Below are 142,897 nucleotides of genomic sequence, written 5' to 3'. Positions count from 1 at the left end.
CGCATAAACATTTATGCTCTTTTGTTCATGATTATTCATTCATTAATTTCATGTTGTCACAGAGGAAGAGATAATCTCCACCCCTCTCTCTCTCTCTCTCTCTCTCTCTCTCTATCTTTCTCCCACTTACGCACATTGTAGGAGGGTGGGGGTGTGAACTTTGTAAACTTGGACTGAGCTTCTACATTTTTTCCTCCTAAAAGCACATTTTTGACCCATGACATTACTGACTCCAGCATCTCTGCACATTGCAACCTTACATCACTGTGCAAGTGCATTTTGTTTTTCCATTTTAAACACTCACTACTATTGTTTAAAGTTCAGCTTAGAGTGATGCCCTTTCTCCACAAAAGACTTTGGAGTCTGTGGTTTGCTCAGTGTCAAAGTAGTGATGGATTCCAACACAAGCATAGCATCAAAACCTACAAAGAAAGTTGTAAAGGGATCTGGTAAGGTATGTCAGAACACAGAATAATCATAAATCATAAAATGACCTTACCATGCCATCAGACATTAAAGAAACATGCTATGTTAGAAAGGTAGGCAGTTTAAAGGCACCCCCACACAGCGGTTTGGATGCCCCTCTGTTTGCCAGGTAAAAAACAAACCCAACAGGTGTTGCAGTGATGGAAGTGGGCAAGCGAACTGGTTCAGATATAACTGATTCTACTTGACCTAAAAAGCCTCGGCATTATTCTAATAAGCTATTAAGGTTGTGTTTCTATGGAATTTGTAATTTTTTCAGTAATAAGCAGAAGGAGGGGATAACGTTTGATTTTAGTTTTCTCAAACTCAAAGCTATTAAACTCACTATTGAACATGGCAAAGAAAACCTTGAATATTTTTAAATTAGAAACTGGAACCAGGGAATTTTTTTTCTCCTATTTTGCTTGTAAAAATCATCCAGGTACTAAGTTTAGTGGAAGCTTATTAACTTGTGCTGAAGTTCCTCTTGACATGGTTAACAGTATGTTTGAACTAGACTTACAATTACAAAAGGTCATAGGGACGAGATATTTCAGAAGTTGTGATATGCGGAATGGGAAGCTTTGAGTCTGTTGTTCATCCATGCTGACAACCCTGTCAGTGTACAGTGAGTTCATACTGCAGCACCTGGTATTGCCCACAAAGGGTTAATTTGGATCAAGCAGCTTGCAAAATGATTACTTTTGGAGAAAATCCTCAAACAGGACCGAGATAATCTCTGTTTAATATTGCAGCACGTTTGCAGTCACTGCTACATACACTATAATAAAACCACTAAAAGGAAGTGCTCATACATGCACATGTTCACACACATGCACAGACTCACCCATCTTAAACCACCTGCAGTGTGACCTTATATTTGCTTAATGAGGAGCTTAGTGAGATGTTTGCGTTTGTGTGTGTTTGTGTTAGATTCACCCCAGTGCCTACAGCATTAGAGCATAACTCAGCAGTGCATAATTCTCTGCTGTAGTGTGTGTTAAATGTCAAAGGAACATTTGAGTCCCTGCTTAGTACAACATTAATATCGGAATGTTTGAATGGAAACAAAAAAATCAACTCTTTTTCAGGCGTAAAGTCAGATTTCGAGGGATAATTTGAGCTAGCCAGTGCAGGCCAATCAAGTAACTCCTCACCAAACTGTTTAACTAAGTCCCGTGCTGTTTGCACAGGAGCCCAGTCATGGTTAAACAGTGAAGGGCCTTTCCCAAACTGTGCCTACAACTTTGGCAGTGCCAAATAGGCTTAAACACCTACATGTCCTGTAGAAACCCCTTCTGTACAACAAAGAATGCCAAATTCTGTAAAATGGCCCCATTATCAATCCTTCTCAAACCTTAACATCTGACATTGTGCGTATAACAGGGGTGTAGGGCCTCTACAGTATTCAGCCCAACTGCAGAGCTGGCACACATTATGGGGGTGTGACTCTGGTAAAAGACTCAAAGAGGCTGAGCCTCCGTTTACAATTGATTATCAAAGGGGAATTTATCTGACAATGACACTTTGGGAAAAAGAAAGCAACCTGCAGCTCAACAGCCACCAGACAAACTGAGATCAACTTGCTAGAGAGGCACACGTTTTTCTTAAAGGGCCAGTGACCCACCAACCATCTTTGGAAAGCACAACCTATCAATCCAATGTAAAAAACAATAATGTTTTTAGATAAGAAATAATGTTTTTCTGGGAGGCAGAGACAATTAACACACTTAAGTCCTTCTACAACAAGAGGCTTACAGTGCATGCTGGTAGGTAGGGTTCTTGCACCCGCTGAATCCCGGTATATCAGTCAGACATGAAGGTGAAGCCTGATAGATCACTCCAAGGAATGTTCCAACAAGGCTTTCTGTGGTTGTCACTTTAAGCAGAGTTGTACAGTGTGTTGGCCAACATAGCGCACAGTCATGGTTCATATGGTCTGTTTGTAGCTGCTGGGCCGTGGTACATTCATACAGAAATAAAGGCCTGTACTAAGTTGTTCAGAGACTGTTTATCTATCAGTAGAAATTGCTACATGAAGATGAGCTGAAAAATTTTCATATTTCAGCTCTCACAAAAGAAAACGCATGCACAGGATCACAAAGCCACTGCGGGGTGTCTGTTTGACATTTGTTATTGAGCTGCAGAGTAAACTTTTTAGAGAGCTGACATTAGTCCTGAGAAGTTGATCAATACAACACAAGTCGGTCTGCTCGGTGGGAGGTGCTGGATGCATGTGAGGGATGCCTGCCTCTCCGTTTGTGTTTGGTGCATTATCCCTGTGTGTGTATGCGCATCTGCCCGTGTGCTGCTGTGTGTGTGTGTGTTTGCTGCAGTGCCCCTGCTGAAGGGCGAACAGTAAGGCCCTGGTCAGCATGATGTAGGTCTCCTGGGGCATCCTGGGGTTTTTGGGATCGATACTTTTCCTCCTGCATCTCCCTGCATCTCTGTCCTTATCCCCTCTCACCCACTGGCTTGACTTTGAGCTATTTATGGAATCTCTATGGATTACCGAGACCCCAACAATCAATGGGATAAACTTACTATAACTGTAATCCTGCTTTGTATCTCTGCTTGTGACTGCTTCTTGTCTTTATGTCTTGAAATATCTGAAATCACTTTGTGATGTTGCAAACACACACACACACACACACACACACACACACACACACACACACACACACACACACACACACACACACACACACACACACACACACACACACACACACACACAAATTGAAACAAAATCTAGGGAATCTTGTATCAAATGCAGGTGCAGTATACTATGAGACTTACTACGGAAAATTACCTTCTGCTGGTCAAGTAAGAGTTTCTTTAGGATGGAAGTGGATTTTCTGCACCAACTTGGTAGTTTGCAAGAGTTTTTCACTGACTGGAGTTTTAGAAAAAAAATGCGTCACCCACCATATAATTTGACGGTAAAATACATATTTGTACCAGCTGCTGTTCATACCACATCTTAGAATAACAACGTTACTTTTAAGCTATTTTTGGAAAAGCCACAATGACATCAACCTCTTTAGAAGCAAATAAAACCCTTTTGTACTCAATAGATTTGTCTTTACTACTTTTCAACCAGTGACTCACTTTTAAATGAAGCCATTAAAAGTACTTTAAAAAAAGTTCTCCAGCCGTGATATGAGTCACAACATTTATTGGGACATTTAACAGATTATAAAATAAATTACAAGAACTGATGTGAAAGCTTGTGATTGAAAGACAACACCAAAATAGTGTATTTCAAGACCTTTTTAAAGAGGAAACAAATTAAATATTTTATTTGATGTCAAATATGACAGTTGTGCTTTTAAGGCTAGCTTTGGATAACTGGTTATTAATGACGTTTTTTTTCTGTTAAGTCTAATATTATGCAGCAGTTTGTTCTGACCAAGCAATCTGATTATACGGTATGAGAGGTTTCCATGAGTGCTGATATAGTTAAGAACATCACTGGACGGAAATTTCTCAACTTTGTGTCCCCTGATACAAGTTTTCACTCACGTTCTTGAAAAGTTTGATCATAAAGTAACACCTGGCTCTAACGTTTTCATCATCAGCCCAAATTCTCAAAACACTGCACTACACTATACACATAGCAGATGTTTTTTTTTTTTGTCTTGATTGGTATGATAGATAGAACACCATTCCCCCATTAATACTTACAATTTAGGTTATAGTAGATTCATAACAGCAGCTCTACCCTTTAGATCAAACGTTTTATCACCAACATATCATACAGCACAATTCAACAGGTCACTCTCCCACTCTCGATCTGATTTTGCGATTTGTAACCCATCTGTGGTCATTGTGGTTTTTGCTCCTCACTGCAACAATAGCCCAGAGTTGAACACAATGGCACCCTGACCCCCTGTTTCCTTTAGTGGCAATCCTGATTAGCTAAGTGACAAGCTTCTCCCATGCCATTGTTAATGTATTAGTGTTTTAAAGCCCCTTGGAGAGCAGTAACTGCACTCAACTAATCATTTAGTGATGGTTATCATTTAGAAGTTCATTGTTTAGGGCTGGTGGATTTACTGTAGATACAGAAGGAGAGGGAGGCAGGGAGGGAGGGGGAAACTGGGGGAACAGGGGATCCAAAATGTGCTTAGAGGTACGGGATAGAAGCACAGAAGACCCATCAGTCACATGTACATAACAGCATTCAAAAATGCCAGTTTTTCCAGCAGAAATAAACATGTTTGCATTCTGGTCCCAAAAAAACAAAAATGGTCTTACTAGCTTATGCCTTCCTTGGCACACACTGTACATGGATGATTTTTTTACGTTTTGATGAAGGATAAGAGTTATTCATAGTTAGGCACTGGGCTGACTCGCCTGGCTGGACCCCTGTGTGCCCACTCGATATTAGGGCTGGGAATCTTTGGGTGTCTCACGATTCGATTCCATTTTGACTTCAATTCTTGGGGTCACGATTCGATTCAGAATCTATTTTCAATTTAAAAAAAAAATCTGATCAATCGGTTTTTAGATAAATCGATTTTTTTCCCACCTCTAGTCGTGATGCTCTGCTAATTGTGCTGTAAATGATGCTCTGATACCTACATTCCTTTCACTGGCATTTTTGCTGATTATATTGGCTGACTGATATATTGGTCATGCTTTAATATTGAATTGTAGAGTCTGTTTAGACATGCAGAATGAAATGCAAATTTCTTCTTTTTTTGGGGGTGGGGGGGGGGGGATTTGGTGTATGCTGAAAGCTTTAGCCAGATTGTGTGAAAGTGAGGGAGAAAAGGAGGGTGTGAGGATGAAGACAAGAGACACTGGAGTGGTCTGAGTAGGCAGGGAGGACGAGGGAAAGCGTGAAACTACAATCACTCTGTACTGAAGTATGACAGTGCTTAAAGTAAAGACGATGATGATAATGTTATGTATAACTGATAAGCGTGCTTATAACTGATGTTTTTCTCTTTACTTGCAGCTGTATTCTGGGGCGACATTGCTTTAGACGAGGAGGACCTGCGCATGTTTCAGATCGACAGGACGATAGACCTGACACAGCACACACACATGCGCACACACTCCCGGCAGGGCCACACATCTGGTAAGTGGACTGGATGTCTCACTCTCACTCAGTAATCATCATGTACTGCTTTCGCTCACGTTTCCTCTGAAACTCTCTCATAAGCAGCTTCGATAGGAAGGATGTGGAAGGGGCCACATGAGGATATCAGCATTTATTGTGCATTGTTTGTGTTTTGATTCTTGGCTTTGGTGTTTGTCAGGTGGCCTGGAGGAACATCAAGTTGCAAAGAAGAGAGGATCATTATATCTGCTGCTCGAGAGAATACGCAGGTTTGGCTTTGGTAAGGAACTTATATTCACTTCACATTCCAATGAAAGTGGATATTAAAGATATGTTACAAATCTGTAATGCAAAACTTTTTTGCACACATGCATCAGAAGCATCCTAGATGTATGAACCTCAAAGAAAGGAACTGTTTTCGAAGTATAAACATGCTGTAACAGAACCAACTTCTCAGTGAAGACTTTAAATACTAACTGAGCTCCTAAAATCCTGCTGTGCAAACAGCTTATGAACAGCTTCTGAATGCAATCAAGAAGAGGTTTGCTTGCTGTTTGCCACTGTTACCATCAAGAGATTGACCAAAATCAATGAATTGTTCAGTATGAAAGAAGACAATCTGAAGTAAGATTCAATGAAGTTTATTTTTATGACTAGTTATGCTTTTAGTGCAGAGACAGGACAGTGTATCGAGTTTGAAAACAGGGAGAGAGAGAGAGAGAGAGAGCGAGAGAGAGAGAGCGAGAGAGAGAGAGAGTGGGAAATGACAGGCTGTGGCTCAGTTGGTAGAGTCACTTGTCACTTTAACCTGAAGGTTGGGGTTTGATCCCCAGCTCCTGCAGCCACAGTCCGACGTGTCCTTGGGCAAGACACTTAACCTAAAGTTGCTCCCGCTGCTTCGTCTGTGGTGTATGAATGTGTGTGAATGGGATTAGTTACTTCTGATGGTTACTTCACATAGAAACCTCTGCCATCAGTGGGTGAACAGGTGTGAATGGGCTGGTTTGACCTGCGGTATAAAAGGGCTTTCAGTAATCAGAAGTGAATTAGGGCCTCCTGATGAAGGCTACAGGCTGAAATGTGTCAAGATAATTATCAAGTTTTAAATTCTGAAAGCGTTGCTTCACATTTGACGTTTTAAGACTGATTTCCTCTTTAGCACACTGAAATCACAACCTCTTCACTGCTTAGGCAAAATTGGATCCTGAACAATGTTTGACTTTCCTTCAGCCCATTCAGTGTGCATTACTGACTTGTTTAATCAAATCAAATATGTACTACAGAACATAGCTATATTCTCTGAGATGTGATTCCCTCTCATCTTACTCTGAAAGGTCACATGTAAAAAGAAACAACGTGGAAACAACATTTATGGACTGATACTGTATCTGTGATAGACCTGTATTTACTCTGGAGGAACACACGTATCATAATAAAAGTAAAGTTAGATTTGAATGTTTCTCTCTCCTCACTTTGTTAGAATATCTCCCAAAGAACTCAAGCAAAGGATCCCCAGGTCCCAAGAGCCAAACTGGGAAAGGTGGCAAGACGGGGAACGTGGTGAAAAGTCGGATTCCCCGAGCGGCCACATCCAGAGCTGAGAGAATTTGGCCCGGAGGAGTCATTCCCTACGTCATAGGAGGAAACTTTACTGGTAAGCGAGTCAGCTAGACACTGCTAAAAAATGAAACACTCGGATGTGTGAGTGTGAAACGGTAGGATGTGAAATGTGTGTTTCAGGTAGTCAGAGGGCCATGTTTAAACAGGCCATGCGTCACTGGGAGAAACAGACGTGTGTGACGTTTATTGAGAAGACGGATGAGGAAAGCTACATCGTGTTCACCTACAGACCCTGTGGGTGAGTGTGTTGAATCTCCAAGCGTTTGTGTGATTGTGTGTGAGTGTGTGTGTGTGTGTGTGTGTGTGTGTACCTAGAGTGCAGTAGTGACCTTGTCACAGCGAGAGACGATACGGTCACTCAACAATGGCTCCACTTTCCTTCCTGTCCTGCTCCCGTTTCCCCATCCCTCCAGTCACACTGCAGACTCTTAAGTTTTTGTATGTAAGGGCAGTTTTTTTTTTTTTTGTTCATAGTCTGCAGAAGTGCATTGTTCTGTGGAGTGGCAGCACGGTGGGGTCATAGTGTGTTTGTACAGTGGTGACTCTTTACTGACTGGTTTAGGTTGTAAGGTTTAAGAGCAGCCTGAACCTTGGGTTTGTCTCTTTGAGCGGATGTTGGTTAGATGGTTGAAAGAGTAGGACTTGTAAGATAATTAAGAAATTGCAGAAAATATCTGTGTTTCAATGATAAATTGATTTTTTTGCTGATTCTACTACTCTAATGCCCTTAATTGGTTGTTAATGAACAATGATCATCTCAGCAAGCTCACACCCTTGATGAACTCTGAAAAAAATCCATTTAGAAATTATTTTTTTAAATGTAGTTTAGTGAGAGAGCTGCATGTGAACCAATGATAGCAGTTGTCTCGTGTCCTGTCATAGGCTGGCTGCATCAGAGATTAGACACTTTAATCTGATGTATAAATACCCTGCAGCTTGGATGGGCATCCTGCAGGTCAGTGAGAGGAAAAGGCTGATATGTGTAGAAATACGAGTCATGTTTTGGAGAAGAACTACAGTTTGTGTGTTGCCATCTATTGTCGGTGTAGTAATGGTGCCTAAACTGGAGCTTCAAATGCTAGAAAGAAAAAAAACCTCTATCTACTCCAGTGACTCCTGATCCTCACCCTGCAATTATCTCACTGGATAACTTTAATCAGATTTGTTAGCCTGGCACGGATGTCTCGGCTAAACAGAAAGTGTGTGTTCCTGTGTGTATGTGTGTGTTTTCTGTGGGCAGCGAAGTGTGAAGTCTCACAGCTTACTGAGTTTGACTATGAAACTGCAGCGGTATCAGAGAGTTGTATGTAAATAAATCCTGCTGCTTTTCCTCTGGTGGACGTAGTACAGGGCAGGAAATCCTGAAAACAGTGTGTCGTTGTTGTGTGTGTGTGTGTGTGTGTGTGTGTGTGTGTGTGTGTGTGTGTGTGTGTGTGTGTGTGTGTGTGTGTGTGGGGGGTGGGGGCGTGTTCATACAGTACTGTTGATGCCAAATGTGTAGTAAGAAAAAAAAAAAGATCCGCCTATCTCCCTGCTATCAACGTTCTGCTTATCCTTATTAGGTGTTGTTCCTATGTGGGTCGTCGTGGCAACGGGCCCCAGGCCATCTCTATAGGCAAGAACTGTGACAAGTTTGGCATTGTGGTGCACGAATTGGGTCATGTCATCGGATTTTGGCACGAGCACACACGGCCTGACCGTGACGATCACGTGACCATCATCCGGGATAACATTCAGCCAGGTGAGACTTAGTACCCATAATGCATCTGGGTCTATGTTAAGACCTTTTCAGGGTTGCTTTTCTGGATGGAGACAAGTAAGTATAACTTATAATAAATAATAATGTAGCACAAATCAATGAGCAACAATATGAATCTAGACTTGTTTGCACTACAACCCAATCTGACAGGTGATTAATTGAATGACATAGCACCTGAACGTTGTGTTTTTTGGAAAAATATTCAATATCACTGCACCATGGTACTACTAGAAATGTACTAAATGCTTTTTAAATGATGCACTGTTCATGCAAGTTTTTTTTTTTAATTGAATATTAAACATAACTGTCTAATGCTGCTGCCCAAGCCTGTTTGTAAATGTATGTTTGTCTTCATCATATTTGTGATTTCCAGGCCAGGAGTATAACTTTCTCAAGATGGAGCCGGGGGAGGTCAACTCTCTGGGGGAGCCATATGATTTTGACAGCATCATGCACTACGCCAGAAACACCTTCTCACGGTAACCGCCGGCACAATCTCATCCATTGACTTGTGTTAAGTTTACAAAATAGATCAGTTACACAAGCTGCAAAAACAGATTTTTCTCCTCTGTGATGTTGTGAAACTAGCATATTGTTTTTTCCATCAGACTTTATTTTTGTAGATTAACAGCTTTTATACAATTAGTTAAGGAGAAACTTGAAAAAATAAACCACCATTGCAATAAAACAGATTTTTTTTTAATCCTGAAATATATTTTCAAGTGTTAAATTCCTTTCATATCAGCCTTTTTGACAGTGAGACTGATCTCTGGTTTCCACATATGAGACAAGCAAATTTCTCCACATTTGTGGGGTCATTAGGTCATACTGCTCTCAGCACATAACTTATAACGTGCTGTATTGAGGAAAATTATATGTTGAAATCTTTTTATTTGATTTCCTGGAAATGTGTGTTGACGCTCTTGTCTCCTCCCTGCAGGGGGATGTTCCTCGACACCATCCTTCCATCCAGAGACGAAAACGGGGTCAGGCCTGCTATTGGCCAGCGGACCAGGCTCAGTAAAGGAGACATTGCACAGGCAAGGAAGCTGTATAGATGTCCAGGTACTGATTGATATATTTACTATGAAACCACAGTATGAATATCAATGTGTGTGTGTGTTGTCGAAACAAAAGATGACATCTGTTTACTTGTTGTAAAATTAGCCCACCCCTTCACTCTCCAAGGCATTGAGTGAAATTGAGTAATATGTTTTTGCATGTGATTCCCCTCTCTGTCTTCGGGTCTCACACACATAAAAACCCTCCTTTCCTTAATTCCTGCACACACCCGTGCTGCTCTGGCTGTCACTAGTGTCCCTGTTGTATGGTTCTGACGTGATCTGGATCGTGCCGTGATGTTGCAAAGGTTCATTGCTAAAAATGGTCCCACCTCTTTTTTGGCACACACACTTACACTAACAACCTCCAAGAAGAGTTCACACTTTAGGTCACAGTGTGCGCATGATGTTCTTATCCGAGACAAACAGATCGGATAAAACCATCAAAGTCTCTGTTGCATCATGTGTTGGTTCATGTATTTAATTATTTTCAATTATTTTCCGCATCTTTATGTATTTCAAGTGATATATTTGTTTCATATTACTGAGGATATGGCAGTAATTTACTTCTTTTTTTAAATACAATAATAAAAAAAACTGTGTATATAATAATACTAAATGTATTTTGCTGCTGGAGTAGGAACATGACTGTTTGCATGTCCCAGCTGGAAATAGAGACAACTTCAACCTTATAAGGTCATATTTGAGGGATACCATATTCACTGACAGATGAACAGAGCCCCAGGGCATTGTGGGGGGAAAACAGCATGCATGATGGGATAGGAGGGGCACATTTGGCTAACCTCCTTCTGCGAGGGAGCAACGGCGTAAACCTCAGAATGAAGAACAAAGAGAGCAATATTGTCAGAACATTTTTACCTCTAATCCACACGCAGCTGTTAACAGATTTCCTTACTTTTTTTTTCTTTGTGATAAATAAAATCTGTTAATGTTTCAGTAAATGACTCTTCTACAAGGCGATCCTTAATTTTGCTTTGTGACTGTGGTGGGAAATCTCATGTATAGTCACACAAACAAGAATACAAATGCACACTGCAGCCACAATCATGTAAATCTGAAACAAGCCAAAAGCAACATGAAATATGAGTTTGTTTGGGAGGGTAACTTTAATTACTTCACTGTTTTCTGTATCATAAATACATGTCATAACAGTTTAAACTCTGGCAGTGTGTAAGATGTTTTTTCCACAAAATATGTTGTGTATTTATTTTAGTAAATTGGCAGTGGAAGAATGGGCGTAATAATATATATGAGAGCCATGTGTTCTTGGTAATGTACAGATCATAAGACTCAGTAAACAGCTGAGTGGATTATACTTGACAGCAGGACTAACCACATAAATGTAACTCCCTCTGTGTTTGTGTGTGTGTTTGTTTGTATGTGTGTGTTTGTGTACGTTGCAGCATGTGGAGAGACGCTCCAAGAGTCAACAGGCAACTTCTCGTCTCCTGGTTACCCCAACGGATACCCATCATACACACACTGTGTCTGGAGAATATCTGTTACACCAGGAGAAAAGGTGAAAACACACACACACGCACACACACACACACACACACACACACACACACACACACACACACACACACACACACACACACACACACACACACACACACACACACACACACACACACACAAACAAACAAACAAAGCATACAGCAGTGGAGTTAATTTGAATGCAACATCGATCAAACAAACTCATCAACTGCATGTTGATTATCTCAAACACTTCAGGTATCATCCACTGCCAAATGCTCTCTGAAGTGTAAACATCTGTTTTAGGTATAGTTAATGTTTATTGAATATTTACTTTCTCCCCTTCAGATAGTCCTGAACTTCACCACCATGGATCTGTATAAAAGCAGTCTGTGTTGGTACGACTACATAGAGGTTCGGGATGGATACTGGAGGAAAGCTCCACTGCTCGGTAAGATCAGGCAGCAGTCAGACAAAACTGGTTCACTTATTACCCGCTAATAAACACAGGGAGACATTTGTGCCTTTTCTTTTTTCGGATTCCTTCTTTATCTTATCATTCTGCTGAACTTGCACTGAATAACTGTTAAATGATTATAGGGTCGTCCTCAGCTGGAAAAATTACTATATAATCGAATATATATAAATATAACATTTAAAAAAATCATTCAAGCTGATGTGGATTGAAGAGCAAAATTATCATGATGACAATTTGGGAGCAAATCTCTGGTATAGCCTTAGAACAGCCTTTTTTTTTTTACATTAGGTTATGGAAAAAGTTCATAGAACACCCTAAGGATGGACTTCTTTAATAACTCAGTCTTGATGAGTGAACTAATGTAGTGGTGGCTCTCTTGAATTGTTTTTTTCCCCAGCTTCAATGTCCTTTATGCTCATATCATAAAATTGATGTTAACTTATACTAAAATATGTAAAAACATCTGGATGAGATCCGTCTTTTCTTGTCTTTGAGGAATTATGTGAACCCTATCCATCTATTTTCCCTTTTGTTTCCCTGCACAATATACACCTTAAATAATTTCATAAACTATTTTTTTTTAGAGCATCCCACGTCGGCTGGAGTGTGCAGGCTTGGTGCCACAGTTTGCACATTGTCCTTTAGCTGTGTGAATGCTCAGGCTGAAGATTAAAATTCTGATTATAATTAAGTGTTCAGGCTGACATTAGCACCACATCATCAGGGAATGTAACCAAGCGAGCAGTGGAGTCTCTGGAATGAGGTTTAAACTGTTGTAGTGTTTTACTTGGACAAAGTTAAACGTCTGTATTAATTCAACAATCCCTGCATGATTCAAGTTATGATTCTCACATGGTTGGTCTCTATGTGTGTGTTTTAACAGGCAGGTTTTGTGGCGATAAAGTTCCTGATGTGTTGATCTCGACTGACAGCAGGATGTGGATTGAGTTCCGCAGTAGCAGCAACTGGGTGGGAAAAGGCTTTGCCGCCATTTATGAAGGTAACTCCACTGCCTGCAAATCAAACATAGAAAAATAAACAAATATATGAATAGATTTCTGTGTGTTTCTGCTGTGCAGCGATCTGTGGAGGTGAAATCACCAAAGACTCAGGACAGATTCAGTCTCCAAACTATCCCGATGACTACAGACCTTCTAAAGAGTGTGTGTGGAGGATCACTGTGTCCGAGGGATACAACGTCGGACTCAGCTTTCAGGCTTTTGAGGTGACTCACTGTCTGTGTTTGTGTGTGTGTGTGTGCGTGTGTGTGTGTGTGTGTGTGTGTGTGTGTGTGTGTGTGTGTGTGTGTGTGTGTGTGTGTGTGTGTGTGTGTGTGTGTGTGTGTGTGTATGCAAATGTGTGTGTCTGTGTGTGTGTTTCTCTGTCTTTCAACCCTTCTGTCCCTATGTGTGTGCTCAGGAATGTCTGGGTCAAATTTCACGCTCTTATAGCTTCTAGGAAGTTAATAACTGTGGTGTGTGTATGTGTGTGTGTGTGTGTATGTGTGTGTGTGTGTGTGTGTGTGTGTGTGTGTGTGTGTGTGTGTGTGTATGTGTGTGTGTGTGTGTGTGTGTGTGTGTGTGTGTGTGTGTATGTGTGTGTGTGTGTGTGTGTGTGTGTGTGTGTGTGTGTGTGTGTGTGTGTGTGTGTGTGTGTGTGTGTGTACAGAGACACAAAGCAGTTTTGGATTAGTTAGAATGCAATAAAAATGTCAGTGTGCTAAACGACTCAATCTGTGACCAACCAACTTCACACAAGTGAGGTCAAAGATCTTCATAAGACCTTCACACAGGAGCTAAGATCCACACATCTTGTGTTCTTGTCCATTCTATTGTTATGCAATTACTAAAGTAAAGTAATCATTTCAAAGATAAGAATTCATTTTTAGCTAGTTGGATTTTTCTAACTCCAACCAATGTTTGGCCTTTCATTGTGACAAAAAAGAGGCATACACACTAAACTCTGTGCAGGGGAATGATTAACCATTCATCTTTCAGAATCAAGTTGAATAAAGATGTTAAGAGCTGTAGTAGATCAGACGTTAATTTCACATAAACTGCATGTCCTCTCAATATTGCCTGTCACAGTGCTTTGTTTTAACTTCCTTTAGCTCAGCTCTAAATAACAGACCAAAGCCACATCATTTGCAGCTCAATCTCCCAACCCATCGGCTATCAACTGATGAGAATATAACCTTTGGAAGCAAGGTTTTTTTTGGGGGGGTCTTATGGTGATGCCAATTAGGACTGTGAAGGTCCTCCAGCCAAGACTTCCTCTAATCTGTGTGGACCATTGTTTAAATCAGGCTTCAACTTGAGAGGCTAGAAAAGAATTCCGACTTCCAACAGAAACAAGTTGTGGTAAAGAAAGAAAAATTTGCCCTATACCCCACAGAAAAAAAGATGAATGACAATGTCTCACTAAAGATAACAACTCTTCACAATACTGCCTGATTCCGTTAAACTAGTGGTTCCCCGTGAGATCTTTGGACCCCAGCTTGAAAACCAATGGGTTGTAATCTAGGGATCAAATTTAAGTAGCTGCTAAAATTTACAGCAGGTATTTGATCAGAAAATCTTGAGCAGTCAAAAAAAGGAGGAAATGTTGTGCCTCTGATTATATTTAGTCTGTTGTACCACAGAGACATTTGATGGTGACTCCATATATGCTTATACTCAAAGTAGTGTCATGTATCCTCTCTGTGTGCTCAAGTATAACTAGATATATATGTTTGCAGATTGAGAGACACGACAGCTGTGCCTATGACTACCTAGAGGTCAGGGATGGCCCTCTGGAGACGAGCCCTCTGATTGGTCGATTCTGTGGCTACGACAAACCTGAAGATGTGCGCTCCACCTCACACACACTGTGGATGAAGTTTGTCTCGGATGGGACAGTCAACAAGGCTGGCTTTGCTGCAAACTTTTTCAAAGGTGTGTGTGTGTGTGTGTGTGTGTGTGTCAGTTGAGTTTGTTTTTTTCACTTGATTTTTGTAACCAGAGCATTGTTTCGTGTGTGCATATGTGCTCTGACGTGTATGTTTTCCAGAGGAGGATGAGTGTGCCAAGCCAGACAATGGTGGATGTGAACAGAGGTGTGTAAACACTCTCGGCAGCTTCAAGTGTGCCTGTGACCCGGGCTATGAACTAGCTCCTGACAAGAAGAGCTGTGAAGGTAACTGTACGCTGGGATCAGTGTTGTTTGTACATTCCTTTGTTACCAAGCTGTGTGTTTCTGTAGGATATGACTGTTACTCATCAGAAAAAAAACATCCGAACAGCCTCCATCAACAGGAAAAAACATCCCTCGGACACAAAGCCACATGCTTCGCTGTTCCAATCCCACAAATGCTGTGAAGGTCCTTTAATCCCGCAAAAATAAATTAACTACCTGTGATGACCCACATACCGAAACATCAGACAAACCACATCTGTTGCAGAGAGAGAAAGCTCTTCTAGAGACACATCCAAATTGTCATTCAGCTTTTTTTTTTTTTTTTTTAAGATATGTTTTTTTTAATCCTTCCTTATGGGGGAAAGGCTTAGAAAAGGGGATTTTTAAATTGTGACTCATTTTTTGGAAGGAATTTTGCCCAACACGGGTCAAGGTCAAGTAAAACAATAACAAACAAAGAAAACATCTGTTAACCTGTACACATATTTTGTGTTATGTGTGTCGTGTTACGTGTCATGAAATTAAAAACAGGTAGTGAAAAAAAACAGGTAGTTCCCATAGATATTTCACTTTTCCTTTGAGCGATGTCCGGTTCCTCTATGACAAATACTCCCATTGGCATCATCAGTAAAAACAGACTGCAGACAATGACGTACCTGTTTGTCCTCCACATTCCAACCATACCTACACCATATCAGTAAAAGAATCCCTCTGGCTAAAAATAAATGCAGTGCACAGCTGTGTTTTTCAAATTTTAGCGGTTGAATCATCATCCTCACCTCGAAACCAGCCAATGAAACATGTCAGCTCAGACTGGAAACTTGTGGATTTGAGCGGATGTAGTTGTGTGATGAATAACTTAGATAGTGCATCTGAAAGCAAATTTGTCAAAAACGACTGATTATATTAGTGTGTTAGGCTCAAATAAATATATTGGATTGCCCAAAAAATACTACCTTTATAGAAGGTTTTATAGTTGTTGTTATACAAAGTTTTTTTATGAATGTATGTGTGTCTGATTTGTTTCTTTGTTTTTGTTGCTAGCTGCATGTGGTGGCCTCCTCTCTAAATTGAACGGGACCATCAGCACTCCTGGCTGGCCTAAAGAGTATCCACCCAACAAGAACTGTGTGTGGCAGGTGGTCGCTCCCACTCAGTACCGCATCTCCATGCAGTTCGAGGCCTTCGAGCTGGAAGGAAACGAGGTGTGTGTGTGTGTGTGTGTGTGTGTTTGTGTGCTCTTGTGCTGTGCTTCAATGAAAAAGTAGAATGGAAGAAGCTAACTAAAGTATCCGTCATTAAAAATGAGTGTTACTCAAGCCTTTTTTTGTGTGTGTAGGTGTGTAAATATGACTATGTGGAGGTGCGTAGCGGCCTCTCATCAGACTCAAAGCTGCATGGTAAATACTGTGGCACGGAGGTCCCTGAAGTCATCACGTCTCAATACAACAACATGAGGATCGAGTTCAAGTCCGACAACACTGTATCAAAGAAAGGCTTCAAAGCTCACTTCTTCTCAGGTAAGACACGTGTTACATCTTTGTCTGTGTGTGTGTGTGTGTGTGTGTGTGTGTGTGTGTGTGTGTGTGTGTGTGTGTGTGTGTGTGTTTCTTTTTGTTTGTATGTATGTGTTATGCTCATCAGGAATGGGATTTTTATTTTGAATTAAACTATTTTTTATTGAATTAAACTGCAATACACCTACTGTGTGTAGACGTGTGTGTATGTCTGAGTGTATGGTCAAGTAAACATGAAGTTTTCCATATTTGTGTGCATACCCCCTTTGTTTTTCTGCCAGTGTACATACGCTGTGTGTGTCTGTCATGCTGTCATGCTGTGTCTCCTGAGCCTGCAGCGGCCCTCAGCCCTCCCTGCACCCACCCTGCACTCTGCCCTCTCTCCCTCAGACAAGCTGACTCTGTGTCAGGACCGTATGATTGTGTTTGAGTCATGCCAGGACATAAAGCGCGGTCGCTCCCCCACTCGTGGCCATGTCAACAACAAGCTGGCAACCTCATCAAAGGTCAGAGGTAACATGGCCTCACAGTCGGCGTCTCTGATTGGCTCTGGTGTTACCACGTGACGAGGGGAATGGATAGATCCTGTTTTAACGAAGTGGATCATTGTTTAATCCATTCTTCTTCAGAGGGTAACATGTGCTTGTCCCAATTCCATTTCACATACAACAATTTCTAAGTAACAAGAGAGATGGGTGATGATACAATAGTATCTTTTAAGAAATACTTACCTGAATAATGTTGTCATTATGACAAATAGACTTTGGTTTGCTGTAATGGTCTAAATATAAACAGAGGATCAAAATTTATTGGATTGAAAAAAAGTCTTATATCATTTGTGTGATGCTACATACATCTGCCATAATTTGATATATTTCTCTAGTTAAAAAAATCTTTATTCCATTGCATGAGGGACACAAAAGTGGTGTACTGTACTCTTTTAGTGATGAGCAACAATGGATGACAGTCAAACTGCTACTTTTGGAGGTTTACAGCCTGTCTTAAATTGGGAATCAGTCAAATTCTGAAAATAATAATGTTGTTGTTTATTACTATATCCACTACGCTTTTAAATGAAAGTACAGCCAGTGAAAAGAAATAAATATGATGTATGGAATTGAGACAAATCTATGATATCCACATTAACACACAACAAATATCCCCTACTCGCCTTTTTGCAGGGATGAATTTGTTGGACGCTCACATTGGAAAATTAACAATTTTAGGAAGTTGTCACAAAGATAAGATCAAATTTTCTCTTTTATTACTGTTTAGTGTTTACAGTAACTAGAAGGGAAATGGATACCTGATCCAAAAGGCAACTTCGGTGTAACATTTTCAGCGTTTTTTCCCTCCCTCAGAGGAATACAAATGTCAACTGGACGCACTGGAAAACATTCAACTACAGGAGCAGTTAGCAAAGAGAAACTACTTCATCAGACAGAGATCATGTCAGGGTGTTTGTGTGTGACCAAAGTTGCTGTGTAAGTGTATCTGGTATTGTCAGACGCTTCAAGCGATAGCTCTGGGATGGCAGAAATCCAGCAGCTTTAGGGAGGTCCCTTCAGCCTCCCACACACGACTAATCCATCCGAGTGGGCGCGTGTTTGTGTGCATGTGGACATTGTGTTGCTTGACCTGACGAAAGCTACAATGAGCACTGTGTAGCATCCACTGCAAAGCTTCTTAGCCTGTGATAGGACGAGACTGAGCCCACAATAGCATCGTAATACCACCACAGACACAGACTCACACATGAGCACAAAGAGAGAGAGACACACACAGAGGAGGATTTAGTGGTTTCATTAAAAGCAGATCTAGGTTGATTCAGAAGCTCTTGAGTAGAAGTGAGACTGTAATCCCACATCTCTTTATAGGAAATCACAACCACTCTCTTCTCTATCTCCCACATTCGCTGCTTTTCTTTGTGGCCATCTACAAATCTCCCATCTCTCTGTTTCTGTCAGAGACACCATCACTTTTTTGAAGTCTACCCGCTCTGTTCCTTAAAAGCCTTTGTTAATAGTTACACCCAGCCTCAGTGAGGAGAAGACGTGTTTAGAAGGGTGAGGGAGAAAAACTGAGCAACAAGAAAAAAACACCTCAGTTGTGTTGCTTCGGATTTTCTTTTCAGTCTACAGATACTTCCATACACTGACCTCATAACATACAGCCGCTTGCCAACGGCTCCATCTTTATGAACTCACACAGTGCAGCCAAAACATTGTTCAAGCTAGAAATAAAACTTCAATATAAGTATTTTTGTTGAGGTCCTTACATTTCCAAAAATACCAAATATGCAAGGCTAAATTTTGGGCAATGTGTATAAAGGTTTGGACAAAACATGAAAACTGTGCAGCCAACTCAAGATCAGGCCTAGGGTTTGAAACCACTGCATATAGCTTTAATAAGGATAAGTTTTAAATGGACACAGGATGTAAATATGATGTTTGTGAACCCAACTAAAAATAAACCACTGCAGGGCGTAACTTTGCATTTAGTGTACAGTCTCAATAGTGGTAACTATGGCTGGGAATCTTCGATTTTGATTCTTGGGGTCACGATTCGATTTGGAATCTATTTTTGATTCAAAACGATTCTGAAATCATGGATCATGAATTCAAAGTCTATTTTTGATTTAGTACATACTTCAGGATCTACTCCAGTCATCTGTGAGACTGTCTGAATTTCTTGCTGCTCCATTTGGCATTCTAATGAGTTAAAGAGCTAGCCTTAGCATTTAGCAGGGAGTGACTGACTAGCCAAAACAAAAAATACATTTTTGGAAGTTATGAATCTATTTAAAATCTCAGAAGATAAGAAGCTTGATTTTTACAAAAATGGATTTTGTCCCCGACCTCTAGTGGTAACTATACTCTTAGCAAACTCAATTAAGGGGTCTTTTTCAAAAGGGGTTGAGTTTTTATTTCAATCAAAGATCCCTGTGCTTGGCAGTGGGCTTTTCAACAAACTAAGCTAACATAACCAACGTCTATTAAATATTTCACATTTACTCATTTATCACAATCTTAAAACGCAGGAGGTACAAATACCAAAAAAACACAAACCTATCATAAAAAAGCAACAGAAGTAAGGTGTTAATTTACTATTCAAATACTAAATCCTATTAAATTCCTTTCCCAAGGATTTTTGGGGGTCCATATATCCGACCATGCAGTGTGATAGTGAACAACAAAAATCCCAGATAAGTAAGTTTCCAGTATATTTCGTAGGTTAATGAAAAAATAAAAATAAAAGCTTCAAGATGCAAAGACAGAAGCTTTGTCAGTTTTCACAGTTGCTCCTCGGCTGACAGATCAGACAGATTTAACAGTGGTGGTCTGGCCCCAGGAGAGCACAGCTGATCTGTAAGCAGCTGTTATGGTCAGAGAGTTTGACCACAGGGCGACAATGACCATGAACCAGAAGAGAAGAACAAAGACAGTGTTACAGGCCAACAGAACCACACACAGACTAACTTACTTAACCCTTTGCAGTCGCCTGTTGCTGTCTTTATACTTACTTTTATTTCATGTGCTTTCCTCTAATGTTTTTTATTTTAATCTTTGGATGTCATTTAATGTTTACAGCTCACGTAAAAACAGGCATTGTTTACACTTTCATTGCACTATGCCTCTCCCGTGTTAGGTTTAGGAAATGCTAGCACAAAGTGTTGAGAAATCCAAAGCTCTGTTGTGCTTTGTAACGGCTGCTAAGCTAATAACTGGGAGTGCCGTTTGGGAAAGGGGATTTTGCATGATGTTAATTGACGCTTTCTCTTAGCTTGAACACCAAGTCCAGTCATAAAGTTTAAACCTTGTTTTAACATATGTGACCCTGTTGTGTGGTGTTTTATCTGTGTATTTGTATTCATGTTTGTCTTTGTTTGCCATTTTCCCCCCTTTTTGTGTCTATTGTCTTATTTCTTTTGTTAACTTCCCCTTTCTAGTTTGTTTGATTTCTGCTTGGCCCTCCCCTCCTACCACTGTTTCACCAGTTTTGCCCTCCCCCCCCCCCCCCCCCCCCCCCCCGCCTTGCATCCCGTCACTTTCTTGTTGTTTCCACATGAGTGATGTGTTGCATGTGTGTCTCTCACAGACAAAGATGAGTGCAGCAAGGACAACGGAGGCTGCCAGCACGAGTGCATCAACACAGTGGGTTCTTACGTTTGTCAGTGTCGCCACGGCTTTGTACTGCATGAGAACAAACATGACTGTAAGGAAGGTGGGTTCCACTCACATTCACATCAGCACACACACTGGCATAAAAACTTTGGAGTGCACATGCATGTGCTGCCACATTCACACAAGCATGCGCTTATTCACAAGAACAGTCATCGGCCATCATACAGCCCTTACTATGTTTATCCACATCAGGATCCACATGACAACAGACTGGTCCTTTCCATTTAGGACAAGGTTGTTTTTTTTTGCATACATTCATTTGTTCTTGGAGCCTGCAGGCAGAGCTGTAGACTAAACTTAAAAAGGCAGTCAGATTTTACACTTGAAAACGGTTGAATCCCAAGCTTTGATCTAGTAAGGTAAATATAAATGAAACCATGAAATCATTATTAACACAGCCTATAATTAAATGTTGATAATGATGTGTCATGTTATGCTGCAATTCTAAAGAGCCAGATACCTCACAGAGTTTCATAATTGTCTGTAATTTTGATCATACTGATCCATGAGAGAAGGAGTAAAAACCAAAAAGACAAAAAGCAGGGCAGACTGCACCTTGTTAAGTGAAATTAAAACAGGAATAAACAACAAAAGAAAGTTATTTAATGATCAATTATGACATTACTCCAATAATTAAGTGTTTTTTCATTGACCTGATACTGGATCTGGTCTAGGGGCTAACTTATAGTGCTTTCACACCTGCATAAAACTCCTGCAGTTTTGGGTTGAGCTGCATGTGTGAATGCAAACAGCCAAACCTTTCATCAGACTTTATCCAGAGATTCTCCTGCGAGCGTCTTTGGATTGTTTTCACAAAAAGTCCAAGTGAGATGGGAGGGGGTGGTAATGTCTATTACCTGTGACTGGTGTACACATTTAGACTGTATACAGTCTCCGTGCACGGCCTTTAACGGCTGCGTTACGTATTCTGTTGGCCAGTATGGTCTCCTCCGTTCTTTTGTTGATACTGTGATTCTGTCAAACTACATGTAGCATTGGTATGAAGGCAAATATTCACTTCATAACGTCCTATAGCGGTTTCCGCTGCTTCTTCCACCACTTCTGCGTCATTCTTTTTTACATCATGTCATACTGTGCTTCAGGAGACCACCCACCTCCCTCCTGCCCGTCCAGGATAGTTTTTTGCTGCATTAATGTGAACAACCAGATCAGGACGTTTTTAGGAGCAGACCTCCTGAAATTCTCTAGATATTTTCAGGAGTGTATATGTGAAAACGGCTTTACTCTGAAAGACTTGTAACTCAACCTAGACCTGTCTCAAAATACTTCAAACAGCTCTGCCTGCAAGTCTGTGTTCACTTCAGTGTGTGTTTGTGTGAGACACAGAGAGACAGGGAACAAGATTTCAGTTTGACATAATTTATATAAAGCTATTAGCACATGCCCATGAACACACACACACACACAAACTGTTGAATTGACATATTATACTCATCTCTTTGAAGTTGAACTTTTGAACGTTTACACACACACACCACATAAATACACACATACACACCTCACTAAAGGGTTCCCTGTGTTGATCGTAAAAACGCTCATGTTACAAACATCTGGGACCTTGAAAGGTTTGCATGTAGCGCCGTCTTCCTGTGTGTGCATTTGAACAGCCTGACCTACTAACCTTGCAGAGTCATGTAAATCCATATTCCATCACACAGATTGTGTCTGTGTTTGCGTAGCCACATACATAGAGAATGTGTGTGTGAAGGTGACATTATCTGTTAGCATGTTAAATGAAAGGACCAGTGTGTAGGATTAAGGGGGATCTAGATTATATAAGTATATAACCACCTTAAATACAAGTCATTGTGCTTTTGCTACTTGAGAATCAGACTTTGATATTTAAAGGGCAGCGGGTCCTCCTTAACTAAGCCCATCATGTTGCACCACCATGTCATGCTTCCACTGGAGCCCACATGGGACAAACTTAGGGTGCTTAGAGATAGTGAGAAGGGAGGGATTAATCAGTTGGTTGCGATATTGGATCTCCCCACTGAATGACACTTAATCGTATACTCTGGTCCTTTAATATGAGCTCCACATTTAATTGAAAGTTTACCTGCCAAGAAGTGTGTAACACTGTGTAAGACTGGCAGTATAAAAGACAAGAAAGCAACCAAGGCAAAAAAACAACAACATATTCATCAATGTCTCAGGGTGTCAGTCTAATCATTTCTTTATGTATGAAAGCACATGTTAAACTTGATACTTTTGGGTTAAATTTACTGGTAATAATATGATGCAGTGTTGTGTTTTTACATTTATTTTTTTACTTGAGAATGTGAGGAGCTTCTTTTGTTGCTGTGTCAGACATCACACTTGTGATCATGGGGTTAGCAACACTTCTTAACTGCACAAGTTGTGAGCATCATGTGTTACAATAGTCTCTTTTGGGGGGGGGGGGTTGACATTTGTATTCAAAACATTGTGTGTTAGAGACGTCTCTTTATGAATTCATTCGACTGTTCTTGTCAGTTCATCCACCTCCTTCTGTTCATGGGTTCTTCAGTGTTGTCTGACTCCAAATAAAAACTGTCAATGTGTAATACATCTTGTTGTCGTGTGCATGCCTCCTGCCTCCCCAGTCACCTTCATTCATGGCATCCATTAAACTCACATCATACACACAAACATGTGCAGCGTGTTGATTGGCACGTTTACAGCTTCAACCAGTTTGTACAAAGTTGTTAGAATGATAGAATAGCCCACAGCTGATGTGTTGTCATCAGTATAACCAGTTTAACCGTCATTTGTAGTCTGATGCCCATCCCAAACCACTGACACTAACAAAGTATTGCAAGTAGTTTCTCCTTACTATAGCACTATTCTTGATAAATATGCTAAAACAATAACATTGTCTGCTCAGTTCCTACCTTTTGAAAACAACAGAAGCCACGTGGGTCCCATTATTAAAATGTGTTGCTTTAGAGAAGATAAGAACAATGAGATGCAGAGATGTAGCCTTTTTAATTGTGTCCATGATGGCATTGCATCATTTTCACACTTGTGAAATGGTTCAGTGATCCCTTTTGGAATGTTTGAAAGCGTCATTTTACTGTTCTTGCTAAATTAATCCAGAATGGATCCTGAAGTCGGCCTGAAAGCTTTCCCAATAATCCCCTTACAGAACAAAGGGCTTACATTTAAGAAAACAGGTACTCAATAGGTACTATGGCCAGAAATGGTTATAAACAGTCTGCTTAAGGAAAAGAAATCAAATGAAATACCTTATCATTGGGTCTATGGAGTTTGGTTTTTGTCTACATGGGGATCACTTTCAAAGTTCAAAATGATCTCCGATTACAACTTCTACTGTCAGATATATGTTCGGTGTTCTATGATCAATTAATGCAAAAAACAGGTGGCCTAATGTTGCAGTGTGTGCATTAAAAGCATGCGTGCATGTGTTCATGTGAAATAGACTCTGAACGTGTCGTCAGGATGTGTTCTTTGAAATCTTTTCCCTCTCTTTTAGTTCTCTCATTTCTCCTCTTCCTGTTCCCTTTCCATTTCCTCTGACCTTTTCCTGTGCAGCCATGATTTTAACTTCCTCTCAATGTGTGCGCTTTCTTGCGTGTGTGTTTGTGTGTGTGTGTGTGTGTGTCCAGCTGAGTGTGAGCATAAGATCCATAGCCCCAGTGGAACCCTGAGCAGCCCCAACTGGCCAGACAAGTATCCCAGCCGTAAGGAGTGCACCTGGGACATCACAGCCACGCCGGGACACCGAGTCAAGATAGTGAGTGTGATCAAATCGAGCAGATTTCTGGACTTGGGAAGGATTTTTCTTTCCTTTCGCATTTTTGACTTCATTCTTTCCTCAAAATAATACATTATTCTGTCTGTGGGGTCAAATCTTCTGTAAAGGCCTCAGGCTTCCCTCCCTCCCCCTTTCTTCCTCGATAAACTCTCTCTTTCCCATGTTCCACTTCTAAAGCCCAAATGTGCAAGGGGAAGAGGGTGCACGTTTGTATATTCAGGCTAACTGCAAGCGTGTGCTCATGCGTTTGAAAGAGGCCTTGGGCAGCAGCCATCTGTGTCCTTGTGTCATTCTGCGTGTGTGCGTTTATGTTTGTGTTAATCCTTCATGTTCACACACATGCATGCATTTGTGCATTTAAACATTTCTATGTCACAGCCAATAGTCCTCTCCACAATTTGTTGAGGTCATATAGCTGTATGTACATTTTTTAAAAGATAAATCAGCATATTGATCTATGCATGTTGAGACAGGCAGAAAGGAGAGCAGATCATCTCGACTCCCTCACTGTGTATTAGCTCAAACCGATTGTGTTTGCCAAGCAGCGTAAGCTTTGATGCAAATGGAGTTTCTGCTGACTCAAGTAAATCCATAGAAGACAATGAGTGCTGCATGCAAGCTTTCAAAATGAAGATGACATACAGACACACTCTCAAGTCCATCCTTCTGTACAGACACAAGACTTTGCCCTAACCTTAGTTATCAAACCTTAATCTAACTCTAACCCTATTCTCAACCTTTTTAAACACTAAGAACTAAGTCTAACCTTGGTGGTTAAACTTTGCATTAAGCATTAGGCAGCGCGTTGAAGAAATGAGGACCAAACAAACACCTTCGCCCTCTAGTTCCATATTCTGTAGCAAACTCACCTTTAACTAGCCTGACACAGACAGCAACATGCACAACAAGCTGCATTATTCACTTTATACCTGCAAGATATTAAAGTGTATGAATAAGATGTTTCAACACATTGGGGCACTTGAAAAGGTTATATTTAGATTTTAATCTGGACAGCAGTTTGCAACAAGCTCTTTACTTTTCTCTGTCTTACTTACTGCCATTGAAGTTACTATTTGCCTGCTTTCCTTACTCCACATTCTTCTCAAAGTACTGATACCAATTTCCATGTGCTTTATTGTAGATTCAAGAACGTAAAATGATTTCCTGGGGATGCATACATTCAACACCAACACATGAGCACAGACTGTGTAGATACAAGCACAAATACACTGACCACAATGCCCATTAATAATGATTTTGTGGTTTAATTAATTGATTTTGCCTTTGACATATTAAGGAAAAGCTGTAACTTGGCAAAGTCCGCATTTTAGATGAAAGTTTCAATTGTATTTCCAATCCACTGTTGATATGGGTCAAAATATCAGTTAATCACTTTGAATTGCCCCCCCGGGGACAAATACAATTTTTTGTATTTGAATTTGAATTTGAATGAACAAATCAAAAATAAATGTACAGTAAATCTATTTGCTAAAATTCAAATGTGTCTCTCCAACAGAGGGGCACACATGCTCACATTCTCACAGATAATCCACTAAAGTCCACTCACGTTCCCATGCTAATAGTCTCATACTCACACACACACAGTGCAGTCTGTACAGTATGAACACTTAATTCGGCTCTGGACACACAGTCAGGTGCAAACATTTAAATATGTGTTTGTATAAATACAAACTGTACAAACACAGGGCTGTCAGTCGATCTGCAAGCTATTTGGATTTGCCTCATCCTGAGCTCAATGCATGTTTTTAAAATCATCAACCACAACTCGTTGTGATAATCTCTAATCACCGCTTACGTAACAGAAACACACATTATAGTACATGAGCTGTGATGATGAGAAACGTCTTCAGCAGTTTTTGCATTCGTTTTTTCAACGAGTGACAACATGTGAGTAACACACAAATCTTGTGTGTGTGTGTTTTGCTGGTCTGTGTGTTGAGATTAGCAGGAGTGCTCTCTTTATTCACGGTAATGACATCACAGCAGGATAAATTTAATACCAGAAATCTGAGCAGGGATGTGAAGGTCACTCTGTTATTGCGTCTTCACTCGCTGTCACTCAGAAACACACACACATTCACACACTTTACTCTCTCTGGAGTAGTAAGCAACTCCATAAACGGTGTGCCTCGTAAACTACAGTAAGAAACATCTGGAAGCCATCATGACCCCACAATCAAACACTTGCCCTCTGAGTAACGACATCCTCACTTTGGTCTACCTTTACTCCTCTTTCTTCTTTGGTTTGGTACTTAAGTTGGTTTAAAAAAAAAGAAGAAAAGGTGGCGTGTGTGGTTGCATGAGAGAGATGTGTGGGAGAGGTCTGCAAGGTGTTATGACTCAACTCATTGTGACTTGATTTGATTATGAATTGTGACAGAGTGTACATGCGTGCCTGTTTGCAAGTGATGAGTCGGCTCAAGGGGAGCAGAGGGGCTATTTATGTCCCATGTGTTAAAGAATGTCGAAATGTATTTGTTTTGCTATGAAAAAGTTAAACCTGTTTAATAGCCATGGGAAATGATAATGGACATTCTCAGCATGTCTACTAATATAGGAGTTATCCATTCAATGATCAACATAAGGTTTTATTTCAGTTGGGACTTGTCTTCTTGTAGACAAACATATAAGACTAAAATAAACCACATTTACCAACTAAGCCAAATCATTTACTCGGGAGTTATTGGAGACCAAAAAACAGTTTAAAAATATTAGGAATGTTTGACTTACAGTCAGTCAGTTACAAGAAGAAAAACACAACATAAAATCAAAATGAATGATGATGTTGTTCCTTATATGTTCCTCACATTTTCTATATTGTTATCCTGATTGAAAAGTGCCAATATCAACTATTTACATCCGTTCCTTTCACTTTTAAAAGAACCATAAAAGAGCATAGAGGAGAATCTTAAGTTTAAGTAAAATGTTATCTCTAAAAATAACTTGAAAGTTTTGATGGGATCCTAATGCAATGAATGGACATTCATGTAGTTTCATTTTTGGACCTTAAAGCTCATGTGAGGAACTTGTGGTTTGTATCAGTTTTGATAACCCATCTGGACAAAGCAAACCTCATTTTCTCCTGTACAGGTATAAGTAGTGCTTTTAAACACAAAGAATCTCATCCTGCTACCTTTAACCAGTCAAATGTATCACTCATTGTGACTCTTTGTCTACCCCTATACAGAAATACTCAGTCCTCTCTCTGATGATCTTGTTTGCTCTTGTAGGTCATATGGTGGCACGAGTTTTAAATTCTGTCCGTTTCAGCTAAAACCCCCTCACAGGAGCTTTGGAAAATTACATTTGAAAAAGAAAAAAAACAGCAATGTGTCATCTCAGTAAAAGTGTCCCATGTATTCTGGGTTATAGAGGCTCTCTCAAAGTAATCTTTGGAAGTAATTTTAACAAAAAAATGGTCACAATTCAAACTGGACAGCAGTTGGCAAAGTGGATCTTTAAACACCAACTCATGTCTCACTCCGTGACCTCTCACTTTCTTTTCTCTAACTTTCCAGACCTTCAATGAGTTTGAGATCGAGCAGCATCAGGAGTGTGCATACGACCATCTGGAGGCCTTCGACGGGGACAGCGACACAGCCGCCATCTTGGGCCGATTGTGTGGCAGTAAGATCCCGGAGCAGCTGGTCTCCACCGGGAACAAGATGTATCTCCGCTTCATTTCTGATGCTTCAGTACAAAGGAAGGGTTTCCAGGCTACTCACTCGACAGGTATGTGTGTCTGTGTATTTGAAATATCTCTCTTTGTGCCACAATGAGGGAGATTTTGAGTCTCCAAAGCATCACTCAAAGTCAATGGCTCCTACATTATTTCTCAAGCCTGCATAGTTTTTTAGGAGCTTTATCTCCCTCTAGTGGGTCACAACTGCATGTACAAGTCAAGTCAAGTCAACTGTATTTATGAAGCACATTGAAAAACAGCTGCACAGTGCATCAAATAAACCACACTTTAACCCTGAGCAGTTATAAATGAGCAACAGAAACAACAGAGAAAAGGCAGAATGATTAAAAAACATGTCGCCTAGTCATTCAAACACTAACATATACATAAGGTTGCTTTGAGGCGAGAATACAAGATGAAAAATATTCATAAAGACTGACTTTAATTTATTGTCTTAAGAGGACAAATCAAAATCAAAACCGCTAACCAGATAAAACGTCCTTCTTTCCTGTGACCATGCAGAGTGTGGAGGTCGGCTGAAGGCAGAAGTTCGGCAGAAGAACCTTTATTCTCACGCTCAGTTTGGAGACAATAATTATCCGGGTCACACTGACTGTGATTGGCTGTTGACGGCCGAACAGGGCTACGGCGTGGAACTGAGCTTCATCACTTTTGAGGTAGAGGAGGAAGCGGATTGTGGTTACGACTACATTGAGCTGTACAACGGGTACGACGCCAACTCCCACCGACTGGGTCGCTTCTGCGGTTCAGGGGTAAGAAATGTCTGAAGACTTTTCTGATGTGTTTTTATACGTTTTGGGACAACAATGGTGCGCTGTGGGAAACAGAACTATGATATCTAAAATGTCAGTCAATTTATTATTAGTCTTTTCATGGGATATGTTGACAAGCACTGTAAGGTTAAAGGGGACATAGTATGAAAAATCCACTTTTACAGGGTTTTTGAACCTGAGTGTCTACCCACCCACAAAATGTGAAATAAACCCATCCAGTCCTTTGTTTGTGGTGTGCAGAAGTCTTACAACACAGAGAAAAGTGCTCCGTTTCAAATTTGTTCAACTTGTGACATTAAAAAAAATACCCTTCCCTCCCCTGATATCTCCACCCATGGACTCCATCCCGGGCCTAGAACAAAACTTTTGCGCAGGTCTGCCATTCTTAGTCTTGCTACAGAGGAGTGAAGTCTACCGGGAAAACTCAGGGGGGGGGGGGGGGGGGGGGGGGCTCTTTGCATTTAAAGAGACACACACACCGAAACGGAGCGTTCTGATAGAGCTGGTTTATACAGGGTCACAAACCTCCTCTGGTGCTTGATTCATGTTATATTTTGACCAAAGCACAGCACAGATGTTTCATTTAGACCACAGGGGACTGTTTGAAAAGGTGGAAAGAGGGTATAATATGTCCTCTTTAAACATTTTTGACTGTTTCACTTTTGTAGACAAATCCACTATTTACTACTATTCTCATACTATAGCTTTCTGGTCAGTACTGAATTTCAGTATGAAGTTTTCTTTGTAAAGAATAGCAAGTTATTTAGGAATTATTTAATAAGTACAGCAAATTAAAAAAGGTATCTAAAAAAAACACTTTTTTAAAAATTTAAATTACTCCATTGAAATAGATTTTCTGCACCTTAAATGTAAGTCAAAGCTTGAGTTATATGAATACAAGATGACACCAAAATGACATGTACCGTATGTAAAGCTCTTATTAAAGCCATTGTTAGTCATTAAAGTGAAGGAGAAACATCTTGAGCTGCTGGGTATTCTCTCTCTCTTTTTGCTCTTATCTACAACTACAATCCTTTAAACATGAACAAGGATAACTTTAAAGTTTATAACCTGATGTAAGAAAGTTTGAGAGACTAAATAGAAACTAAACACTGTGATTTACTAACTTTTTTAGTTAAATTGATTTAATTCTGTGAAAATACCTCTTAATGTCTGACAGTCTCTCCTCATGTCTCTCTGCCGTCCCTTCTTCAGCCCAGGGAGGGGATCTACTCTCCCGGAGGAGCTATGCTGATCCGTTTTCACAGCGATGACACGATCAGCAAAAAGGGATTCCACATCCGCTACACAAGCACCAAGTTCCAGGAGAGCCTTCACACCAGGAAATGACTTTAGATGCTCCATGACCTCTGATCTCTGTGCAATCCTGACCTTCACCATGGCAACCAGAAAAGTACAGCCTGTCCCCCCTCTTTTTGGACACTGCAGGCAGACGTGGACGTTTGCCAGCCAGAGGAGGAAGACAACACTTAAAACATTTGCCTCGCTACGTGGCTCCATATCTCACTCTGAGATGGGAAAAATAACAAGATATTAAAAAAAAAAAAAAATGGAGCTTTGACTAATTAGGGGAAATACGCCGAGGATTGAGTGGAGGAGATTTATCACCGGATACCTGGATACCCTCAATGTGAAGGGAGGGTGGTTGAACATGCAAACCAGTTTACTGAGATACTCTAATGGTGCAAAAACGCAACACAGGAGTATAAACACTCACATACATGTATTAGATTAATATTCACAATTATAAACTATGGATGCTTAAGGAACGAAGGCTTAAAAAAAAAAAGAAGAAAATGCCTCCATTAAGGGAGTTCTTTTCTGACTCCTTGGTCCTTGAAGTGTGCAACTTACTGTGATAAGATGGCTGCTCATGTCCACAGAAACTCTACAGACATTTTTATTGCCTTTGATGCCTGGGAACTGGTCCGTTCCACCCAGCTCAGAACGGCTGCAGATGATTTGATTTCATGTCTTATGTAAAAAACAAACAAACATTGTGTTTACTGTATGTGTGTATGTGTGTACAGAGAAGAGAACAAAAACTAAAGGCTGAAGGCCGTCATGTTGTCCTTTTTGCTTAAAGCTTATGCTGACGACCATCGTGTATGGAAATAAAAAAAAGAACAATTTACGAATGATCTGTGATGCTAATGTTAAGCCTTGCATTATACTTTGTGTGTGTTTTTTTTGAGTATGAAAACCATCTTCTAACAAATGGAGCGACTTTTTATGGATGTTTTCAGTTTCCACCTCAACCTCTCGACGCCCAATCTTTTTTTTTTTCCAGTGGATATCGGAAAAGGGAATATTTTCACAGCTGTCTCTTGGAGTGACACAATTCAAAATGAAGGAGAGATTCCCATGGTGCTAAAAATAAAACTACACTGACTGACAGACGACTGCCGATGAAAGTAAAGACTTTGTAACAGAGATGCAGTCGGCGTGCAAACAGCACACTACACCAACAGCACTTGTCCTGTGGAACTACAACTTTGCCTTAGAACCAAAATGTATGCAGAGGTCGCTGTGTTGAGTCAGCGGAGTGTTTTATGAGTTTTTTTGGCAGCGAGCTTCAATCAATTTGGGTTTTCGAATGGTCTTATTGTGAAAAACAAAAAACATGGGAAATGTAGTCTGTGTGTGAGATAGTGTCAATGGTGCATGCGTGTTTGTGTGTCAATTTTTGTAGCTGTTCTCAGAGATACATAAACACACACTTACATATCCGCAGAAACACAACTCATTTGTGTGTATTTCACCCAAACACACACTTCTGTCCCCCCCGTCTTGGTATTTTCGAGCGAGGAGTGAAGCGAGGTTCTGTAAAATAAAGAAAAAACAAATAAGGTGCACACAGCATGCATCCTCTCTGTGTTCAAATGCAAATGTGTAAGTGCGTGTCATAGGAGAATATAGAGGAATAATGTGTGTGTATGAGTGTAAACTGTATGATTTTACATTGAATCTTTCATCACTGTACGTGCCAATCTCCAGGTGACCCTGATCCACTGTAGTTTTGTTTTATCATTCCACCTCAGTGTCTGTTGCTCAAGAGACACTGACATGAGTCCTCTGCATCAGTCATTGAAATAAACACTTGTATTTCTGTTTCATTGATTATTGACATTTTGTTGTTCGATCGGTTTTGTTGATCTGATTAGACGAGACAACAAGTTCTGAGCTTAGGGACAATTATTGATTCTTTAGGCTTTAAGGGTTTTTCTTTCTCTTTAACCCTCAGTTGTCATATATTATTGATTTTACAGAAATCATTTTCCATAGAGTATTGAGAGTAAATCTAGAATTGTTCGGTGTTGAATTTGAGTAATATGTAACTGATTACACAAATAAAGCTGCTGCTGCCCAGCTTAGCTTGGCTCAGCCAAAATGACGGAGCAAAGAAGGAAACAGCTCCAGTAGTCTACTGTAGCTCTTTTCAGAGTCTCTATCTGCTTATCAGCATATCTGTCACTTACCATGTTTTAACCACTGAGACTTAGTGGTACCATTAGAGGTACTGGTGAATCAATAGGTGACTTTACATTTTTTGTTTCTCGATCATGTTTCAACTAAAGCTTCATTATAGCTATGCCATATTGCTGCCAAGTTATAATTTAAATATATGTCATCCGGGTGGCAGGAAAAAAAGGGGCCCTTACCAACACTTCCTTCACCAAACACGGTCAGATCTTTTTTGTTGTTGTTGTGCAGTAGTAGCACCGTTCACATCTGATAATGTACTGGTATTGTGACAGGCACAGTAAGAGCCAAGAACATGAGATCCATACTTTTTTTAAGGAAGTATTTAAATACTAAAAAGTATCCAAACGTATCAAGGCTTTAATAACTATATTCTAGAAACATCCATAATGTTGCTGTGCAGAAATCAACTTGACTTTTCTTTTACACATTTTAGACACAGCAGCTGAGTGATATCTGGAGGAAAAGCCACTTACCTTTATAGGATCAGTTTGATGAGCTTGGGCTGTCAACAACACACCTCCAGCTGTTAGCTGTCGCTTTAATACCATGTGACCACTAGAGGGCGCTCAGTGTGCAGGGTCACGATTATTCTGCTCTGTTTCCCGCGAAATTAAGAAGAGTTTTTTGAAGTTCTAATGTTAACGAATGGTTCAAGGCAGAGTCTCTTTATTTATTTCTTCTTACTTTCTTTTGTGGAAAGCCTTCGGAGTTTTGTACACCAAACTTAATATTTGTTGTTGCCCCTTTGATATCTATTATCTCATAGTATAGATATAAAACCTTTTGTATTCTTCATTTATTTAAAAAAAAATACTTTTTATTATTATATTATATTATTTATAAATATTACAAATTTGTCATGTTGGCAAGTGATTTGTAATTTTCATCCCAAACAACATTTCAGTGGAGGGTAATGAATGCCAATCCTTCCCTGATATAATTTTCCTTATAGCCTGACCTTCTATGAGGTTAGAACTCAACATAAATCAATCACATGTCAAATTACTTTCACACCTGTTTGTGTTTCATATTCATTTTTATCATGAGTTCATGTGTGGATTTAATTTAATTTGTTTGGCTTGTAGTTTCACAATATCTGCGTATGACCGTCTAAAGATAAGACACAGCAGCAAGATCTGCTTCAATGCTTTCACTTTGGCTCCATCTACAGTTCACCTTCAGACCTGTTGTCTGACTAATATAATTATCAAAGATAAAATACAGTCCATCCAAATTACAAAAGTTCACATCTTCTTCACGTATCTATCACTGAGACTGTTTCCACCAACCAGCAACATAATGAACCCACAGACACTTGTGCTTAAAGTAGTATGGACAAAAAGCAAACGTCAGATTCTCGTGCAAAAACAGGAGCAAAAACAATATGGAATTTATAACAGATATGAAGATAAACACCAACAAAGGCCTAAATCATTCTGTAAAAACAAACCTACAAACACAGACAATCAAGGCTTTTCATTATAAATTCCACATTTTGTACTGCCTCTCTAAAAGTCAGTGTCTACATGTTGTTGTCTATAGATTAACATTCTTCTTTAAGTGCAACAATTCGAGATAAAGTGCTGAGACTTACCCATGAACCATACCTCTACTATTTAGCGATTTACATTCATAGTTTAAAAACATACAGGACAGCAACAAACCATTATCGTCATTGACTATATTTCTGCTTGTCTTGTTGTTTCTAAATGTTGTGGGACATTATTTATCTAAAGAGTACACTGTATTTATGTTATGTGCAAATATCCTGGTCACTCTTATAACCACTGACAACAGTGTCATCTTCATATTAAGAGTCATTTCATCAAATAAACAATGTGCATCTCTGATACTTGGTGCTCTTCATCTACTGAAGAAGATAAAGCAATATGATTTAATTTAAGGTGAAGTGACACATTGACCTTCGGGTAAAAAAACATTTTGTCAACTTCAGCTCACAAAGTCAAAAATATTGAATCTGAACTGTCTGATGGACGTTTAAGGACAGCTTGCAATGTGAATGTCTGTAACTCCTGGCAAATAAGATCTACTGTAGAAGATGATGGGATCTGGATGAATTCTCTAGAACAGCTTCAAATGGACCTCATGGTAAGATTGTCTTTTTGACTTCTACGATGAAATGTGAAAATTTCAGCTTGTTGAAAATACTTGATGAACTCCTTCAACAGAGGAAGATCATGTGACATAAACAAGCTGGGGAAAAGCTTCAGATCAACATTGTGGAAGGATTGCTCTGTCAGCTGCCGTTCACAAAGCAAAAAACAAAGAAACTAAAAAGAAACATGTTAGTGATCGAAACTTTTTAACTTACATATGCACCTAATGTTCTTTAAAAAAAAGAAAATTGATGAAGAACGTCTTCAATTCTCGGTGAACTCAACCTACTGTAGAAGATCATAGGATGATTGAAAGCACCAGTTCAGCTACAAATAGACCTGGTGGTTAAGATTCTTTTGTCAAAATCTTTTTCCATGGGCAAGATGAATTTTTGATCTAAACTTTTTAAGCTAACATGAGCACAAAAGAGCCCTATGAATCAGGTAATTTGAACATACAATTCTTTAAAATTAGCATACAAAGTCTTTCAGAGCTGAATTTGTATATTTCCAAATCTTTGCGAGTTCATCCGCTGAGAAAGTACACGTGATACGATTGATCGAACCTTGATTGATGAACCTTCAGCTTCTCAGGACACAGATACATTTTCTATCTCAACTTTTAAGCTAAGATAGGCAGCAGATGGCCTAGCGGTAAGGTTGCACCCCATATTGGAGGCATATAGGAGGCCCATATAGTCCTCAAAGCGGGCGGGCCGGGTTCAAGTCCGACTCTTATTTGCATGCCATTCCCCTCTCTTTCTCGTTCCCTGGTTCCCTACTCTATCCACTGTCCTGTCAATTGAAGGCAAAAAGCTAAAAAAAATCTTTGAACTTTTAAGCTAACATGAGCAGAACACTCCACAGAAGGGGCAGAACACCTTCTACTCTTCTTGGTACACTGAATCTGCTGAAGATCATGTGATATGATCAAACCCCCGAGTATTAAATAAACCTTCAGGTGAGATTGGAATTTGTAATGTTCTTCTGTGTTTGTGAGAGTGAGGTGCATCATTTTCTGTCCAAACAAACTTTTGGTCACATAGCATCTTTAATACCACCATTATAATAATTAGGATATCAAAAGTATCGAGTATACATACATCATTTGCATTGCGGTACACAAATCTGAGCTGATTTATGTTTTTATATCTTTCATTCGTTGTTCTCAGGATCAACTTTTATTGTCTCGACATTGTGCTGATACATTGAATCGTCCTGAAGAACTTGACGCTATTTCAGGAAGGAGAACATTTAATTGGACATGTATTGTTAAGTAATATAAAAAGTTTTCGATATTTCCAAATGTAACTTGAATCCTATAGTCTACTACTTTCCAATACCAATAGTCAAGAATCTTGATATAAGCCAAACTAGAGTCCATGTCACCAAAATCAAAGTACTTCTTCAGATAGGTTCCTTCACCTACAGTGGTCTTGATATTCTGTAGTTGTTCTTATTTTTTTTGCAGTACAGTTCTTGAAGCTGTGGAAACAGTCTCTTGAAGCCATGCCTGTTTTTGTAACAGTCCCAGTAAATGGATTCTCAGGAGTCTGAAGATATGTGTGTGTTTGTGTGTGTGTGTGTGTGTGCGTGTGTGTTTATGTGAATGTATGGGTCGAGGGAAGCATGGTTCTTAAATGGAGAAACCCCTCACTTCTTCTCTCCTCCACCACCGTCAGGGTCTTAGTCTGTCAGACGCTGGTGATTGAGGCCAGGCAGTTCGATGGTTTCTGGATTTTCTCAGGCTGCGTGGCGGGGGGTTCTGGGATGGCGCGAAAGCTGAATGGCAGTCCGATACCACTGGTGCCGATGTGGCCGGGGCTCAGCGCTGGATTCTGCCGTCTATTGCTTTCCACTATGCTGGATGTGTTGGATGCAAGGCTTTCACGTGTCCTGCAAAAGAGACAACATAAATGATAGTGGTTGGTTTAAAAGAAGACAAAAGTAAAAAACTGACACTGTTATAAACAGTTTGTGACAAGACCAAACACCACAGCCTGTAGGAAAAGAAGCTGAAAAGTGAAAGAAACGGTCAAGTGTCTTATACCGGCATTCTTTCTAGCGGCCAGCAGGAGGCAGCCCCTTTTATTACAAGAAGGAACTTAAGCCTATAAAGTCAATAGCAAAAATGATGGTACTTCTCAGTTGATTTAAACCTCTCTAATAGTTGTCCTTTTTAGTTTAATGTTTGAATCCATACTTCAATACTTCAATCCAAGTCTTCAATGCAGTATGATGTTCATTTTGCTTTTTGGAGTAAATGATAAAGCAGAGTTTGCTTCAGGATTTGGCTTCCTTGTTATTTGTAAGGCATGGAGACCTATCAATCACAATAGAGGTGCAGCAATGTTAGTTTTTAAGAGGGTTTTTATACTTGATTCAAAAAAAGAAAGTTGGCAACAGCTGAATTGAAAAATTCTGGGCTTCAAAGGATGAGTCACTAAACTAGTGGATCAAAGCCGACTCACTTATTTTAAACAGTCTATGACAATAACCACTAAATTACACTTGAAACTAACAAAGATGATCCTGTCTATAATAAAATAAGCTGGTTCTATCCATAAAAAGAGCAATAAATAAGTGTGATTTTTACACACCAGATCCTAATATCACTTTGAAAAACATATAAAAGATGGTTATGAATCTAAGTGCAAACCTTGATGGTAATGTAAGACATTACAAATCTGTGGTACATGCAAATGGTAAATGGACTTCAGCTTGTTTAGCACTTTTCTAGTCAGACTAGACTAGACTACTCAAAGCGCTATTCACACCGCAGGTCACAACTAACCATTCACACACTGATGGCAGAAGCTGCCATGGAAAGTATCCATCAGTATTAACTCATCCATTCATACACGTTCACACACACATTCACACACCACCGTCAAAGAAGTAGCAGCAGCTTGGGGTTAAGAGTCTTGCCCAAGGATACATCGGACATTATGTATCAGGAGCTGGGAATCGAACCCTAGACCTACTGATTGAGAGACGACCAACTCTTCCACTGACCCACATCCACCCCGTGTGTAAGACATGTTGTATAATTGCTAATGTTACATTATTTAGGACTTGCTATTTGTATTTCAAGAGCATGATAATGACATGTTTACTTTCTCAGAAGCCTACAGTACATATGCAGTTTTCTTAAAAGGATTCCATGAATTTTACAGATAAAGTTCAGGAGGCTGTCTGAATCTAAAAAACAAAGATAAGCCATTTGATTTTGTTGGGGTAATCTTCACTCATCATGAAACAAGACCTCAAATTTGTGCCAGAAAGCTTGTGTCACTAACTCTGGGTGCAAGTTGAAAGAAACAAAATGTGTAACAAATTGGAGGGTCCACGGACAGATTCTTCCGAGTTAAATCAAGATATCAAAGGCTCTGCTGTTTTGATTTGTAATTTCACCTTTTTGAATTTGTCATCAAGTCCTACAACTCTATAGAAGCAATATCAGCTTGTTTGTAACATTCCTATAACAATACTTAAATGGTCCACCAATGATTCACTAATGTTAAACTGCTGCACTGAGTTTTACAGAAGCACAAAAAGCTTAGATAGCTGCTACAATTGTCTATCAGATAAACACGTTTGTAATATATTTTTGCAGCCTGAACAAAAGGACCGTTTATTCAAACACAGCGCGTCATGGTTTACAGTGATGTCACTTTCCAAGTTTAGAAAGCCATTCATTGTGATCATGATCACTTAAATACATCAGTGACACAGCATTGAAACAGCTGTGTGTTCAAAGCCTATGATTTGCCAAGTTGCTTTAAATACCGTATCAGGTATTTGTACTCAAACCAAACAGAATGTATATATTAATCTAGATTACTGTAAAACTGAAATGTAACCAAACAGCCATATACAATGCCTAAACGTACAAAGTGTGGCCACAATATATCTGGACCTTCTACAGAAACATCGACCCCCCCCCCCCCCCACCCCTCCCTTGACTGCATCCTACTTTCAGAAATATAACTAGACTTTAGTTAAATATGTGTAATCTACATTTATCTGATAAGATTGCACTTTAGGAAAGTTGCAGCTAAATAAATCAGGGTTGTCAGTTGGGGAAAAAATGGCCAAAGGAAAAGGCTTGTTTTTTTTTAAAGTATGCTCTTTTTCAGGTTGCCAAAACATCTTTTTGCGACTGATCTAGTCCAAAGAAGTACATAGCTTTGGTGCTGAGTGGGAACTCCGGTCGGCGTCTTGCCTATGGTGACTACTTTAATCAATATGTACTGTAAGATCAAAGAACCCTGCTTCAAAAATCTAAAACCAATCTTCAACCTGGATGCCATTATCATCATTTGTGATGGTCAAGCGAAAAATCTCAGTTTAAAGCATACTCTGTGACAACTCTACTCATGAGACCCACCATGACAAAGAATAATAATAACAGGTTATCACATGACCAGATCCTAATTCTGGTTACAAATAAGTCTACACAGTACATTAAGGAAACCCTGGAGATGAAGAAAACCTTCAGTAAGTGGATCTTTTGGTTACCTTCATTGTAAAATTTTGAGAAACTTTTGAGAAATACAACGTGAATATCACATATGTCAGTAACTTGTTTGACAGTAATTTAGGGTAAGTTTGATTTTCGATGCAAACAAATTAAAAAGTGTCAGAGGATGATAACTAAGGAGTAAATTTTAGCTCATACCTGGGGGAGTTGAATCCACTGTCCACTGTGACACTGCTGCTATCCATGCTGTCCAACCTGGCAGAGTGGGCCGACTTCTGACTGCTGCTGTTCTCCGTCTCCTTGGGGCTGAGTAAGGTCAGATTGGTCTCCAGTTTCCGCTGCAGATCGTGTTCCTTCTCCCGCTCCAGTAGCCACTGCATGGTTCCCTCCCCTCCACCACCGCTGCCTCCGCCATTACCACCCCCTTCCCCATGGTCTTTGTTGTCCTCTGCCTTGGCCAACTCTTTGTGCGAGTCCTCCTCTGCCTCCTCTTCTTCCTCATCGTCTGATACATTATAATAGTCAAAGGAGGCAGGGGGGACTGTTGGCTCTAAGCAGCCCTGTAAAACTGCAGGTGACGCCGAGGAAGCGGCTGAATTGGAAGGCTGCTGGGGCTCAGGATTGTCAAGGGCCTCTGTTGATTTGGCTTGTGAGGCTTTCCGCAATGTGCCGGACTTGGTGTAGCTGCTGTCCACGTAGCCTGTGGACAAGGCATTGTGTGGAGGTTTGAACAAAGTGTCCTTGCTGAAGATCTCTTTCCTCTTCATCGACATACTGCCTCCTCCCCCTCCGGGATCTACATTGTGTTGGTGTGGCGTCAAACGGGCATTTTGTACCGGCTCTGGCGTCTGGCTTGGCGTCAGTCGCACAGAGCCATTCTGTCCCTTTGCTGCCGACAAGTCCTCTTTGTACTCCATCGTGTGAGGAGAATTGAGGTGAGGCGTTTGGCGGTCAGCCGGAGAGCCCTTTCGGAGTCCCCCTGATGAGGTTAATGTGTCATATTCTGATTTTGCCTGAGGCGAAGGGGCAGTTAGGATTGTTTCATTTGACGTATTGCACTGGAAGTACTCATCTGTTGAGGGCTTAGGAGAAAGTCCCATTAGCTCATTGTACGTGGGCAAGCTGTCTCTGCTTTTGTTCCTCTCCATCGTACTCCGGATCCTTGACTCGTCCAAACTCCCTTTCCCCAAATCAGGCACATTAAAATCAGAGTGGAACTTAGCAGCAGAGAACATGATCCTTGAGTAGTGGGAGGACTTCTGCGTAGCGCGCAGGGTGCCATCGTCCGTGTAATAATGACTACGCTCCTCCAGACTGGTTTCAAAGTCTTCAGGTGCCCCCAGTGATGGGCCTTTAAGGGAGTTGTCCATTGACCGAGAGCGCTCCTTAGCCTGATCTGACCTGTCGTGACGCGACTTCCTGTCCTGATTGTGACTGTGACTTCTTTGCACTCTGGACTGACACGTCCCACGTGATGGCTCTGGGAAGGGCATTTCAGTCCGTCTTTTGGCTAGCTCACCAGAAACGTCCCATTCGGGGGTTACAGGGCAGTACGATTCCGTAATGTTGGGGTTGCTGTGGACTAGGTATGTCGCACCTCCACTTCGCCTGCGCTCCAAGGTGTACATGGCCTCCCGAGGGGAGCGAACCAATGAGTGGCTAAAGAAGCGATAATCCCTTTCCATGAACAAAAGGTCCCAGTTTGAACCCTCTGACGGGTCTCCTCTGGAGGTACGAGGCTTGCTGTGTGAGCGAGACTTACCGTGCGGGGCCCTCCTGTGGCCCCTCCCCCTTCTGCTGCGTGCACTGTGCTGGGCTGAAGATCCAGCCTTATTCTTCTGGGTACGCTCTTCCTCCAACCTCTTCATCACAGCTGTGTGCCTCGCCACATTCTCCACTGTAAGATCAGGATTGATTCGGCGGATTATCTCCATCTCCACCTCGCGGGGAATGGGCGTTGTTGGCACCTCCTCATCACGAAGAGGCCACTCCTCGGGAGGGAACTGGGCAGAGAAGGTGGCCAATTGCCTCATTTTGTCCTTCTTAAAACTCAGCCTGAAGAGCCTTAGTCCGAACCTTTTGGATTGCTTCTCGCCATTTCCGCCACCACCACTTCCTTCTTTCTTTTTGGTCAGAGTGTCAGTTTTATAAGGGAAAGAAGTGATGCTTTTGCTCTTATCAGCTGATTCTTGAGGCGGCGCTTGCTGAACAGGAGGGGGAGTGGGAAGAGGGGGATGAGGGTATGAAGGCGGTTCTCCTCGGTGCTCCTTGGTGGACGTGCTTGGTGGAGGTTCCCCAGTTTTGTGTTCCTTGGGCGGCTTACTTTGATACGAATCTTCCCTGTGCTCCTTCGGTGACTTACTTTGAAGCGCTGAGGTGTGAAGTCTGGACGAGTCCTCGCGGTATGAGTTGTATGAGTCACTGTGATTTTTGCGAGGAGGTCTTTCTCTCAGGCAGCCAGGTGTGGATGGAGTGACGGTGCCCGACTGAGGCGAAGTGCATTGCTGAGGTTGCTGCTGCTGCGGTTGTAGTTGCTGCTGCTGCTGCTGCTGTTGTGACTGTTGGGGTTGGCGCTCTGTCAGCCGATCATCAAGGTGATACCACTTGTTGTTGGTTCTGATGAGGGAAGGGGTGATAAAATACGTCTGGGGGGTGACGATGAAGTAGCCCTCTGGAGTTGGGTAGATCTTTCTCTCTCGCACCAGCATGTTCAGTGTGTGTCGCAGAACCTCCGAGCTGGGTGTAGGCACGCCTGCAGAAAACACAGATCGGACAAAGTTGAACTCACTTTGTATGTTTTGTTAAAAATGCTATTTTATTTTAGATTTTTAGAAATAAAGAATACCAAGAGAATTTAATTGGAGCATAGGGCTAATTGAGAGAAGATGAAACAACCACAGTGGACACAGAAAGAAAGCATGAGAATGTGAGTTGGAAAACATAGCACTATATATATTTAAATACGATTTCAATTTAAATGGACATTTTTTATTTTTTTATATGGTAACATAACTTATACTGCCCCCCCAGCCAACCTCAAGTGGAGACACGATGAACAGTAGGATTTTGCACTTCCACATTGGCTTCCATTTTTTCAACACCTGAGCTTGCCGTTTATGGCAACATATTGTTGTCCTTACTCGTGTGATCCAATTTTTCGAACTGCTAGTGCCAAATATAAGTATTTTTACAAGATACAATATGGCACAAAACAGATTTCCCTGCCAATTTGACTTACAGACAAGATGAAGCCTATGACATTAAGGTGGATAAAGAGAACAAACATTAATTAGTCAAAGAAGAAGATGACTGAAGAAGACAGTTGGAAAATGTTGTGCCGTGGTAAAAAGAAGCTACGGAAAAAGCCTGATAAGATGAGAAACTGACACCAAACTGCAGTGAATAAATACAGGAATCCTGCACTTTACCTTTAAAGGGGTATTTAATAGATTTCAAGTAATCTGATAATGTAATGTATCACTATATAACTGTCTCGCAATAAAACAGCTTTCCCAGAGTCGATCTCTCATGATATTATTGTTATCATGGGCTGGTATCGGGTATCATCTCCTATTGTATCATATCATGATAGTGAGATACCATCAATTCCTATCCCCTGATTATAACTATAAAAACAATCAAACCTGTATAAAATGTATTATTAATAAACTAAATCTTCCAAGAATTTTAGTTCACCTCTTGACCTTATATTAGCTTATATAAATGGTCGATGAAATGTTAAAACTAGTCCATTTTGAACAACACCATTATAACATTGTTCTTGCAAGGCCTTTGTTGCCTGACATTACATCACCACTGAGTTCAGTTCACTCCCACTCTGGCATCTTATAGAAATAAATGATTCCCATTAAATATGACTGTTAACTTGGTTTTCAATACAGGTTAAGCTTTAAAACAGCTTTATCAGTAGTGGTCAAGTCTTGATTTAACTTTGATTACTTACTTACAAAAATGTTGTTTAAATTCAAACCAACAAAGAACACTGTGTGGGCCATGGCAAATATTTGTTAAAATTAAAAATAGAAAATCTGGAAAATATTTAAAAAAAAAATCATTAAATGATAAGTTAACAATTTACGATATGACAACACACAGTTTGCTTGATATCACAAAAATATGGTTAAAAAATGACCACTGATCGGGAAGTATTATTATTATTATTTTATTTTATTTTTTTAATGAAAAACCAGGGATCCTTTAATCACTTGCGGGCAGATAGATAACAACACAGAAGCATACATTTGACTTAAAAGTCAGTTCCCTAGAAGTTATTACAGGTAGGTGTATACCTACGTCATAATCACTTTTAAAGAAAACTAGAAAGATTAATCAAGTGAAAACATGCAGAGGAGGATGGGACAGTGATCTAGTTAACTATTCTGAGTGTTATTTTGATCAAAAATACAATATCCACATTTCAGAGCACTTTAGATTTCTGCCTTATATCACGGAAGAACAAAGAGGGCAACTCTCAATTAACTTTCTAAAAATCCCCTACTCAGATAAATGACTGATAATTTCAGATGTATCTTCTGTTGACTCGTTTCAATATATTGTGTGTAGAACTTTAACGGGATTAAACCTCTTAATTCTCTATAAATCAATCATATGAGTCAGAGGTAGGATCAGTAGATGTTACAAGCCGGCTTAGGTCATTACTTCTAACCTAGTTTAAAGGTTTATGTTAGATGTGTATAAAATGATGGGCAATCTATATTGTTTGTGGTTTTCACAGGCATATTTTTCTCTGTCTACATACTATGGATTGTTGTTTTAATTCATTTTTCTTTATTGGTGCTACTGTGGATGCGGGAAATGTGTCAGGCAGGAATTCCTCAAAGGGACAATAAATCTTATCATATCGTACTGTTTATCGTATCGTTTATTGTAACAATCGTATCATCTTGTCTCGTATCGACTCGTATCGTTTTGTATCGTAATGTATTTTGACTGTTTGAATCTAATTGATTTAGATCCACATTAGCCACTAACAAAGTAGCAACTTCTCTTCCTGGGGTCTACTCATACATGTATACAATTAGAATACACCAAAATCACATAATTACTTGTGGTGAAAAGGTTAATAAGCACAAATAACAAGTATAAATAGTTTTACACATGCACAGATACATTCTACATTTGTCTATACAATAACATATTAACTAAGCAGAATGTGAATGTTTTTTTTCAAAGTCCCATATTCAGAAGAAGGTGAGAGCATCTTACCTGGGAAGCTGGCAGTGAGGTGCTCCACCAGAGCCTCCTGGTTGACTGGCTTGTGGGCAGAGTTCATAGCAGAGATGGCCAAGCACAAGATCTCCCCCAGCGGGATAAACTGTGACTGGCTGATAGGTGACATACTTATTGGAGACACGTCACCTGCAGGAAGAAGAGGGGGAGGGGAAAGCAAAGGCACAACAGTAAGATCATGAATGAACAGCAGGCGCAGCGTGTGAAGCTATGATGTAATGGTCAAGCAGCAGCAGTTTGCATGCTGCCTGAAACAGCTCCTCCTCCTCCTCCTCCTCCTCCTTTAGCCTCTCATTCCTCCTGTTTCTCGTAGGTTAGCATATTGAGACAGCTGCTGCAGCAGCCACATCCATAATGTGAGATCACCTGAGTCTTTGCCACTTTGTGATTCAATTCACTGTATCTCACACACACACACACAAAGAAGCTTACACAACCCTTATAAATGTCAAACCTGTAGCATTTGAAATTTCACAAAACGTAACTGACTTTAACAACCACATTGAGAGCTTACGCACAGAAATTCTGTGTTGCTTTTGTTGAATTAAGCTGGCTTTGCTGAGAGTAGTGAGTGGTGAGATCATCCTACAAGCGGCCCAGCCTCAAGCCCCTCTGAAAGCAAACATCTGCCCAGCTGAAAGGAAGGAAAGCACCAAACTGAAGCCAATGCCGCAGCCTCTGACCTAAATCTGGCCATCTATTGAGAATCTCACGAAACCAGGTAGAAAATAATAAAATCTAAGCCTCCATATTTGATTTCTAACCTAACATTACGTCTGCTGATGTCCACCGATAACCAGCAGGATTTTTATCTTTATGATCATTAGTTCAAAGTTTGAATCATTCATTGTTCACATTTCTTCCACCTAAGCAGAAATTTGTGCAGGGCCAGGCCTCCTCAGCACACTCAGCTGAATGGTCAGTTAAGCAACACGATGACGTTATCTCTGCTTAGTATCACAGCCCCTTAAGCTCTATGTGGCTTTACAAGGTTTTCAGTAAACACAAGGAACATTTTTTTCTAATATCTTACATGTTTTGCAGAACTGTGGGAACACAGCAAGTCTCAGGACTACGGAAATGAGGTGGTAGTGTTCATTTGTCATATCTTATAATTAAACAAGCAAAAGATGAAAATCTTTACAATAAAAGTAACCGATAGGATCCGATTTTTCATGGCAATGACATCAGTTCTTGAAATGTGGCACCCAAAGATCTTTTTTCTTATCAAAGCGAACACAAAATATGTCACAAAATGTGGCGCAAAGGTGATGCAACTGACGTATGAAACAACAACTTTTGACTTATTCAGGAATATGTTTCACAAAACAACCTGATTAAAATGGTCAAAAGTTCCTGAATGTGTGGATTTTCAGTGTTTTGCTCTGGTTTATTATATCCTTAAGAATGAAGGAGGTAGGGAAATTTGTGAGGACTTACACTTATATGTGAGAAAGTTACAGAAATTTGGACTGAGTGAGATTATGTTGAAGTCATTTTATCAAAAGACATCTACATTTTCTATAGGGTCTATGATAACAATTCTTTTTTTGATAAACTAAATGACAACATTTTTCCAGTTTTAGTTTTACTATTTGACCTCATTTCACTCATAAGACGAGTTATGGAAATGTGATACTGTAGTCACCAACATTTCCTACTTGGTCTCATGAAAACATTTACCCATTTGAACTTTGCCCCCAATCAAAAATCGTCTTTGCAAACTCTGAGCACCTCTGCAGAGCGAGATGGTGGCGATTCTGTGGGTGGGAGGATAGGACTCACCTGGCGCACGATAACTTGGCGGGGACGGAGAGAAATGAGGAGGAGGAGGGGGAGGAAGATGCTGCTTCTGCACACGGATGTCTTTCTCACTACGGGAGAGATTGTGCTCCAGCGGGCGCTCGCTGAGCTCCGAGCTCGGCCAGGCCCGCCGCAGATTGCTGCTGCGGTTCTTCTTCATCGTGACCCCTTTACCAGGTGGCCTTCAAACCTGGGGGATGGGGGGGGGGGGGGGGGGACTTCTAGGATAAGAGTGTGTGGGGGGGGGAGTGGGGTGGGGGGGAGGGGGGGAGGGGGGGGAGGGGAGCGGGGTTGGTATAAAGGGGAGAATGGGGTAAGGAAAGAGGGAGGTGGGAAAAGGGGGGATGTGCAGGGGGAGGTCGACCAACCTCAGGCTCAGTGCCTCCCCCGCATCAGTAAGAACGTCCCGCTAGAGCGATCACACACCAGACATGGCAGGAACCAGTGTGCACCTTCTCACACACACACGTCTCATTTACATCCACAAGAAAGCTACAAACGACTGTGTTCACACTGTGGGTGGTTGTCATCGGCTGCTGGGCTCTCCCAGGCTGATCTGGAGCAATGGCAGCGGTGGTGGAGGTGCAGGTGATTGCGCGAGGCATCACCCTTTCATCGGCATCAGTCCCAGCCACCATTTGTAGCATCCCCATTTGCATGCGTAGGGAGGCACATTACGTAGCCGCTCTGATGTGGGAGGAGGGAGCGGGAGAGAGGTGGGGGGGCAGGGGTAGAGATGAGGGAAATGGGGCATTGGAAGCAAGGAGGACGGTGAGGAGAGGTTTCAGTGGAGGTTTTTAGGATCCGCTCGTTCCCTTTTTTTGGGGAAGGCAACAGGGAAAGACAGGAAAAGGAGGGAGGGGATGGATGGAGAGGCAAAGATTCAAAGCTTAAGAGGCCCAGTCTTCGACAATAGCTCAATTCACCACAGGAGTGCTCGGCCGATCCCCGGAAAACAAAAGAGCTCACTTAAAAAAAAAGAAAACAAATAAAAGCTCCATTCACCCTAACGGGCTGTGAAACCTCAGTAGTATGCCAAGCACCGGAGACGCCACGTTCACCTCCATCTTTATCCGATCAAGCACAAGACCCCATCGTCCTTTCGACAACAGCTCACCAGGAGAGGGTGGGGAGAAAAAAATGGAGAGCATAGAAATAAATAAATAAATTTCAAGAATAGATATCCACCGTTTCCCGCAATCCAACGGAAGAAGAAGCTCCTGAGCCTACCGCCGTAGCATCCATTCATTAACAGGAGGGGGGGGATGCAAACTCCAGTCAACGGCAAATCTCTTTCAACGCTAATGCTGCAGCTGCTCCCAGCACCTCCAGGAAGGGTGTGTGAGTATGTGTGTATATGTGTGTGTGTGTGTGTGTGTCTACGTGTATGTGTGTGTGTGTGTGTGTGTGTGTGTGAGAGAGAGAGAGAGAGAGAAAGTGTGTATGCGCGCATCCGCCTGCTGCGCGTGATTCTGCGTGAGCATGCATGCGTCTGTGTCTGGGTGATTGAGGCTGAGGGGAGGGGAGGAGAGGATGCAAGAGAGAGAAGGATAGAGAGAGAGTGAGAGAGAGATCGAGGACATACATAAGGCAGAGAGGAGAGCAAATATCAACAGTTTCAAACACACACACACACACACACACACACACACACACACACACACACACACACACACACACACACACACACACACACACACACACACGGAAAATAAAAATATTCAGGCCTCAGATGATGTCCAGGGAATTGCTCCAGCTCTGAATCTTTGGCTAAATTTGCATCCTCACTCCCCTCTCCTTCCTCTCTAGTTTCCTCCCATCTCAAATGATTAGGGGCCTCTTAAATCAGCATCTTTCCACTTTTTGCATCTGTAAGAACGAATTTCAACACTTTACTGGGCCAAAAGGGAATCATATTTGTTTGTGTCTTCTTTACTTTTTTATTTTTGTTTTTCCCACCGGTTGATTCACTGGAGCTGTCATTGAAAAAGAGAAACCCAAAACGTTACCTTAATCCTTCCCAAAGTGGCAGCTTCTGCTTCTGCTCTTCAGACTGCTGCTGACTCACATGTGAGGAGTGTGAATGGACAGTTGGAGGGACAAGAATAAGGAGCAAAAGTGAGAGGGCAAGACAGGCCACAGGATGGGTGGAGGAGGAGGAGGAGGAGGAGGAGGAGAAGCAGGAGGAGGAGGAGGAGGAGGAGAGAAGGGAGGGATGGTGTCACAACCAATCTGCTCCAGTTCACTGATACCAAAGAGAAAGAGGAGAGGAGGGAAGGAGGGGTGAGGAGGAGAGGAGGAAGAGGAGGAGGAGGGGTGAGGGAGGGAGAGAGAGCGACACCACGCCAGCCATTTTATTTCTCAGTAGTGCTGCAACAGTGTTTGTTGCCATGACGACGCAAGCCGATGAGCTCATAGCTGTTACCTTTGAGTGCCGTTCCCCTTAAAGAGGCAGCGAAGTAAAGATAGAAGCAGACAGACGGCACATAGATGAGCACTGTCTGTTACACTGAGAAAACACTCCTGCTCCTCTGCCTGACATCCTTTACCACTATTTGTTCACTATGATGCACAATAACCTGACAGGGAGGTGCCAGATATGAAGATAGCCTATATAATAAACAATAGATATTTATGATAGGTATGAAGATACCCCTTTTTTCTGACAAAACAGAGACAGAGATAAATGCTTGCTTTAAATCCCTTGGAAAATGCTAATTTGAAAGTCTGAATAATCGTTAAACTAAAAAAAGAAAGTCAGCCAACAGAAAATGAAGAAAATTCTGATTATAGATTATTTAATTCATTAATCGGCAGAAATGCTGATTAATGAATTAATTGGGTGAATCTACACATTATTAATTTTTTTGTATTTTTTGAAATACTGCTCAGATAAAACAGGTCATTTTAAAATTCAAATCAAGATTTTTAAAACTTTACATCTTGTTGACACAAAGATCCAAAAAACAATTAGACAATGAATTGATAAAGAAACTGCTGAATCTAGTTGGAGCTCTAGAAGTGATCCATCATACATCCATCAGGATTACTAGATTGTTACATGAATATCTGTGTCAAATTTAAAAACCATCCATCGGCTAGTTATAATAGCATTTCACTTACATTTGCTAATGTCATCGTTGTGCTTGAGGAAAAGTCAAGGGTTGTCCAAAGTTAATAGGTTACATTTTCAGGGGTAGAAAAGTCAGCACACTAAACGTCCTTCAAGTTTCCTTTAACTGGGTAAGATCAGCGTAAAAAACAGCAAACAGTTTCAGCGCTAGGCCTTCTTCAGCATTGAGCAGTGAAATGCGTACGTTGTTGTTTTGTACACTGCACCAATATTGCTTTCAAGCGCTCAGCAGCCAGGATAAATACTATAAAAACATGATACTGGTTCAGTGTGGTTTTAACATAGTAATATCAACAGTGGGCTAGTAAACTGTTCTAGTCCCAAACTGCCAGGCCATAGCATAGACTTTATAAAACATGGACGTAGTCTCAGTGACGTCACCCACTGGTTACTAGAGGGTATTTTTGGAGCCCAACGATGGCGGTCAGCGTATTGAAAATGTCATCTCAATTTTGGTCAACCTAGTTACAGGCAAGGGGTGGAGCTGAGATGGGATCCCATCAAACAGCTCAAATGGTTCCCGCTTGCTGTCCACCTGCTGTCAGTCATGCCCCTAATAATCCATAACTCTTATCCTTCATAAAAAAGTACGAGTTATAATAAAAAATCATGCCCTGCGTGGTATGTGCGGATAAATACGCAAACTATTCTGACCACAATTGTTTTTTTAGTGTGAACATATTTATCTCTTTGGTCAAAATGGGCATTTTAACATTAGCGTGTGTGTTAGTTCCGGGGGCTTTTGGAGCGACCTCCAAGTGGACACTCGAGGAACTGCAGCTTTTCACACGTCTGCATTGGCTTCATTTTCAACACCAGAGATTGCTGCCTGGACCATAGAGAATATGTTGGCCTGTAACTTCCCTGTGAATGGCACCATTTGTGTCGATGGGCCGCCCTCCAGTGGAACATTTATGACAACACATGCTTTTCATAAAGTTAGCTCTCATGGCCAGACACTAAATACAGCCTCTTGGTCCCTCTTTTCTTTTCTTTTTTTTTTACCACAACAGCCTACTTGACACATCCTGATCTGACATTCAGATATATGGCGACAAATCTGTCTGCTGCATTAAACATTTCCCCCAATTCTCTGTAGGGACCCTCCCTTTCCTTCCAGTGGAGATGTGTTGCAGCAGGGAGTGCAGTGCAGGAGTGCTTTCCTGAACAAATGCTCCACTTTTCCTTCCTCCTGAGCGCAAACTCCTCCCAGTCTATTGTTTATAGCCTGCTAACGGATACTAAGTCCCTCAGTTAATCAGATTGAGCAGTCAGTTTTAACAAAACACCTTGATTTCACACAGTTGAAAAACCACAACTAAAGTCTAATTGTATTAATCCAGCTACATGTTGGCTCTGAGCCCTGTAGTCACACATTCTCGGGCGGTTTGGGGGATAATCTGTAGTGTTCAAACATGGAGCCGTGACTTCAAAATGAATTTCTCAAAATGATTACTGAATCCTGATTAATCTAAAAAAAATGGCATTGTGACTCTTTTTTAAATGATGGAGATTTCAAACCACAGGTGGTGTGTGTGCATTTTAAATGAACTTATTCGTCCAATATCTTGTCAGTACTGCGTATTTTCAAAATAAGGCCTTCAGTATACACAGTTATTAATCAGACTAAAGCTCAACTTTGTCTGAACTTTGTTGTTGTTTTTGTTGTCACGAAAACTCTAATCTTGACACTTAAGCCAAAAGAATAAGTCAATGAAACTTGCAGCTGATAATAGAAATCAAAACTGCTGTGGTCCACTGAATACTTTGATCAATACTCTACCAAAATAATCTGAGCAATTCAAATGTTTAGAGCTCTTTTTTTTTTTTTTAGGTGCGCTCAAGAGAAAAAAATTGTTAAAATTTAACTCCCAGTTGAATACACACGAGCTTATTATTTAACAAAAGACTGATTATGCAGCTCAACAGTGCGGCGTCCGCTCAGGTGAGTTTGAAAACACAACCCCTGCACATTGTTTAAGGCATGGTCTGATTTTTCACTATAGGTCGTGTTCTGTTTGTTGAAAACTTGAAATGTGTACTAACTTAGTTTGAGTTGAGAAAAACTTCTAAATACATATAAAACAATCAGAATCTTATCTGCATCCGGAATTTCAGCATATAAGCATGTTGGTTTTGGTATTACAGAGACTGGTGAGTTATTAGCTTTAAGACAAACATTCCTCAGTTATCAGTGTTTGCTTCAATAAGCTGTGAGTGAAGCGGGCGGTACTTCTTCTGGTAGACACAACGAGGAAAGAAAAACTGTGCCACAAGAACACAATCTACTTTGGGATTTACCTCTGGACTAGACAAACCCTTAGATACTGATGCATTTATAATAAATACAATCAATGTATAGAATCCAAGTAGAAATCTAATTATTTAATGTACACTTAAACGTACAGTTAAAATCTGTTATTGTGAGGGATTGAAAAAGTGCTGTAATGACACTGCTAAAAATGGCAGATGGAAAAAAAATGGAATAACTTTCTCATCAAAAGAATGTGTCATTGAAAAGGGTTATTAGTTGAGAGGTACTTGTGCAGCTGTGTTGTTTGCACATGCTGTAACAAAATAATAAAGAGAATAAAATAAGAATTTGATGTAGAAAAGTTAATTACTTTATTGAAAAGTTTTCCTGTTGGTTATGATAGTAGCAGAGTTGGTCCAGATAGACAACCTCTCCAAGAATCCCTGGTAGTTTTTGCTTTCAGTTTAAGTTGTACTAAACTGCAATAATCAACTTTTGTCACTACTACAAAACTTTGATCACTATGCCGATATGTTATCACTTTAAAAAAAAGGCTGAAAGACCCTTTTACTCTTCTTGAGTCAAAGAGAAAATCAGACTTGGGTTTTTTTTTTGTTTATGGATTTGTTATGTTGAACTACACTTTCCATGTTAACAACCTCATACAATCCATAACATAGTTGTTTATGCACCTTTGAATGTGTGTTTCAAATAGCCCACTGCAACTTTTCTCCTGTTGTCTTTAATCACTTTTTTTTTTTCAAATTTCCCAGATCTGTAAACTTTTTATTTGACTTTTTTTCTCCTTAAAATGAGGGCAAAAGCATGCTTTGCTCTAGTGTCAATTAGGTTTAAACCATTATTGATATAAAAGATACAAAACTTCTTGTTTTCTCTGCCAGAGTTTGATGCTTCTTACAAATGTACCTGATGCTCTAAACTGACCCTCCATCATGAAGCAGACGTAAAAGAGGGGATCTATGACAAGCAGCTGTATGTCTCTCTTGTTTATTCTCACACACAAACACACAGATTCACGCTCAGATAAAGCTTGCGAGGGCAGTTGATGGGTGCACCGGTTAGATTCGCTTTACAATACCTGAAGTCATCCAAACCTGTCCCAGCACATACATGAGTTATAGCGGTGTCAGGAGAAGATGAGTGTAAGTGTGGGAATGTTGAACCTGAGGAGGACTGGGCCAAAGTCCCACGACTCTTCAAACTGAATGAGTAAGTCTATATGATATGAAGCTGCCGGGGTTAGAAGGTGAGACGTTGCCTCAAGTCCTCTCATCAAACCAGCATCAACTTGTTTTAAGTCAATCTGCCTTTTATCAGAGGGGAGGGGGGGGGGGGGGGGGGGGTAGACAATAGCATATAAAAAAAGTTTGAACCTACAATCAGAAAGGTCAAATGACAGCCAGTAGCATTGCCAGTGTTTGGACATTCCTCTACAACAACCACGATTGGAAGGACCACAAGGTAAGAAATGTATTTAGGTAGCAGTCCCGGGAAAACATATGCCAAATACTGAAATACAACATGGGCAAAGAGGAGAATATGTCAAAAGAGGAAAGTGGCCATCAGGAACCTGAAGGACGCAACAATCTCTCTAAAGCGTCAATTACAAAAATATATAAAAAAAAACAAAAAAAAAAACAAGAATCTCAATCTCAAATAAATATGTTGCTCGTTCAATCCCATGGACAAAGACACTTCCGCACTTTTAACCATGTACCATGCATTCCCATTTGACTTGATCAAATATTATACATGTTGTCTATACTTAACTCATTCTGACGGATTCATTAGACTCTCTGGTTTTTCAAATTCGCCAGATGTTATTGCCACCGCAACTCACAGCTGTCTTGTCAACACTGTTGTGTTTGATGCTATTGCGACATTCCTGCTCTAAACTATATTTCTTTGGAAGTGTTTCAGAGGAGTCTGCTCTGTTGCGCATGTGTCTCGCCAAGCTGCGAGCCAAAAAAAAAATGTCCACGCGAAGACAGAAAATCAGTGTTTCTGTAAGTGCATGAATGAAAGCAACTTAAAATCTGCAGAAATCAAACTCATATTTTCTGAAAACTTTTTTCTACTTTTTTCACCCACCTATGCTCTTGATTTCAAAGCCCTGCGGTGGCTTCAGGGTCCGTCTGGTCCATCCGTTCCTGAGGACTTGAAGATGGACTTCTTTGCCCTGGATCAGCAGCACATGTTCATCTATCCATCCGAGGAAGAAGATCTCAGACAGAGCGTGAGTCAGTGCCTTGTTCCAGAAGTGCTGCATGTTCACGGCTTTGAAATTTGCGAATACCTCGTACCCGATGTGATGTTGTAACTTCACGGAGTGTACGGCCGTTTTTGAGGATGACGATGAGGATGATGATGATGATGATGAATCCTCTTTATCAGACAGCACAAGGGCCAGAGAGTGAGGAGCAATCTGAAGCAACTTCTCCATCCCTGTTTCAGTTAAAGTCTACAGAGGGCCAAATGAGAATTCAAAGACAGCAGGAAAATATTGTTTGTACCACGCACATGTCTCTCGGGCCACAAAGCTGCCAGTTAATCCTTTTGACATGTTGAAGAAATGAACGACAGGGGAAGGAGAAATAACCAACTCCGAGCTGATCCAGAGTCAGCAGCACGGTGTTAAAGATGTGAAGCACAGGTGCTCCTTGTAAAATCTTGCGGATTCAGAAACTTGACACTGGGCGTGCTGCAGCAAACTAACCTCTAATGTCACTTATCAGGGCCTGTTTTCAGCGACGAAATAGGCGAGGACTTGTGCTGCGTTCAAGTACTGCTCGGCAACTCCTACTTCTAACGTTGGAAGACTATAGCCTACAAATGATGTAGGATATATCCTTGTCGTATACCGGAAAGTGGTCCGCGGACAAGGAGGTGTCTATGAAAAGGGAGAACAGTTGAAGAATTTAATTCAATATCAACTTATGTGTGACAGTATCCTACCAAATAGCCTACACTTCAACACCACCAAATACAGCCTTAAAACTTCCACAGAGTTGAGTCAGATCATCAAATCATTTTCACCAAGGCAGCTATCTGATATTTTGGATATTCTTTTTTTTTTTTTTTTTTTACAGGACAGCTTTACTGGATTTTAACAGAATGTCACGGAGAGGGCTCTGAAGTGTTTACTGGTTATGTGTAAATAAGTGATATAGCCTACATGTCTTTAAATGGGGGTACTTCTGCTCTTTAGCACCTCCAGCTGGAAAGGCTCACAATTACAAATGAATTCAACAAATCATTGATGGACCAAAAACTTATTTTCAGCTGTTTTGATAGTCAACTAATAGTTTGTCGAAGTATTTATATATATATTTTTTTAAAAAGACACCAAAAGACAAACAAAAACCCCAAAATATGGAGGAAGTCAAAAGTGAGAAACTGGTTTTAGTCATCATATGTTGTAGAAAGTGAATTATTTGGGAGTTTTGGAGTGTTTGTCAAATCAAATCTGATGAAAGCACCAAGGGCTCTGGGATATTGTATTGAGCACTTTTTCAGTTGATCACTGATACATTAATGGACTAAGAAAAACAAAAAGATCACGTTACAATGATGAACCAAAACAGTTAGATATCTTGTTCATTTTGAAAATGCGCAATAGCAGTTGATTGAGATCAAAAGTGTGATTCATAGGGGCCGGTCAAGTCAAGTCTGGTTCAATCCAGGTCAGTGTTTATACATTGGCTGCCTCCACAGAGACACATCACCCACAGTAAATGCACACTCTGAAACAAGCAACACTATATGGCCATATGCACACAGCAGTTTTACAGTACAGTGAATAAAATCAAGTTTCCTAAGAACAATTTACTTTCAGACTTGATATATTCCCAATACTCTATTCTTAGCATAAACAGGGCTGAATAATTGAGTACATGTAATCTGTTTCCTTCAAGCCTCAAACGGTAATACTGAGGTTCAATTTATGACAATTTATTCAGAGGTTAAGAAGTTATAATTTGTGTTTATAGATATAAATGCTGCACAAGCTGCAGCTCTTAAGTTTTCTATCTGACCAGTAGAACATGTAGGCCTGTTGTTTGCGAGAGCTAATAGATGTAAAAAAAAAAAAAGAGTGCACTAATAATTCATCTGAGGGCCTAAAAGTTTGAGTTATCGGTACATGTCGATGATCTTCATCATTTTGCTGTGTAACAAATCAGTCACACTGTGAACAATGTGAAGTGGTCTTTATTTTAAAGGAAAATCATTACATCAATCTCACAGTTTAGATGCTTACAAAACAGGTGGCACAACAAAAAAAAGTTAAAGTGACCTTTAGTCACAAAATGTTGTAAATATGCATTACTGGATTGTCACAACAGCTACATATTTTAACAGAAAGAGATTTCAGCTCATTTGCTGTAAGTACTCAAATACTTATTCACAAATGACAAGGAACTGGATTAACACACATCAAATTGTGCTTTGTCTTTGATAAATCTCCCATGCTGATGGTCGCATCAAAAGTTTGACTCACAGTTCCACAACAGTAGAAAGTTTAAGCACTATAACAATTTATTTGATGTGAACAGGCATCCCATTTCATTGTTGTCTTTAAAAACCACGGTAACAACTGTTAGATATGAAATGAAAATGTGTTCAAGTATGGCTGCCTCAAAAAACACCAGCACTCATGGCTGGCTATTTTCAATGACGAGCAGAAGAGCTTTAAAAACTAACACAGCAGAAGACAGCTTACTGGATGCTCCTGAACATGCGACATAACATTGTGAAAACAATACACTTGCACCCATTGAGCTCAAGTGCATTCATTCAGGCTTTACACTGAGTGAATAACTGATTATTAACAAACAGAAGTTTCACACATGATCCCGTCATGGAAGACTATCGACACTCGAGCTGATGAACTGCTGACAAAGAAAAATGAGGAAGACAGAGTGCATGATCACAAAAATATTAAAAGTTAAATTCCTATCAAACTGGCTCCCAATATTAGTCCCTGAAATGTATATAGTGTAACCATCCAAGAGGCATGTACCGGTAATAGATTGTAAGCATGGAAATACAAATTCACCAACATTTTATGTAAAGACTCATGATTTTTTTTTTTTTTTTAAAGAATGCAAATACACTTTTCCTGAAGGGATACAAATTTAAATGCCTCACATCTGAAAACGTACAATGCCCACCTTGACATATCAAGCAACTAAGCATAACATCTACTCTCCTACAAGTATATAAGCTGAGGTTTCAAGAGATATTCAGTCAGAGAGTATAGAAAAGAAACGTTTACAAGCACCACACATAAACATCCTCAAGCCCGTCTCCTGCAGAGGAAGGTCGGCGAGGCAACATCTTTCAGGAGCAGAGATGAACATTAAGGAGTAAAATACATCTCTTTGGTCAGCATTGACACAATGCAGGGGATCTGCTTCTTTGCATTGAAGCCTGGAGAATTGGAGATTGACTCGAACTCTACTGCCACCTTGTGGTTCACTCGTGTCATGATGTGCTGGAGCTCCAACTCTCTGCCGTATTTGCTCATCATTTCACACAGAGACTGCATGAACCAGGAGCCGGTCATAGTGTTCCTCCAGGAGTAGTAGCCTGAAGACACAGGGAAGAAGCGAGGGGTTTTTAATCTAATCAATACAAATGGAACAATGACTGTACATGAAGTGTGTGTGGGTCTTCACCTGGTGCTGTTGAAAAGGCATACAGGAAGTCAGCTTCCACAGGGATCCTAGTTGTGCCCTCTTCTCCGCTGTCTGTTTCAATGCCTCCATCAAGATCAGTGCCTCTGCAAGCCTGATCAACATGCAGAGAAAAACAACAACACCTGGTTATAGGCAAGAATCTTCAGAAAAGCCCATGGTAAGTTAGGGAAAAAATGATGAGGAAAATAATTAATCTAAACTGTTACGATACCTGGATAAAGAAGAGTTTGGGTTTCCCCACCAGTGATTTGCAGCGATCCCCTCGGAAAAGGGACGTCAGGTATTTAAGCTCCACTGAGCCGTCAGTACCAAAGAACACACCCTCATCTCCATGACTCAACAGAACACAGACGAATGAGGCGTAGCAGCTGTGATCCTCCTTTGACGCTGCGTTAAACAGAGGAGTTAATTGTGTGTAACACATTGTTCACCAAGATGATTCATAAGACAGAAGGTGGAATGGGAAAATTGTGTTTTGCAGTATGTGTGAGTGAACATATTTGAGAGTAGTTTTAAAAAGCGTCGTGCATTCAACTTACCAGAAATTAAAACCTGTTTCATGTGCTCCACTGACAGGTCGTTGTAGACCTTGGCTTTATAACCCAACTTTGAAAACACTTTCATCGCGTTTGCTGCATCTATGTCTGTTCCATTTCGTTGATTCATACCTTTGGGGGGGAAAAAAAGGCAGACATTTTTTTTTCTAGTTACTTGAAGAGTTTAATGAAAATACAACTACTGGAAAGCTTTTAATGATGATAATGCATAACGCAAAAATGCATTCCAAAAAAGTAGATGAAAATGAAAATGAATTGTATAAACAAGTCAAACAAGAAAAGCAACACTGTGATCACAGTTATTAAAGGAACTAAATACGTTCACTATTTCTTTGACTGGTTAATTGAACTATTAGCACAAACTGGAGACATTTGTTCATGTCTCCAGTGACATCAAATTAATTCCACCTTCCCCTCTCCAGTTTACCTTCTTGAACATGTTTCGCAATTAACACCCTTACCACCAGCTGAGCATATGTGTTTTGGGTGGTAACATGTTTCACATAGTGGTGAGGATAGGGTAACCTGCATGTAGATAAATAATACAGAAGGTATAACACTGAATGTCTATTTGCTAAGGCTAAGTGGTAAACATGAATTTGTCTTTTCATGTTCATGTCTTAAAGCTTTTAAGTAACACAACAAAATGTTTGACATATTTGGAAAAAATACATCATATATTCCAGGTGAGACCTGTTGTAGTTAGTCTGTAAGTTCTATGATGCTGTTTGGTACACATTTGATGTCTTTGTCCTTAACTGAGTGAAAACCATACCCCGACCTGCAACCACACCCCAAACTGTCCCCAGAGGGTGAATTTTAAAAGCCCCCCCCCCCCCATCCCTATTAATATAAAGCCTGGATTGTCCACATCAGCCCAAAGTATTATTCTGCATGTCTTAAATAAATCAGCCAGAAAAAGAAAAAGCACCCACACAGGATTAAATAATTAAACATGTGATGTCCATTTACTGGTTGGTTTGATCTCCCTAGACTTTTCAGCGCATCATGATAGACTGACTCGTAATCTTACCATTACTTATAGTCCAACAAAAAGTTGAAAGTGCACAGTTATTTTATGTTAAACTAAACTAAATAGTCTCCTGTCTGCAGAACTTGGATAGTCTAAATCAGTGGTTCTCAAACTATGGGTGGTACGCGGGCTCCCTGTGGTGGTATGCAAAGGAATCTCCACAATATATATATTAAAACGTTCAGCATAAAAGGCCAGTTTTTTTTTATTTTTTGTTGTACTCTTATCTTATCTGGCTTCTATCTCTTGGGTTGTATTTATATCAAATGTTTTTTCCCTCTAAATTAATCTAGTTTTTGCAACAAACAACTTTAATCTTCTCAATTTATGCTCGTGTGCACAGACATAAACACGAGGAGCACGCCTCGCGTTTTGAAAAGTTCCACTCAATATTCTGTTATTTAAAAGGAGTTCAGTACTGAATCAACAGCAAGCAGCTGTAGGCCTACTTTAACAGATATTCTATTATTTATTGGAGATCAGCACAGAATCGGTGGCAAGCAGCTGTACATTAACATTTTCAAAACTAAAAGCCAGGAGATGCTTCCGTTGTGATGCATTTACAAGAGTGTACGGACAGTCGCTCACCCTCTCTCTCTCTTGCTCTGAAGCTAATGGGATTCTGCTCTATTTTGCTGTCTTAACTATGCACAGGAGTCAAGAAGGATTTTTTTAAAGGGAGTTTTGCTATGTTGAACGCAGAGACTTATAATACAGAGGCTCTGGTTGCACGGAGCCTGCACTCTCTCTCTTTCTCTCTCTCTCTCAGGCACGCAGCAATTTTATGAACAAATGAAAAATTAAATAAGAACAGGCCGCCAACAGTCAATAATAAATAATATTCTTTTATGAATATATTTGCCTCCTGCGTAAAATGTGTGTAGAAATAGGCCTACAGTGTATTTTAACATCTACCATACTGGTGGTACTTGGAGAGCCACATTTTTTTCAGAGGTGGTACGCAGTCTAAAAAGTTTGCGAACCACTGGTCTAAATAAAACTGGAGGTGTTAAATTAAGTTGTCACCTAAAGCTTTTTGTAAGACAGCGCCTCTGGACACCAGCTGGCCTGCAAGCTTTTATACAAAATCTTCATCTCTCTTGCACAACATTTACAATTTGTGTTGTTGTTAGGTCATGCACCGTTTCTTTGTTTATTAGTTGGAAACAAAGCAAATGGACTCAGCAGTACAGGCGTTACCACTGCTGCTGTCAACTCCACTCACACGATGCACATGCTCAAGGAACATTACGCTGTTTGCAGATAAAGCAGTCATGTGTACTCAGTTAGTCCTGCCAGACAGGTTTGTCAAACACACGTCTGACAGCAGAATGAGACCCTCATACAGTAACGCTGATGCTCTGGAACAGCACGGTGAAGCTGTAATAGCTTGCATTCACATCCAAGGTCTTCAGCTAGATAAAAGAGACTCTATCAATAACAGCTGCCACTGCTTTAGAACATTTCAAACTTAAAGCACACAATGTCCTAAAGGCTGGAAAATGACTAAGGTTGAATAAAGGTTTCATACAGCATCTCCAGCTACTTCAGATTTGTGTGTCTTCAGGATTCCAGCATTTGATAAACATTATTCTATAGAGCCCTAACGTGGCTGACATGGTGATGCTTCAGAAAAACCGATTACGAACACCAAAAGGACAAATACAACAATAGGAGTAAGAACTTCCTCATCCAAACACTACAGCAACATCAGAGTGAGTTTGACATTCAAGAAATGTGCAACATGATCGTTCTCAAGCACACAACAGAAGAGGAACTAATCAAACGGTGTTGTGCATTTCAAATGATAATGCAAGTCATGAGGGTAGCTGGGCTTCCTGAAGAGCCACTGACCACGTGCTTTACAGTAATAGCTGGTTTGTTATCAAAAGCAAGAAAGCATACCAAGGGATTACAACAAACACACACTCATTCCATGTTACTCTACAGCCAACATATCATTTGAAATAATAAACCCAAGGAACTTGTGCTCTAAGGATGATAAGTGCTCAGTGATGCAATCTCTAATCCCAATTATGTTCTTATGCCTTACTGATAAATTACATAACCTACCACTTAGGCCAAGGTTTTCATTTATGAAGGTCAGCCAGGTAGTGACATTATAAGCCCCCTAACCCCCCACTCTGTACAGGAGAGTAAATGTTTTTTGTAACTCGCCTGTTTTGGTTTTATGAAGGATACAAGTTGTGCATAGTTTGGGGCGTGACTGATCTGACTGCAAGCAGCCGTGTTGAAGCTGTTTGTCAGGAGGCCTTATGGCCTGCCTCTATGTCTTATGTTAGGCTGACTGAAAGTTAATATTTCTAATATCACTCAGACTTTGTCCATGTATATACAGTCTTCAGTCTATGTTTTTAACACCTGGTTCGGTCACCAAGTATACCGACTTTGCAACGGACTAATCTTACAAGCAGACAGAATACGCCAAAAAGTAGCCATCTCTGAAGACAAACACACGATGGGTCAAGACACGCAAAGACACTAATCAATGTTTTAGGGTCTGGGGTGATGGTAGCACATCGTGAGTAGTCCCAATCAGGAATTTACCAGAACTGTCTTACTCCACAGGTCATCCTATATTTCCTCTTTTCTACACTTTCCCAGTTCATCCACTGTCCCTGCTTCGTCTGAGCCACACAACTGACTCCTGTTGATGTACCTGCTCTCCTACTCGCTTCCTTCTTACTTTCCTTCTTACATTGTTCCACTCCACATATATTTGCAAGAGCTTAGGTTCAGGAAGGAATCTGGGAAATTGATTTTCTAGCACACACAAGTTGTGTTGAACATTGGGTAAATGTGGACAATTTAAAACATCACTAGAGGGCCACCAGAAGCAAAGACAGCAAGCTAACTCCGATTCAAGTTTTTGTTTAAACCAACTGATCGATAAAACCTTGGGCTTACTTCTTGGTTTAGTCTATATCATTAAAGACTTTTAAAATGAGATTCTGTTTAGCCCCAGTGGCTTTTTTTGTAGGGGAAATATCTCATGTTTTATGTAAAATATTTCCCTGTCCCTGTCGTGAGAAACTATCAGTAAAGAGTACATTCCCAAGGGTATTTACTATTCAAATAACAAAAATTAAGAGTGAAAACAAACAAAAGAAAATGTTCCCTTTTCAGTAAATGTTCCCACAAGTAATTTGTCCCATCCCTATTGAGTAATAATTTCCCTGATGTTGGGTATTAAGATAAAAACAAACAGGAAAAACGTTTAAAGTTGATTATATTCAGAGGTTACTTGTATTCATAGTAGTTCCATTATGAATGAGTTTCATTTGAACATTAGGTGACAAAGCCTGGGCCAAAAGAGCAAAAATAAACACCTGTTCTTCTGTCAAAGTTCTTGTTGTTGATGATGATGCACTGGCCGATGCTGGGATACTTCAGGCTGTATCTGAAGCTGTGGGAGCCGGGGTGGGCATCCACGTCCATTCGGCCAGCAACAGAGGAAGGTGGCTCCGACCTGAGAGACAACAAACCCATAGCTCAGTCTACACTTCAAATAAAGAGATTTAACAGTGTGAGTTATGCACAAAAAAAAATATATATATATATACTGTACAGCGGTGCGGAAGTGTTTACATTGTGAGTTGGAGGCCTGAATTATTACTGTTGAATTGTTCAATTTATATATATAAAAAACACACACAACAAAACATAATTATATGTAAAAACTAATATAAGAAAGCTATGAGATATTGCAATAATACTTTAGTAACTAGACAGTCGGTAGACTTAGTAATTAACGGGGACAAACAGCTTCCTCATGACTGTCAGGACAACAATGTGCTTTAAACATAAACACAGCTAACTTGCTAACGTTAAAATAAAAATGGACTCACTCTTGGCCATCGCCTCTTCTTGCGTCTGTGGCGTCTCCTCCGTTTGCAGACATCTTTCTCTTACTAAAAAAAAATGATCTTCGCAGCGATATTAACGCCCTGAATGATGCACAGCACACCCAGTAAACAAATGATGCTAAGAGACAGACGAATTGCGCCCAACTGCGCCGCTGGTAAACAAAGATGCTGATGTCATTCTTGTTCTTCGGAGCTTTATGGCGGGTTGGTGCTGCATTACCGCCACCTACTGGATGTTCTGCTGGTGTCTCATGCTGAGATCATGTAATAGACTGTGATATTTACAGTCTATGGCTGAGATGCTCTTTGTTTTACACACGAACGTCTTCTGAATGAGGGGCGAGTCAAACATCTCCATCTGATGAGTGCCGCTGGTGCTTTTTTATTTATTTTTTATTTTTTTTATAAATGCTAAGATCAAACAATCATTGCTATGCAAAACAATCCCATGTTTTCACAAATTCAAGAGTTTAAAAAAAATTCGCTGAGGTTAGTACTTTGTAACTGATGGTGTTTTAGTTCTTGCTTAAATTTTACTTTTTTTAGAGACCAAATTTTAGGCAAAGATAAATCAGTATTTTGCACATTTTTTACTTTTTCATCGATATTAATTAAATTACCGGTAAACTTTTTCTTGAGTGATTAAGAAAAAAAATTAATTGAATTTGGACCTAATCCTCTTCCTAAGATTCTCTTAAATCGTCAGTAATTATTTTTTTTTAGAAAACTAATAGCTTCAAACAGCTACGTTAAAGTACTAATACAATACATAAATACATATATACAATATTGTAAGCTGTAAGATGCAGTTTTTATGACTCATTTTGCAAATAACATAATAAGATTGATTATTTTAATTAATATGATATTAGAGAACGGCAACTTGTGTGGAACAGTATGCGATGCTTCATTCAGAAAAATGGAAAACCATGAACCGTAGCACTTCACCTCCACTCAAACTTTAATATTGTTATCCTCTAACAAAACCCTGTTAAAAAAAACTGCATTGAAGGGCAGAGTAAGTGAAAAGGTATGTTCAGAACAATGACTCAGTTCCCATTCATATTTAAACTAATGAACATGTGTTTGCAATTAGTGCACACTGATTAACGGAATCTTCAAAACAAACTCACAATATGAAAAACTCCTCATTATCCAACATAAAAAGTGGATCAGTTAATTCACACAGGATGATAAATAATGGATGTATGCAAAAAAAAAAAAAAAAAAAAAACTTCAGTCACTTTCTAAGAAGTGTGGTAAGATGCAGCAAAATGTGTCATGACAATCTCCACAGCGCAGGAATCATAACAAGGACTGAACAATGTAGAAAGTTAAGAAAAACAAGGAAAATGAGGATTGGGGAATGAATTGGTAAAAAAGGATCTAGTGGGAACAAAGAGTTTAAAAGAGGACAGAAAGCTGTAAACTCTTTGTGAAATGTAATGTGCATCAAACTGTATTTTCTTCTCTCTCACACTCTAAGCAACATTAAATCACAGTAAGGAATGGTTCAAGCAACAAAAAAAACTCATTTAAAATAAAGCTACTCTAGCTGATAAGAAGACGGCTCTTTGTAATATGGTACACTCAGCTCACACAATGAACATCCAGTAAAGAGAAAAAAATCAAAAGTGCATCGCTGCCATTAGATTTTCTATCAAAATAACATGTTAATATCACAATCACATTACGATTATATATATATATATATATTTATTCACACAGAAATATTTAAAACGTTATGTATTATGATCTTCATTTTGAGTGTTCTTCTTTTAAGTACACTTGAATATAAAATGAAATTTACATTTTCATCAAGCAGTCTTTCCACTCTCATTTTACAAACAGCTACAAAGACAAATACGATGTCAACATTGAGACTCTGGAGGTCTTTTCTTCACACTGTCCTCACATTTCATTTGTGCCACATGTGTACACACTAGGGCACTCTTATTGCTGTATAAAAAAACCTTAATCAGAATTAAAGCTAGGATCAAGAGGTTTGAAGAAGAAAACAACTCAATTTCTTTTCATTTATCCAATCTGTCAACCAGGAGAAAACAAGACATAGCTCTGCTGCTCTGAAGCGCAACAGTTTGACAATGAGCTTCAACATTTACAACTTTAAAAGCTGAATTGGAATAACCTACCAAATTATTAACGGCACAAACTGCAGATGTGAAAATATAAGTCTGGACTGTGTTCGGGATGGACAATGAAAAATAGACTTTTTAACATATTTCATTGTCAATACATAGATTTGAGTTCATTTCACTCACTGTATGATTTCATCCTAGAAGGCTCTTTCTTTAAGTGACTAACAGCTATGCTGTTTAAAGAGCAACTTTACACCCAGTTATAGCATGAGCACGCCCCCTTCATATCAGATGGTGTGTGAACATGACACAATGAAGCCCTGTACTTAAACACAACATTATAAACACAATAGTTGGTATCTTCATACTTTCATTAGTAATTATACACGTTTGGTTCTAGTATTTCATGGACTATTCAATATGGTATCATTTTAAATTAAGTGGGCTACACAGAGAAATGTCATTCGTCCTCACTAATATGAGAACCGAAAAAATGAAATGTCATTCTTATATAGTGAAGAAAGGTCATTTGTTTTTGCTGAAGTAGCCCCTTTTTGCATGCTTTTTGTCAATCATCCTGATTTGAAAAATAACAGCTGAATATTTTAGTAGTCAGACAAACTAACATCAAATGTTTCCTCGTCAACAATTTTCGGGGTTCTCAATTTTTGATTTTGGTAGCTGAACTCGAGTAGAAAACTTGTAGGCTAGAGATAGAGATGACATCTAAAGTCAGAACTGTTTCCCTGTTAGGAAAAAAAATATGTATCTCTTTTTTGTCAGAGCAATTGAAGCTTGAATGCTTTTGATTTTAAGGTTTTAAACTGAAATAGTGAATAGTTACCAGTTGAACTTTTATGTTTGGTGTGACTTTACAGCAGCACTGAGCTGAGGGAGCAGGAATATGTTCTTTGTGAATAATCAGAGTCAGGAATGCAAAGGTAACAACACCAAATGACAGGTAAGGCATGGGCCTAACATTTATATTATATATAGTGATATTAATTAATTATTCCTTTGACAATAGTGCTTTTAAAGAAAATGCGTGATCGCATATCCAGAATATTTTGATGCCATTTGTAAAACAAAAACTGGACCAAGAACTGAACTTAACATGAACAGTGAACATAAAGATAAACACAGATGTTTGAGTCAGTGAAGAGGGAACTCTGAACAGCTGCAATGTTACAACAATGCCACAATATGCTTTACATTGTACTTTAGGAGTCAAGTCCAGATACCCTTGATCCTGAGAGAGCATACTGGGAACATTGGTTGAAGCTGATGATAGGTTAAAGTTCGGCTTGATTCCCCACTTTAGCTGAAGAAAGGTAAATCACCTCTTTTCATCCTCTCATTTGTGCACCATACATGGACCCAGCTGGGATTAGAAGATGTCGGGGCACAGGTCCCATTCAGCTTGGTCCTTTGCCTCCCAGTAACCGCCCTTGTAGACATGCAAGGTCTCTCCGGATACTGGGTCGTCCAACTTCTCAAACCACAGTGCCTGGTGGTTGTCCTGATGGATGCCTGAAAGAAAATAGAAACAATCTTAAGAGGTAGAAGAAGCTATAGTCATTCTTAAGTGGAGGACTTTGAAGCCACTGAGCCTTGAAAACAAATCTGGCTTCAATGAAGTATGCCCTTCTTTTTTAAACCAAAAACAAAACAAAAGAATGATCACTAATTGGCTCCTCTGCCGCATGGAGATCATACTCGCAACTTCTTCCCCAACTGCCCAGGAGTCAGGACCACAGAAAAAGGATCAATGACAGAAAAAAGCTACTCCCAAATACTCAAAAACTAAGTTTGCGCCAATTCTACAGTCAGCTACAGTCTTCTACGAGGTTCACTAGACTGCACAACGAATCTATAGAATACACTTAAATCAACAGGGGGTGCTAGAGAGCGACAGTTATGTTACTTGCTTTTGACTTGCGCTCCATAAGGACCTTCGTTGCCTTCAGCTAAGAGAGACCACGGTATAAAAAATGTAAAGTTGTGTTTTTAAAGATGAAATGAAGTGACTGAACATATTCAAATGATTGCGTTGGATGTGAAACGTCATGATCAGAATACTTGCTTGTATAAGGGGGAGGAGATGGTCCATAAGAGGCTGAAAATAGAACAGTGACCGATGAATCTTTGAGGGTTAAGACATAAAAATATTGGGAAGGAAGACAGAAAGCCAAACAAAACATGAAATGTAATGAGCTACTTGCATGCAACAGGTGTGTGAGGGGGAGAGTCCTCTGTGTCAGCTTAACGGCACGAAAAAAAGAAAGATGTAAATCCACCAACCAAACACTTTCCTAAATCCACACAAATATCTTGTTTATGCTCATTTTAGAAGTGCTTTGTGCAGCATTTAATGAGCTTGTAGAAAACACAAGGACAGATTTGTTTACTTCTTGTAAACAAAAGGCAACCGGATCTTGTCTTTGAAATCTGACACATTCTGTACTTTCTGTCACATTCTGCTTTTTTCACTTTGATATTTTATGAGCTATCTTTTCCGCACTAAACTAGAATCTTTCTGCCGTCGTGCAACACAAACTAACAGACTTTGTAGAGGCTGCTATGCGCTGTACATCTTCTCTTTTTTAAGTAAATGTGAGGTCAAGACTATTTAGAAATAAGCACTTTAACTTCCCATTAATATCAAGTCCACATACATGCCAGCTCTTACTCACTGCTCTGTTCAAATGCTGCACAAAGCAAATTTAAAAGCGCACATTGTATAAAGCTGTGAATGATACTTGCTTTCTTCTGAAACCTCATTAGCTTCTGTGGCAGTCTCCACTGCATCAGCTAAATGATAACAAACGGGTGAAAAGGGATGGAAAGGTGGATGAAGGGGTTTGCAAGACAGTGAAGAAGACCATTAACATCTTCCATAGGAACATAGGATTGTATACTGTATGTGGTTTAGCATCTTGAAGACATTTATTTTGTAGTGCAGAGGTAAAAAGAGACTAAGGGAAGAGTACTTGCTTTTCAAGGGTGAATCATTGATTGAATCCTCAGTGACAGCTTAGGGTTAAAACAGAGAAACAGACAGTGTTTCCAAGACAAACTAAATAGACACAAGATGAATGGACAGAAAAAGATAAGACAGAAGGAATATAATCTCTAAAAGAAGAGATAAGCCTCCTTGTTTTTTTTACCTTCCTCAGGTGAACTGGCTACCTTGACAGCCTCCCTCTCCCTCTCTCGCCGTGTAATGCGTTGTTTCTCCTCCAGTCTCTGTTTTTCTGCATTGGCCTCGTCCCAACGGCCGTCCTCCATTAACCGTTGGTCAGGGCGTCTGCGACTGTCTGTCGGCGCCACTCCCTCTTCATGCTCATTGAGCGTCAAGGCCAGTGAGGAGAAGTAGTACATGTTCTCCGCTCCCTCTCTGTAAAGTCATCACCATTAAAGATCGAAGACACAAAAGCCGTAACACTATTTCTACTGGCTGATTTTTTTTCTCAAAGAAGACTATGAAATCTTCTTGAAGATAGAAACTCACGGTAAAGGATTCTTTGTCCAGATTTCTTTCGCTTTGAGTGTCTGATAGACAGTCCTCTGTTTGCCTTCGGTGCCGTTCTCGCCTTTACTGCTCTGCATTACTCTGGAAAACTCCATCTTCTCATCCCAGGTTCCTGATAGCACATAGTGGGCCTTTCCTTCCTTGTCTGTGACAACTCCAGTGACCTGAGAGACAAATATAGTTCTCCGTTAGGGCTCGAGCAGTAGTACTAGTATTTAGTTACCCTTTTATTAGGTAGACTGAAACAAACTAGTTTCATTAACGACTAAATTCAACTTATAGTCCCTTGTTTTCAGAAAACTTGCTCATTGACAGAAAGAAAATTGATGAACCGGGGAGGAAAAATATGAACTGCTGTGGCAGGGCTTTCAGTTGTATCAGGAAACTAAACTTAATGTAACTTAATGTTGATTCTTAAACTGTGCTTTATAAACAGTATTGTGTATCTCTGTATAATCCATCTTACTCTGGAGAAAAAATCAGCTACACTACATACAGGATGTGCTATATAAGAAAATGAATAATAGAAACACTTAGGAATAACTGACCTTTCTTGGTACATCCCTAGAGAAGTAACTGTAAGGAGTAAACTTCAGGTGGCAGCGATCTCCTGTCTTGTGGTTCACCACATCGATCTCGCCTGACTGGATGTGAACAAAGGAAAGAGTCTTCATGTTTGAAAAACTGCAATATTGACACAGCTGAACGCTAAACCAAAGGATCACTGGTGCTAATGTTTTGACAGCTTTAAGTTTACCTGGTCAATCCATAATTTACCAACAATAATGTTGTGTATTGTTGTTGTCACTTTCTTCCAGGAGTAGTGATTGTTGCTCTTTTCAAATAGACACTGAATAGAACCTGTGGATAGAAAGGCAATAGTGTTACTATGATGGTGGTCACTTTGAACCTGTTAACCCCAAAATGTAAATATGGTAATCTTTTGACTACTCAAAGCGCTTTCACATCGCATGTTACATCTACCCATTCACACACTGATGGCAGAGGCTACTATGTAGTGTCACCATCAGATGTAACTAATCCCATTCATACGCCGCCAACGAAGCAGCGAGAGCAATTTAGGGTTGTTGCTGCAGCAGCTGGGGATTGAACCCTCGACCTTCCGGTTGAGAGCCGACGACTCTACCAAATGAGCCACAGCCACCCCAATATCATATTCTGTACTCTATATGTTCTGATGAAAGCACGCTGCAGGTTTCTGAAGTTTGCAGAGCAAGCTACTTGAGGATATGCATAACAGGTACAACACACTATTTATCTTCTGTGCTGCCTTTATTCATTCAGCCACACAAGTAGATATTAAAAAAAATGAAGCAATCACTTTCAAAATTCACATGATAAGGTAAGCAGTGTTTATAGGGCAATATGCAATTCATTTGAGGGCTTAGGTACACACACTTAAATTCAAATGACACCTCGACAAAGTAGACACTAGACAAATTGTGTTCAAACTACAGAGGAACGTTTAGAAGGTCAGAAATGTGTGAATATGTTGATATTGCCAACCTGTGATGCATGGTATAAAAGCAAATAGTATTTATATGTACCTTAACACACTTTTATATAGTCTTGTTTTTATATTTAAAACACACTCCAAACAACATTAGGTGTACCTAATTACTATCTACGGTCTTATTTCATCTGTGCTGCTATTCCTGCTGAAAGCATTTTATACTCCTAGGTTCAAACTAGTCACCTTTTTCCATACAGATTCAAATGTTTTCTCTTAAGGTTAGCTATATTGTCTGCACATACTCACCCAAAGGCATGATGGAAAGATATTTTCCTCTGAACTTGCTGGCCAAGGTGATTTCTTGTCTGAGGCTCCAGCCCTTTTCTGAGAAGGCGTGGTGAGCAGCAGCAGGTGGATGGTGACTCACCTGAAGAGAATTGAAAGAAGTGAAAAAATCCAGTAAAATATCAGTGAAGTCTTCTGGTTGAAACTCAATAGTCACCTGTGTGGTAGCGCAGTTTCACAGTTGGTTATAAATTGAAACCTTTACAGCGTTGTTCCTGACTCACCTGTTCACAGAGGGAGCGGTAGCCGCACTCTTTTAGCCTGTCAAGCTCAAATGTTTCACCCAGTAGAGGATTGAAGGGCTTTCCTGTGCGGTGGACTGTTGTGGAATAGGAGGAGACTGTAAACGCAGCAACATAACACATCTGCTCCAGAGAGCTCTGACATTTAGCAGCCTTATCCAGCAGTTCGAAGTACTCCAGGTCTTCAGATAGACGTTGCAGCATTGAGAGGGGCTCATTGAAATTCACCTAACAGGCACAAATTAACAGAGAGAAAAAGTCAGATTATTATTGGATGTTCTCACAAGGAAAAAAACACCTTTGACACCAGCAGGAGTTCATGTTTCTTACAGGCATTGGTATCTTTGAGAGCTCCTTTCCAATGCAATTCTTCATAATGCTCCACAGGTTGAGGTAATAGTTGGGCTTGTCGGGGATTCGTGTCCTTCTTTGTCTAACTGGCTCTAGCTCCAGGGGCTGTGGAGACTCTGGATTGGATGCCAAAGACTGCTCATCAAACTGGAGAAGGGAAAAAAATATTTAAGGGTCAGGAGACTTTGAAACAAAGGAGATGAGACACGTGGATTCACATTTAAACTTGCTTGAAAAAAACAAAGTTTACACACATTAACGGACTGATCGTCCATTCCAGTCTCACTGCTGAGCCCGCTGACGTTGCTGCCAGATCTTCTGTTGGACAGTTGAACAAGAATGCTTAGCAATTGCGACAAAACAATACATTAGAAACAATAATATCTTGAAGAAAAACATAGTTGAGGTTGAGAAATTAAAAAGAGAGACATATAATAACCTGTGATACTTGGGATCAGCAGGGACAGTAATAAACTCTGCTGGGTCTTCCATAGCATCAAAGAATTCGTTATCATCATCCTCATCACTGGCATCACCTTTTCCTGCCCCACCTGAAGTAAAACACAGACAGTCTGGTCAGGTGTGTTTGGCAAAGTTAAGCAGCAAACTCTTGGTGACATCAACAGTCGATGGACACAAGTTTGTTTGGGGAGAAAGCTTCACCTTTGTTTCCTAAGGTGGAATTGCTGAATGAAGATGGGAGAACTGTAGCTCCTCGGAAAGCTCTTTCCAAGTGGTTGTGCTGTTTAGCAAGCTGCTCCAGAGTCTCCTCCAGCCGTATCCTCTGGTCTCTTTCAACCTGTAAGGCCTTCTGCCAGCGCTTACTGTGGCTCTGTGCCAGGGAGAGAAAGTCTCTACAAGCCTTAAGGAGACGGAAAAAAAGAAGAGGGATATTTCAGTAAGAGAGCCAACCAAAAATGTATTGCATTCTTCAGCAATTTAACCTTGGATGTCTTACATTAATCATGGCGTTGGAGGTTATTCTGAACAGCGTTGCTCTTTCTGTAACTTGTCTTATCTTTTCCCCCATGTCGCCTCCGACACGAACCGCCTCCAGTTCTGTCAGAGACCTGTGTGTGTGTATGGAATAAAGGAATGCTTGAATAAATAAACTTTTCTTTGTATTGGTTTTACTTCTCTGAAGTAATCAAAATGTCAGTCTGATAACTGTTACCTTTGGAGGGCAGAGCCATGCTTTACAATAAGATCATTACAGGTGGTGAGGTCCTCCACCTTGCTGTTGAGTGTGCGTAGTGTGGACTGGACTTCTGAGTTACGGCAACCGCCACCCTGTCCTGAGGTGGGGGGCACAGCTGGACATTCATCGCCTGAGTCATCTGAGAGACAAAAAAAAAGGGGGAAATAACATAATGAAAAATAAAGCGTTAAGAAGAAATGCTTTACAAAGAGACATCCAAAGAAACGTTAATTGTACTGCTGTAAGCACTGTTTATAAATACTAAGAATGTTTGTAATCCACCTGGTGTAGTCTCCAAAATATTCACCTGATTCAGCCTGCATGTGGACAGCCTTTGCCTTGGCAAGCTCCAGAGCAGTGATCCATCGCTGGCGCTCTATTTCTGAGTTGGCCTTAAGGTGATAGGTTTGTGCCCCTCCATTGGAAATGACAAAATTACAGGAGTCCTCAACAGCAATATTGGCAGTTGCCAAATTGATGGTGCCTCGACATGTGTGACCCATCTCTGCCTGGCTCCTGGAGACAATAGAACAAGGGACAGTCATGTGGAGATGTCCTATGTGGTAAAGTAGAACACTTTATTCTAGTAAGTAGAGCTGCTATGATTGATAGATTAATTAAAACAAGAATGCTGATTACCAACTATTTAATTTGATCTATGAATTGATTTAGTCATTTTTTTAATTAGAATGTCGAACATTTGCAGTCAATCCTAATTTTTAAGAAGCTGGGAGTCCAGCTTCTTAAATATAAGAATTTCTTTTGGTATGTGAATATGCGGTTGAATTAAAGAGCAGATGAGGAAGTCACCTTGAGCTCTTAGAAATCGCGTTCTTAATGAGTGTTGGTCAAATTCTTTTTGACATTCACCAGACCAAAAATGTTTTATTATTCAATTATCATTCAAACAATTTTTAGTTTCAGCTCTACTTCCCTAATATATGCTATAAATCGTACATTTAAGATGATATTGAAGCATTTAATTGAGAGTACTGCCCTTTTAAATATACTGTATACATGATATATGTTTTTAAATCTACCATAGAGAGCATCAGTTTACAATTACAATTACAAAAATACAATTCTAAATACCAGGTTGTCTTCATGTTGAGCCAGGAAAGTACCTCTCTTATTATTTTTTATTACAAATTCAGTCACATTACCTGTAGTAAGACAGAAGTCCATTGCTTAGGACAAACCAGCGTCTCTGGTAACCTTTAATGTAGTTAGTCCATTTGAAGAGCCAGCCCTTGTAGTTGTCTCCAGGGGTTGGGGTTGGGGGCTTGGGCTCCGACATCACAACAGCCTGTGGTTCAACTGAGTGAGGTAAGAGCCTTGTGGAAATAAACACAGAAATATATTTAGTATCCTATCTGTTCAGTCTGCTGTATGTACATCTTACACAGCTGTCCTCAGTTTGCTGCACACACTTGAGTCAGTAAACTGGATTGTTTATGTCAACCCTTTTTTTTTTGGGTCATCACCACATCCTAACACTACAAACATTAAAGTATCTGTATTTGAGATATAATCACGTACTTGGCAGCTTTATTTTCTGTTTGGTTAAAGTAGACGAAACACGTTAAATCGGCAAATAACCATTACACTCCGGATGTAAGCCGTAGCTGAAATACTTGAATCTGAATGAACAGTGGCTGTGGTTTGTTGACAATGTGTTCAATGTTAATGATACCTGAATCAATTGAAGCCAGTGTGTCGGAGATTAACATTTTGAGTTCTGTTACCTTATCTTATCTAGGTTTACAGTTTGAGTATAATGTTACTGTCGAATATCAACATTACAACAAACGCCAGAGTAGCTGATGTAGTCTCCTGGAGCACTAATCTTCCTGGCTAACATTGAATGTTATTGAACTCTTGTTTTGAAAACACAGCTCACTGCACATAAAGCTCATTTAAACCCAGTATTTATTCGCCAAAATGACAGGCAAGTGATAAACAAACACGTCCCGCATACCACGAGTTACTTTCAGAGACATTAATTGGCCCTTTCCAAACATTAAAGCTACTTAAAAGTGTCGGTCGGGGAACATAGCTGTTAGCTAAACAACAGGAAGCTGCTAACTCAGCTGACACGTCGCAGACGACGCTAACAGTCAATTCAACTCCGTAACTATCTCCGCGTTTCTTTGTCCGACGTTTTAAGTAACACTAACATATTGTGTTGTACTCGTGGCGCTTACCTTTAACGTGTACAACTTTAGCTGTCAATTGTGTGCATGCCGTGTTGGACGAGGCGATGTTAGCTCGGTAGTGTTAGCGCTCACAGATGTATTTAACGAACGACTGCTTTGCTACAGGTTGCGTTACCGAAAATAGCGGCCGTAGTCACTTGACCGACAACTTTGGTTCCGCCCAGTAAACGGGATATAAACAACCGGAAACTAGTTGAAAAATAGTCTTGCAGGTCGTAGCCATGTAAATAAAGATTTTGTAAAATAATTTTCGTCATGAGTCATGGTGTTTGTTTTCTTATTAGAAACAAAAATGTGCGGTTATATACTGTTAGGAAACTATCGACTACACTCAGTATCAGCACCTTCTGTGATTAAATTAACAATTACTCTTTAGTCCAATATAATTTAATTAACTTAAAACGATGATTTCGATGAAAATGAGGGACATCCTTTAATCAACCACCAACAGCTGTCATTTGAACTTTCATGAACCATGCAGTCATCTACTGATTGCTTTATATATATATAAATATATTTATTAGGCCTTTTATTTTCTAATTTTCCTGTCAAATATAAAATGTAAAGCATGTTTAGCTGAAAACTTAATAGGAAAAACTTGTTTTATACATTATTCATCTTGAATTTGACTAAGGATGGTTAAAATGTGGGTTTTCAGAATACATCTGTTTTATCACCTATCATTTATTTATATTGTAAACCAAATTTTACTTCTAAAACTTGTCACTTTCCTTATTAATATCAGGAGCCATACACACTCATACCTTTTTGGATTCATTCTTCTTGCATCAGTTCTTTTGAGAAGTTCAAAGACAAAAAATGTACAATGCCTGTCACAGATTAAAATCAATGCAATTATACACATTACAGAAGCAGTTCAATTTTTCATAAAAAGTATTCCCCTACTGAAAAAAAGTAACATTACAAGTTACTATTCACCTTATGAATATGCAAAAATGAAAATAAACAAATATATCTCATTGGTAGTCACTTTATTCTTTACTACAACAATGAAGCACACATGAATTAGGAATAAAATTGAAGAAGTTACTTTAAACATTTTGTGTTTGTGTGTGTGTGTGTGTGTTTAAATGAGTGAGTGTGAATATATGTGTATTTTTGAATGACAAATAATTCACTTCTGCCCCAACTTATTTAGTGATGGTGTTTGCATTCATACTTTTCCCACTCCCACTAAGCACAATATAAGGTGTTTTCTGAGACTTCTGCTTCTCTTGAAGCAAAGCGACTGTCCCCAGCGGAGTATCACTGCTGCTCATCTTCTTCAGCAGAGCTTCTTCTTCCAGCTTTTTCATCCTCCTCTCTGTCTTCATCTTTCCAGACCCTTTCCCGTGGAATCGATGTGAAAGCTGCCTGAAGGCTTCTTTGGGAGTGAGTTTCCTTCCAGATTCGTCCACATACTCGATCTTGACATCAGGCTTGTATCCATCCTTGTCTTTGAAGTCTTGAGTGAAGCCTCTGTATTCTTCACGCCTACTGTACTTGTCATCAAAGCCCATCTTGTCCTCAATGCAGTAGTTGTCATTAGGCAATGCGCCTTTCGTTGCTCTGACACGAGCTATCTTCTGCATTTGAGTGTCCAACAGTCCTTTGTTTTTGCACAACAGCAGTGCAGCAGCAAGGCCGGAGCTGACGATGGGCTCTTCATCCAAAATGGTGGCAGAGGCTGTGGAGAAATCTGGTTGTTTCTGCTCTTCATCCAAGTTAACTGTGCTCCAGCCAACATTCTCATCCATTTCCGAGTCTGAACCTCCAGCATCATCCTTCTCCTCCTCTTGTTCAAAGTCCATCATGTCTTCTTGGTCCTCTCTGTTGCCTGACAGTCCGTAAGTTGGAATATCACCAAGCGCTCTGCAAAACTCTGAGGTGGCATTAAAGACAATGTTGTTTCTCTTATCAGGATCATTTTCATTGTCCTCTTTATCAAGGACTTTAATCTGTTCTGCAATCTTCTCCCCAGAGTCTTTGAGAAGCAGCTTTTGCCTCAGCTTCCTCTGCTTCTCCAATTGTTTTTGCAGCTCCTGCTCGGCCTCATCCTCCTCAATTACCTCTGACTCAGGTAATGTAAAGTCTTCGTCGTCACTTATGTCCATTTCTGCGGTCCTGATGTCATCAGACAATAGGGGGATGTTGTGTGAAGGTTCGCTCTTCTTCTTCTTCTTCTCCTCCTCCTCCTCAAACTCCTCCTCCTCCTCCTTTACTTCCTCCAGGTCTTCACCCTCCTGTTTGCGACCTCGACCACGTGACCTGGAGCCAAAATCAGTGCTGCGAGTGTCATCGGGGAGACGCTCAGCTGTCTGCTTCTCCTTCTTTCTGATCTTCCTCACACGGCGCTTGGTCTTCTTAAAGCCCACCATTTCTTGAGGTGTGTAATACTCTGAGGCGATAGTGAGAGCTGGCATTTCCAAAGTCTGGGCCTGATTTCTTAGAGCTTCTCTCATAGCCTGAAGTTCCCGCTCTCGCTCTCCGTCGGCAAAGCCCCCAGTATTCAACCGGAAACTCTTTTTCTTTTCACCCTCAATTTCTTCGTCATACTTTGACAGTACAGAGTGTGACTTGAATGTCACCATATCATCCACACTCTCCTCCTCTTCATAGGGCTTATACTCTGGCTTTTTCTTTTTCAACTCCACATTCTTCTCTGCTTTTTCCTTGTCCACCATTCCCACGTTTACAAGCACATCTTCTTCCTCTTCCAGTACACCCTTGTCCTGCAGGGTCAGGATGACAGTCTGACCCTCATTGAAGGAGTCAACCTTGTGCTGCACTTTGAGTCCCTTGAGATCTCCCGACGTGTAGGCCTCCTGTCTGCTTTGCGCAAATTCCTCCTCCACCAGGTTGCTGACACCAAACTCCTCATCCATCTCCTCCAGCAATTTGGCCCTTTTCTCTGCCAATTCTTTCTCTTTCGCCATCTTTCTGCTTCTCTCAACCCACGCAGCGGTGTCATCAAGCCAGTCATCCTCTGCTAGGGTTTTGACTTTTCCCAGTTTCTGATTCTGGATGCGTTTCTCTTTCATAGCTGCGAGTTTCTCTCTCATCTCTTTCTGCTGTTTAATGAGAACAGGGTTGATGGTTTCAGCAACTAATGGCTCTTCTTTGGTCCCCAGCTCCTTCTTGTTGTCACTCATTTCCAGAGGCTTCAGACCCAGTTTGGCTCGCAGTTTGTTTGTATCCTCAATGCTGAGAGATGCGTCTCCACTTGCAGACTGAGGCCCCACTTCTGCACTGCTTTCTTCATAACCAACATCAACTTTCTCCTTCTTCACTCGGGGCTCCCCGCTGCCCTTTTCACCTTTGCTGCGGCTCTCCCGCCCGCTCCTCTCCCTGGATCTGGAGCGTTTTCGTTTCTCTTTATCCCGAGTCCCATCTCGGTCGGCAGCGTCTCTGTCCCGGTCCTTGTGGCGATGTTTCTTGTGTTCGCGGCGGCGCTCTTCGGTGTCCTTGTCGCGGCTCTTTTCCTTGTGTTTCTTGGACGATCCCATTGTGTCTTACTTATAGAAAGCCTTGTGTATTACTGCAAAGCGTCTGGGCACTGAGAGGAACACTAGCCTTTGCTAACTAGCGAGCATTAGCAGCAAAAGCTACGAGGCTAACCGACGTCACAAATCAACTCAAGTGCGAAACTAAAAAAAAAAAAAGAAAAAAAAAGCCAACTCGAATTTGAATCCTGAAAGTACAAGACGACAAGTGAGGTTTTATGGAGAAAAAAAATCTCACCTATAAAGTCTATTTGTCTCAGTTAAACCATCTAATCTCGACGTTCAGGTACTATCTTCGCACCATGTTAAACGAACTATGGACGACAGAAATACTGTTTCCTGCTGATAGACTTCCGGGCAGTGTTGCCAGATCTCGCGAGAGAAACAAGCAACCAGCTCTATTGGAAACAAGCGAAGCTGGCTCCTCATAAAAAAATGAAATGAAGCCCAACAGGTGACCTAACCTACCACATAGTGTAAAAGAGAGGCCACTTGATATATATATATACAGTATATATATATATATATGTATATATATTGTCTCATTTTGATTTGAAAACAGTGATTGTGGACGGATCCTGAAAAAGGACAAACTATCGCGATCGTTTTTCGCTTTATTGTGGAGAGTTGGGGTTGAATCAGTAAAGGTTCATACAGGGAGCAAAGCCCAAACAAGCAACTGCACTTTAAAAAACAAGCCCAAACACCTGCAACCCGCGACTGACGATATTTGCAAGCGACTTTACAGGAAAAAAACAAAGTCCAACGTCGCTTATTAAAAGCGGACCTGGCAACACTGCTTCCGGGGGGAGGGAGTCCAACATTAAGCAGGTGGATAACGTGTACTGCCATCTGCTGTGTGGGGGGTGTTTATATCAGTTTTCACATCCCTGGATTCACGAGTTGCTGCGTTTTTGGGACCGATAAGACCTTATTATATATCACATGCATTTAACAACACTCCGAGTTAATCTGTGAAACATTCACTGCAGTATGTGAAGAACTAAGACAACGACGTTTTTTCTCCACTGCCGACCTGAAGGGGGTAAAAACATCAGCGTACCAGTTTCTAAAATGTAAGCTAACTTAGCAAGCGCAGTTTTAAAATAACAATAATGAACGACAGTGTTTTAGCATGCTGCGTGTTGCTCGTCTCACTCTTAGTGTGAATCTCACCTTTCTCTCTCTCAGCTCGGGGCTTGTAGCCTCGCTCAGGTTAAACTCGAGCTCAGATGTTTTGCTTTCAACTTTTTTTTTTTTTTTTTAAAGTTAGCTGTTTTTTTGTTGTTGTTATGAGCAGCTGTCATCAAGCTAGGTAGCATCAGTGAGCTACCCCACCAAGCTTGATAACTTTTTGACTCGTTACCTTGAATGCTTTATGATTTTTGTTTGTCGACGGTCTTGTTTATTTGTCGGTCGTTGGGGTTAGCTGCTGCCGTTTGGGGGATCTTTCATGTTGCCATGGCAATTGTGGGACGGTAACTAGGTCACTAAGCGCTAGGCTAGTAAAGTTCATTCAGAAGATAAAAAAAACAACAACATAATGTAAGTTAATTTTAAAAGTAGAATACACTAAAATGTGTCGCTGAAAGTCTATTAAGCTAACGATATCAAATGTTCCAACGTAAACCTTCGCTGCCTGGTGGAGTGAAAGTCTCATTGTTTTTTTTCCCGGGAATCCGAGCGGGCCACGGATAAAAACACCCCGCGTTAGCCGGTGTTAACATACAGGTTCTCATAGAGTAGTAGGTATACATCATCCACGGTCAGCGACGTACTTTATAACACTGTATTGGTTTCGAGTTGGTCGTGATGGGTGAGTTAACTCACTTTACTTGAGTAAACAACTGCTGGTGAAAGGAACATGTCGTATTTGATGCTGGACTACACTCTTAAGATGTACAGTCTGTAACCATGCTTAAGTTGTTGATGAATGTGGTTATTCCTCTATTTTACATCCATATACTGTCATATACTGGTCAAGGTGTGTGAACGTCGTTGAAATGTTTTCATATACTTTTGTTCTTCTTAATTTATCCTGTATAATGTGGTAATTGTTCTGTGGTCATGTGTGAACAGCTTGCATTCCAGCAAGCTGTTATAAAAAAAGGAGCCCCATTCATTTTGATTCTTAACTTTTCTCCCCGTAAAATGTTATGTAACTTGTGTTTTGGTTCAGGTTTTTTTTTTGTTGTTGTTCCTGTGTAGTGAGCAGTATTCTTTTTGTTGTGTATCGCAGTAAACTGTGAGTGGATGACATGGCAACTGGAGGCACTCCTTTTGATGACAGTGCAGAAGAGCTGCACAACTGGACAGTAACCAACGGCAGTCTTGATGATAGACTCAACAACATGGTAAGAGCCAGTCAGAACTCCCTGGAAGAAAAATACTTTCATTTACACATAATGTTCCATGTGAGGAGCACAGTAGAACTTTTCATGCAGTCGATCTCACCAGTATTTTGTACTATACTTTGACTGCCTTTGCATGCCACGCCATATAACCGGATATGATAACTGTTTTATTTTCCTACAAAAGAAAGAATGTAATGTTTTTTTTTTTTGTTGTTGTTGCTGTTTATCAGGACTGGGGTGTGCAGCAGAAGAAAGCAAACAGATCTTCAGAGAAGAACAAGAAAAAGCTTTCAGCTGCGGTTGTGGAAAGCCGCCTGACTAATGATATTTCACCAGAGTCCACCCCTGGGGCTGGCCGTAGGAGAGCACGCACCCCTCACTCCTTTCCACACATCAAATACACCACCCAGATGTCTGTCCCAGACCAGGCTGAGCTGGACAAGCTGCGTCAGAGAATCAATTTCACTGACTTGGATGAGGTGAGGTTGTAAAAAAAAAATAGATGTCAAACAGTGTAATTTATCTTTTGTTATATTTAAGACAGCAATTATGATATGTAGCATCATATCATGGCATCTGACTTTAAAGGTATCATGTGTATTTTCTAGTAGAGCAGCATTTTTTTAAGCAGGTTAACATACTGATTTTGTGTCTTCGCTGAGCATGACAATGCACATGCAAGGCGTAGGCACAGACGTCCCTTTATGCTTGTTTTCTGGAGGTTAGGGTTCAAGTTTGACTTTTTCCTGTTAAGGAATGTCAGGGACATGGAATAAATGTCTTAAGGATAATCAGACAGTCAAAATTATTATTATTTTTTTTAAAGGTCTTTTTCTGGGTTTAAATTTCATTGTGTTGCTGTGATGCATTGGCAGGCATGGGAGGAAGTGATATGCAAAATATATAGCTCATATTTTGGTACATCAGGGTTGTCAGGCTGACCTTCTTTAGCTGTCTAGCAGAAGGATGATGAAGCAGTGCATGAAACCATGAGGGAAATCCAACAACAGAGCGAAACTTGGTAAGATTGGTACAGGCAGAGATGGAGTCAGATAGCTTTTGTTTCCTGTTGACTCTAATTGGGCTATTAATCATGATTTTCAATGTAAATTTCCATTGTATTGACAATCTGGCTTGAAATCTAATGTGATCCATTACACAAACCCAGGCATTCTGGCTCAGAAGAGTCAACACTAACAAAGTTTACAGGTTTTGTTTCTCAACAAAGAAAAAGCCCAGTTTTGTGAGTGGTATTTTGTCTGACTTATATTTCCCATTTTTCCTCAGAGGAGCATTGGCAGTGACTCCCAGGGCCGTGTCACGGCTGCTAACAACCAGCGTCAGTTAGTCGGAGAGAACAAGAAGCCCTACAACTTCCTACCTCTGCATGTAAACACTAACAAGAGCAAGGAGCTGCTCCCTCCCTCCTCCTCTGCCCCGACCACACCAGCCATTACCAAGGAAACCAAGAAACAGAGCCCAGGACTCAGGGATATATTAACCCCTTTGGTTCTCACTAAGGATACTCCAAGGCCAAGCCGTGCCGGCACTGAGAGAGGGCCATTGTTTCACAGAGAACATGAGAGAGGAGAGCCGAGAATAGACAGCAGCCAGGTAACATTCTGTTTTGCATTCTTATGTTGAGTGAAACAATGTGGATTTTGTTGTTTACTGATAAAGTGGAATCTTTTACCTGTTGTTGGTGCTGGAGGAAAAGTCGGAGAAGTAATTAGAATATAGAAAAATTAAACACCTGATAAATTTGAGTAATTTAAGTATTAATTGTCAAGATGTTTCACTCAGAGCCAGAGCATAACTTTTTTTCTCAGATGTATAAAGACAATTATATAATTCACCACAAGGAAGTAGCTTGATAAAATAAGGTGCAGACATCAAACATGTTATGATGTAGAACAGAATGTTCTTAACTGTAATACATTCACAAATACAGAAACACGGTTAAGTCTTATCAATTTGATAAAGTCTTTTAATTGCACAATTAATAAAGCGAGCCTCTTTCGTAACATAGTTTGGACGGTTTGTTAAGATACAACAACAAAATAGGCCTTAATCTTTCCTGGACAAATAATTAAAATCCAGGTTTTAACAGTCAATAATCCTCATATCTACCAAGTAAAGCCTGGTATGCAGTTTACAAGACAACATACTTGGAAAGTACCATTGGAGGGTGAGCTGACTGCAGGCCTCAGGGATTATCATGGATATAGGCTGGATAGTGATAGGGTACCTAGCTAAATGTTAAGAAATAATGATTTCATATCAGCCTCCAGTACCCAGCTTATGAGGATGATGCTATCAAGTTGCACATATCATCGTATGAGGATTTATTCCAGTATCATTTTTGTATGACTCCCATGATAAAACGTACTACTCCTGTGTAGAAAGAAAAAAATGTCCTACTTAATTTGAGTCTTTTTTTAAATTTGTACACATTGTGGATGCAGTGCTCGATTATTATATTATAACCAGCCCAACGACCCAGATGCACAGTCAAAGACTCCAGACCAGCTGATTGCACATTCCATTAGCCCCCTTTGGCCTTTTAAGATGCTGCCTGAAGAATGAGAAACAGGAACACGTAATTCTGAGTTTCATAATCATTCTCCTGTGCTGCTAATGTTCTGTCAGTGACTCTGGTGAGATCATCTCGTTCATTACTGCTACAGCATCAGCTTTTCACAAGAGCTTGCACGTGTGTGTCATAGTAGAAACTAAACAATGTACCTGGGCCAGTGGTTACAATAATGGCGAGAGTCATGTTGAAATGTAACTTCATGTCAACCCCTCGGATGAATCACTGCACTCCAGACTACTCTGTGAATCCAGAACGAGGCTGAAAGTGAGGGAGCGCTAGTGCAGCTGACTCAAGGCTGTATTTAGGCCAATTTATAAATATGCCACCCTCGGTGCCCAGTGAGTTCTGTGCCCAACCCCCTTTCTGCCCTTATTTCATCAGAGCCGTCGCTACAGATGCTAGCTCACCTTTCCGTACCTCTCTCTCTTTCTCTCGTCTTCTTTTCATTTACTGCACTGAAACCCACACACATAATCCCACTTACCTCCTCTCTTTGTTTGGTCTCAGGTGGTGAGCAAACTGGTCCAGATCCGGGAGTACATCAGTAAGGCCAGCTCCATGCGGGATGACCTGGTGGAGAAGAACGATGTACCAGCCAACGTGGAGCGTCTCTCCCACCTCATCGACCACCTCAAAGAGCAAGAGAAGTCCTACCTGCGATTTCTGCAGAAAATGCTGGTTAGTCTGTCATTTAAATTGTCTTGATCCTTTCAGACTAAAATTAGTTCTCTGCTCTTAGATAAATGATTTCCATTTTAGTATAGCATTAAATGTGTCTTTTTCTTTGACCTGAAACACTTGAAAACCCAAGTCATGTGTCATGTGATGCTAAAAATAGGACGTTCTGTAGGATGCTGCCTCCCGTGGCTACAGGTTGGCTTAGTCTTGTGTGTTTGGTGAAGTGAGGTTAAATGTATTGTAGTCTTTGTTAGAAACCTCTCGTCTATTGGGTGGATAAGACTATAAAATGTACTGCAAGGTTATTGCTCCCTATATAACAGCTTTTCTATACATGAATTCCCATATTTGGAGCATTTTGCATATATTTGAGCACATTGCATTTTCAGTTGTTAAGATTCTGCTTTTTACGATGCCATACAGCTTACTGTATGGTTGTCTTATTTCAATATTTTTTTCGTCACCGGCTGTTCTTTCCATTACATTTGCAGACACGAGGGAACGAGGATGATGATGTCGGAACTCTAGACTCTGCAGTGGGTTCACGTTCACTGGCAGAGAGCACTTCTCTTAACGTAGAGGTCCACTCGTCAGGTGCCTCAATTTTAACGGTGTGTACCTTTGTGGTCTGTTTTTCAAAGATCATCCACTTTTAAACCTGTGTAAGCATACTCTGTTACATTACTCAAAGCTAATATTTGTATCTTTATATCTAGAGATAGGAGATATATACAAAGCGATTCATTCTTTCTTTGCTTAATCCACATAGTTTAATCCTATTTGCTTTGTCAGTACCCGACAAGCCTCTATTTCGTATTTTGCTGAGTAGTTTTGCGGTGCTATTCCTGTTTTGTGGAGTCAGTGTTTGAAATACTCTGTGGGTGTGAATTCTGTAGGGTGGCAGGCCAGAACCGGTGAGAGCTGACCAGAAGGAAGAGTTGGAGAATCTGCGTAAGCAGCACGAGCTGCTGAAGAAGATGCTGGAGCAGCAGGAGCAGCTCCGAGCCCTGCAGGGGCGACAAGAAGCCCTGATGGCCATGCAGGACAGTGCAGAACAGGCACTGGCTGTGATTGAAGACACTGGTGGGTGTACAAGGATACAGACAGGTCTATAAACAGGTCCATGACAGTGACGTGCAGACCTGTTATTGTCTACTTTAGTGATTGTCTCACAGTGTATTTGACAGTTTATGAAATCTGACACGCACCAATGAATCATCAGTTTGTTTTGAATGAGTTTGTAATAGTGCAAACGGATTACAATATGGAAGGAACGTTTATTTATCAGTCATTTCTGTTCAATATGTTAACTGGTTGCTCCATTGCTGTTGTTTGTTGTCATTAGTTGTAACAGAAACCACCGGCAGTGTTTCGGGTCTGAGCATCACATCAGAACTGAATGAAGAGTTGAACGACTTGATTCAACGGTTTCACAACCAGCTACGTGACTCTCAGGTACAGCAGACTTAACGTCTGGGTTGATATAATCTCTTTGAATATTAGCATTATGGCAATTATATCAACTATATCGAACTGTGTGCTGACTTATGTTCTTCAGTTTTCACAGCATCTGGATCACCAGATACTTATTTTGTATATACTATATGTTTTATAGTATGTTACTATGGTTGAATCCCTTGTCTAACATGCTATGCTAATCTGGTTGAAACATTTTTTCAATGGGGTGCTGGTGGACTAGTGGTTAGTTAGCACGCCCCATGTACAGATGTTGTTGTCCTTTAAGCAGGCGGCTCGGGTTGGAGTCCAACCTGTGGCTTACCCGCATGTCACTCCCCACACTCTCACCATGTATCCAATTCTATCCACTATCCTATGACAATACATTCATAAAAGCCCCAGAAATCAATACACCTTTCAAAGAAGAAAACATTTTTCTTTAACAAATGTGTCTGAACGGTTTTTAATGAAGTTTAAAAGAGTTAAGTCCAGAGTTCAAGTGTTTCATTAACTTTGCCTTCTAGACTAAAGCAGTGCCAGACAACCGTCGTCAGGCAAATAGCCTTTCCCTCTCTAGAGAGGTGTGCTGGTCCAGGATTCCTCAGGCTCTTGGTCCACCTCAACACAGGCCTCTCCTGCACTCAGCCTCTGGTCCCCACACTGGCCTCGACACAGGGGCAACAGCTGCTAGTGCCAAACTCACAAAGCTCCAAGAACTCCAAGACAAAAAACAAACAATGGACAAGATCCTGCAGGAGCTGCACTCACTCAGAGACCAGACACTCAACAATAACTCATGTAAGAGTATTTCCAAAGCCTGTTTTTTGTTGTTTCTGTAATGGTGTGTTTTGTTACCTATGTACAGTTTATATTAACTCATGATGTTCCCTCAAGGTCGTGGTTTATCAACACAGTGCAGCCTGAGTATGGGAGGATCTTCAGATTTTACGCCTGCTCTCTGCTCTAACGGGGCGTCAGCTTCCGCGTCTTTTCATCCCTTGATCACACAACGCCAGGACAGCTCCAATTCCACAGACAAGCTCAGGTACCGACAAAAACACAAGAGGCTTCAGGCCGTTCAATAGGCAGATCCGATATCAACAGCAGGGTGTTGTACAGAGTGCTGGCAGTGTAATGAAACCTTTCAGCTACACAAGTTCCTCTTGTTGATGAGTTTCGGGCTTAGTCGCTTTAGAGCGTTTCTGTTGGTGACTCTTTAAAGTAGAGGTGGGAATTGCGAAGCCGTTGTCCTAGTGTGTGACATAACCGTTTAAATAATTCATACACGTCAACATTGACACATTCGCTTTTCGTTCTTTTCTACTCCCACAGGAAGCTAAAGGAGGTCCACAAGCGCTTGAACGAGCTGCGGGAGCTGGTTCAGTATTACGAGCAGACGTCTGATATGATGGTGGATGCCGTCAATGAGAATGTGAAAGAGGAGGATGATGATGAGGAAGAGGAGGAGGAAGATGAGACAGAGGATGGTTCTTTGTTTGAGGCCATGTTTGACTCTGAGCAGGAGAACCGCCAGCCTGTAACCAACATCAGGTTAATCTCTACAGTTTGATAGACCGAATCATCCACCAATTTATTCTGCAGAAAATAATCTGCAGAATAATTAGGGAACAAGATAATAGTTGGTTGCAGCCTGACTTATGAGACAGAATAAAACTGTTACTGAGCGCTGGTCTTAAGCAATCAGTCACGTCGAATGTAATTCTACTACTGACACAGATGTTTTCATAACAGTCCCTGCACTTTATCTCTGCAGAAACCCACAGCGCAGTGGAAACTGGACAGACCTGAACAGCCTGACAAATGGGCGCAGTGTGAGGAGCAGTGCTACAAACAACAGAGATGGCAGACTGAACACAGAGTGTGAGATTAACAACCGGTCAGCAGCGAACCTCCACAGCCTCAATATCCCCTCAGCCATAGGTACAAATACATACAGAGATGATTTCAGGAGCTTTATATTCAAACTGTGTTCTGTGGAATGCAGATTTTAAAGAGGACAATTATAAATGACTGAATCCAACATTTGTTTAACTTTTGGTTCATTTAGAATGCCAGTACAATAGAGATACCCCATATAATCAGGTGAAGGACAGCGATGATGATGAAGATGGTCTTGATAACAATGGAGGTGCACAGGCTGCGGCTCCAGACAGTGAGGCCTCGGGGTCCAGCCGAAGAAGCAGTCTGGGGAACAATGGAGGTTTCTCCCAGAAGGTTCATCGGCAGACGGCGAAGCAGAAACTACGGCAGCTTCAGGAGCTGGTGGCTATGGTGCAGGTGAGGACGAGCACAGAATAATATTCAGGATTCAATAGGATGGGGTGTTGGTGCAACTTGATAGAATGGCAGAATGAGATGTATTTAAAGCATTGGAACATTTCTGCCTTTGTGATCTAATGTTGGCACTGATAAATGTGCTGGGATAAACTTTAAATCGTTTTAACAGTAGATTGAAGGTGTTGGAGGACGATGCTTCAGGTTGTAGATGCTTTGAATAATGACTTTCTGCTCTGTGACTCAGGACATGTTGATCTGTGTCTGTAATTACTCCGTGTTTAATGTCTGTAACTTGTTTGTTGTGCTGCTGCCCATCTTTGCCAGGACACTCTCATAAATGAGATTCTTAATCTCAATGAGGTTTCTCCTGGTTAAATAAAGAAGAAAGAAAAAAATGTTTTTACATCAAACCTGGCATATTAATTATTAACAAGTAAATTTTGATAAACCACCGCATTCATAATGTGTGAAAGATATTCCTAACAGCAGCAATGTGTTTTGTTTTATTTTAATTTTTATAGCTGATGTGGTGTTAATCTCCCTGCATTCAAAATAAAACACATTTATTAAATAATCTCTGACCAATCTTAAACTAAACACTGTAAATGATCTGTTTGTGTCTGTATCTAGAGTGATGACACAGATGTCACAACAGCTAATGAGGATGAAGTTTTACACCAACAGCCAAATAATACCAGAGCTGCAGCTGCAGGATCACAGGGGGCCGGATCCAAACAGAATCCTAGAGAACTTAGCCTCTCCAGCAAGGCCAGGTAAAATGAGAATAATCATGAGACCTCTTAGAGGACTGTTTTGTAATCTTAATGGTTGTCGAATAATATTAGATTAACTGTGTTTTGTGCGCTCATTTCTAGTCTGTTTTTTTTCCCCAAACTTGGACTCATTTACATTGCATCAAACTCTTCTGGACTCAGGGAGAAGTTGTATGAAGAGAAACTGCGTCAGCAGAAACAGGAGTTGAAGCAGCTCCATGAAGAACGACGGAGGCTCATTGAAATCCAAGGAAAGATCCAGGACCTTGAGTGGGCTTGCCCGGACCTCCAGGTTATTTTACACATAAAGAACCACATGCACACACAAGCACATAAGCACACTCACTGAGGTTTCCTGCTTATTTGAAACATATGAGGAGATAAAGAATCTGAAGTATGTAGAATTAAAGTTTGTGTTAAGGGTCACCTACATAATAGTGAAAGCTCTTAGAAGACAGCATTACAGCTTCAAAAAAGAGAAACATTGAGCCAACACCCCCCTAAAAGTTTAATCTGGTAACTATGTGCAAGCCTCTATTTAATTTGAGATTCAAGATTCAGTTTATTTACGATACAACTTGATATGATACTATTTTTTTTGTCCATTTGGGGGAATGTAATTTGAACTTCAGTGCTTCACACATTAAACTGCCTCCAGAATAGAATCCATAAATAAGAACATATTGAAATTTCAATATAAACAGTGTGCTAGTAATAGTGATAAAAAGCAAAAAAAAGAATCAGCTTACAGTTCACAACACAGTCACCCAAGACATTTGTGTTCAAAGTGCAGTGTATTTAAAGATTTCAGGTGGGAATGGGGCACAGTTATTTATGATCCTGATTGCTGTGGGTTAAGAGTTACGATATATAGTTGTATTAAGAAACAATCCTTTTAACTGTGTGTGGTCTTTCTTCTAGTCCTCTTTGTCCAGCACAGTGAGTCAGCAGGGCTTGCTGAGGAAGCTTCCAGTTGCAGTTTCAACTCCAGCCCCTGTCCAAACTTCCTCTGGACCTAAAACCAACTCAGCTCTGCTCAAATCCACCGCTCCAGAAGCTGCTACTTCTTCAGTCACTGACAACGAGGTAGCAAACACCACTTTGCACACACACACACACACACACACACACACACACACACACACACACACACACACACACACACACACACACACACACACACACAAGACCCTAGTCTATTAGCATTGTTCATCAAATGTTTAAGTTACATCCACATTGGAAGATCAGTACAGATTTAAGCTAAGTATGTTTATGGGTTGTCAGCAGCTGTGGTCGGAGATGCGTCGCCATCAGATCTTGCGGGAAGAACTGCGACAGCGTAGAAAGCACCTAGAGTCCCTGATGGCCGAACACCAGAGGCGAAGCGGTCTCAACGACTCACCACGACGAATGGGTGACCAAGAAGGCCTCGCTACACCCTCACAGCCTGTTAGCAGGGATGAAAGGTAAGAGACACTCTGCTCTGCTGTATGTGTGTGTTTGTGGGTGTGTGGGGAGCTGGACTGTTTAACCTGTTATGTGTCATTAGGCTATGTATCCGTGTGTTTACTTGTAATGTTACTCTTCTTTTGCGTTCATTCTGAGTCTTCTCAAGACAGATCTCTCAAGTTCTTGGGTTGTCCATTGCTTTTGCAATTGACTCTCTATATGCCTGTAAAATTGTCCTTCCCGTTTTGTCCTTTGTGTCACTGTTTCACTTGTTTTGTTATTTCACGAATAAAAGGGAAAAAAAAAAGAGACACTGCTCAAATATCTTAAACAGAAGTGCTCGCTATTTAGCATTTTTTCTTCCATGTGAACATCAGCCACACTGAACAAGAGTTCCTTAAACATACAGTTGTTATTAGATGGCAGTTATTTCTTTCTATATCTTTCTTTGCAGATGAGGTCAAATAATATTGTTACACAGCAGAAAGCAACATTTTATACCACTGTGCCTACATTTCATTAGGACAATGGCCACCTGGGGTTCCACTCCCTGCCACCTTGATGATGATGACGATGACGACGACGATGAGGATGATTATCACTCCGAGATGGGGGCAGAGGAGGAAGAAGAGCAGGAAGAGTGTGCAGAGAGCAGTTCTGATGACGACATCCATATCTACTCATCCAGCAGGAACCAGTGCTCCTACAGTAACAGGAAGAATCATGGCAGGTTAGAAAACGTGAATGCAAAGGACAAATACTACTCCGTCATCTGTTGTTGTTTGTTTTAAAATAAATATTTGTATGTCTTTTAGCAACCTGAAGTCTCCGCAAGCATTCTCGGGTGAAGCAAGTGGGATTTCATCCTTTCATAACAAGACTAATGCAAAGCAGCAGCAGCAGCAGCAGCAGCAGTGCAGGAGTTTGAGCCAGTCTGTGAATCAGCATGGAGCAACACGGCGGCAAGAGAACCTGCGCTGGGCGTCTGAGCTCTCCTTCGCAGAGGGCTCGTCGCACTGGCAGGAGCAGGTCGGCCAGCTGCAGAGACAGCTTGACTTCAGCAACAGCATGTGTCAGACACTCCTGCAGGACCAGCAGGTCAGTGCACTGAATGAATGCATAAACACACACTGACACTGACCTAAATAAAAGACACAAGCTTGCTCTTGTAATGAAGACACACATTGAGTTTCCACTGGAGTTCTCGGAGTATATCTACTTAATTTTTTTTAACCATTGTCCCCCTTTCTTCTTCATCTTCCACAGTCACTCTCTTACATGTTACAAACCTTACTGACCGGGCAGTACAGTGTAGTACCCAACAACCTGTCATCGCCCCAGGTGCACATGGTCATGCACCAGCTCAACCAGTGTTACACCCAGCTTACGTGGCAGCAAAACAATGTGCAAAGGTATCAAATCTGAATAGAACACAACAAATGTATATCTAGTATTCATGCATTACATAATTTATATTCTGTTTTGCTTTTCTTTCAGACTAAAGCAGGTCTTAAACGACCTCCTCCGGCAGCAGCAGCAGCAGCAGCAGCCGCCGCAGACCTCCACTTCGGCTGCAGGTTGGCAGACACAGAAGCACGGCTCATCCCAAGAAACTAACTCCGTTCCCTCAGCCTCTCCTGGTTTCTTCCCCCCTTTCTCATCCAACCTTCAACCTCCAACCAACGTGCCAAATGCTGCCTTATCCCCATTCCCTCCAAGTGAGACATGCATATTTATTAGCTTTTGAGCATTATTCTCACTCAAAAACATGGTGATAATGCAAGGGCCAAGACATTAAAATGTGGCTGAAAGTGTGTTTTTAGACATACTAAAAATGTTCATTTTGGTTTGGCTGTGAGGTAGAGTCAGTAAAATTACCATAAATAGGCCAATGCATTTTTTAAAAATCTTGACAATACCTCTTTTACTGTAAGAACGTTTACCAAATTAATTATAGTAATTTGTCAAATAGATTCTTTACATACATTTCTTTTACTATTTATAAACAAGTCTGTTACTGAGTACTCTGCATTTATATAAGAAGTAAATTACATGTTTTAATAGTAGGAAAATAGTCCCACTGTTTTGGTTGCCACATCCTTGTTTCTTTGGATCAATAACACTTTTTTCTTTTTTTTTCATTCTGCAGGCTTTAACTTATATCCACTTTTCCCTAATCCCACGGGGGATTTCCCTCAAGGGGCAACAGGTCATGCAAGCCCTGACCATCAGAAGCAGCAGCTGGACCCAAACACCTCAATCAAAACAGAGTACATGAGTTTCCCCCCTCCTCTGCAGCGCTCTCCTCTTAACACCACTGCAGAGAGAGGGTATGTCCATCATATCTGACCAATTCAAATCATTTTTGATATTAATGTAAGCTTTTATTTTGATTCACCTATTTTCATTTTTCAGAGCTGCTGGCTGGCTTAAAACTTCGTACACAAACAACAACGTCCAGCATCGCCTATCTAAAACAGATCCCCAAGAGTCCCCCTCCTTCTCCCCCACTTTTGTCAACCGCCACAGCCGACCTGAAGAATTTGACAGGGCGTCCCAGGAAAGCTTCAGTAGCATACCTGATCCAGTCGACCCCACCACCATCACAAAGACCTTCAAGACCGGACGTAAGGCCTCTGCACAGGCAAACCTGGCCACCCGGAGCAAAACGCCCAACTCTAAGAGCCGCCGCAGGAGGAGCAAAGGGCAGAACAAGAACAGTGAAGGTGGGAAATATTGCTGAATCTCCTGTATTATGACTCTTACCAAAATATCAAAGATATTATTAAGAATTTGTTTTCTCCCTCAGACCACGAGAGTGACAGTGTTAGCAGTACTGCAGACTTTGCACAGAAGAGGGCACCACTGTCCCATCAGAAGGATCAGAACAAGAGTCTGCTGGACAAGCTGACTCAAGAAAAACTTCACAGCAAGACCAGGCTTGGGAGTAAACGAAATGACCTCTCCTCTGGTAGGCGTTAAGCTTTTCTTAGTGAAGGTTGTACACCCCCCTCACCTCTCATGTCTGTGTATGTTTTTTCTCCTTCTACATTATGCTTATTTTATGTCTTGTCTCTCTTTTTTTTTAATATATTCTTTGCACTATTGTCATGACCACATTTTAATTTTTGTTTAATTTCCTTTGTCGTCAATTTAATTTATCTTACTCACAGCCTATGCTTGGAGAACACCCTTCCTCTCTAACAGAATTGCATGCACAGAAGCACCAGGTAAATTCACATATGCAAATCCAGGCATCATTTGGCTCTTATGTATGTCTCCTGAACATCCCAAGCATGCTTTTCTTTTTGGCTAAACTTTCACAAAAGCTTCTGAGTTTAAGGGCAAACTTGTTTTATAACTCATGTGCCACATTACGCCATCTCATGCAATGAAATCTTGCACCTGCAGACGCCAGCAGCGACTTCTCACTGTTTGAGGCGCTGAGAGAGACCATCTACTCGGAGGTGGCCACTTTGATTTCCCAGAATGAGTCCCGTCCTCATTTTCTCATTGAACTCTTCCATGAGCTGCAGCTCCTAAACACGGACTACTTACGGCAGAGGGCACTGTACTCCCTACAGGTAATATTATACATATGTAACGTCTGACACCGTCTTGATAGATAAATCTTTATTATCATGGTATTTAGATGTTTAATTGTACTGTTAAATAGGTTGGGTGGGGAGGGGGATCATTCAACAAAGTATCTCTATAAGTAGCATGGCAATATTGTATCAATACAAAACCCTCCCGAATGTCAGCTTTATTAAAACTATTTGCTGAAAATAATTTGCATTTGAAAAAGGGTTACAACATTTACAATGTCTCTTACTGCAAAACTCGGCATACTGTAAAAAGTTCAATATCGCAATAATATATCCCACCTAAAGTATCATTATGATATTATATCATCAGGTATTTATTCCCTCTGTTTTATTAATGTTGTGGTCATTTATCAATTTTCATTTTTCTTGTTGAAATGTAATGATTTGAATTGTTGGTTATTTTTTCAGTCTAGATAGAGATGATTTAGTTTTTTTTCTCAATATTTACAGTACATATGTAGACACTGGGAAAAAAAACAGCCACTCCCTCTTTAAGATGGCTTGACTGTTTGCCTGATGAAGATCTAGCATGAAATGTTACAATTAAATGTATGCATGCAAGATAGACCATGTTCGGGATTTTGCTCACAACCTTTTGAGAGAGAGATCTAGCCAGCCAGAGAATAAAATCTCTTCTGATCTGAGCCAAGTTTTTAGATCTAAAGGCAATGTCCCTTTGAGGTCTTTGATCATTTGATAACAACAGTCCTTCGTGTTTCTGGCAGGACATAGTGACCCGGTACCTGACAGAGAAGAGTGCAGTTGAGGACCAGTTAGCCCCTTTTGGTCCTGTGTCGTGGGCTGCAGGCTCTCAGTCTGAGCTCACACCCAGCGAGAGTCTGGCTACCAGCGACGCAGTAAGAGAGAAAAGACACTTGAACTTCTCAGTGTGACACGCTTTCACCAGTCCTGAAGACCTTCTCTTAATCCTCAATATCATCCTTCATTTACTTTTTTTTTTTTAAACACTTGCTCCCTTCTCTACATTTCAATACATCTTTCATTAGTTTCTCTCTCAGCCTTGTCTGCTTTCATCTTTATATGCCTTGTCTCTTTTCATCCTTCCATGTCTCTCTTTAGTCTCTGACTTTTAATTTTCCCTGCCCCCAAATTCTTTGTTTTTGAATTGAACTTGACAGCAAAAAAAAAGAATGACCCTCCTCTCTGCACGACTCTTTTGCCAGATTAGACGTGTTTCTTTGTTCTGGGCCAAAGTCCCTGGAGTTATGCAAATTGAAAGCAGGGCCTTTAGTCTGTCTAAATAATGCCTTTGTTCTGGAATGATGGATGAAATGTCTAATTTTCCTCATTAGGCGAAAGCCACCATTGATGTTTTCTATCATATACATTGGAATGTTCTTTCCTTTATGATTTTTTTGCTGTATGTTGGCTCATAACAAACTCTTCACCTTTGTCCAGGAGGTGGTGGAGAAAAATCTGAGATACACACAGGACTCCGTGAAGAAGAGGGATGATGCGGAGTCTGTGGACAACGAGAGCACCATGTCGACCTCCTCCAACCTGGAACCGTTTGCTAACGATGACTTGGGTATAGTTCTGCATGTAGAAATGAGTGAAAGAAGCGGCTAAAGCTTTTAAAACGATGTGCCTACCTAAATCTGTTTCCACATCCTGGTATTCCACTGAAAGGCTTGCTTTTGGGCTTTCATTTTATCAAGCTGAGGAACACTTTTCCAGTAGAGCAGGTTACACCTCGGGATCAAAACTAAATGGCCATAATTAATTAATGAAAGTAAAAAAAAAAGACTTAAGATTTCGGGAACTTCAGTCACATAGGTTCTTAATGAGTCTGCCATTCCTACTTTGATCCTTTTGCGTAAACTTGCTCACAAATTCATTATTATCCATGACAGTCTTCTCCCTCTCTCTCTTGCTTCATTGAGTTTTAAACTTTCTGGATGCCATTTCTGTTTCTTTTTTTCCGCCCGCTCCCTCCCCTGCTCTCCCTCCTTTGCTGCTCTGATAGGAAACACGGTGATACATTTAGACAAGGCTCTGGCCAGGATTAGGGAATATGAGCGCATGAAACTTAAGGCTGAGTTTAACCCCTGCAAGGCCAACACTGCAGGTGCAGGTGGCTCTGAAGTCTCAAACGCTGAACATCTCTCTGCTAACCCTGCTGACCAAGTGGAAGGTACCAAATGAAAAAGCCTGACTGAGTTCACCATGTGCTAACACCAGCACAACACAACGGTTGCCTGTTATTTGGCCGATTGTTCTTTTTTTTTCAATAACCTGATGATGTTTTTGATGTCTGTGAACAGGCGGAGCAGCTGGTGATGTGCACTGCCCTCAGATTGACACCCAGCAGTTGGATCGTCAGATCAAAGCCATCATGACAGAAGTCATTCCTTTCCTGAAGGTGAGAGAACTTACTCAGGGAGCTGCAGCATGAATCAATAAAAGCTTTGTACCAGCAGGAAATGTCCTGGGATTGAAAATAATCTGAATTTCTTATTAAAATTCCGGAAAGTATTAAGCCTGGAGTTGAATGTAGTCAGTACCTATTTCCAGTGTAAATGAAAGCAGTTTTAAAGAGTGAAATCTCTCCGTAATATTGGTGTTTTTCTTCTATTAGGAGAACATGGATGAGGTGTGTTCCGTCCAGCTTTTGACATCTGTGCGGCGCATGGTTCTCACTCTCACCCAACAGAACGATGAAAGCAAAGAGTTTGTCCGCTTTTTCCACAGACAGCTTGGAGGCATACTGCAGGTACTGTACGAACACTGCCAACGTCGGGTTCTGGCCAAGTTTATGCAGATCAAATGAACGAAACGGCATCTCTGACATGTCTCTCTCTTTCCTCTTGCTCCAGGAATCTCTCAGTAAATTTGTGGGCCGCACTCTGAAAGACTGCGGGGAGGACCTCCTGGTGGAGATCTCTGAGATCCTCTTCAATGAACTCGCTTTCTTCAGGCTCATGCAGGATTTGGATAACAGCAGCAGCATGGCCTTGGCAGCCAAACACAAGAATAAAAAGAGGGACGAGCAACCCAGTAAAGCAAATCAAAGTCTCAAGGTTGGTTTCCTATTCCCACTTTGATGTTTTGGTAAATAGTGAACATACTGTTAAGACTGTTTTCACTGAAATGAGTTTGAAAGACTCATTTTGCTCTGTGTTAAATGAATTCCTCTAATTAGGAAAACACAGACACTGGCAGAGATAGATCCGTTTCCCCAGCTTACTCTGATGAAGACAAGGTCAGTCATTGAAGTGCTGATAATGTAATTGTCAATAGCAATTAGCGCTGCAGTAATCTGTACTACAACGATGTCTTCGTCTTATCTCCAGGACCAAGAAGAGGCTGAGCAGGAAGCTGATTCTACTCTGAAGGAGCATTACCTGCAAGCAGAGAGGAAGAACAGCGGGAGCAGGGAAGCTTCTGAGGTTGAAGAGGAAGAAGAGGATGAAGGAGAGGGACAGGGAATGCCTCTTTCAATCAGTAAGATAATAAAGTTGGAAGGGAAACTCGCACGGGCAGCTTCCTTAAGAAGCCAGATTTGATTGTAGTCTGAGATATTTTTTACAACGTTGTGTGTAAAGTTCTATATAAATAAAGTTGAGTTTATGTAACACTCATGTTGCTCATTTTTGTAATTTTTGTTTTCTTCTTCAGGTCTTTCCAAAGCAGAGACTCAGGCTTTGACAAACTATGGCAGTGGAGAGGATGAGAATGAGGAGGAGGAAATGGAGGAGTTTGAAGCTGGACCTGTTGACGTCCAAACATCTTTGCAGGTGTCTGCTGATGGACAAGTGGAGCAGGAGGTCAGTGTTGCAGTTGTTGCAATGAGATGTTTTTCAATAGACCACCATTTTTCAACAAAACATTTTTTTTTTTTCTAAGTCTCACTTGTTTTTCATGTCATGCTTCAGGCGACAGCACCCAGCAAAACACAAGAGTCCAAAACTGCCCAGAATCGTCCAGAGAATGACGGAGGTGATTCTTTTTATGTTGAAAGTTTCTTCAAATTTGAAGATGTCAAACTAGCTTTTTGTCTTTTAGAAATCTTGTTTTTCTAAACCTTTTACTAAACTATTTTGTTTTGCTTTGCAGAAACCATCAGGTCAGGTGGCACCGTGGATTCCACAGCAGAGGACTGTGACATGTCCGAATGTCAGAGTCCAGAGAAGGAGAGTCAACTCCGGGCAGCTGCTGCTTCAGAAGGAGAGTCTGCAGCCTCCCATGATCAGGATGTCCCAAAGGAGTCAAACACCACGAGTAGCCCTGATACTGACTCCCCTGTCATGATCAACGTAGATGTAAGTTCAAGGCTGAAGAAGTTTATTCAGATTCTCACTCGGATACAGATAACTTTATTGTTTTGTTTTTTAAACATTCTACCCGGACCTACATACATTTTAAAAACAAACAGTCGACAGGAGTATATCAGAGACAATCAAGAAATCAGTACATTGACACAGGTTCACGCTGGTACCCTTGTGTGGCACCACAAACGATGCCAGGCAAATATACAAAATAAACAGTTTATTGCACATTCCATTTTAAGACGACATAAAAAGAATGTATTTACAGGCCACTGCCCCTAAGAATTACAAGTATGTGCTTAAACACAAGAACAAGGAAACAATTACATTTTCATTCCCAGTGACTATCCAGGTTTAAGCCTGATGGCAGAAGATGCAACATTTAGAATAGCTAACCAGGAACTTTTTACAGAAGTAAAGTAACTTTTTTTGAAGTGCATCATGACTCAACCTGCTGCTGATTTTGATCTGCAGGAGGTTGGCTCGGGGAACACCAGTCAGAAATCTGATGAAGAAGACTTTGTGAAGGTGGATGACCTGCCACTGCAGCTTTCAGTCATGTGTGAGGTGTGTAAAAGCACACACATAAATATGCTTAAATTCTTTGTGATTTACAAGAAAGTCGAGGTTTAAAACATCTTCTATCTAACAATAAACGGTGTTGTGTAACATTAGGAGGAGCTACAGAAGAGAATAGTGGAGGAGCAGCAGAATAACAACCTATCTGTGGAGATCCTGAATGGAAACACTGAATCGCTGACTGGGCTTGTGGGAAACGCACATGCTTTGAAGGAACCCGGTATAGACAAATTACTTTGTGCAGATCTCTGAACGCATTTGTGGATCTATTTATACATTTGAAAGTTTTGCTACATTTTTAGCTCCATATCCAACAAGACTAACTTGTGTTTTCTTTGTTTTTTTCAGGAACAGTTGGTGCACAGGGCGTGTAAAGATTTATTTTGATATCTGAAGATGTACTGATTATAGCAACACTATACATAAACACTCACATCTGTTCTGTATATATGATAGTTGATTGTTCTGTGCTTTTTAAAAGGAGCAAAATCTAGTAATATCTGTCCTAACTGTGACCCTGACACACACAAACATATAATCAAAACCTAATTTCATTTATGCCTGAATATTTCATGTGATTTGTGGGAAATCTGGGGAGGGCTTTGTCTCTTTGCTACTGATGACAGTTAACAGTTAAAGCTTTTGTTGAATCTCTTAAGTAATGAAATTGCTCTTCTGATCCGCCTTAGCACTGTTCTTGGTTCTGGGATCAGTCTGACTTAAGTTGTGATTTGTTTATTTTAATTGTTTTTAATTAAATGTGTCTTTTTGCTTGGCCTTAGTACTGTATAGCTCGTCTCTTCTGTACTTGATTGCTGCCTATAAAGAGATATCATTAAGACTGCTTAATTGTTTCTCCACTTATTCCTTCATTTTTAGAGCTCAAGCTTAACTTTTATCCCTTCAGACTAATCTTTATAAACTGTTTTTTTTTGTCTATCTTCATTCATTTTTCTGTAATTAAAATGTCAACTACAGTAATCAGTTTTAAATAATAAAATATGGATATAAAATACTTCTCAAACATGACGGTGTGCTGAGTAATTTTCCATATTCTCATGTCTAATGCGTTTGAAGAATGCCTTTACCAACTTATTTTACAGTTACACTAACTGAAAAATCAACCTGCCTCAGGTGAATGTTACATTTGCTCTAAACTGGGGAGTGGGGTTAACACTACTGCAGAATGTTTTAGTTCTCAATAGGCAATGCTATTCCCCTGCCTCTTATTAGGCTGAACACTTACTAAAAAAAAGCAAACAATTAGCAGGCAACTTTTGGTTTCCAAAACTGTAAATATACCAATATACTGCCAATTTACTCCCCATATATTGAGTAATTAAAGCTTCCTGGAGAAGTTTTCAGCTGGTTATAATACAAACTAAAATGATTACTGATCTCTATGAACGACAGACGGCAACGAGAACATTGAGTGATGAGCTTGAATATGTCTAAATGGTTCTTTTTAATGTCTGTAAACAATGCTGCAGGGTAGGTGTTAGATGAAGTGACTAACAGAACCCTGCACAAATAGCCTTTGTTTATATTTAAACATCAGTGATTCCCAATGAATGACTTAAAAAAAAAAAAAAAAAAGGCAGGATGCAATTTTTTGTCTGAAAACACCAGAAATAAGTAACCACTTTGTCCACAAGGGGGCGCCAAAATGAACAAATCAAAAGTTCCTCAGGAGCTTTAAGATTTGATGCTGTCATATGAAGACCATGAAGTGGTTGGCATTTGCAGCGTGGCATCAATTAGTCAAATCCGATCATGTTAGTAAACAGAATACCTTCAGTTATAGACCATTGGTTTGAAAACAGACATCCCCATATCCTGCCTTTTGACTGGCTCCTCTCACATTCGTTAAATTTTATAAATCAAAAAATGAAATCTTAAATTCATGGACCAGCGATATCTATTTTTTTTTTTAAATCAAAAATATAACAGTAAAAAATAAAAAATAAAAAAAATAAAAAATCTGAAACATTGGGAAAAATCTGTGAATCCTTTTATTAAACATCTATTATACATTTTCAAAAAAGCCATCTGAGAGGTACATTGGTCAGTTACAGTGTGTGAAATGGTCAGTCAGGTGTTGAAACAGAACCTGTAACTTAAGAGTCAGAGTCACTAAGTCACTAAGTCACTAAGTCAGAGTTAAAGAAACACTCATGCTGGGTCACACAGTGCGGAGGCACACAATGGTGAGGGTGGGCTAAGTTTGCTAAATTAGACAAATTATTTTACAGTAGTCTACACAAACATTTAACTCCCAGTTCTCTCATCCTGCAGATTAACCATCCCATATTAACAGTAAACATCAAAGAAGGAAACCCAAGTTTCACATTTGTACAAGAGTCCCTTAAAAGACAAACATTTGCAATTAGAGTTTATTGCAAGCTTTAAGCAGACCCTAATTGCTGGGGGGGGGGGGGACGATTGACATCATCACACTTTGGTTTAGGTGATTGGCAGCTGTGCAAACACTAAGAATAACCCTTAAATTTTGCGCTGACATCGGCTGAGCTTGTTTCCAACACAGCTTCTCCATGCAGGTAAGCTTTGACAAACTGATGGGGGTTCAGCGGTTTGAATGTTACCATGGCATGCACGGGTTCGGACAGTCACGAATATACGACTCCAGATTTCCCTTGGACACTTGCATCAGTGTTGTGTATGTCGTCAACTGTTAAAACCCAGAAAAATAACTTTATTACAGTGAATTACTCAAAAATGTGGTGTGTAATTATACAATCAAAAGACACTCACCTTGTTTAGCACTGGTTTGGTTGAGAGCATGTCATACATGGTCTTTAGAGAGATACCCTAAAAAAATAAGAAGTGATAAAACACTTTAATAAAACAGAAGCATAAAGAGTCACACCTAAGATTTAGACCTTCAGTCACATGACTGACAAGATTAGCTTGTTCTTCTTTGAAACCCTAACATCCTCTTATTAGAGACAGTAAAGTGTAGAGTCATGCAGAGGTATTGTGTGTGTGTGTGTGTGTGTGTGTGTGTGTGTGTGTGTGTGTGTGTGTGTGTGTGTGTGTGTGTGTGTGTGTGTGTGTGTCTTAAGTACTCACTGTCTGTGTGGTCTTGTTCATGCACTTCATGGCTGGAGTTCTGCGATCGTCCAGGAACAATGGCGCCTTCCAGTGATCGTAGTTTGTCTCCAGAACGTACCACCGGCCCAGTTTCAGGTCGATCCTGAAATACAGCAAATAAAGTTAAAAATGAGCCATGCGGCTACTATCAGGAACTGATTTGTGAAATGGAGTTGAATCAGGTGACCTGAAACCAAAACTGTCACTTTTTTTTTTTTAAGGGACTGTTTTCTTTTTTTTAGAGAAACACTTGAAAAGCTGTGTCATGGTGACTCTGGAGACAGCATTGTGCAACAACACAACAACGTCACTTCAGTGGTGATTTGTCCTAATAAACTTCTCAAAATCAAACAAACTCAAAACCAAACCAATGTATGTCAGGGCTATATCATATGCAGGATAAAACATGTCACTCTTCAGGCAAAATATTGCAACATTATGCCTTTTTTCATAGCAACAAACTGAAGACTAACTTATTGAAAATAGTCATATTATATAAATCAATGTGAAAAGCTCAATCAGTCACGAACAAATCACTGCTATCCGTTGTACTTTTGATAGTTGATATAAAAAAGTAAGGTTTTATTATATACTTTAATAATCTCAGAGGGGAAATACAGATTTACACTCAGATATTTAGAGACATCAAACACATGGGTCCCAAACAGGATCCTATGGTCATGCATTAAGTGAAGACATGTCAGAATGTGAGGGCTGCACACAGGGGAGCCCTGAGCAGTGTGGGGGGGTTCGGTGCCTTGCTCAAGGGCTTGTCAGCAGTACTCATCAAGTGAACTGGCACCTCTCCAGCCACCAGAACAATTCTTAATTTCTACTTCCGTCCATACTTTTGGTTTAATCAGCGATCCTCCAGTTCCCAAACCCAAGTCCCGATGGACTGAGCTACTGTAGCCCCCAAACACAAAGCTCTGGTGTAGCTATCATAGCCATTTTTAATCCAAAAAGACTAAGATTAAGATATTAAAATATAGCCACAGACATCTCTGTATCCAAGAATACAAACAAACTGTTTATTTGAGATTAAAAGCTTTAAAAAGTGACACATTATCCTGATTACTTACTCCAAGATATCAAGACTGAGCACTCTGGACCTGGTGATGATGCAGCCCTGGCCTGTGCTGTTTCCTCCGAGGATGAAGTAGGCTGGAGCCAGCAGCTTGGTCTGAGCCAGGCGGGCTTTGGCTTCTTCATAGCTAGAGACAACAGGACAAGACTCATAAAAATAATGGTTTGACACCCAGAAGGAGCATTCAACTTTTGCACCAAAAATCGTATTCAAAACTGAATCATGCAGAAAAACTGGAGTCCCGTGATTGGAGTGATTGAACCCCCGTTTTTTGAGAGTCACAGCCTAAATAATTTCTGTTTGCCACAGATTTTTTATCAAATTAAATGATATAAAAGTTTAAAAAGTTTCACCACGCTTGTGTTGCTCTAGTGTAACCCATGTTTATCCTGCTTTAATGTAAGACAACTGATACAGGGAGCTGCTTACAGAAACAAACACTCCTAAAATAACTCAAGTATAGGAGAGGAATACCTGTTTGCGTTTTCTAGGACAGAGCGAGTGAGAAAGCTCATCCACATGCCTTCTCTGTTCCCGAAGATCCACTCCAGGATTCCTGCAAGAACAGATGAATGTGAAGAACTGTAGTCGAAAAAGGTATCCAAATGTATCTCTGTTTTCCTGAGTCAAAAAGTTGATGACTCACCGATGTACCCGCCATCGATGCTGAAGCGTTCGTTCATAGTCAGAGTGAAAAGTTGCTGTGACAGGAATATGAAAAATGCTTTAAATCTTTTTTTGCATCCAAAAATGTGCAAGAAGTCTCAACAAACTCAGCAGCAGTCACTGATGCTAAATAATGTTTTATGCTTACTGAACTCTCAGTTATATAACAATGAATGACTTACAGGCTTGATACCAGTCAGCATGCCAACATATCCAGCAAAGTTTGTCGACTTAAAGACCGTCTGGTTGTTTCTCTTGAAGTCGAGGTTGACCACCAGAGGCTTCAGCTTCTCACTAATGATCCATGACTTATTTTTCACATCCCAGCTGTGAAGGAGGGAATGTTTATCTCATGAGAAGTTACTTTGTAGGATCTGAGTCACGACTAGCAGGCTAAAAAAAAAAATTTGATTTTTACCCCATAAATAAGCCAAAGTCCAGATTTCTACCATGAATCAGGTTGCCTATAAGAAGAGGAAAACATTTCAGTATCAATACTCAATTATTTTAAGTTAATGAACCTTAAATAACTTGTGAACTATTACTCTTCAGACTATAACTTACCCTTAGTGTCTTCTGCAACAACTGATGTGCACACAGTGAACACCTCGTAGAAGATGTTGAACAAGACGATTTCACCTGGATTACATGCGTAAGGAACATTTTTAAAAAAAAAAATGGTGCAGAGAGAATTTGATTTTCTTTTTTACATGATTTACTTAAGTCTCATTTTCTTACCGAGAGCAATGCCTGAAACGTCTGCGATTCCTTTGAGTTCATCACCAAAAGGCTCTGGGAGTGTGCTCGCCATTAAAGGCTACAGAACAGCAAGGAACAAACAGTTGTGAAGGTTTCCGTGACAGTCGGTTATTTTAAAGAAGAAATGATGAGAGAGAGAGATGATGATGATGCTCACCAGTGTTAAGTCAACCAACTCTGTCAGTCTGCCGCTGGGCACAAACATATCAGCCAAGTCTTTGATTGCCTGAACCATGCTGACCAGCTGAAAAGAGAGAACAATTATGAGTCAGATATTTGTATGAGACTGACTCTTTTTATATTGAAGTCCTTGGTATTGTTCTTACTTCGGTTTTCTTGTCAGTAATCAGAGCTGTCCATCTCTTGCTGGGGGGCAGGTCGAGGTCCACCGTGTACCAGCTGACACCTCCTCTGTACCTGAATATTGAGGTTATAAAATTCAGGGATACCTGAATTTTTTAGCCTGAGCTGCATATATCAAACTGTATTTTGCACCTGCTTTTTTAATAATAATTCTTTATTTATCTATCATACTATGCGCTGGCAGAGTTAGTATTTTGTACTGTTATCTATGAGTAACAGCTACTTATGCACATGGACCATCCATACCACTTTTTATCCTGGATATGTATTGTGGGCTCATGTTTTTTTTTGTATGGGTGGGATATGTATGTATATATGTGTTGTGTTGTGTGTTTGTATGTATGCTGGCTGCTGGAACACCTCAATTTCCCTGCTGGGATGAATAAAGTATATCTTATCTTATTTTATTATCTGAATAGAGTGGAGATGTTATTAAATGAATAATGCATTGAAAATGGTCCATTACTCAACCTCAATGATCAGACATGATTTTTGATGTAATCTAGAGTGGGAACAACAACTTCCTGCATCAACAGAACAACCCTAACATTTTCTAGCCTAGCAGGGATATTTTCTTGTTTATGAAAAAGTGCAATTTATTTATACAGCTGTTGGCAGGCTTTACCCAAAAACTTAGCAATCAAAAAATAACAATCATGAATCATGCCTTTTATGAACCCTACATGTCTTCTCCTCTAATAAAAGCTGAAGTCTGCCAGCGGGATCGGCACCAGGGGCCACAGCCCGAGGAGTCTGTGAGGTCCCACGCAGACGCACTACATCCGGACAAACTGTTCTGGAACTAAATACTGGAATATTCTCCCACTCACAATAAGAGACTCACAAACATGTGCATCCTTCAAAACACACCTCCAACAGTGGATAAAAGAAAACCCAAGTCTGTGACCACCTTTAACCTTTAACCTCTATTATTGTCTTGTGTCACTTGTGCCTTTGTATTTGTATTTTATCTTTCTCTTACCTGCCTAGGGACAACAGATGGAAACTAGCACTTCTGCTATAATCTGGCATTTTTACAGCTGTAATTGTTACAGCAGTTCATTAATATGCATTGTCCCTAACAAATAAATAAAATAAAAAAATTATATGACATTTCATCTATCTAAAATGTCCATTATGTTCACCTTTTCCAGCAAAACTCACATACATAGCCAATATAACATTATAGGCTTCTCGCTGCAGCTTGTGAATTAGGTTGTTCAAGTTTATGATGAGAAGTGAAGATGACTCAGTGAAGTACAGGTGTTACAAAACAAAAATCACATGGTTACCTTACTAACAACAAAGAGACAACAGTAACAGCCTATCAATACTTACGTGGGACCCTTTGGTGGATACATGTCAGCCCGACAGTCTTCTGTATACTTAAAATAAAGAAATAAATACAGATGTAGAGTTGGAGGTTTGTGACTTCAGAGTCCAAACAATAAATACAGCTCATGTGTGAAACAGCAAAAAAAGACAACGCAAAAATGTCGCTTACCGGTGGTATGAACTGGGCCGACGCTATGGATAAAAACACCGCTAAAATAAAAAAAGCAGAATGACCCATTTTTGCACAATTTCACCCACGACGTCGTCCTTCGCTATGAGGAGGTTTTAACATGAAGTTTACTGCGGAAGCTGCATCTGTTTATCCCGTGACGGTGACCTCACTTTCAGCAGAGAGAGGGGAAACCGGAAGCTCTAAAAGCTACATTAAATGCCCAAAACACATGTAAATGTACAATAATCCTCGTTCTTTTTATACAATTAATATGATCAACTCATTTGTGTTTTGTTTTTTTGCCATTAAAGCTTCAGCCTTCGACACAAAGACGAAGTATGGCACACAAAGCAACCCTACACACAGACGGGCCAGTGGTTCTTTCCACAGGGAACTGAAAATAAATAACATGACCCCTCGTGGTTATTTTTGTTTTATTTCCTCCTGCGGTGCACACATGACTAGTCCGAATTTGATTTGATCTAATCGTTTCCCACAGTAACATTTATTTACCTTACTGAACTTTAAATTCGGTTCAGTAGAAAGTTTCCTCCACTTTCCTATCTTATTGAACACTATGTACTGAAATATATATCAGATGACTATGAGGTTAAAGAACACAAATGTTCATGTACCAAGTGTTTTAGGCTTGAAAAGTTCAAATAATATAAATAATAATAATAATAAAAAGCATAGATCTTAAATAAGGAAAAAAAGATGATCCATTTGAGTAAGTAGTTAGGAATGAAATAACAACATAATACAAAACTTCATGTTGTTTAAAATATATGTATACAGTATTTACAGAATAATTCAGTATAAAATAAGCATTAGATCTCTAGAAACATGCAGAAAGTTTCAAAGTTGGTTTACTTGCATTCTTATTTCGAGTTTTTTTTTTTTTTTTTGCTGAATATAAGTTTTCACTGTTAGTTTTGCTTTCTTTAGGACACAGCACCTCTTCAACAAATATTGGTCAAAGTGAAGAATAAGTCAGATATTTCCTGGAAACTAACATTCACATTCTAAAATGTAATGGGTTGTCTTGATACATGTGAAATTGCAACACTTGAAGGAAGGCCCTGTTCTTGCTTAAACATGACAAGCCCCAGACATAAAGATGTAAAAAAACAACGAAAACATCTTTCATTTCAGTGGCAGGAGTGAAAGAACTGGACGAGCTGGCACCTTACCCTGATTTGAGCTCTGTACACTTTTGGCCATGAAGTTAACAAGGGGATGGGCTGAAGGGTAAAATTCCTTTTCTCTCATTTCCCCAAAAGTTTAATTTGTGCAAATGAATGATTGTGATTTTGTGGGTGACATTTTTGTTACATAACTTCTTGACAAACATCCCAAAATCAATTTAAAAAGACCAAACACAATTAAAGGTCAGTTGTTGCAGTGGTTTTCTCTGAGTTTTTCCAAGTCAGTTTGTTACATTATACTCACCAGCCGATCAGTGTACATTCATATACAAATCCTGTTGAGTCATGCCAAAACACAGGGCAATCTATAACCCAAAGGTAAATATGTCTTCAGCTTTACAGCATATAGAAATGACAGACACCATTACACCTATTATCATTATAAATATTAAAATTAAGTCAAAGAGCTGCTCAGCTACAACCTCTATAATTAACATAATCAGTCCTCCGTGTTTCACTGCTTTACAGTAATGTGAAGACTGATCAGTACTATCATACTTAGCTGTTAATGCCAAATCTATACTTTTACCATTATATTGACATTGTTGCTATACATCTATCTTTTTCATTGTTGTAGTTGCTGCTGTTTGTAGCTATCCGTCTTATAGCTTATAGATTATATGACAAAGACGAAGCCCTTTTATCTGCTTCCTCTTGAAAAGTGTCTTGAGATAACATTTGTTATGAATTGGCACTGTACAAATAAAGATTGGTTGATTATTTTTACAGTTCAAACATAAGGCCATTGTGTCACCTGAATTCTAAGAAAATCATCAGAAGAATCAATTATAATGAAAAAAAGACAACAAGCCTGCATTGACCATGTTATTTTATTTGAATTCATAAAAAACAAAAGACTACAATAAAAGTAAGATCAAATGGCTAAATCTATTAAAAAAATCAAGATTATTACAAAGACATTAGAGTACTCTACAAAGTTGAGTCTTCACTTGCAGTATCTGTCCGCTTTCATCTTGCTCCTCCTTAAATAGAAAAAAAATAATTACATGTTATTATTATTGAAAATATAATAATACTCCCAAATACCTGTTTTATAAATCAACTTAACTGCATGACAATTAGTGATCATTTTATTTTGACACTTTGTACAGTCAGAGGATATGCAGATTTGTTCAGTTCATTTTTGAGATTGGATTAAATACCTGAGTGTATCAATTTCCTTCATGTATAAAAAAAACAAAAAAAGCACCTAAGGAGGGTTGATGAAACCAAATATGTAAATAAGGTGTTAGAGAATAAATATCTAAGGAGCTTATTTCCACACCTGTCAAGCAGAGCTTCGTGGAACTTCCCGTCTGTTCTGGCTTTCTTTAGCGATGAGGCGTCTCCCTCGTTCACTCTGAGCCGACGATCCTGGAAGCTCTGAAACTTCTTTCTGTCACACACACACACACACACACACACAGAAACATAAAGTCAACTAATAGAAAGGATGTAAAAAAGCAAAAGACTCATTGCCTGCTTCTCACTCACACACACACACACACACACACACACACACACACACACACACACACACACACACACACACACACACACACACACACACACACACACACACACACACACACACACACACACACACACACACACACACACACACACACACACACACTAACTTCCTACCCTGAGGACTGATACTGAGGTTCTAAATCGCTGCGATGAGCCTAGGAATGAACTAAAGCAGAGTATTTAAATGTTGACAGTGGTAGCTAAATAGCAACAGGATGAAAGGCTAATCCGAGTAGCTGCTAAAAACCAACACGTACATTTTTTATGGAAATATTCAGCTTTCAGCTGGGAGGTTATTGAGGATAACAGTGAATTTAGTTAATGAGGTTGTTATATGCTTTTTTAAAATGAAAATTTCAGCCTGAATTTGTATCGTAACACCTCTACCAGAAAGTCAGCAAGGTACCAGTGCCCTGGGAGAGGATTTAATAATCCTCCATCCAGCCAATGTGAACCTTTGCAGACGTTTGTCCTTACAGATGTGCCTGGGATTAACTTAAAATGATCTGTTACTTTAATGTAAGCAATCAAAACACTCCAATCGGATATCGAGCACAACCGATCTTTTACACAACCACAGCAACTTGTTTGAAATTTAGCTTCTCTTTGCTCTGCCTGTGTTTTATGATTCCCGGGACGCACTCCATCCTGAAAGGCGTTTAGGACACTAAACACTAAATCAAGACACGAGGCTCAAGGGCAGCCATTATCAACATGTCAACATGATGAGTCCATTTCCCCAGCATTCATCTAAAACAAATAATAGAGTGTGAACACAAGCCAAAGCATGCCAAGAAAACAGCAGCTTCAGACATATCGCCAAGATCTTAATAGGCCACAGATGGGCCATATATAAAACACTCTGAGCCCCCCCCCCCTTAACGGCGGTCCATCAATTTCATCTTTAAATGCGTGGGGCTGATGATGCTGTAACCTAAAGGCGCGTTCTTACATCCGGAGATGTGATTTTGCTGTCAAATTCTTGACGTAGCAGACTGACACAATGAGAGCGAAATGGGAAGAAAATCACATTGTTTCTCCAAATAAAGTGCTTCAGCGCTCAATTCAGGCGAGGCTGACAGATATACTGCTTTAAGTGCCCCATGTCAAGCTGTTATAGAACTAAAGTATAATTACAGGCACAATGTGACAACAGTTTATAGACTTAAAACACCTAATAGTCATGTCCAATGTCTTAAACAAGAGAAACATAAGATTCTGTGTGTGCAAAACTGAAAATGAATTCTCTTTATATAATGTGGTTGACCTAAAAATGATTTTTCCATGTGTATTGTGCAGGGGAAAACTTTTTTAAACAACATAGTTTTTATAGCTAGATCCATTTTAAAGACATCAATAAGGTTTTTATAGAGCACCTGAGCGCCACACCTACTGAGGAGGACCAAAGGGTCGAGCTTAAAGCTTTTTGGAAATACAAAGTAAATGCACCCTGTGGTAAGAATTTTTGTCCAGCTCTTCATTGTAAACTTGGCTTATTTCAGACTACTGTACATATCACATCTTTTATTAACTCTTATTACTGTTCATATCTGTACAAACATGGGATCTCTGTTTAAAGGGTATGCTGTGTTTACATGTCGATCACTAAGCAGCCTGTTTATTCACTGTGTGGACTCTTGAACTAAAGTTGAGGTTAAAAAAAAAACTTTGACGGTACAACTTTTAATTATTATTGACACTATGTCAGAGAGTGGCTGATAACACGGTGGTAATTTGTGATGCTGCGGAGTGGGGTTGGTGGTGCATTTAACTGTCTTGCAATGGTTGTCAGCCTTTATTATGCTTGTGAGCTCTTAAAAGTCAGTCTACCACTTGGTTGTGACCAAATGATTTCCCTCTCTGTTGCTGTTGTTTAGACGACCAAACGCTTAACTCGATCCAGTAATTTAAAGGAAAAAAGCTGCAGATTGGAGGAAATCTGAAGAAATAAACACAAAATGTGTAGCACAACATTTTGTAATGCTTTTTCTTTACATGTGGTCCTATCCCAACCCCTCATACCTGTGTCTTTTCTGTTGTGATGCCAGAGTTTAAGGGCGTATTCATGCTTGGCAAAGTTGTACCGTACTGTGCTTGGGCACGATTGCCTCTGGACTTTAGGGGTGAGGTGTGCTTAGGCACGGTACGGATTGCTTAGTGTGAATAAGCCCTAACAAATATGCTATAAAGTATTAAGTTCAGTTATGTTGTATTGGATTTTATTTTTCCTGCCACTCAGTATTCATTATCCAGGTAAACCAGCCAATTCCTCCCACTGTCTGTATATCAAAGTTTTTGTTGTTAGGCGTCTAAAGTGCGTATGTATTGCAGCTCAAAAACATCTACTGAACCTAACAGGCGATTAAGATATTTACTTTGGATTTTAGATGCAGATAAAAGCCACCATGTGTTTGCCAAGTCAGCACTAAAGTAACACAGTGTGGAGGTTACTTACACATAATTGACCTCGCAGGACTTCACGTTACCCCTGTCTTCTTCTGCAATATTGTCTTTATGCTTGACCTCCTGTTCCGCACTCGACCTGATCTGTTTATCATTCAGGGGGAAAAATAATGCAGAAAGGAAGGGGAGTTTTGCATTAAATGACAATAAGTTGAACCCCCTGAAGTGATGTCACACATATTTTACCCCTTACATCTCCGGTCCCCACAGAGATCGCACGGTTAAAAATAAAAGGATTAACAAGCAACCTTGCGGAAGAACACAATTTACACATCACCTTCACCATCTCACCATCCCCCGCTGTCTTGCTCTTGGCCTCGATGTCCCCACTGTCACTGTAGGAGATGAAACAGCTATTTGCTGCCAGGAGAGCCATTTTGCCCTGAGGCGGAACAGAAAGAGACACAGAAGAGGAGGCAGTAGATTAGATAGAATTGCAGTGGGATTGGTTGTTGTGACAGGCATGAAAGGTTGCCCAATATTTGATGTTAAAGAGTCTCAAGGTTGCGCCGGGCAGGTTGTTTAAAGGTTCAACAAAGCATTAAGGCGAGAAGTGTGCTAAAGTGATAAGGTAGATGCTTTTCGCATAATGAATTAGTTGTTCAGGACTGAAGCGACGAGTTATCTCTCCTGGGCTGAACTCAAATCAGTGAAGAGACGAGCCGTGAAAGGCAGCTGATGGTGGGTGAATACAAGCGCTACTGCAAAAACTAAATGAGAAAGTGTAATATCATAATAGTAATTGTTCGTTTACTTGGGCATTCATTGAAATAAAAAAAGATGACATTTGACAGTTATGGTTCTCATCACATCATTCATTATTCCACCATTCTGCACCGTCATACTGCCTTTCACTGCTTGAACCTGCACATCAAATAAATAAGTAAATGTAATTAAGCTTCAGATTATATCATGTGTTCTTTTGTTAACAAAATGATGTAAAAAAAAGGGAAAATTGCTGTCCTAGTTATCCGAATGCAAGTTCATAATCTCAACCAATAAATGAACAAATTGCCAACTATATGGATTATCAATTTATTGTTTAAGGTATTTCAGTTTTTTTTTAAAGTGAATATTTTCTGGTAATTATTCTATGACAGTAAACTGCATATCTCTGATTTAACACTACTGACACTTTTAAAACAAAGCTTGTCGAAGAAAATAATTGGCAGATTAACAAACGAGGAAAGACAATTGCTATTTGCCTTTTCGGTTAATTTTATTCTCAACATAGTTGCCAATTACTTTTCAGTTGATAAATATAGAAATACAAAATTACAATCTTTCAATTGTATTTCTATTGAAGAGATCTAAAATGTTTCTCTCTTATATTTTCCTTTGTCTAGGATTATTCTTCTTTTTTCCTGCTGGGTGAACAGGCTTAAAGCTACACAAGAAACTTTGAAAGATCCACTCACATCCTGGAAGATGACTTCCCATTGTTCCCTGGCACCGATGGCATCAGAGCGTCCCATTACCAAACCTTCAGAATTGATACCCAGGTACTTGCCATATCCAGACTTCAAGGCTATTCTGCAATGACAAAAAATATTAAAATCAAACTCTTAGAAGGCAGTTCACTTGCACGCACAGTGAATACACTTAAAAAGCCCCTGCAGAAGCCAGATATGAAATCTGTGTGAGAAGGATGATCTGTTGATGGAAATTCAAAGTGCAGTTTTTCTTGGTTTACTCACCTTGTGTCAGAGAGCTTAATGACAGTGAACTGCTCCGGGGGGTCGGGTCCTTCGTCAGCTGAAATATATAAAACAGCGTTTACCTTTCAAGAGGTTTAGCCTGTTCCATTAACAACTGAATAAGCATTACCACAGAAAGGGAACTGATTTTGGCATTATAACAGACAAACCTTTGGCCACACTGAAACAGTCATGTAGTATTTTATTGATCACAGCTTTAACAATCAGGTGCAGTTATTTAAACTAGCATCATTTCCTCTCACAGGTTTACCCCCGAGATCTGCTTCATGTTTTACTCATGCATTCTTGTTATGAATGATGCAAATCCTCTGGCTACGTGGCACTTTGCTGATCTGGGTCCAGTGCAGCAACACCAAGACATTTTGAATATTTAGAGTAATTTGAATAAGATATGAAGGGAACTGTTGTGTTGAATTTAAATGTTTTGTTGCACACTGAGGTCACCTGAGTGCCTCCTGACTTTATAAAACTGATCAGCTGGGGACTTGGTCGCTGACTGACCTTCACAATTAATCAAAGTTTTGCAAAGTCTGTGTTGCGTCATGCAGGGTTCAGGTCAAGGGAGAGCAGAGCCTGTGAGACACTGGAAAATGTGTCAGAAGCTGCTTTTTAAAGGCTTATTATCTTTGGAATATGTCAGACAGTGACATCAGTAGCTTTCCTCTGACCTGCAGGTGAATGTGAACAAGTTTTTGCAGTTTTCCAAAACGCTGTATCATCCCTCACAGTACGGTGCCTGTGCAGAAAAATCCAGTAAAGAGAAGTAAATCTGTAATCTCTTTTCCAAACTGCTTCCTCTTTCATCTTCCAGAAATGAGCTTATGTGCATGCAGAGGATAAAGACCCACTAAGGGAATTGGGATGTTTCAATCTGCGAGCAGTTTTCCGTTGCTTCTCACAAAACGTGGGCTGAATTGAAACTGTTGGTAGAATCTCCTTCCGGGCAGACTGTTTCGACATGCACCGCTCCCTCAGATGTGCCTGAAGGCAGAAGTGAGGGAGAATTCTGGAGTTCGCTCCGTCCTTACCCTCAACTCAACCTTTGCTCAGCCTTTTCAGTCTGGTGTCTAGATTTAATACTTCAAATACTTACTGCAAAAACACCCCCTCAATCTGCACAATGCCTGAAGTCTACAGTAAATGTAATCTCCAAAAATGGGAATTTAAGTTCTTGAAGATTGTTCAACTTTGGGATAAGTGGAAAGAGACATCTTTGTTTAAAATGCAGACATAATGACATGCAGGCCAGCCTACATCTTACACCTACATTGTTATATTGTTGCATTATAATAGTATCCCACTCTTTGTTGTACTATTGCCTGTTATCATGGTTTAGTCTGGGATTTTTTTTAAATTTACCAGGGTGTCCCATTAAGCTTAAAATCTCTTCAACAAGAATCAATATAGGATTTTAAAAAAATGTATAAGAGCATTTATGTCAATATGGTAGAAGCATTAAAGAAATACATCGAAAATAATCTACTTGATGGTCAGTAATATTGAAGCTTCCTCTCATATGTATAAGAAGAAGAAGATATACTTTATATATCCCACGATGGGAAATTCAATTTTTTTTACACTCTGTTATTGAGACATGCTTCACACATATAGGCTGAAATACACACACATGCACACACAGGAGCCTATGGACATGCATTTATGGAGACATGTCAGAGTGAGGCGTGAGTGCTCCTGAGATGGTGGGGGGGTGGGGGGGGGGTTCGTTGCCTAGAAGGGCACCTCGACAGTGCTCAGAAAGTGAACTGGCAGACTAATTTCCAGCCTTGGTCCGCACCAGGACTTGAACTGCCAGTTCCCAACCCAAGTCCCTACACACTGAGCTACTACCGCCTGTATGAGCGCAGAGAGATCTCTACAAACCAAAAAGGTCTCGAGGATGAATAAAACCAGACACGCATCATTAACAACTCAGAAATATTCACTTGGCTATTGTGAAAAACATAAAAGCATTAAGTCATCACAGCTGAGATGATGAATATGTTTTTATAACTGACAAAAGTGTGAATGCATTATCAAAATAATTGCTTTAGTAATTATCTCTAGGTTAAATTATTGTTAATTAACTAATCACTGCAGTTCTGTTTATATCATTCAAATGACCCTAATTATTAAGTAACTTTGTTTCATTTGTTTGGAAGCATTAATTGGACAACATTCTTCTTTAAAACAGTAGGATGACAGTAACATATCATCATTACTCAACTTGTCTTAGCATTATGTTTAATTATTGTATTGTTTATTATTATTATTATTATTATTATTATAGAAATGAAGGAAATTAAACATGAACATTCAAGTAATGCTAATGAAAAACAAACAAAAAAGTCAAAATCTTTGTCTTGAGGGGTTGTGGAACAACTACTTCATGAGGAATACAGGTAATTGTTATCTGGATGCGTTTTAAAGCATGATAAGAAAGCTATAACCTGAAGCAGTAGAAACTTTAGCGTCATATTGCGAGAAAAAGAAGAGAAATGACAAACAAAAAACCTCAAGAAACACAGCCATCATTGGTGGAAAAACTTGAGTGATACGCATCTTCTCCATGTAGAGAAATAATAGCCTCCTTGTTAAAAAGCAATTACACGCTGAGTTAGGTGAGAGACGGTAAGAAATGATTTTCTGTGCCGCGAAAAAACTGGTCAAATTGAGTGAAAGTTGCAGAAGCTATAAGAATGACCCGACTCTGAAATTATTTGGTCAAATCCTGAAGTTACTCTGACGCATCGTCTTACCTCCATGAGGTGCGCCGACCGTGAAGAGGCCACTATCCAGGGCATGGATATACGAGTTGTTCTGCATCTCTATGGCAACTGTTCCACTGATTTCCCCAAAGCTGCTGACGGACCACCAGCCAGCTGGTGAGCAGACAGACCCATGTCAAAGGGTGTAATAGCAGCTACCACGCTGTGTGCTTAAAAGCCACAGCAACATTAAGGTTCAGTTACCAATCAGGGGACAATTTCTGGAGCAGTAGACACTTCACTTCTAGCAAGCTACTCAAACTGCTTCCAAACTCTGCAGTATACCAAGAATTCATCATTCATTCAGTATTAGTAAAAAAAAAAAAAGTATGCTAGCGTGTTTAACTGTTATCACTTGCCACTTAACCACTACAGTTAAAAAATAAACTCCAATCAAACACTTATAAAGTAAATGTAAAAAAAGAAGGGTCGCTCTAAAACTAAAACGACAGGACCAAAATAAAAAACACCTTCCACTCTTAATTAATTCATATATTTACCTTTCCACAACTATATCTGAATTGTGGTCAATATCATTAATATCTATTTTCAATTACCTCCCTAAGCATACCCAACATGTATGCAAAGAGTATGCCAAAAGCAACATGACTTCTTTGACTAATTTGCAGTACATGTCAAGACATTCTACTTCTTAATGGGAAGACAAGTAAGAGAAGTAAAAAAAAACGATTTGGTCAGCTTCTCCAAATTTTGAGAGAGAACATTCAAACACAGGCCTACCGACAATGTCAGGTTTTTCTTCATCATCTGCAGAATTTTTCTTCCTATCTTTATTTTTCCTCTTTTTCCTGTGGAATAAAAAAACAAAAAACAAAAAAAACACGTGTTAATGTCGTAACATGGTCTTCATATTTAGTGCTTAAATGTTGATGACACAGTTAGCCTTGCAAGCATGCCCAAGGCTGTCAAAATACATTTGGAAATCTTTAACCTAAACATTTTTGGACATTTTTGAGTTAGCAATAAGACATTTCTCTTTATTAATTATGGTTCTAACATATGAGCTGAAAGTATTGGAGTATGCAAACTTTGAAAAGTTACTAACATCTTGCAGCAGAGCAGCATTTCCCTACCATCCATATAGCCTGTAAACATCACCTTAGAAATAAATGTGCTTCTATGTACCTGTACATTACTGCAGCAGCCAGTAGTGCTCTCTTTGTTGTTGGGTGTTTACTTACTCTTACATCGTTTTTTGTGTATTCAAGACCATATTTATTTTGTATAAGATAAGATAAGATAATCCTTTATTTATCCCACAATGGGGAAATTTACAGTGTTACAGCAGCAAAGAGCAAAGATTGCAGACAAAAAGTGAACACAGTACAATTTAAATAAAAATAAAAAAAAAAGAAGGAAAAATTAAGAATGTACAAAACAATACTAAAAAATATAATTTACAACTCAGCATAGTGATGGAGCCAGGCTGTATTCTTATATAGAGAGTAGTTTATGTCCTGTCAAACAAACACTGAGGTTATTATAGGACTGACTCAATAAAAAGCTTATTCTCATGTTAGCATCTGCAGCCGAAACTAAGCTATCTACAGGAGCCCGTAAGATAAGAGGGTAAGATCTGATGCAGCATTTCTCAACATGTGTATACTTTGAGAATGACTTATTGAACACAGCTTCCGCTAGCTTCAGCATAGCTTCTTGAAATTCATTCATTAGTTGACCACGAATAATAATAATGCAGTTTAATAGATTAGCAGTACCAAGTAAAAGCTGTACGTACCCTTTATTGAGACCCTTTAAAACTAATTTGGTCGATTTCACTTTAGAGTATTCAGCCATTGTGTTTGGTAGTGTTTAGCATCAAGTCTACTAACTACACCAGTGTGTGTGTGTTCTGTTTCCTGTTCCAAGCACAACAAGTACGGCGGCCGCGAAAGACCAAACTCCGCTTCCGCCTACTTGAACAAACAGAGTTGTGGCTTAGGTTTAACATCTTCTCAAAACTATACGCTGCCATACTTTACATCGAATAACATGGAAAAACATCCAAGCTGCAATGCTATACATGTTCAACTAACATCAAAAATGTTTTTATTTTTAAGCGAAACTCTAAATGTCTTTTTTTTACAGTCTGTGGTCAGGAACAATATGAAAGCCCACAAAGTTCTTTATAAATTAGCAAAACTGTAGTTTGTGGTGACCTGTTTTTTTTAGTATTAAATGTTGTATACGTTTATGCAGTATGATGCATGTAGGCCTTTATTATATACAATATAATATTGTGTATATATATATTTAATACTATATTATAATAAAGGCCTACTTGCATTGTACTGCATAAACGTATAAAACATCTAGACTCCTATGGTCACCACTGTCTGTGTTCATTAATATGTGAGGTGAACCTTTGAAACGATGGATAATTTTCTTCCAGGTTGTCATGATTAATCCTTATTTGCAACTTTGATATACTAGCCTAACACACAGTCAAGTTAACCACAAAATGAATAATCACTGCTGCCACCCAGCACCATAAGCATTACATTGACTTAATTTGTCTTTTATATCAGACTTAATCATGGCTGATCATAAATCATAAGACACACCGATTGCACGCACACACACACACGCACACACACACAAACCAAAAATGTTAAATGTTCTCTGAGTCAAACCCCTGAGACCTCTCTCTCAAACACACACTAATCACCTGGAAGGGAAGCAGAGGGGTCGACCTCAAAGCACGGTGTCCTCATATAACTTATATGCTAAATGAGGCCTCATTTAACCACATTGGCCCAATCAGGAGCCAATGACAGGAGGTAATTAATCCTTTGTGGACAGTGTCAGGAAGTAAAATAAATGAGACAGTGGGTTGTGTTATCTGCTCACTGCAGTGAAACTCAACTGGTAAGAACTCAATCATTGAACTGCTAAAAGAAAAGTGTCCACACTGGAGATAAAGTGTTGAGGGCCGCCGAAAAAACGAACCAGACTCACTGAAATTACTCAAAATGTCTTAACAGATGCAGGAAAGAAACTTGTTTTGTACCTTAGTGAGCTTCCTGGTGGTGCTGTGCATGTGGAAAAGTTGGTTCAGAGTATGGAGGATTAATCCGGTCAGAAAAGTCCTGTAGCTTTGAGAAAGTGAGCCGTTGGGGTTTTTAGAAGTCATGAATCAACATTTTTGCCTTCCAGAGCTGAATCCCACTTGTAGGCTCCCTCTGTCAAATTCAATAATACTTTGACAGCAATCCCTGTTGTTGATGGGATTAAACAGTCATAACTTGCTTTGAAAAAGCTGAGTGGTTAAGCCCGTAAGTACTTAAAAAGAGCTGAAGGAAGACAGTGTCAGGCAAAATGGTAACACTAGTACCAGGTGCAGCCATACCTAATAATTCAGGCTATTTATAGTACAAAAGTACCGCTTTCTAGCACCTTCATATAAACTGAATACGTTGTCTCTATTTCCTTTTATATTCTTATGATAATTCAGAATTGATCAGATATAATCTCTTTATATGGAAATAATGAAGGTTACAAAAATCCTTTTGAAGGCTATTTTCCATTCCTCTTGGTAACAATAACATAGTTCTTATAGTTCTTTTAAATTCCTGTCACTACTACCAGTAGGTCAGAGTCAGATATATGATGTACAACATGCTGCTGAAGCAGCCTCTGTTTATATTTTCCATCCCCCACAAAAATCATGATGAGTGCTATGTTTGACAGTTAAAAGACAGCAGAAGATTTGTTAAACTACAGAATGCTATTTATACATTTACATGACAGGGTCAGCAAAGATATAAGAAGAACTGCTTGGTCCACAGGGAATGCCACGATCCACACATAATTAAAGTTTCTCACAAGCTTTCCATTGATGAAACATAGGGCTTTTTTTTTGTAAGAAACAGTAAAGGAAATGTAATTGTTACCGAGTAGCTGTTAAAGGAGTTTTGCTGTAGAATCAAAGCAAATGTGTGGTTACTGCCAGTAAACATTGATGGCACCTATTAAAGCAAAACAAATGTCTTCTGTAAAACTTTATAGGAAATCTATACTTTGGCTAAACAACAGTCACTGTGCTAACATATAACACAGTAGACAACAGTAAATGTAAAATGTTGTGTGATTAACACAAAGGCACAGAAGAGTCATTGTAAACTGATCCAGAAGTTTCATTATGAGCTGTAGCTATCCAAATAACTTAGATACTACCAAAGCGCAACATTTAGCTTGTCAAGGTTACTTTTCCTTTGTAAAAAGAATACTTTATTTCTCCCTTCAAAATATATATTTTTTATTTTTGACATCAACAATTTAGGAAGTGTTAGCAATCACTTTTAAGATGCAATTATAATTGGTATTACCTCATTTCCAAATGTATTTTGGTTCAGCCACTCTGCATAATATGGCTTTAAACAACCCATTTAAGGTTCTTAATGATAGCTGAAAGTAAAAGTGAAAAAGACCATAACAACTTAGACCATATACATGTATTATTCAAAGATAATTTGGAAAGTGGTGCAATTATAAACAAATCAAAAGTATAAAACAACTAAAAGTTTCATCCAAAAGCATTGCATGCAAAGCCTCAGATCTGAACAATTGACAATTGTATCTCATAGTTAATTTATAAAAATCTGAAGCACTAATAAAACAGTCACCCTAAATCATATAAAACCTAGATGACACTGAAATACTGATGTGAAAATGGCTGCTACCTCTACCTCCTGTCATCTGTGTATTTATTGCCTTTATCACATATACATTTAAATAGAAGTGCTAATGCTTTGTCAGCACAAAGACCAGATTGATGGATTGATTAAAAATCCTCCTTACAACACGGAGGACGGTACAACTCATGCAAATAACAACAACAGTGACCGCTCACTGTTAACTTGTTAGATCTGTCATCTAGTGAGGGATGAGTTAATTCAGGAACACTCTTATGTCCTTTGTGTCTTTCATGTCCTTGGTGAGGCACCATTTGTCTAACAAGTCAGCCTGCTCCATTAGCTGCCTTTCAACTGTGAAAAGGCACATTTATCATCCTTTATATACACTGTAAAAACCCACAACAGCGCTGACAAGGAATTAACTCCCTTCTGTCGGGGTGAAATCTTCCGTCTTGTTTGTTTTAGTTTACAAATTGGCACATTAGATGATTTCAGTCAACCAATTGCTTTGATCCAGACTAAAATATCTGCTCTAATATTGCACAGATGCCCAAGAAGTTGTCCATAGACATTCATGTTCTCAAGAGAATAGACATAAGGTGTTTTTAGACCTTTCTGGGGGATTCTTTGAAGAGGAACTATCCACTATTCTTGTTTCAGTTTCTTCATCTGCTCACGGCACTGCTTCACTGTGTGGTGGATACCCAATGTAACAAGCTGGAAGTAATATATTTTCAAATAATTTTATTTTCCACTTTAAAGAGTCAATATCGCATTGTGTTTCCTTCATTGCATAAACACTCAATAATGCCTGGACTTCATTGCATGTCCATATTTATTTTTTTCAAAAATGTACAATGATTTTCAGAGCTTTTACTTTAGCTTTAACAAATCATACTTCCTGCTGTGCAAAATCAATAAAAAGGGGGAGGGATTCAATGGTTCCTAAAGTTCCTGCAGTCCGAAAACACCTATTGATCCTGACTTCCTCTTCATGAATGTTGGTAGTGTTTTGTTTCTGGGGGTTAGGCAATTTAGCATCAACGGTCTAACAACAATTCCCTAAATCTCAGAAGAAAAAAATGGGCACATATCAGGCTTTCTAAAAGCAGCACATAAAACAGAACCTTATTTTTGATGTTTTCTTTTTTCAAGCCTGTATCTGATGTAAGTAACAGAAACCAAAGTGGACTTAGGAATGACTCATCGTGCAAAGCCCACAAAGACTTAATGTCGTACCTCAGTTTTTGGTGAAGCTATATGGCATTATCATGAAAGAGTGAACCAGCCCTTTACCCTAGCAGGTATACAAGGGTAGTCATGAAGGGGTCTACACAACTTTTTGGTGGAAAATGGAAAATTTGGAATATTCTAACGACCATGTCACAATTAAAACTTGAAAAAACGTATGCCTTTTGAATAAAAAGAATGACAGCTGTGTGCATAGTGTTTGCGGAAAGTCAAATAAGTTTTTCAACTTTATTTGTCCCAGAACGACGATTGATTTTGCAACAATGCATTGAAAGGACAGCTTTTTATTGGATTTTTGGCTCCATTAGGTTTGACTTTTTTCATATTTGTGATTTTCATGGTTAGGATCTCAGAGCATAAGGTGGACAGATGGCTTTTGTAATTTAGATGACAATGTTCATTTCGACACATGCTTACCAGAGCCATGTTCTAGGGCAGTTTGCAGTCGAATTTCAAGCATTTAAGTCTGAGTTCATGGCTGCTAGCTCCTGGCCGAAAGAGAGAAGTTCAAGCAACTTTGGGTCTTGATACTAAAATGCAGCGTGAGATCGATGGCTGGGGGGGGGGGGAACTCAATCATTGTGTTGAAGAGGAGGCTGAGCCTAAGGGCAAAGCTTGCAATTTAGTCTGTATTAAATAAGTCGGTATACACTCCCAATAGATGGACTGATGGACTTTAAAGGACTCCTGCTTGATTTTATATTGGACAGGCTAATGAAGCCCTATTTTCACTCTTTATATCTTTTTGTTACACTGTTCTCTTCTTTCTTATTGTGTCTTATTTTTTTTATCTTCATCCCTCTCCAAAACAAACTTTCTCATGAAGTCACTTCTGTCATCCCTCCCTGCACCTCACACTGTCACCCCCGCACCCTGACCCTCTCCTGTCCTACATCTGTCACATGTAATCCTCCGCTGGGGATTTAGGTGATGGAAGGTTAAGTTACTGACAGTGTGGAGCAGGTGTTTTTGTAAGTGGCAGCGTGCCGTTACACCGCACCATGGCCGCCCTCTCACTTTGTCAATGTCACTGCTCCTTCACAATGTGTTTTCTTCAGCTTTCACAGTGTGTGTGTGTGTGTGTGTGTGTGTGTGTGTTTGTTTGTTTTGCACAGACTGCCAAAAGTTATGATGAGGACGTCATCTGTAAGAAGAAGACAGATAAAGATGGATCAAAAGCTCAGTGCCCCGGGGCTGCTTGGTTAAAAATGGTGTAATGATGTAATTTCCTGTGAGAGACACTGGAGATGTCGGACAGGTGCATGACCTCTTTAAGTCACTCAGTGTATGCAATGTGTGGTTTCTCTCTAAATTGGGGTGGTATGTTTAAATAAAACACAGCACATGAAGGTCCACATAAGAGCTTAATTAATGACCGTTATTAAGATGTATTTATCATCCCATAGTGGCAGTTTTTTAATAATCCTGTTGAGGTTTCTGCAATGTATTCAGCCTTCAATTGACTAAAATTACCTGTCAAAAGCTAATTATATGATGGAATATTGCATCCCAGGTTGTGATTGAACACAAAGGGTAAAAAAGAAAAGTGCCCTATATGCATAATTATTCTTGTATTATTAAATGAAGGGCACAAACAACTTTGATTAACAAAAGACACACGTTATGAGATTAACTTGAGAAGTGCAAAGGAGGACTCTTTATCCTCGGATGAATAGAGAGACGTCTTAATTCTTTTCATGGTGGACTGGACTACAGGATTACTCAACTTCATGGAGCTCTGGCTCTGGAAATTGACTAAAGTCTACAGTCATTTGGAGGTCTTATGGCAATTTCGCTGCCAGTTATGGAAGAGAGGAGTTCAACGAATGGATAAACACCTGTGACATTTCCTTTCAGCACTGTGTTCAAGGTTCGCACACTTCCCTTTTTTCACTCCTTTCCAAGTGTTGAACCTCTTATCATTGAAAAACCCTTCCATTCTGGATGTTTTGTCTTTTTTTTATTGGTAAAAACTGAACGGGGGTGATTTATTATAACTCTATTTTTGTCATGCAGCTCGGCTGTGGCTTGGTCAGTAGAGTCAGACGTCTCTCAACCGGAAGGTCGGGGGTTCAATCCCCATCTCCTGCAGCCACATGTTATTTCTGCCATCAGTGTGTTAATTTATGTGGATGTGTAGGTGTGACCTGCAGTGTAAAACCATTTTGAGTAGACAGAAGACAAAAAAGCGCTATACAAGTACAAGACCATTTAACATTATATGAAAGATAAGAGTTTTGCATTTTAAGAAAATGCCGTGGCTGATTTGGCTGGCACCTTGTAGAAAAGAAAAAGACAGCAGAAGATTTGTTAAACTACAGAATACTATTTATACATTTACATGACAGGGTCAGCAAAGATACAAGAAGAACTGCTTGGTCCACAGGGAATGCCACGATCCACACATAATTAAAGTTTCTCACAAGCTTTCCATTGATGAAACATAGGGCTTTTTTTTGTAAGAAACAGTAAAGGAAATGTAATTGTGGCCCGCCTGAGCTCCAACTCCTTGCCTGTTTCCAGATTGACCTTCATCACTGGACAACATAACACCTCTTTCAAAACCAATGTGTGAGGCCACTGAGACTAAATTCCATGTTTTATACATTCTATGGACCAAACATTAATCCACCACGAGCAAGCATGCACTAACATCGATAAGGAAACATGAGGAAGAAACCTCAAACACAACCAGACTGATTGGTAGACATCATCTTTCACAATTGGATGCTCGTCATTTTTTTTGGGTTGAATCCACCTTACAAATCCAACAGTGGACCAAATGTTAAACAGAATACAAAACAAAGCAAAGTGAAATGTAGTGTGCTCTCTGTGCAGCAGAACCAGAGCCTTACTGTCTATAAAACATAAAGTGCCCAGCCATCAATGACCTCCTTCAAACATATGTTTCTCATTAAGGTTATAGAGGAAATAAAAAAATGTTGAAACTTTTACAGCCGTTTACAGCCTGCTTGCCCTTGGGGAATAATGTTCAGTGCCAGGTTTATATATAAAGCGCTCTGGCATTTGTTTAATTATAAACTCTCTGAAACCAGTAATCATGTGAGCCATTCAAAATAAACTTCTTATGGTAGGATTTTTTTTCGCTAGGTCTAGAAATTACATTGCAGGATTGTTGCTTGTTGTATCTTTCCTGGTTCAAAATGATGACGTGAATGCATTTTTTTCATTCTCCCCAACCTATTTACAACTACTGCACTTTTTTTAATTTTGTGGTTAGTGATCGCCTTGTCTTGTTTCGCTTCAGAGCCCCCCAAATCCCTTCTTTACTCCTTCTGTCACTCCCCACTCCTCTCTCCTCTGCTCACCTTCACACAGTCCTTTCAACCCCATCCTCCTAGACCTTGGGAATGCTTTCCATCAGTTGTGAATGTTAAAAGAGACTAATTTATTACCCAGCCTGGGTCTCTGCAGCAGGGGCTGAGGAAGGCTCTCAGGCTATGAAGAATGACTCATCGAGGGGCTTGTAGTTCTGCACAAACACACTGGGTGGCAGTATACACGCACGGCTCTCTGCGTCAAGCATGAGCCACCTAAAAGCCCAGCATGACACGATCCCCACTGAGTGCAATTTGCCTCTGTGAATTTTAGGCAGCATCCTCTAATGAATCAAGATTTGGTATTTTTGAGGCATGCATATGTATGACTCACACGAGTAGAGAAGATGTTATGTTGCCTTTAAACTGTTTTTTTTTTTTTAACTGAAAGTAAACAAGAAGTGGACTTAAGCCTAAAATATTCATGTCAGTTCTACTTGTTCAGTTTTGATACCATATGTGCCAGAAATATAGATAGAAATACCATAGGAATTAACTTTAAAAACGTATTCTGTAAGAGCTTTGCTGCCGTATTAAATTCATGAGTTTGACAGAATACACCAGGGTGAGTTTAGCTGCATGGAAGCAAATAATTGTCTTATTACCAGACTCAATGGGTGGTGTGTTCTCTCTCTCTAATTATTCCCCCTTTCTTAATAAACTAATTGCACCCTTTCCTGTTTTGAATTAAACTGTGCGCAAGGTTTTTGCAGCACTTGAACACAACATAAATGCTGTTTTGCAAACAGACCTCCAACATCCAATGTGTCCTCCGTTATTTGCCACATGATTCACTGCAGCATTAAGTCTGAGATTGTTTGGGGGAGTGGCTGAATAATTCACAGTCTTGTGTATTTTTAAACTCATCCTTACATTTATAATGCAGGGAACTTTGAATCATATGACACTTACACGCTGTAAATCTTTTAGAGCCTTCACATTTCTGTTGCCTTCTATCTGTGAATCACTGCCGGTTTGCGAATACATTCAATGCACTCACCAAGACATTTAAATGCTCGCATACATCTGAACCAGGTGAGATTTGTAGGCTCGTGTTTATTTGCCTCTAAAGCAGCATGAGCACAGATGGCCTCCTGTTTTACTTTTCAAGCAGAAAGGAGATTTTACTCAATTTGACATCACCTGCTACAACTTGGCAGGACTCCATCGCCTGCTTTGAAACGGCTCCAAAAATGACCAGCGAAGAGGAAACATTTTCTTCATCATTATTCATCCTGAACTATTTGGAAGCTCCACAGACCGTACCCGCGCCTTTAATGGCGGGCGGCTCCGTTTATTATGTGGCGTACTGTATACAGAACACGGTGGATTGAGGGGAGATGAGATGAGATGGGACATGAATCACCAGCTGGATCTGAACCAGGTTTGAACCCACAGTCTCACAAGCATATGGTAATCATGCAATAATGAACTGTTGTCTGCTGTGCACTCTGCAAGGTGCTCTGCACAACATATTGCAACGGGTCTGTTCATACCGTGGTGGCATTTGCACTTCCCAACACACACACACACACACACACACACACACACACACACACACACACACACACACACACACACACACACACACACACACACACACACACACACATATATACTCACACATCTTCATTGCATCCTATACAGCTCTCTGGGCAGTAAATGATTATTTCAACTAATCATATTCAATCACTCAACCAGATATAAATGCACAAAAAATGAGAAAGTGTTGGCTTACATTTCTGTCATTTCATAAAACTGTGCTGAATGTATTGCAATCAATGAATTGTGCTACAAAAAGGAAATGTAAGCATGACGGAATATGTTGAGGCTGCCAGTAGCCTAGAAGTTATAATGCGTGCCCCATGTGGAGCCTGTAGTCCTCATTGCAGCGACTGTGGGTTCGAATTTGACCTCAGCCCTTCTCTGCATCTCTTCCCCCACTCTCTACTCCCAACGCTTCCTGTCTCTCTTCAGCTGTCCTATTTCATAAAGGCAAAACTGGCCAAAAATTCATTACTTTAAAAATGTACATGTCAAATGAAATGTATCAAGCATATATATTTCTGACATTTATTTTTAACATTTCTTGCTAAAGTCAGATTTTATGTTCAAGCTTTTTCCTTTTTTTCAGGGTCTTTGGTACTTGAACAATTTGAAAATAAGTTACATCTCTGAGTTTTCACAGATTATACTGAGTGTATTAACACTTAAAACTAGAATCACCAAACTGTTTGAATAAAACTGTCGTGCACAGGTCACATTTTCACATTTCAACAGTTTCCATTTCTCACATACTTAAAAACGTTTACAAAAAAAGGTATTTGTTCTTATTTTTCAGCCTCACATCAAAGCACAGTAATCATGTAACCCTTAGACTTACAGACAAAGAGAGTCCCTTGTTTTGGAGAGTCATTTTAAATGTTGCACAATTCTCTTAATTCATTACTTTCTTCGAGAGAGCCAATCTCATTTCAAGTACCGGCAAACTTCAAGAAGCAATTCGCTGTTTTCTCCATCAATTTAAGAGCAGCCCTTCACGATGGCTGAACTATCCCTCTGATGTAATTTGTAGCACAACTTTGCAAGTATTGACAAAAAAAAGTAATATACTGTTTCTCTTAACACACTTTTTTAAGTCTGAATACGTTGGTCAAGGGTTTGTCCGTTTATTGACTCTCTTGGTATTTTTACTTGTTTCAAAAGACTTGAACAAGTAACATTTTATTTTCTGTTTGTGGATTCATGCTTATTTTAAGTAACGTTAAAAACATTTAAATTATATATTCTCCAACCTTTATTGAAACACAGGTGCGTCTCCTCAAAAAGGTTGGATGCAAACGATGAAAAAAAACACGATTAAACACAGGGTAAAAAAATTAATGTAAGCCCTCCGATAAAAAAGGAACTTTATAAGTGACTTAAACCTTGCCTAACCTTACATTAACAAATGATGCCTGTTCAAGGTCTACTGCACGCTTGTTTAAGAAGTACGCTGAAGTAATGATGAGAGCAGGTAATAATATGTTGTTTTGTGCAATCATACACACTGCTGTTGGGAATAATCAACACCAATGTCAGAGTTAAAGTGGAACATATATGTAAAATTGCTTGCAGACTTATTGACCACAATCTTCTGTGACTGTTGTTGAGGGACATACTTATCATTAGGAAATACATCTTTTGCATTACAGTATACTCTTAATTTTTTTTTGTAATTAATATATATGTTTGCCATCCTTAATTTTATTCAAATAATCTTTAAAAAATGTCATTACCATACATGCTTACAAGTCATATTCCTTCAACAGCATGTATGAGATACACACGCTGTGTTGGCAACCTGTCCTAATCCCATAGAAAATGGCGTTAGGATTATGCACAAAAGGCACTTTTTAGACACAGCTCTGCATGTTTAGATTAGTATAACCATGTAATGGAGGCTTGCAGAATGCCACCATCTTGTTCTGACACACATTAAACCGATGCATGGTTGTTTTCCCTTTTAACCACCACACATCACTCATTTTTCTGCCTGCCAGCCCAGATAATTTCTCACTGAGAGAAAATTTGTTTTTGTTGTTTTACAAATGTAGGAAGCAGAGGGAAGTGGCCCCCGATTTTTTAAAAATCTCAATCCAGTAGCCTCTACAATGTCTACTGAGCAACAGCCGCTATATAGATCTAATGCACTCATTGGCATCGAGGCATCCAGCAAATTGAGTGAGTGAAGCATGGTTGCCCATTACTGACACCCAACTCATTATTAAAACATCTGGAACACAATTTACTTTGAGAACGTATGTTTGCAGTTTTTTTTGACATGTCTGCAAACATGAAGGCAACATTTCTGTTATTGATTAACACACACTGCTGGAAGCCCTCAGACGTGAGCTTGTGGATGTAACAGGTTTTAGTAACACTGAATGAAAATGTACATGCTTTTTCCATCCTGTCTGTGTGTTTGCCTCTTCTTACTCTCAATTCCACCTTGATTTCTCCTTGAAATATAGATGTGATGTGCTAAGAACCACACCTAATGCTGGAACCAAACACGTAAAAAATAAGAAGGAAGTAATTGACTAGTGAGAAAAGTGATGCTTTTGTGTGTGTGTGTGTGTGTGTGTGTGTGTGTGTGTGTGTGTGTGTGTGTGTGTGTGTGTGTGTGTGTGTGTGTATATATATATATATATATATATATATATATATATATATGGGGACTTTGTATTTTGGTCCTCTACTTCATTCTTTTTACATCACGTCGACAGGGATAGTCCCCTGCTGTGAAGTGCATATGTGAAAAACCAGTTCAGGAAGATTTCACGGGTCGTCCTCCTGAAATGATCTAGAAATTATTAGGAGTGCATATGGGAAAACATTTTAAGTTTCTCAGAGAGGAACAAGCCTTTTTAGATTACACACATGAATTTGATACATCGTTACTATAAAAATATCATAGCACCTGTGAGGAAAGAATAGAAAACAAGGGCATCAGCAAAAAGCATTTTAATGTCTCATTATTTTCAGACCACCCACAGAAATGGAGGGGCCCCTAAAAGCCCTAGTGTATGAGCCATCCCTGGATAAGATTCATTTTACCAATGCATGCGCATGCTCTCTCTCCTACATAACACAAAAATGTATGCACATGCAAACACACACAAGATTGTCTGTAAAAGTTTGTTAACATATGTTGTGGTCAAATGTGTTAGTCAGATTCCTTTATGACTTCTCTTTTCTGGCATTCTGACCTTTGGGTAGGTGCTGGCTATACTCAGCCCGTCATAACTGGCCAAACAGGTCAACTAAATGGGTGAAAAAAAAGATATTGCCGGTCTTGGTTATTTTTAACGCATGTAAACACTACTTTGAGTCCCAGCATGCTGCCAAAACAGACTTTGTTTACATTTTCCACTGCAATGATTAACAGCAAGTGATACATTTAACTGTTACACGAAAGCAGAACGTGATTTATCATCAGAAAACATTACGTTCTTACACTTGTGCAGGACAAATTCATCAAAGAGATAAGACGTACAGCTTTATCAGCCGGCGCGCCAAAATGGGCGACAACTGAGTTTCTCACAGGAACTTTAACCATAAAGATTTGGTTGATCTTGATCATGTCTTCATGTTTATATTAACACATTATCTTTTGCATTCCTCAAAACAAGAAAATCTGCAGTACGTAAAAGATGCCAAGATGATATCTTGAGCTCGGAGAGGCTTAGTAATTCAAATGTAATTTTGATGTGCAATTGTGGTACTGTGGTTCACAGCATCTCTATTGGTAGACACACATCTCAGTACAATCAACACAGTAATAGTTTGGGGAATTTCATGTCAGTGGTGCAACATGTAAAATGAGAATAATGTGACGCAGTATTAGGTTAATTGGAAGAGAGATGAATTGTTGTCTTTGGTATATGATCATCACTCACCAACAACATGAAAAGTTAATGAGTGCTTTCATAAATGTTATAAATACCAACTGATGTATTGGAAAACATGTACGCATTATCACACACAGACACACACATATGTTTCAGCTTATGTTTGAAGGTGAAAGCACACCAGAATACCATCACAGATACATAATCAAAAAGAAAACAGAGTGAATTGAAGTAGCTCTGAGCATTTTTTATCTTTCCATCATAGATGTGGTGTCATATTGCCATACTAGCTTTTTAAATGTGTCCTCCATTCAACAGAAAGGCAAAAGATAAACTAATGGGATGAGCAGCAGTGGATTCACATGGGTAGTGACAAGCTGTCCAGTAGAGGTTTTGTGCAGAACCATATGGCTCTGTTTACACAAATCACTTCATCTTTATGTCATCATTGTGGTAAAAAAAACAGCCTTACTAAAACCGTAGCTCTGGAATGTGATTGTAGTCACAAAGGTTTACACAGGTTAAACAAGTTTATTACAATTGAATTGAAGACATGTTTGACTCCTGACATTTGAAAACAGGCTTAGACTGTACCCTTAAAATTATTTACACCTAGTATTAACCAGCAACAGGCTAACTACACGCATCACTTAACATTTGACCCAAGGCCACCCTTCCACTTCCAGTCGGGAGATTGAAATGGGAGGAAAATAGCAGTATAACCAAAGAGTCGATGCAAATCAGCAGTTCAGCGCCCTCGAGCAAACTTGAGAAAACAAGTTTTAAGTGTCCTCTTGTCTCTGCAATTATGAAGATGTCGCTGATGCTGGCTAACCAAAGCTAATAGGGCTAACATTGCGCTTTGTTTAATGATCTCCAAAAGCTTAACTGTATTTTACCTTATATGGTACTAGTATTTATATAGTTTTGTAATCACGGTAGTAGAAATGTCATCTATTTCATGTAAGTGTTAGGGGAAAACAGGGCCACGAATGAGATCTCTGTTATCTCACTGCTACCGCTCTATGAAGAAAGCAGAGACACCGCACCAGCTAGTAGATGTACTTCTCGTGTTAGTCTTCTATAGTTTTTATCTTTGCAGTTTTGGGGATTTTGACTTTGCCTGTTCCCTTTTAGGACTTGTTTGCCTGCTCTGAGTTTTACTCATTTGCAAGTAAAATACTATTTACTTATCCCAAGATTGTGCATGTAAGTCCTGTCTCCAGGGGTTTTTAGTCCTTACATTAGCATATACAGAATAAATAATCTTATATAAATCTGACAGACATTGTTGACATTTCTTTGCTTACCTTGTGTTAAATCAAATGTAATGATCGGAGGAGGCAAACTGCTCCAAACTAAACTTGTTGCTGATGACCATGTCCTCCGTTTGATTTTGTAGCCTGGAGATCTCTGCCTGGGATCCCTTAGTGTGATCAAGTGCAGCAGGCTCTATAGTGGAGCAGTAGTAGTATGTAAAGTCTTAATCCTTAGAGGGGTCCTCAGTTTGTATTATGTCTGTAGACAGCAATCTGCGGGCCTTGAAAGTATGGCGAGGATGGGTAAGAAAAAAAGAGACAAATTAAAGTGTAAAGGAAAGATACACCAGCAGGAAGTGGTGTAGAATGCAACAGAATTAACAACAAAACACAGATTTTTTTTCCAGTTGGAAAGGTAGATTCACTTTATTCAGCTTCCAGCCCTTGCAGCATGGTTATTTTAGACAAATCAATCTAAGCCTCCTCGCTTCAAACATACACAGTCATGAATATTCTCATCATGTCCTGACCAGTGGCCGGTCAGGACCTTGCTCAGAGGACACCCAGAGGGACACAGAGGAGCCAATCACGCCTCAGCACAAGGGTCACTGGTGATTATGATGCAGGGCATATTTTTCATTACCATCCGCTGAGGAGAGACAGCATGACATGGGCCACAGGTTGGTTACTCATTCCTCACAGCTTCTCGCTCTTTACAGCTTCTAGTCTGCTGCGTTTAAAGGAATGTTTCCAGAAGAGTGTAGAGCACTCTTAGCTCGAGCAAGACATCTGTCAGGTTTTTGCAGCATCGGTGAAGTACTTAAAAAAAAAAAAAAAAAAAAAAAAAGTCTATCAGGATTATTGTGCAGCAAAGATTACAACTACAATGTGGGATTTCAGTTGTATTGTATTTCAGTGAGGCTACAAGAGGGAAATCTAAAAGGAAATGTTAATGTATATCTTAAGGAGTAGCTACAAATTTAAGCAGTATACCTATTTGTTATCTTTATGTTATTTACATGAGAAGATGGATAGCACACTCATTGTAATCTGTTCAGGCTAAGGCTACACCAGCAGCTGGTTAGTTTAATGTAGGATAATGTCTGGTTGCAGGAGGAAGCAGCTAGCCTGGCATTGTCATTTTTACAATTTGGATTTTGTTCACATAAAGAAACAAGAAGTAAATGAGTGAGCTCATAGGTAAATAGGTGAATTTTGTTTCTCCTCCAATAGTTGTTTGCAATAAGATGATCTTAGGTCATGAAGGATAAGAATGTGTTGATATTCTGCCAGCACAGAGAGATTGTAGAATTGGGCTTCAGTGTTCATTCTATCATGATGCAGTTAATGCTCCTACACAGACGGTTCCCCTCCCCTTTTGGTCCGCAGCGGAGCGGGATTTGTCGCTGAAAATGAAAACAAAACTTAAGAGTTAGTCTGTAAAAAGAGCTCCATCACAGTTATATGGAACTGTTTGAGACTTTTCCAATCCAACAGGGTGAAAGAAAGACTTATCTGCATAGTTTGCACAGTTTAGGACTGCAGAGCAGGATCAGATGGTCTTTCAACTGATTTATAGAAAAAAATTCAAGAATAAATTATTAACACCTCTCTTAGAAATGTTTCTGGAGGCATTTCAGAAGTGAAGTCTCCCATCCTCTATTAATAGTGCCCTTATCGCTTTACTGCCAAAACCAGGTAAACCATCTAACAAATGTGAGAACATGAGAACAATTAGCTTTTTAAATGCTGACCTTAAGATAATACATACAATTTTATCAAAATGTTTTAAAGAAGTGTACTGACTATCATTAACACTAATAAGAAACACAAGATACAATGTTTCCTTAGATGCCAAAAAAAAAGCCTTTGATAGGATCGAATTGCCTTTTCCTTTCAAAGTGTTTGAAAGATTTGGGTTTGGGATTAATTTCTGGAAAAGTGGAACTTTTGGATTCCCTGCCAGAGAATATAAAACTAGTCAATTCTGTGTCCACTTGTAAATCATCACTGAAAAGAGAATGGCTAGCCTGACTCTTTTAGAGGGGTTAAACATTTTAGCTGCAGCTTGTACAACAGTTTCCATCTTCCTCTTTCTGGCTCTGGCAACATCATTTATATAAGGAAGGATAATAAATAAGTGTAGACTGGCTGAGGCTAATGGGGTAAAGCCAGGTTGCCATTGATTGCAGAGATGTTTGTTCAATCACAGGTCCACTTTACAAAGTGTTGTCAAGCAAGACACTTAACCCCTTATTGCTCCTAGTGGTCAGGCCAATGGCTTGGTATCGTGTGTGAATGGTTAAATGAGAAGCAAAAATATAGAGTGCCCTGTATAAAAGCTTTTCATTTAGGCAACCGAGTGCATTTTCTGAAAGTAATTTTCCCCCTTAATACCATCTCATATTTTGGTTTGTCTGAATCACTTAGTTTCAACTCAAAAAATGACTGAGTTTTAAACTCAATCATGTGATCAAATGTCTTTGAGTGCATGGAAATATTTCCATCATCTCTCTTTATAACAGTAAATCCAGTTGTTGTCTCCACCCCTCGCCCATTAGCAAGCAAAGAATGGCTCATTCATCATCAGTGAATGAATTAGCAACAAGGCTCCAGATGTCCTCTGCCGTCTTGTGTCTTCTGCGTCTCCGCGGATCTGTCTTGTCCTGTCTCCCTTGATCCATCTCAGTATGCTGATGGTGCTGCTCTGATTGGCAAGCATTAGATGAACGCAAGGGAGAGATGTGAGGGTGGAAAAATAAGACGAGAAAACGTTGACGGTGAGAGTAAGTAAAGAGGACAGAGATAAAGTATAAATTTGTGTTTGTAGTTATGCTCTAGAGAGGGGTAGTTAAGGACAGAAAGGGCCGAGAGGGAGAAAAGAAAAGAAAGTTTTCACATAAGCGCATGCAAGAGCAAGTGCATGTGTACTCATGGGTGCATTAAATATTTCCCCTGCCCTCCTCAGTGCCTGCTATTATTCCTGAAGGAGCTGGTTAACAACAGTAGAGCTGGCAGGACTCACACTTCTCACTCATTGTAGACAGTCAAGACTCAGAGATACATTTAGGATATACTTGATTTCTGCTATTTTTTTAAAATATCGCACATTCTGCCTTTAAGATTATTAATCTATTCATGTTTCCAGTTTGTGCAGGCAGCAGGTTAAAAAAGACATAGAATAGCTCTTCTTCAGCCCAGTCACAGCCTCCAGTTCTTCCTCAGGGATCTCAAGGTGTTTCCAGGTCAGATGGGATATGTAATCCCTCCGGCGTGGTCTGGGTCTGCCCTGAGGTCATCTTGGTCCTCATCTTACTTTTACACTACCAAATCCCAAACTCACAGAAATATTCAACACTTTATATCAAAAATGATTGCCTACTTTCACTTTGAAGAGACACAGAAAACATTTCAATCATTTTAGGCCTTAGCCACCACCTGAGTGTCACTGTAATATTCACTATAATTCTTTCACAGAAGAAAAATATTTTTTGATTTTCTTATTTCCCTAGCTTTGTCCACCTGCTGTGTTGTGCAGGGCTGGACACGTGATAAAACTGGTCTATAAATGCCTCGAGAGACTTTTCACATCATATGGAGCACAATCTGAACATACATATTAAACAGAACAAAAATAAACTTGTGGCCAAATTACAAATGTTATTGTAACATTTGGACAATAGTACATTTTTAAAGCAACAACTTAAAATAAAATGTCTTAATCCCAAAAATGATGGTCATGACAGATGTTGCAGATCAAAACGAGCTAAACAAGGCTCTAAAGCTATGTGATACAGGGAGAGCAGCTAGCCTGACACTTGACCTATATGAACTTTAGGAGTGCTTATATTTGATTGTTGTTAGCTACGGCGAAAGATACAAGTTTCTTCTTGTTTTCAGGTTTTACAACAAGCTAAACTAAGCTAAGCTAAGCCAACCCCTTATTGACTGTAGCTTCATAAAACTATAACTATTACATAACTATAACTACAACAAAAACTTAATATAATATAATATAATAAATCTCTAGTAAAATAAGTAAACACCTGATCTTTGGACTATTGTTTTTAACTCTTTCTGTAAAAGAATTCACTTTACCACCACCCACACATAGACATACACTTGAATACAATCCTCACTCAGAGAGAAAAAACTCTGCAACCCATTAGGGAACAACTATAAATGAAGAAGCACTTCATTTGAAGCGTTCCCAGGAGAGTCAATACGCCTCTGGTGTTGTTGAGAGATGCAACATAATTGATGATTGCTAACAGTTTGCTTTGCAGTTGTTTTTTATTGTGACTGCACCTGTATCAAAAGCTCTATGACAGTCGACTCTGCAAACGAAGGACCATTCATTATCTCTGTCAACAAAACGAAACCCTGCTTTGTTATTTTCCTCCCTGATGGCTGAAGAAAAGAAGAAGAATGTTCACTTTCTGCTCCAGACAGAAAACAAAATGCCAGAAGGTGAATATTGATCTGGCTAACGGACGATGACAGTGCTGCTTTAGCGCGGTGTGAGTGACATTAGAGAGGAGGCAAGTGTGTAGGTGGAAAACTCACTAGTCTTGCTGTAAATCCGATATGCGGAATAATCCTACAGACGATGTGAAGAATTCTAACTCTTTGATCGGAACCAAAGCATCTCAGGACTTTTGCTCTGCAGGTTGGGAAGAGACGCTTAAGAGTGCCGGACCTGAAGGAGAAAATAAAGGAGATGTTTCTTAGTAGAGAAGAGTGAGGAGGTAAAAATGGCCAACATAGCCTTTTGTGGGTTAGAAGTGAATGCATCACTTTGCATTTTATGACAGCGTGGTGTGTTTAGTACAGGCTAACAGGTCTGGCACAGTCCAGGCTTTTCAAATCATGCATAAAGACTGCATATATCTGGTTGACACATTTAAAATACCCTGCATCATTGCTTATTATTTGATCACTAGTCCATCTGCTCATACCCTGTGGACAGGCTGTGTGATGAAATAATAATCAGACCATTTACACATAATGAATGATGAATGAGGACTATAGTTACAGAGAAAAAAATGGATGATTTTCTGTATTTCTGGAGCAACCAGGCATCATTTTCACAGCAGTTTTGACCATTTTAATGCTATCTGCTCTCTGCATTTATATATTTTACATTTTTTGTGAGAGCTGTCTGCGGTTATAAACCCCACAACAAAACAAAATAAAATAAAACGAGAAACCTCTCTGCCCTCCTGGGACGTTGCCTGCAAGGAAAAATTGGCATATCACAGGGACTCCGAATGAAAAACCACCCCGTATTAAAAGCGGGCATGGGGCTGCATTAGTGGAAGCATAGTGTTTAGGATAGAGGAAACAATTAAAGATGATCCAGAAATACTAATTTTAGTTACAGATTCATAAATTTCATTACTTATGAAACATTGAAATTATACATAGATGGTTGTAATATTCACAAAGAGGATTTTAGAAATCCTTCGTCAAGATGGATTTAAATCAACAGTAAGTAAAACAAGTGCTTTACATTACAGAGTCCATCAGGGATTTAAGCATGCATGTATATGATGGGCCAATACAGGATGTTTTAAAGATCCCATATTGTACTAAATAATAAAAAAAAGACTTGAATGAAACTCTACCTCAACTGGATTATCTTTGAAGGTGCGATAGAATGAGTTTCTGAGAGAGTCTAAATACATGACCCAGGTGATTTCAACTGGTTCATTTTAGCCTTGGTTAAAAAACAAAAAGGACTTAGGATGAAGGAGTTTAAAAAAAATGGGAAGTTAAGTAAGCAGAGCAGGTCTAACAACAACAAAAACATTGAGCTGCATTATGGGACATTAATGATCAAAGGTTTTTGGGGCTTAAAAAGCGACAAAAATATACATTTAAAGTCTACTGGGCATCAATTGAATTTGAATCTTTGTCTTTCAATCTTTAAAGGACTGATTCACTGGACAACCCCTCTGACACCTAAACAAAACAAATGGGTAAAAGAACACTCCAAGAATTTATTGGACTTCATAAGAGACAACACTGTCTGGAAACAATGACATTGGGAAATTACGCATTTAAATACATAACAGAGGTTTTAAAAGTTGTAAAATAGTGTAAACCTGATAACTCTTTATACTGTAGCAAAGAAATGCTATTTATTTATTACGTACAAGTGGCTGTTAGCGATGTCGTGCATTAAAAATGAACAGGAAGAACAATCATCATGTTGCAACTCATTAATCAAAGTCAGACATGTGATGTAGAAAGATAGGACATCAACAATATAATCCAAACAAATAGACCAGAACACATTGTAATGACTGCTGACATAAAGTAAGATTGAAGGGAGAGTTTAGAGAATTGAAGTGACTAATCTCCACAAACAGCAGTATTTCTTTTAATTAAGACTGGTGTGCATAAAAAAAGTACATGATCAACTGATTGGTGTTTCGAAAAGAGTGTTAATAAATTGCTTACTGGGCATGTGGAGCAAAGGAACTCTTTCGACCCTGATTTGTCAAATTAATCTGCTTTCGATCCGACATATGACATAGATTTAACCACATAGCTTCCTATTAAATCTCTATGTTCTTAGTAGGGATGAAGTTAGAAGTATTTAACTATGGAACATGTTTATGTATTAAAAGCTGGTCTGACTAATAATAGTAATGATAAGGCAATAGTTTTTTTTGTCTTAACATGTTTTCATTTTCATAACACATGTTTAAATTCTCTTAAAAAGGCAGTGTTTAGGCCCTACTTCTTTATTATTCTTTATTAATTTCTTTAAGGAAATTTAAAGCTGCATTCATTGACTTATGGCCACAAGGGGGCAGTGCAATATGCCCTCATATTTCATTTACAAAAATAAAAACAAAAAATGCATACTGACATAAAAAAAAGTCATAACAGCTATCAGATTGATACCATATATACATATGTATATATAACATTTTGGCATTATGGGTCAAGGTAAACTCTTATTATAGCTATATTTTGGTTTCTTAAGCCGATTGGTGGACAGGGAGGTTATACCATTGCGTGAAAATTCTCAGTGGGTTGCTTCTCGGGTTTCTTTCTGCATTACTCATAGACCCTTGATTGTTATTGTCAATACAGAAATATTATTGATGTGAAAGTAATAATTAAAGCACATTCAAGCATTTAAACATGGTGGCTTAAACCACGTAACTCCCTGACAAAATACAGAGGATATGTAGTAATTGGCAAATGCGGCCTTGGCTGGATTAATAACAGATATATTTCAGCTACATGCTATATATCTTGGCAAGCCGTGTCATCAGGATGCTGAAATAACTCAGTTTATGCAAAGACCTCCAGTGTTTATTGCAGACACATGTAGCATGATGTTTATTTGTGAGTTTTATTGGTCTATAATTCTAATTTATTTGCATATGTATCTATAAAACACCTACGTATCTTTTTAACTGCAAATTATATGTTTGTAGCACTCCCCCACACAAATGTAAGTCGTGATTGTAAAGTCTGATGGATGACAAAGATTTGTTCGTAGCTTCTCATCTTTGTTTGAGTGTGGGGGCTGTTTGGCAGGTCCCCTAATGGTTTGTAAGGATGACAATTTTAGGTGTTGCTTCACAGACCTGTCTTATCTTTCTGTAGATGACTATCACTTTGCTGAAGGGGAAAAAATGTCGCCTCGAATGTCTAACAGGATGTTACTTATTTCCACACGTTGATTTTGTTAATGAAACTGCTGATATATATTTAGCTGACGAGCTAATAGCGCAAATAGCAAATGCAGAACATCTGGCAAGGACAACATAATGTGACAGGAACATATGCACAGGTATTACTACAGGAAATTACAGTGCCTCAAAATATGGGCCCATATAGTTACCCTCCAATCAAAATAACAAAAGCATAAATATATGCTGAGTGTAATGGGCATCTAAACAAGTATGGCTGCCCCCACAGATATGCATCCAAGTGCTTTTACCCATCCAGTTTCCATTTTCTCATTCACACCTTATTTACCATCCCGCCAATCTAATTTGCATTGTAATGATTAGACTGTATGCATGCAAACTAGCTTTTTTTTTAAATGGTTTAATATCCCTAAATATATTCATGAGATTCCTCTGAGAGTCGTGCAGACCTGTCAGAGTGAGAACCCACAGCCAGCACAAATAAAAATGACTGTGAAAAAAAATTCTCTGTTCCTCCTCCAGTAAAACACAATGTTCAGCCAAATGCTTCAGTTTTGGAATATGTGGAGGTAAGATTGAATAATTTTGTTATAGCCAGCCAAATATCTGTTAGCTTTATAAAGAAAAAGGCAACGTCTATCTATGTTGTGTATTGTGTTTTTGGATTTATTTAAAAGGCTCTGTATAAATTAAAATAGGTAAAATACGAATCAATTTTCAAGGCTTGTATTCAACTCAAAAAAGTGCTTTAAGACAGTATTTTGCACGTACACCTCCAAATGTATTTTTCATTGTTTTGTTTTTTATTTAAAGCTACTATGAGGAGTTTGAAACTGGTTATGAAACAGGCTGAAAATGAGGACAACTTGGGAAAATATAAAAAAATGGATCTCAAAAACCTATAATTATAAAGTTCAGTTCCCACCAGTGATTTTGTCTTAAATTCAACTGGATGGCAAATTCTATTGTTGTTATTAGTGTTTAGAAAGCTTATATTGAAAATTGGGTGTGTGTGGGGTGGGGGGGGGGGCCTTCAAAAATTGGAAAATACTGATGAAATATTATTTGAGTATTGAAAGGACAGGATCAAAGGACAGCAACAAAGAAAAACAATTTCACAGTATATGAAGCATGATTTATGAAGCTCTGAAGACTGAGTGGAGATGCAAAATCACCCAGCGCTAATAAATGTCCATGTAAGAGTGAGTGTATATGTATGTATATGTCTGTCTGAGTGCATGTGTTTGTGTGTTTGTGTGTTATTTGTCATTGTTAGTTCCTAGGCATGGTGGATAAGTAGCCTATATGTCTGTGCGGATGAGTTATAAAATACAACCTGTGAGATTAATTAAATCAATCAATCAGTCAATTTTTATTTGTATAGCTTCCACTCATAACAAGTGTTATCTCAAGACACTTTACAAAAAGCAAGTAAAATACCTTACTCATTATTATGTTACAAAAGAGCAGGTAAAAAGACCTTACTCATTGTTATGTTACAAAAGCAGGTAAAAGACCTTACTTATTGCTGTATTACAAAGACCCGGCCTATCCATCATGAGCACTTTAGCAAAGCAGCAAAAGTTACAGTGGTAAGAAAAAACTGCCTTATTAAAAGGCAGAAATCTTTAGCCGGATACCCGGCTCATGACGAAACAGCCTTCACAGGCCAAGACTGCGCCGGGCTTGGAAAGCCTAATTGAATGTAACTGTTTAGTAATTGTGAATTAACAATACAAATAGGGTCTAGCAAATGAAAAAAAAGTTTGCATATTCTCCCCCTGCATGTGTGGGTTCTCTCCGGGTACTCCGGCTTCCTCCCACAATCCTGCTCATTAGACTATTCTTAATTTGACCATTGGTGTGAATGTGAGTGTGGCTGCTTATCTTTCTCTATATGTCTGCGCTGTGATTGACTAATGAACAGTCCAGGGTGTACCCCGCCTCTCGTCCTATGACAGCTGGGATCGGCTCCAGCCGCCTGCGACCCCTTACAGGAAAAGCGGTAAACATAATGGATGGATGGAGTGACAGATATAAAAGAAACATGCTGAAATGAATACAGATGACTCATTATGACCTAAAACAACCAACAAAACGAGACCATCAGGAGGAAGAATGATTATCTAATTTTTAAAAAGGAAACTTGGAAAAAAAAAAGCTAAGCAGATACTTGCATTATCTATTGTAGATAGAGCATTTACCTTGATACAAGTATTTGTCTGAAATTGAGACAAAAAGATTTAGTTATGGTCCATCAGTGGTTTTAACATCCTTTGAGCAGCTGCTCAGCATTTTTAATCCTATCATATAAACTGCTAATCATTCATGTTTAAAAAAAAAGCGATGAGCCGGAACCCGGAGCTGCCTGTGGTGAAAAAAAGCTTCGATAATGTCATTGTCGCCCATTAGGAAAGCTGTAAATCTTTCATAGCTGAGTTACAGGATACTAACTAGATACCAAGGTCAGACATTAGAGAGAATGCCTGTCAGCCTTGTTACATCCTCACAGCATCTTTTACCTAAAGCAATATTCTCCTCTCCCTCATCTGTTTTTCCTTATAATTTTTCCATACAGATACATGTAGCTATGACTAATGTGCTGAGGACACTGACACTAAATTGCCTCTATGTTTCTGTGAGAATTTAGGGGTTTTAGCAATCTAATTGAAGTGAAAATATAAAGTACTACTAATGGTTTTGCTACAGGCTGTTTCCAGTATTTACAGAATCAATATTAAGCAGACAACACTTAGGTACAGACTGAAATATCTGAAACTACTGGATGGATTTGGGTTGAACAAACAGTCAAGGCCAATCTGCATGAGGCTTAATGAGATTGCTGACCCTGTGATGTTACATGAGAACATCTGCTAAATGGATTGGCATTACGTTTTGTCCATACATTATGTTGTTCCCAGCCCAGTAATTCCACTGACCCCAATGATCTGTCTGACTTTTTCCCTCTACTAAAACAAACAGATTGAACAGTTGATTAAAGATTAAAAGGCCTTGAAAACTATTGGAAGAAATGTGGTACAATAATTTACAATAATTTATCCCCACGATGGGATACTAAAATCATGTCATTAACATGGAAATGTTATCCAGATTGCAAACACTCAAGCACACTTACATACTGTAACATAACATTAGAGGGAATATATTTTTGGCGTAATGTGAAAGTTTTCTGTGGGGTGGTCCGGATGCCATTGGATGTTTTATTATAAAACTCCTATTTGACATCCTATGATTGTTTATGTTTGTACCTTGTAGCTATTGGGTTCACTTTCTGTAAATAGCTTTGAGTGCGCTGTTGTGCCTTCAATGTCTAAAACCACTGGGGAAAAACTGGCAAAACTTTTGCATGCTTTTCAAACTTAAGATAAGCTGGGTATTAAGTATGGTATAAGAGAGAAACATCAAACATGTCTGAAGAGTTTTGAATTAAGGGAGAGGGGCAGGGGAAGAAAGCTGTTGTATTAAATTCACCAAACACTTAATAATTGGATTTCGCTTCGATGTCCAACACCTTTCAGCATGCCATGGAAAGTTTTTCTCAAGGGAGATTTATTCTACAGTGTCATGATTTGGTCTTGTTTGGTTTTGTGTTTTGGAGTTTGGGTTTCCATGTTTTGATTTCTCTTGTTCTTCCCTAGTGTTGCTGGTTTTTCCCTTGTGTGTTTCCTAGTTTAATCTTCAGTGTTTCCTGTGTTATTTTGTAATTTCAAATCCTTGTGTCCCTCTCTGTTCTAGTGTGTCTTGATGTTTAACAATGTCCTCAGTGTTTCATGTATTTGTCATAGTTGTCCTCAGTGTTTCTTATCTTGCCTCTGTGTGTTTCCCTCCAGTGTTGATTGCCCTCATTGTCTTCACCTGTGCTGTTAGTCTCACCTGTGTCTGATTACCCCTTGTCTATTTAGTCTCTGTGTTTCTTGCCCTCTGTGTCAGTTCATTGTTGTTTGTCGTTAAGGCAGATGTTAGTTGTCAGTCGTCAGTTTTCTAGAGTCTCCTTGTGGCTCCTTGTTTTCTCATGTTGGATTTTTTTTGTAAGTTTTGTTTGCCTTTTTTTTGATTATTAAATACTTTTAGTTTATTCTGCACTTGGGTCCACCTCTCCTTGTTTTCCAACCGTTCGTGACATATAGCTTGTTAAATGTTCAACATTTGCTTATTATTAACTAGAGACTGGATTAGTTATTTATTTCAAACTCAACAATGACATTTGTTT

General features: G+C 39.7%; 8 protein-coding genes across 30 annotated transcripts in view; 2 read left to right on the top strand and 6 right to left on the bottom strand.

The window, feature by feature from the left end:
* The window catches only part of tll1 (tolloid-like 1), a 43,492-nt gene extending 11,253 nt beyond the window's left edge, over positions 1-32,239 (top strand). Inside the window, exons 2-22 of one of the 3 annotated variants that reach the window (XM_065956695.1) lie at positions 5,432-5,554; positions 5,736-5,816; positions 7,017-7,190; positions 7,277-7,394; positions 8,719-8,897; positions 9,289-9,394; positions 9,856-9,980; positions 11,401-11,516; positions 11,825-11,927; positions 12,838-12,954; positions 13,034-13,179; positions 14,692-14,887; positions 15,003-15,128; positions 16,173-16,333; positions 16,468-16,648; positions 17,036-17,158; positions 20,744-20,869; positions 24,459-24,586; positions 28,147-28,360; positions 28,833-29,083; positions 30,320-32,239. In XM_065956695.1, the coding sequence (XP_065812767.1) occupies positions 5,432-5,554; positions 5,736-5,816; positions 7,017-7,190; positions 7,277-7,394; positions 8,719-8,897; positions 9,289-9,394; positions 9,856-9,980; positions 11,401-11,516; positions 11,825-11,927; positions 12,838-12,954; positions 13,034-13,179; positions 14,692-14,887; positions 15,003-15,128; positions 16,173-16,333; positions 16,468-16,648; positions 17,036-17,158; positions 20,744-20,869; positions 24,459-24,586; positions 28,147-28,360; positions 28,833-29,083; positions 30,320-30,454 (3,029 nt within the window). In that variant the 3' untranslated portion in view covers positions 30,455-32,239. The remainder of the gene's footprint in view (positions 1-5,431; positions 5,555-5,735; positions 5,817-7,016; positions 7,191-7,276; positions 7,395-8,718; positions 8,898-9,288; positions 9,395-9,855; positions 9,981-11,400; positions 11,517-11,824; positions 11,928-12,837; positions 12,955-13,033; positions 13,180-14,691; positions 14,888-15,002; positions 15,129-16,172; positions 16,334-16,467; positions 16,649-17,035; positions 17,159-20,743; positions 20,870-24,458; positions 24,587-28,146; positions 28,361-28,832; positions 29,084-30,319) is intronic. The other 2 variants (XM_065956703.1, XM_065956708.1) reach the window with 2 other exon arrangements.
* A 3,521-nt stretch (positions 32,240-35,760) lies between these two features.
* stox2a (storkhead box 2a) lies at positions 35,761-54,398 on the bottom strand. Of its 2 annotated transcripts, none has more exons than XM_065956684.1 (4): positions 53,785-54,398; positions 44,459-44,611; positions 39,410-41,963; positions 35,761-36,624 (listed from the first exon to the last, which is right to left on the bottom strand). In XM_065956684.1, the coding sequence occupies exons 1-4, from the start codon at positions 54,134-54,136 to the stop codon at positions 36,423-36,425; spliced, it is 3,261 nt and encodes a 1,086-aa protein (XP_065812756.1). In that variant the 5' UTR covers positions 54,137-54,398; the 3' UTR covers positions 35,761-36,422. The 2 variants fall into 2 exon arrangements, with proteins under 2 accessions (XP_065812756.1, XP_020502837.2); XM_020647181.3 differs by lacking the exon at positions 53,785-54,398 and adding an exon at positions 46,268-47,767.
* A 1,486-nt stretch (positions 54,399-55,884) lies between these two features.
* casp3a (caspase 3, apoptosis-related cysteine peptidase a) lies at positions 55,885-63,049 on the bottom strand. The gene is made up of 6 exons (XM_020647186.3): positions 62,852-63,049; positions 62,333-62,472; positions 57,932-58,060; positions 57,604-57,779; positions 57,372-57,483; positions 55,885-57,282 (listed from the first exon to the last, which is right to left on the bottom strand). The coding sequence occupies exons 1-6, from the start codon at positions 62,902-62,904 to the stop codon at positions 57,053-57,055; spliced, it is 840 nt and encodes a 279-aa protein (XP_020502842.2). The 5' UTR covers positions 62,905-63,049; the 3' UTR covers positions 55,885-57,052.
* Positions 63,050-63,801: 752 nt separating this feature from the next.
* Positions 63,802-74,458, bottom strand: osbp (oxysterol binding protein). 16 transcript variants are annotated; one of them, XM_065956604.1, is made up of 21 exons: positions 74,315-74,458; positions 73,274-73,444; positions 72,418-72,626; positions 72,087-72,249; positions 71,871-71,982; positions 71,576-71,774; positions 71,352-71,463; positions 71,167-71,230; positions 70,892-71,059; positions 70,544-70,789; positions 70,281-70,401; positions 69,258-69,361; positions 69,049-69,144; positions 68,480-68,664; positions 68,136-68,365; positions 67,963-68,001; positions 67,732-67,779; positions 67,191-67,229; positions 67,052-67,084; positions 66,897-66,935; positions 63,802-66,498 (listed from the first exon to the last, which is right to left on the bottom strand). In XM_065956604.1, exons 2-21 carry the CDS (start codon positions 73,405-73,407, stop codon positions 66,356-66,358), a joined length of 2,484 nt encoding a protein of 827 aa, XP_065812676.1. In that variant the 5' UTR covers positions 73,408-73,444; positions 74,315-74,458; the 3' UTR covers positions 63,802-66,355. The 16 variants fall into 16 exon arrangements, with proteins under 16 accessions (XP_065812676.1, XP_065812684.1, XP_065812680.1 ...); XM_065956612.1 differs by having other exon boundaries at positions 67,732-67,770; XM_065956608.1 differs by having other exon boundaries at positions 71,167-71,227.
* Positions 74,459-75,301: 843 nt separating this feature from the next.
* Positions 75,302-78,163, bottom strand: sart1 (spliceosome associated factor 1, recruiter of U4/U6.U5 tri-snRNP). The gene has a single exon (XM_020647184.3). It carries the CDS (start codon positions 77,830-77,832, stop codon positions 75,478-75,480), a length of 2,355 nt encoding a protein of 784 aa, XP_020502840.2. The 5' UTR covers positions 77,833-78,163; the 3' UTR covers positions 75,302-75,477.
* Positions 78,164-78,706: 543 nt separating this feature from the next.
* Positions 78,707-98,940, top strand: pcm1 (pericentriolar material 1). Of its 5 annotated transcripts, none has more exons than XM_020647176.3 (40): positions 78,708-78,905; positions 80,069-80,183; positions 80,414-80,662; positions 81,471-81,797; positions 83,287-83,457; positions 83,949-84,068; positions 84,354-84,540; positions 84,803-84,912; positions 85,440-85,713; positions 85,810-85,960; positions 86,248-86,466; positions 86,690-86,856; positions 86,984-87,213; positions 87,844-87,986; positions 88,149-88,278; positions 88,908-89,072; positions 89,274-89,452; positions 89,959-90,165; positions 90,251-90,533; positions 90,702-90,847; positions 90,933-91,153; positions 91,585-91,765; positions 91,851-92,161; positions 92,245-92,406; positions 92,609-92,665; positions 92,847-93,019; positions 93,769-93,900; positions 94,463-94,592; positions 95,031-95,198; positions 95,329-95,426; positions 95,643-95,777; positions 95,881-96,084; positions 96,207-96,266; positions 96,358-96,508; positions 96,683-96,831; positions 96,940-97,003; positions 97,121-97,326; positions 97,807-97,899; positions 98,008-98,131; positions 98,260-98,940. In XM_020647176.3, exons 2-40 carry the CDS (start codon positions 80,088-80,090, stop codon positions 98,283-98,285), a joined length of 6,399 nt encoding a protein of 2,132 aa, XP_020502832.2. In that variant the 5' UTR covers positions 78,708-78,905; positions 80,069-80,087; the 3' UTR covers positions 98,286-98,940. The 5 variants fall into 5 exon arrangements, with proteins under 5 accessions (XP_065812666.1, XP_020502832.2, XP_065812659.1 ...); XM_065956587.1 differs by having other exon boundaries at positions 89,271-89,452; XM_065956594.1 differs by lacking the exon at positions 93,769-93,900 and having other exon boundaries at positions 78,707-78,905; positions 89,271-89,452.
* Positions 98,941-99,905: 965 nt separating this feature from the next.
* asah1b (N-acylsphingosine amidohydrolase (acid ceramidase) 1b) lies at positions 99,906-105,557 on the bottom strand. The gene is made up of 14 exons (XM_020647171.3): positions 105,402-105,557; positions 105,236-105,282; positions 103,861-103,951; positions 103,692-103,778; positions 103,514-103,592; positions 103,340-103,414; positions 103,194-103,239; positions 102,958-103,102; positions 102,756-102,810; positions 102,584-102,665; positions 102,105-102,236; positions 101,002-101,125; positions 100,684-100,740; positions 99,906-100,600 (listed from the first exon to the last, which is right to left on the bottom strand). Exons 1-14 carry the CDS (start codon positions 105,468-105,470, stop codon positions 100,511-100,513), a joined length of 1,179 nt encoding a protein of 392 aa, XP_020502827.2. The 5' UTR covers positions 105,471-105,557; the 3' UTR covers positions 99,906-100,510.
* A 1,866-nt stretch (positions 105,558-107,423) lies between these two features.
* frg1 (FSHD region gene 1) lies at positions 107,424-116,978 on the bottom strand. The gene is made up of 9 exons (XM_020647170.3): positions 116,851-116,978; positions 115,833-115,900; positions 115,083-115,205; positions 112,306-112,363; positions 112,027-112,141; positions 110,886-110,990; positions 110,601-110,692; positions 107,898-108,008; positions 107,424-107,595 (listed from the first exon to the last, which is right to left on the bottom strand). Exons 1-9 carry the CDS (start codon positions 116,907-116,909, stop codon positions 107,559-107,561), a joined length of 768 nt encoding a protein of 255 aa, XP_020502826.1. The 5' UTR covers positions 116,910-116,978; the 3' UTR covers positions 107,424-107,558.
* Between the last annotated feature and the right edge of the window lie 25,919 nt (positions 116,979-142,897).

Source organism: Labrus bergylta, chromosome 1, assembly GCF_963930695.1.
Source record: "Labrus bergylta chromosome 1, fLabBer1.1, whole genome shotgun sequence".
In the NCBI taxonomy this organism is placed as follows: Eukaryota; Metazoa; Chordata; class Actinopteri; order Labriformes; family Labridae; genus Labrus; species Labrus bergylta.
The sequence above is the reverse complement of the archived record's forward strand: the minus strand, read 5'-3'. Positions and strand labels throughout refer to the sequence as shown.

Coding starts and splice junctions, on each gene's coding strand:
- stox2a (XM_065956684.1), bottom strand. CDS start 54,136: ATGGAGAAGTTGCTTCAGATTGCTCCTCACTCTCTGGCCCTTGTGCTG. Junction 41,964..44,458: donor CCTCACTGCCAGCTTCCCAG/GTAAGATGCTCT, acceptor TGTTTTCTGCAG/GCGTGCCTACACCCAGCTCG. Junction 36,625..39,409: donor AGTGGATTCAACTCCCCCAG/GTATGAGCTAAA, acceptor TCTCTTTTGCAG/GACACGTGAAAGCCTTGCAT.
- casp3a (XM_020647186.3), bottom strand. CDS start 62,904: ATGTCTGCAAACGGAGGAGACGCCACAGACGCAAGAAGAGGCGATGGC. Junction 58,061..62,332: donor GAACTTTGACAGAAGAACAG/GTGTTTATTTTT, acceptor TCCCCCCCAAAG/GTATGAATCAACGAAATGGA. Junction 57,283..57,371: donor TGCCTTTTCAACAGCACCAG/GTGAAGACCCAC, acceptor CTGTGTCTTCAG/GCTACTACTCCTGGAGGAAC.
- osbp (XM_065956604.1), bottom strand. CDS start 73,407: ATGTCGGAGCCCAAGCCCCCAACCCCAACCCCTGGAGACAACTACAAG. Junction 71,231..71,351: donor GCTGATCCCAAGTATCACAG/GTTATTATATGT, acceptor ACTGTCCAACAG/AAGATCTGGCAGCAACGTCA. Junction 67,780..67,962: donor CAATGATTCACCCTTGAAAA/GCAAGTACTCTT, acceptor GTTATCATTTAG/CTGATGCAGTGGAGACTGCC.
- sart1 (XM_020647184.3), bottom strand. CDS start 77,832: ATGGGATCGTCCAAGAAACACAAGGAAAAGAGCCGCGACAAGGACACC.
- pcm1 (XM_065956587.1), top strand. CDS start 80,088: ATGGCAACTGGAGGCACTCCTTTTGATGACAGTGCAGAAGAGCTGCAC. Junction 95,199..95,328: donor CCCTGCTGACCAAGTGGAAG/GTACCAAATGAA, acceptor GTCTGTGAACAG/GCGGAGCAGCTGGTGATGTG. Junction 96,832..96,939: donor ATGGACAAGTGGAGCAGGAG/GTCAGTGTTGCA, acceptor GTCATGCTTCAG/GCGACAGCACCCAGCAAAAC.
- asah1b (XM_020647171.3), bottom strand. CDS start 105,470: ATGGGTCATTCTGCTTTTTTTATTTTAGCGGTGTTTTTATCCATAGCG. Junction 105,283..105,401: donor CGGCCCAGTTCATACCACCG/GTAAGCGACATT, acceptor CTTTATTTTAAG/TATACAGAAGACTGTCGGGC. Junction 103,593..103,691: donor AGTTGGTTGACTTAACACTG/GTGAGCATCATC, acceptor GCTGTTCTGTAG/CCTTTAATGGCGAGCACACT.
- frg1 (XM_020647170.3), bottom strand. CDS start 116,909: ATGGCTGAATACTCTAAAGTGAAATCGACCAAATTAGTTTTAAAGGGT. Junction 112,364..115,082: donor GGTCGGCGCACCTCATGGAG/GTAAGACGATGC, acceptor TATATATTTCAG/CTGACGAAGGACCCGACCCC. Junction 112,142..112,305: donor ATTAAGCTCTCTGACACAAG/GTGAGTAAACCA, acceptor TTGTCATTGCAG/AATAGCCTTGAAGTCTGGAT.